Source organism: Pristiophorus japonicus, chromosome 8, assembly GCF_044704955.1.
Source record: "Pristiophorus japonicus isolate sPriJap1 chromosome 8, sPriJap1.hap1, whole genome shotgun sequence".
Taxonomy (NCBI): Eukaryota; Metazoa; Chordata; class Chondrichthyes; family Pristiophoridae; genus Pristiophorus; species Pristiophorus japonicus.
Window position 1 is genome coordinate 224,909,258 of NC_091984.1, and position 144,179 is coordinate 225,053,436.

The window sequence follows — 144,179 nt, forward strand, 5'->3', positions numbered from 1 at the left end:
AGACACAAAAACCATGCCAAAATTTGCAGGCCACAGGAATGTGGGAAGGGAGGACCTTGAGACAATCACTATCACTAGGTGGGTAGTGCTGGACAGGCTAATGGGACTGAAGGTAGACAAGTCCCCTGGTCCTGATGAAATTCATCCCAGGGTATTAAAAGAGATGGCGGAAGTTATAGCAGATGCATTCGTTATAATCTACCAAAATTCTCTGGATTCTGGGGAGGTACCAGCGGATTGGAAAGCAGCTAATGTAACGCCTCTGTTTAAAAAAAGGGGCAGGCAAAAGGCAGGTAACTATAGGCTGGTTAGTTTAACATCTGTAGTGGGGAAAATGCTTGAAACTATCATTAAGGAAGAAATAGCGGGACATCTAGATAGGAATAGTGCAATCAAGCAGACGCAGCATGGATTCATGAAGGGGAAATCATGTTTAACTAACTTACTGGAATTCTTTGAGGATATAACGAGCATGGTGGATAGAGGTGTACCGATGGATGTGGTGTATTTAGATTTCCAAAAGGCATTCGATAAGGTGCCACACAAAAGGTTACTGCAGAAGATAAAGGTACGCGGAGTCAGAGGAAATGTATTAGCATGGATCGAGAATTGGCTGTCTAACAGAAAGCAGAGAGTCGGGATAAATGGGTCCTTTTCCGGTTGGAAATCAGTGGTTAGTGGTGTGCCACAGGGATTAGTGCTGGGACCACAACTGTTTACAATATACATAGATGACCTCGAAGAGGGGACAGAATGTAGTGCGACAAAATTTGCAGATGACACTAAGATTAGTGGGAAAGCGGGTTGTGTAGAGGACTCAGAGAAGCTGCAAGGAGATTTGGATAGGTTAAGCGAATGGGCTAAGGTTTGGCAGATGGAATACAATGTCGGAAAGTGTGAGGTCATCCACCTTGGGAAAAAAAACAGTAAAAGGGAATATTATTTGAATGGGGAGAAATTACAACATGCTGTGGTGCAGAGGGACCTGGGGGTCCTTGTGCATGAATCCCAAAAGGTTAGTTTGCAAGTGCAGCAGGTAATCAGGAAGGCGAATGGAATGTTGGCCTTCATTGCGAGAGGGATGGAGTACAAAAGCAGGGAAGTCTTGCTGCAACTGTATAGGGTACTGGTAAGGCCGCACCTGGAGTACTGCGTGCAGTTTTGGTCACCTTACTTAAGGAAGGATATACTAGCTTTGGAAGGGGTACAGAGATGATTCACTAGGCTGATTCCAGAAATGAGGGGTTACCTTATGATGATAGATTGAGTAGACTGGGTCTTTACTCGTTGGAGTTCAGAAGGATGAGGGGTGATCTTGTAGAAACATTTAAAATAATGAAAGGGATAGACAAGATAGAGGCAGAGAGGTTGTTTCCATTGGTAGGGGAGACTAGAACTAGGGGGCACAGCCTCAAAATACGGAGGAGCCAATTTAAAACCGAGTTGAGAAAGAATTTCTTTTCCCAGAGGGTTGTGAATCTGTGGAATTCTCTGCCCAAGGAAGCTGTTGAGGCTAGCTCATTGAATGTTTTCAAGTCAAAAATAGATAGATTTTTAACCAATAAGGGAATTAAGGGTTATGGGGAGAGGGTGGGTAAGTGGAGCTGAGTCCACGACCAGATCAGCCATGATCTTATTGAATGGCGGAGCAGGCTTGAGGGGCTAGATGGTCTACTCTTGTTCCTAATTCTTATGTTTTATAAGAATGATATGCTTTTGTTTCCCAACTTGTGCTGTTACCATCTCACTCTTGCCCATCGCCCCTATTGTCTCTCTAATTTCTCCTGCCTTCCACCCTATCACCCTATCACAGACCTTCCCGTTTGTTCTTTTCTCCCCTCCCCCTTTCAGTGCCCCTGTGCACTTCCTTAAGAATCTGTTACATCTCGAACTTTTCCAGTTCTGACAAAGGGTCACCGACCTGAAACATTAACTCTTTCTCTCTCTGCAGATGCTGCCTGACCTGCTGAGATTTCCAGCATTTTCTGTTTCCATATAAGAAAGATATGTTGAAAGGCTGAGTGTATAATCACCAGCACTTGCTCGTTGGGCTGAATGGCCTGATTCTGAGCTGTATATTCCATGTAATTATATGTACTATTGACAAGGTGTCTGCTTCAATCACTAACTCCCACAACGCATTCCACAACCTCACAGCTCTCTGTGTAAAAAGGTATCTCCTGCTCCTGCCCTAAACCTCTTGCATTTAATCTTATAATCTACGTCCCTTCATTCTAGACCACTCAACCATTGGACACAGTGGCCCTGAAATTGCAGTGTCTGTGATGGTGTCCTCTCAGAGTACGTTGTCGTGATCCCTCTGAAATGCCCCGCACGTTTGCGCGTGCATGAAATCCGCAACTTGCGGACTGTCAATGACTGTGGGGAACCCAAAAAAGCCCTCGCTGGTGCAGAATGGGGCTATTTGCCCAGCGACTGGCCAGCGATTGCACACAGAAGTCTTACCATTGATGTAGCAGTCGCAGGATATGTTCGCATCAGCGTAAGATGATATCTAAGACTTAAATAAAACATTTTAAATTCCAAAGTTATGCACATACGCTTTATTAAATGAGTTTATGCAAATATTGTCCCGGATTACAGTTTTAAAGATGATTAAAATTATTATCAAACGATTCAATTTTTATTGAGGTTGGTGCAACGAAGGAACTTGTGAATCAAATTGCAATTCTGTACATTGTATAATTATTAGATTTGGGGATTGCATTGCATATCATTAGGGGATTCCCTTCGTCATTGGAGGACCGGGCCCATGTGATCCTAGGTACGCTTCCGAACTGCATGCGTCCCTGGAATCCGTGGGCCATAACTCTGCCCTCCACCTCAAGGCCTGAGACCACACCTCTTCGCAGCCTGGGCACCAGCAGGTCATTTCGTAAATGTCTCACGGTTCGGAGGCGCAGTCCGGAGGTATACCTTCGACCTCAATTTACAGACCATTATGTTTCACTCTGCTCTGTCCCATCGCTTCATAAATTTGAACACCTCTGTCAAATTGCTCCTTAATCTCTTCTGTACTAATGAAATCAGCCCTAATTTTTCAAGTTTTTCTTTGTGCTTATAATTCCACACACGAATCTACTCTGTATCCTCAACATACTTCCCATAGTGTAGAGCCCGAAACTGCACACAGTCCTCCAACTGTGCTCTTATTAAAATTTTGACTTATATTCTTTTTGGCAGAAAACTCAGTATTCCGTTAGAAAGACTTGCATTTATATAGCACCTTTCACAACCTCTGGGCATTTCAAAGCGCTTTACAGACAATGAAGTACTTTTGGAGTGTAGTCACTGTTGTAATGTAGGAAACGTGGCAGTCAATTTGTGCGCAGCAAGCTCCCACAAACAGCAATAGGATAATGACCAGATAATCTGTTTTAGTGATGTTGATTGAGGGATAAATATTGGTCAGGACACCGGGGATAACTCCCCTGCTCCTCTTCAAAATAGTGCCATGGGATCTTTTACATCCATCTGAGAGAGCAGACGGGGCTTCGGGTTAACATCTCATCCAAAAGACGGCATCTCTGACAGTGCAGCATTCCCTCAGTACTGCACTGGAGTGTTAGCCTAGATTCTTGTGCTCAAGTCCCTGAAGTGGGACTTTGAACCCACAACCTTCTGACTTAGAGACGAAAGTGCTGCCCACTGAGCCACAAATGATTAGCAATTTTTATGGTCAAATCCACTTGAGATGTTGCATTTAATGTCTTGTAAACCTGAACCCCCAAGTCCCTCTGCTGTTCCCTATAACCCAGCTTTCCCACCCATTCAAAGTTTAACGGTGACTTTAGCTTTACTTCACATTGAGGACATTGATTTCTAACTGCCACTTGTTTGCCCATTTTACCACCTTATCAACATCCCACTGCAGCTACCTTCAGATTATTAACTGCGCCTCCTGTTTCAGTATTGTCCGCAGAGTTGGACACCCCTCAACCTTCAGGCAAACCATTGAGGTCTTTAATGGATGACCATTATAGTCTCTCTTTACATCTTGCCATAATCATGTTCAGTGATTTTAAATGATGTTCACAGGAAACATGAGGAGCAAAAAAATAAATAATGAGGTCCTTCTGGATCACCGGGCTCCACACTTTATTTGGCCTTTTGCACATTTCAGTTGTCCTTGAACGTTGCCTCCGCCCTAAACTTTATCCACTGTAATTCAAACTGACAGCAACATTGGTCTCCCCTCCTGACTTCCTGTCCAGAGGTCACGGCCCATGTCTTGTTTCCTCCTCCCAAGCCTTCATGTTATCAGAGTGGTTTTGTGCACATTTCGATCTCTAACCTCCCCCCTCCCCCCCCCACCCCCCACCCTGCCAACATCCAATCTTCAAACTGCAATAAATAATAACATCGGCTTCCTATTGGGTAGGGGCCTGATCTCGATCCCCTAATGTTTTCCTGCGCACAGATTCGCGGCTTACACGATCTGCTTCTATATGTGCAAGTCTGTACAGTGCGCTTAAACAAAAGCAGCGTAGCAGAACAGAGAGACAAAATCCAGTGCGAGACTGCGAGGAAAGTGGGAGAGGTAAGGTTAAAAGGTTTTATTGTGTCGAAAGAGAAACTGCAAAAGTTGGAGATCGGTAAAAGAAATGGAAAATACCGGAAATATACAACGGGTCCATCAGCATTATGAGAAGAGAAAAGCAGGTTCCTGTTTCTGGTGGTGATTCTTGAATTCTGTTTCTGAACGGCCAGTTCTGATAGAGAATGTTTTCCCTCAATACACTTATCCTCTTTTTCTCTTTACAGAAGCCGACTGATTTTCCGTGAAGTTTTATTTTATAATTTCTATGTGTCGCTGCTGATTGTGGAGTGAGAAAGGATTTGGTCAGTTAGGAGTTCAGTACTGCAGTCCTGCTGATGTGAAGCACAAATATTCTAAAATAAGTTTTTCAAGAAGCTGGGGTTGTTCTCCTTGGAGCAGAGAAGGTTGAGAGGAGATTTGATCGAGGTGTTCAAAATCACGAGGGGTCTGGACAGAGTAGATAAAGAGAAACTGTTCCCATTGGAGGAAGGGTCGAAAACCAGAGGACACAGATTTAAGGTGATTGGCACAAGAACTAAAGGCGACATGAGGAAAAACTTTTTTACGGAGCGGGTGATTGGGATCTGGAATGCGCTGCCTGAAAGGGTGGTGGAGGCAGACTCAATGGTGGCTTTTGAAAGGGAATTGGATAAGTACCTGAAGGAAAAAAATTTGCAGAGCTACGGGGCAAGGGCGGGAGAATGGGTCTAGCTGAAGTGCTCTTGCAGAGAGCTGGCACGGGTTCAATGGGCCGAATGGCCTCCTTCTGTACTGTAACCATTCTATGATTCTATGGATTTTTTATTGGGAATCCGTACTTAAGGGCAAAGAATGCACATGCTGTCGTTCAATAATTGAGTTAATTCGCGGTCTGATTTATAAAACCTGCTGTTGTGGCTTTTTGCAGATCTGGGAATGATATTTAGATAGGTTTTAAACTATTTGCTTTTAACAGGGGATAACACATTGACAGCTTACACAGAAAGAAGCACTCACTCATGCATCTGACTGGACAGGCTTGGTAAGAAATGGAGAAAATGCTCTCTCTTCTCTTGAAGAAGGAATTGTAGATTTGAACAAGTCCTGGCCTGGTAATTGGAAAGAAGTTACAGACAGAACTGCACGTGACGGTTTTGCTGCAGTGATTTCTTGCTCAAGTCTTGTGATGACCTATTTGTGACTAAATGCTGCATTTCATTGTGAGTGGAAGCGTTACAGAACAGTGTTTGGAAAACACAGGAAAAAGCCTTGCCAACTTTTATATGATGTATGAACTTAAAACAGAACTCCTGTTGTCCGTATGTCATAGTATTTTTAGCGTTTCCTAATATTCAACATCAGTTTAGAATTTCGGGGCCCAGAAGAGGCGAGGGCCCAGGGGCAGCACGGGCCAGCCCACACTGCGATATGTGTGTGCACTAGGTCCACGCAGCTGAGCTGGTCTCCAGTCGTCCTGGTTAATCCTTGCCACTGGACCAAGACCTAGCTCTGGAAAGGCCGTGTGGTGGCTGGTGTGCAACGGGCTTGACAGGACGGATGTATTTACCATAGAGGGAGTGCAATGAAGGTTCACCAGACTGATTCCTGGGATGGGAGGATTGTCCTACGAGGAGAGATTGAGTAGACTAGGTCTATATTCTCTAGAATTTAGAAGAATGAGAGGTGATCTCATTGAAACATACAAAATTCTTACAGGGTTTGACAGATTAGATGCAGAGAGGATGTTTCCCCTGGCTGGGGAGTCTAGAACCAGGGGGTCACAGTCTCAGAATAAGGGATCAGCCATTTAGGACTGAGATGAGGAGGAACTTCTTCACTCAGAGGGTGGCGGATGCTCAGTCCTTGAAACATAGGAACATAGTAAATAGGTGCTGGAGTAGGCCATTCGGTCCTTCGAGCCTGCACCACCATTCAATAAGATCATGGGGCTGATCATTCACCTCAGTACCCCTTTCCTGCTTTCTCTCCATACCCCTTGATCCCTTTAGCCGTAAGGACCATATCTAACTCCCTCTTGAATATATCCAATGAACCGACATCAACAACTCTCTGCAGTAGGGAATTCCACAGATTAACAACTCTCTGAGTGAAGAAGTTTCTCCTCATCTCAGTCCTAAATGGCTTACCCCTTATCCTTAGACTATGTCCTCTAGTTCTGGAATTCCCCAACATCGGGAACATTCTTCCTGCATCTAACCTGTCCAGTCCCGTCAGAATTTTATATGTTTCTATGAGATTCCCTCTCATCCTTCCTGCTAAACTCCAATGAATACAGGCCCAGTTGATCCAGTCTCTCCTCATATGTCAGTCCTGCCATCCTGGGAATCAGTCTGGTGAACCTTTGCTGCACTCCCTCAATAGCAAGAACGTCCTTCCTCAGATTAGGCACCCAAAATTTGAATATATTCAAGACCGAGATCAATAGATTTTTGAACATTAAGGCAATCAAGTGATATGGGGAGAGTGTAGGAAAGTGGAGTTAGAGTTGAGGTCGAAGATCAGCCATGATCTTATTGAATAGCGGTGCAGGCTCGGGGAGCCGAATGGCCTACTCCTGCTCCTATTTCTTATGCTCTTCGAGGCATTTAAGGGGAAGTTAGATAAGCACAAGAGGGAGAAAGGAATAGAAAGCTATGGTGATAGGGTTAGATGAAATAGGGTGGGAGGAGGCTCGTGTGGAGCATAAAGACGTGTTGGGCCGAATGGCCTGTTTCTGTGCTGTACTTCTATGTAATTATACTCATTAACATAGTGAGATCTCCCAAAGTGCTTCCCATGGTGGTGGTGGGAGGGGAGATAATAGCAACAGAGGAAGAAAATTAACCTAGGCCAATTGAAGAGGTGGATCTGGAGGGTTTTGAAGTTAGGAGAGACATAGCCAGATGGAGAGGTTTAAGGGGAGAATTTCAGAGCACAGGGTTGAGATTGGTGCAGGTTCCAATAACAATAATGGGAGGAATGAGCTGTGAGGCCAACATCCCAACGTAAGTGCTGCATGTGTCCACTAGGAATCTTCACCTGACCCCACTAGGGTATCCGGGGTCAGGGTAGGTTCCCCGATTTAACTAAACATGGCGGCTACTCCCGCAGCTATAGATGTATCTCGTAAAGGCCACCAGAAAAAGAGATGTGGGAAATTCAGAATAATGGGTCGTTCACTTAAAACAGAAATGAGGAGGAATTTCTTCTCTCAGAGGGTTGTGAATCTGTGGAATTCTCTGCCCCAGAGAGCTGAGGAGGCTGGGTCATTGAATATATTTAAGGCGGAGATAGACAGATTTTTGAATGATAAGGGGGCCAAGGGTTATGGGGAGCAGGCAGGGAAGTCGAGTTGAAGCCAAGATCAGATCCGCCATGATCTTATTGAATTACGGAGCAGGCTCAAGGGGCCAATTGGCCTACTCCGGCTCCTATTTCTTATGTTATGTTCTTATAAATGTGACACTGGCTAGCTGCTCGTTGCCATGCCAATACCACCAGCCCATAGAGGGCTAAGGTAAGCCCCTTCCCTTCATCAGTCCTCTTTATAAGGGGGCTGAAATTTGTTTTCCCCTCCAAAATCTTTAGGGTCTCAGGCCATATCCCAGGCCTGACACCCCAAGCTGCTCCCCCTTTCAAGGACGGGAAGGCTGGTATGCCCTTTCCCAACCAGTGACTAGTTGCCTAGCAGAATCATAGCTAGGGCGCAAGAAACCCTGGGCCTGGGAATCCCCCTATTTCCCCCCCCCTCCCGCACCGGGCCACATTCCCCTCTGCGCGAGTACCTTGACTTGTTGGAAGTCTCAGCCCAAACAAAGCCCCAGAAACTGGCAGGGAAGGCCTAGGCCTCACTTATCCGGGTCCCAGACTAAATCCTGGGCTTGTTGCCACAGTGCCGGCCCTCTTACGGTGGGAGTACACTGGGAGGCTTGTGGAAATTTGGAGCCCGGATTCTGAATAGTAGTCGATGCGAGCTGGGTGTCAGGATGGAGGCGGGAGCGTGGAGCATGGCCACGGAGAGATCTATAAACAAGGACAAGGATTTTAAGTTCACTGCCCCGGAGAAGGAGGAACCCACGGAGCTGGTGAGGACTGGAGTGATGCCAAGCGGGAATTGGTACTGGATAGTATGTAAGTAGAGTCCCGCATGACGTGGAGTTTGCGTAAAACGGTGCATGGGAAGTGGGCAAGAAAGGGGTTGGATCATTCGAGCCTGGAGTTATGACAGTGGTGGGGATAAGGATTTCAGCGGTGATGAGAGTGAGGAAGGGATAGAGATAGGCGATTATTTCTGAGACGGAGATCAGCTCAGCTCAGAACTGAGCAATTCAGCCTGAGTGAGGGGTAGGGATAGCCAGGGAATTGGGTACAATTGGGGGAAAAGGATGTGGCATTTCTCAAGAGAGCTGAACAGGATTGCTTCAGTCTTGTCCATGTTTCAAAGAAGGAGTAGGGGAGTTATCCCCAGTGTCCTGGCCAATCAACATAACAAAAACAGATTATCTGGTCATTTATCGCATTGCTGTTTGTGGGAGCTTGCTGTGTGCAAACAAATTGGCTGCTGCATTTCCTACATTACAACAGTAACTACACTCCAAAATGACTTCATTTGCTGTAAAGCGCTTTGAGAAACGTCTTCACTTAGAGAGTTGTTAACCTGTGGAATTCTCTACCGCAGAGAGTTGTTGATGCCAGTTCATTAGATTTATTCAAAAGGGAGTTAGATATGGCTCTTATGGCTAAAGGGATCAAGGGGTATGGAGAGAAAGCAGGAAAGGGGTACTGAGGGAATGATCGGCGATGATCTTATTGAATGGCGGTGCTGGCTCGAAGGGCCGAATGGCCTACTCCTGCACCTATTTTCTATGTTTCTATGATTCTATGTTTCTATGAGACATCCCATGGTCATGAAAGCTGCTATATAAATCCAAGTCTTTCTTTCTTTCTTTCTTTCTTTCTTTCTTTCTTTCTTTCTTTCTTTCTTTCTTTCTTTCTTTCTTTCTTTCTTTCTTTCTCTCTTTCTTTCTCTCTTTCTTTCTCTCTTTCTTTCTCTCTTTCTTTCTCTCTTTCTTTCTTTCTCTCTTTCTTTCTTTCTTTCCAGTCCAAATGATAAAGGATAAAAAGTAGATTTATCACGGGTTTAACACCTTTGGTGCAACAGATCACTGCTAGTTTACAGCACACATCCGTTTTACAGAGTACTGACTTCAGTCTGGGTCCAACTGGCTGTCCGATTGCTGTATTGATGCCAGCATTTGCTGGTGCTAAACGAACATCTCTACGTTTCACTACTCAAACTAATACATCACAGAGCAGAGAGTAGTTAGGTGCTCATCCAAATTCATGTTGAACACTTAAGTGCTTGTGAATGATGTTTTCTTTTGCCTGAATAAGTAGTTTCAAGATGGAAACTGCTTGATTTATACTCAAAACAAACTGACTATGCTGACAGGTTTAAGGACTGTTTTTCCGTATTTAATGTCTGGGGAATAGGCAATAGAAAATCGGGGTGGAGACCTGTGATGCCAAGGTCTGCTTTACTTTGCTGCAGGAGTTAGAATAATAGAATCACAGAAATTTACAGCACGGAAGGAGGCCATTTTGGCCCATCATGTCCGTGCCGGTCAACAAAGAGCCACCCAGTCTAATCCCACTTTCCAGCTCTTGGTCCGTAGCCCTGTAGGTTACGGCTCTTCAAGTGCACATCCAAGTACTTGTGGCTTCCCCCCCAGGACAGAAAGAAAGAAAGATTTGCTTTTATATAGCATCTTTCACCACCACCGGCTGTCTCAAAGTGCTTTTCAGTCAAATAAATACTTTTGGAGTGTAGTTACTGTTGTAATGTAGGAAACGCGGCAGCCAATTTGCACACAGCAAGCTCCAACAAACCACAATGTGATAATGACCAGATAATCTATTTTTTGTTATGTTGATTTAGGGATAAATATTGGCCAGGGCACCTTTCGAAATAGTCCCATGGGAATTTTTTCATCCATCTGAGAGGGCAGGAGGGGCCTCGGTTTTACGTCTCATCCAAAAGACGGCACCTCCGACAGTGCAGCACTCCCTCAGCGCTGCACTGAGGTGTCAGCCTAGATTTGTGTGCTCAAATTCCTGGAGTGGGACTTGACCCCGCTGGTGTCCTGGGCCAATATTTATCCCTCAATTAACATAACAAAAACAGACTATCTGGCCATTATCACATTGCTGTTTGTGGGAGCTTGCTGTGTGCAAATTGGCTGCCGCGTTTCCCAAATTACAACAGTGACTACACTTCAAAAGTACTTAATTAGCTGTAAAGTGCTTTGAGATGTCCAGTGGTCGTGAAAGGCGCCGTATAAATGCAAGTCTTTCTGTTAGCAAAGCATATGGGATCCTTGGCTTTATAAATAGTGGCATACAATATAAAAACAAGGAAGTTCTCCTAAATCATTATTAATCTCTGGTTCGGCCTTAGCTGGGGTAGTGTGTCCAACTCTGGACACCACACTTTTGGAAAGATGTCAAGACCTTGCATAGAATGCAGAGGAGACTTCCTGGAATGGTACCAGGGTGAGGGATTTCAGTTCTGTGAAGAGACTGGAGAAGCTGGGATTGTTCTCCTTAAAGCAGAGACGGTTAAGCGGAAATTTAATAAAGGTGTACAAAATTATGAATTGTTTTGATCGAGTAAATAAGGAAATTCTTGTGCCAGAAGGTCGGTAACCAGAGGGCACAGGTTTAAGGTCATTGACAAAAGAACCAGAAGGGAAATGTGGTGAAATATTTTAATGCAGCGCGTTGTTATGATCTGGAATACACTACTACCCTGGAAGGGTGGTGGAAGCAGATTCAATAGTGACTTTCAAAAGGAAATTGGATCTATACTCGAAGAGAAAATATTTGTAGGGCTTTGGGGAAAATGTAGGGCAGTGAGATTAATCGGACAACTCTTTCAAAGAGCCGGCACAGGCACGATGGGCCGAATGGCCTCCTGCTGTGCTGTCTGATTCCTTGATTACTCAGAGAAATGGGAAGTCGGGTCACATCTGCAGGAGTACCACGGCACACCTCCGAACTGCTGTTCCGCCTGGCGGACTTGGTAGCATTGTCACGCTGGGCACCACACCTAGACTTGGGCTCGTAAACCAGACTGCCACTCAAGGGAGTGCTGCTTTGTCAGGGAAGGCGTCCAAGAGATGAGAAGTTAAACGGAGGTCCTACCTGTTATATATGCAGACTATAGATATACTCTCTGTGTAGTCACTGTATAGTTGCACAAGATGGAGACTTGTTTACCTGATGTACTATCAATAAGGTTTACACTGCGTATATACCATGCTGGCACTACTAGAGGGTGCAACTGGTGGAGAACGGGGTTTCCTACCCTGGTGGCAGGGGCTGTATAAAAGGGGAGCCACCGTGCTTGTGCCTCACTCTGGAGTTACGAATAAAGGACCAAGGTCACTACAGTTTGAGTACATCACATTGCCTGGTGGAGTCATTCACAAGTAATTTACAGACTTAATACCACCTGTCTGTTCAAGTGAACATTAAAAATCTTGTTGTGGCACTCATCCGATTAAAAAAACAGGGATTTTCTTTGGGTAACATCGCAACAAATACCATAAAAAATAGGTTAACTGGCCATTCCTCTCACTGTTGTGTGTGGAGTGCGCTGGCACAGAATGGCCACCGTACTTCCTTCTCGTCACTGCACTCCAATAATTCGTTGCGTGGAGCACTTTAAGACATTTTTGATGAAGTGATAAGGTGCTATATAAATACTTGGGGCTGGATTTTTGACTTTGGTGATTTCAGGGGGTAGGGCAGTAGAGTTTGGGCCCGGGAACAGTTTGCGCCTCAGTCAGCAAAATTGGTCTGCTGGGCCCTGAGTTGGGGTGCAGCGCTAAGGGAGGCGTTGTACACCTCTCTTAGGGCGTTAGCATGGGAAGATCCCGAGCTAAAGACCTGGGCCGGGAGCACCCCGAGAGACGCCAGGGGAGAATAAAAAAGCTGAAAAAAAAAACCCACAGAAACATTCCCAATACACAGCCCACGCCACCACAACACAAATCGCAAAGAAATGTTTTAAAGAAAACAATCCCGCTCACCTTTTTTAACCAATAAGGGAATTAAGGGTTACGGGGAGAGGGCGGGTAAGTGGAGCTGAGTCCACGGCCAGATCAGCCGTGATCTTATTGAATGGCGGAGCAGGCTCGAGGGGCTAGATGGCCTACTCCTGTTCCTAATTCTTATGTTCTTATGTTCTTATGTTCACCTTAGAACGGCATTACTCACCTCTCTGCAGTCGGTATAGGTTGGACCGTCCGATTTCCCAGGCGTTCACTGTGGGGCGCGCTGCGGGGCATACGGGTTGGGCAGGAATCAAAAAGCCCGCCGGTATCGCAACCAGGGGCATTGCACACCGGCGCAACTCTTCCAGGCGGTGCTGCTCTGCGCTGCCACCAAACCCCTGCGGGGCGCTGGAGGCTGACTGCCTGCCCAGAAGACCTCACCGCCACCATTGCCGTCGCTCCTTGGCGAAAAACGGAGCGCAAAGGACCGGAAAATCCGCTCCAAGAGGTGTCAAATTGGTCTACACCAGAAGCGGGAAACAGGCTCACCGCGAATCGGCAGCCATTTATTGTACCGCGCTCGACTCTCGTTTCCATTGAACTAGGACACAGCGACAACTAACAGCGAGAGACTGGGGCACACAACACCACCAGATATCGCGATGTTGGTGGACATCCCAGTCTCTGGTGTTGTCACGCGCGACCGTCTAGTATAAAACCCTGCCCCTATTGTGATCACTGTGTAAAATTCCACATTCCTTTTCGAAGAATCTGACTTTGCTCCCGAGCTCATGGAAAATAACTTCCTCAGCTTATTAAAAGGCAACACCTCGTAAGATGTATTTCCTCGTTTGGAGATAAGTTGGAGCATGATAAGTGACCATTGTCTCGGGAAGTAGTAGAAGAAAAATATTTTTAGAAACATGTAAAACAAAGAGTTTTGCTAATTGGAGCTAAAACAGGCAGAGATTGCGGAACCTGAGCTTCCTGCAGTGACAGGGGGCTCTTTCCCACGGGCAGCAGTTTGGGCAGCTGTTTTGGGAGTAAGTATTGTTGCCTTCCTGCCAATCTGTGCATTGATGATAACTTCCATCGCTCCACCGCCGGCGGCCGTGCCCTAAACTGTCTTGGCCCTAAGCTCTGGGAGTCCCTCCCCAAACCTTTCCACATCTCTACCTCTCTCTCCTCTGTTAAGTCCTTATCAGCCGTGGCTCAGTGGGCAGCACTCTCGCCTCTGAGTCAGAAGGTTGTGGGTTCAAGTCCTGCTCCACAGACTTGAGCCCAAAAATCTAGGCTGACACTCCGGTGCAGTGCTGAGGGAGCGCTGCACTGTCGGAGGTGCCGTCTTTCAGATGAGAGATTAAACCGACTGCCCTCTCAGAGGGATGTAAAAGATCCCTTGGCACTATTTCAAAGAAGAGCAGGGACGTTCTGCCCAGTGTCCTGGCCAATATTTATCCCTCAATCAACATAACAAAAACAATCCATCTGGGTCATTAGCTGTTTGCTGTGCGCAAATTGGCTGCCGCGTTTCCCACATTACAACCATGACTACACTCCAAAAAGCACTTCATTGGCTGTAAGGTGCTTTGAGACATCCTGAGGTCATGAAAGGCGCTATATAAATCCAAGTCTTTCTTTCATTCTTTCCAATACCTCTACTCTCCGGCCTGTCTCTCTCTCTCTCTCCATCACAACCTTCCTTCCCTGTTTCTCAGTCTCGTTCCCTCTCTGGTGAAATTCAACTTTGGTGAGGGGCACAAAATGAGCAGTCGCTGATTGAATGCCCGACCTACACCCGGCCCGAAGGTCCTTTTCCATTGACTTCCGCGGCAAGGGAGATTGGGTGGCGTATATAACAACATAAACTTGCAATTTATGTTGCGCCTTTATCGCAACACAAACATCCCAAGGTGCGTCAATGGAGAGTTGACACCGAGCCACGTCAGGGAACATTAGGACAGGTGACCAAAAGCTTGGTCAAAGAGGTAGGTTTTAAGGGGCGACATCAGTGGGAGAGAGACGGAGAGAGAGACGGAGAGGTTTTGGGAAGCTGAGGGCCGAGGTAGCTGAGATGCACGGCCACCGATGGTCGAGCGACTAAAACCGGGGTTGAACAATAAACCCAACGGGTGGCTGATACCACTGCCAAAGTAGAATTTTAACCCTCTTTATTGCTCTCTCTATTTATCCCTCAACCGACATCATTAAACCAGATTATCTGGTCATTATCACATTGCTGTTTGTGGAAGCTTGCTGTGCGCAAATTGGCTGCCGCGTTTCCCACAGTACAACAGTGACTACACTCCAAAAGTACTTCATTGGCTGTAAACGCTTTGGGACGTCCTGAGGCCACGAAAGGCGCTATAGAAATGCAAGTTACTTTTTCATATGGTCAGTGAGGCATGAGGCTCAGTATTGTGTCAGACCCGATCAATAGGGAGGTGAGACCGGGTGTGTTAGGGATGTGCTGCACTAACTGTGAAGAGATGTGTACATTTTTTAAGAGGCGATTTCGCCCTAACTTAATAAAATAAACAAACAAATTCCTCTCCTGTAGCAATTCCCAAGAGGAACTTTGGTAATTATTTATTGTCAGCAGATTTTTAAAAATAATTGTTGAATAGTTAGTGGTATGAGGCTGGACTTAAGGGGGAGAAATTGCCCCTTTTTATAGCCCCGTTAGTGTCTCCGGGGGTCGCTAACGGGACACAAGACAGTTTTCTCCCAGGGAGGGGAGCGCTACCGCCTCCCGTGAAATTGCCGGCGATGACGTCATCGGCGTCCATGGCGACCCCTCACTGGGCCGCGAGGCCTGGCGTAAGTGAGAGCAGATGTCAACGCGAGTCGCCAAGCTGGCTGACATCAGCTCTTAAAGGGGATGACGCCAGCGCCTCGGGCCGCCATCTTTTTCTGTCGGCCGACTCTCGGGTCGGCTCAACGATGGCGGCCCGAGCGTGGTCCGTGCCGCCATTGTACCGCCTAGTGCTCCGCCTCGGGTGCCGGGCTACCGGCCCGGTTCCACGCTGCCCTGGTGGCCCAGTGGAAGCCATCAGAGGCCTTGCAGAGTGCGCAGTGGCCCTCCCCCCTAGCGAAGGGGAGCAGCGTTGAAGCGCGTCAGCGCTACGTGGAGCATCTGCGTCGCGCTTCCCCCGGCGCCCCAGTAAAGGATCTGCTTCCTTTGAGGGGTGGTGAGAGCAATTCCGCAGCGGGGGCGGGACTTCCGCGCTGGGCGCTAAAAGCTACCACCCCTAATCGGGTCGCGGGGCAATTTTGCCCCCAAGGCCTCAGCATTTCTGCTCACATTTGGTCGGGTGCATGTGTCTCTGTGCTAATGTTTGAGGCCTTGAACTATGTTAACCTCCTCATTTGAGATTCTACTTGAAGGGAAAGAAATGGAACCCAGCAACTTCTATTAAGTATATCGCACACTCCCCCAATAACTAGCTGCTAGCATTGATTCACATTCTCTGCCCCTGGCTCATTCCAGGATACTATTCCACAACGGACATTCACCTCTGCTACCTTGCTCAAGAGACTAAGCGTCATGGGTGAGCCGAAATAATGAATGTCACAGGCTGTGTGATCATGGTTACAGTCAAGCCTGGTTCACTCAACTTCCACACACACACGCACTCTCTCGCAGGGATTATTGGACAGCAGCAGAAGTCGGAACCATGGCTGATCTTTCCTCTCCCTAACCTAACAGAGCCGAAACCAATTGTAACACCTCTGTCCTGACTGAGATCAGCCAATTCAGCACAGACCAGGGATCTAACTCTGAGCCTTCAGATCTGTATGTCTCCGGCCCACACGACACCACGCACATACCAACTGAACTATTGTATTCTCCTCTTCCTCCTTTTACCGGCAACCTTCTCCCGCCCATTCTTCCTGTCCCAAAGACACTGGGCTCGAAATTGCCCCTTTGCGCAGTGCCAGTTAGTGCCAACCCCTTGGCGCCCTTCGGGGAAAATAGCCCCGCGGCAAGGGGCAATGCCACCGACAGCTTCTCAGGGCACGTGGCTGTGGCGCCCCGACCGCCCTTAAAGGGGAGGTGCTAGCGCGGCGGCCGCCATCTATTTTCCGTTGGCCAACTTTTCAGTCGGCGCGACAATGGCGAACACTGGACTGCCCCGGCTGACACCCTCCCTGGTGGCCCAGTGTGGCACCACTAAAGAGGCTGCAGAGTTCGCAGCGGCCCTCCCCTTTAAACATCTATGTCGGGCTGACGTCATCAGTGATGTGCTGACGTGCCTTGTGCAGCGCTGAGCATCATGGCCCCCCATCAACGCCACGTTAACGCCGTGAGAGCGCTCCGTTAACGCATAAGCAAGTTTTTTTTTTACCTCCACGTGCCTGAATCTGCACCGGGGCCTAAGCTGTCCATGCTGCCGAAAAAAAACCAAGCTCATTCAAATTATTCACTGCAAACCCAGCGCCGGGCAAATCCAGCCTCACTGACGCCTTGAGCACAGGAATCTAGGCCGACACTGCACTGCAGCGCTGAGGGAGTGCTGCACTGCCGGAGGTGCCGTCTTTCAGATGAGATATTAAACCGAGGCCCCGTCTGCGCTCTCAGGTGGACGTAAAACATCCCATGGCACTATTTTGAAGAAGAGCAGGGGAGTTATCCCCGGTGTCTGGCCAATATTTATCCCTCAATCAACATCACTAAAACAGATTGGGGCCGAAATTGCCCTGCACCCTGTTTGGGGGGCGATAACTGAGTCGGGGCGAGACTTCCATTAAACACACACTGCCTCTTCACTTCATCTACACATTAATGGCACGTTTCTGTTTCTATTGACTGAGAGCAGCCATTTGCGGTTCCGAAGAGGTTGTTGGTGGGAATTTCATTGAATGTGTTTACGCCTCTGTGGAGCCAACTTTGTTTCTCTCTCTCTCTCTCTCCCTCTTTTCTCTTTCAGAAGAAGGAAACAGGAAACAGATTCCATATCAACATGGAAGGAGCGTTGACGGCTCGAGACAGAGTGGGAGTGCAGGACTTTGTCCTGCTTGACTCTTACACCAGCGAGATCGCCTTTCTGGACAACCTTCGCAAACGCTTCCGGGAGAATCTTATCTATGTAACTGCTACTTTATACTGTCTGGGTATCCAAAAAAACAGTCAAGTTCGTCATTTGCCTAACCTACAAGCACCTATGGTCCCATTTTAAGTGGCTCCAATTTTACCATAATACAGTTCCTATTTATCACCATACATTGTCTGAGCAGGTAGCGGACAGGCAGTACAAAACAACATGAGGCCCAGCCACTATAACCAGGCCTGTGGACTCCACCACTCAATTCCCTGCCCTGGCCATCACTGCCCTCACCCTCTTTTAGGAACCTCCCCTTCAACAACAATGCCTTTAATGTAATTAAACGTCCCAAAGCACATCACAGGAGCCTAAACAGGCAACAGTTGACTCGGAGCCAAAGAAAGAGACATTTGGACAGGTGACCAAAAGCAGATGTTTAAAAGAGGAGAGGGAGAGGTGCAGAGGCAAAAAGGTTTGGGGAGGGAATTCTGGAGCCTAGGGCCTAGCTGGCTGAAGGCACGGCCACCAATGGTGGGGGCGCAGGGAGTGGGAGTCACATGGGGCCATATCTGCTCTGTTGGCTCTGCTCCTGACATGGTCAATTGACATTAATAAATAAAACGTATATTAGTATGAGATCAGTGCATGAGGCAGAGGGGATTTTATACAACTATTTTTTATTGGCTTGATATTTACTTTCTTTCTATAGATTTTTGAAAAGGGCCTTTCTTTATTGTGTTGGGGAGTTATGTTTGCTAGAAATAACTTTTTCCTGCTTTAGATTTAGAGGCTTCATTTGAAACGATATAATCCTGAGGATGAGTGGAGTGCCATTGGGTTTCGGGAGCCAGACTGGGAATGTTGATGTCTATAAACCGATGGCCAACTGGCTGAGTGAACAGAAGTGCTTGATCCCTTCCTCTCTAGAAGGGGGCGACGTGTATCTGGGTACCTTGCACTAGCGGCTCCAGGATCTGACTCACATTCTTCACGTGTGAGCCTTGCGTATCTGCAAGCTATTCAAGCTCGGAAGGCATGACAGCTCTCCTGCCCTCAGCCAACATTCTGGCATCTGTTGGGAGCGATTTTAACCCGACTCGCTCAGCAGAAACCTGGCGGGCGGGCAGTTAAAATCGCTCTGGGTCTTACCTGACCGAGAGCCGCTGTGATCATAACATCTACAATTTTAACCTGATCTCCTGAGCAGGCAGCAAGGAGCCAACGGGGTCCTTCTTTACATAGGCATGTGCGACCTGATGACATCATTGAGACCCGACTGCAATTTTAACTCAACTATTTTAGTTGTGCATTACAAATGCCCCCTGCAAGGGGGGGTCACACTCCAAAATAATTTTTTTTCCAGTGCCCCTTTTTTTTGGCTGGGTGGGGGGGTTTAGGGCATTACAAACAGAAATTATACGTGCCCCCTGGCTAAAAGGAGAGGGTGGGGGGAGCACTAAAACCGCCAAATTAAACTTTAGACATAAAATCAAATTAAAATTTGGTTGCCGGGGGTGATGATGCACTCCAGTCCCTCCGGCGCCCACCTCTGCAATTTTAACTCAGGCCTGAGAGGGAAGTCCACCTGTAGTTAAAATCGGGGCCTAGAGTGGGAACTGTGGCTGATTTTTTAAAAACTTGATAAACTAATAGCCCTAAGGCTCACTGTAACAGCCCAGAGCAGGGGTTGCTCGTGGGACTTTTTGTGATAATGGCTCAATACCACATGCCTTTACCCTTTAAGCTTCTGGGAAGCTGGGGCGAGCAGTCTTGCCACTAGAATGCCCCTGGTAAATCGGAACTAGGGCCCTGAAAATCCACAAGCCTCTGATCACTGCTGACCTCCTGGAGTGTCCGTGGTCATGGGGATAATTTTGTCAGCCACCTCCGCCAATATGGGCACGTCGCTGGCAGATGAAGCTCCTAACAAAGCCCTGAGGAAATGACCAGAGGAGGCTGAGACCAGTGCATTTGGGCTCCGGCCTAATCCCCGGGCCTTCTGCGGGGTCCAGCCCAGGCGAGCGGCCTCGGGCCCTGAATGCAGCCAGATTGGCCCACTCGTTCAGGGGATCAGGCCAGCGCCAGGACTGGGAGACCCTGGGTGACCGTTTCCGGCTGGCGTTTCCAGCAATATGCTACTGAGGTGCCCTCCCATTGACCCCACAACCTCCGGCGAGGTCAGAGGTCAGGTGTGAGCCCGCAGTTAGCGCCAGACTCATGACCCAAGAAAATTCAGGGTCCTGCAGTCTGGATCTAAACAGGCGTCCGATCGGTACGCTGTCAAAGACTGATTATGGAACTGCGCTCTTTTGCAGTAACTCTCCTATGACTGTCTATAGATACTCAACAACAACAACTCATTTAAATAGCGCCTTTAACGTAGTGAAACGTCCAACGGTGCTTCACAGGAGCATTATCACCTTTTAAAAAAATTATTTGTTCCGGGATGTGGGCGTCGCTGGCAAGGCTGGCATTTATTGGCCATCCCTAATTGCCCTCGAGAAGGTGGTGGTGAGCCGCCTTCTTGAACCGCTGCAGTCCGTGTGGTGAAGGTGCTCCCACAGTGCTGTTAGGGAGGGAGTTCCAGGATTTAGACGATGAAGGAACGGCCGATATATTTCCAAGTCAGGATGGTGTGTGACTTGGAGGGGAACTTGGAGGTGATGGTGTTCCCATGCGCCTGCTGCCCTTGTCCTTCTAGGCGGCAGTGATCGTGGGTTTGGGAGGTGACCGACTAAATCCGATAAGAAAATTTTGGAACGTAAGCGGCATCAGTAAATGCTTGTGCAGCAGTATTATGCTTTACCCGTTCTCTAATTGAAATCTCTTTTATTCCTCAGACATATATTGGGACTCTGCTGGTATCTGTGAATCCTTATAAGGAGCTGGATATATACACACACAAAAAGAAGGACCTATACCAAGGGGTGAATTTCTTTGAACTCCCACCTCACATGTGAGTCGTGAGATTGTGAATGACTATCTTTACCCCTTCCTCTCTGCGATCTTTCCCACCATATTGGCGATCCCTGGTCAAGAGGGCAGGAGGCAGGCCTGTCCCACACTCACTGACAATCTTTAGACCTTAACCATTTTTGCTTGGGCGTTCTGTAACCATTTGCAGAATTGTTCAAAATTATGAGCGGTTTTGATAGAGTCTGACTGTTTCCCGTGGCAGGAGGGTCGGTAAACAGAGGGCACAGTTTTAAAATAATTGGCAAAAAGGCCAGGGGGGTGGATGAGGAGACATAACTTCCCTCAGCGAGTTGTGATGATCTGGCGTGCACTGCTTCAAAGGGCGATGGAAGTAGATTCAATAGTAACTTTCGTAAAGCAAGTGATTGTATATTTAAAAAGGCAAACCTTGCAGGGCTACAGGGAGAGAGCAGGGAGAGAGGAATTAATTGGATAGCTCTTTCCAAAAGCCAGCACAGGCTCAATGGGCTGAATGGCCCCTTTCTGTGTTTCCTGATGCTATGATTCTCTGATTTACATCTCCTCTGTTGTTTCCATACCTGCCCCATTGTTTCCATACCTGCCCCATTATCCCACCACCCCCATTATCCCATTATCCCATCATTCTTCTCACTGACCCTTTTTCCCTGGCTCTGCACTTGCTTAAGGATCTTGCGGAGACATCGTTGGTGATACTTCTCCAGCAACTTGAGCTGTCTACTGTACGATGTCTCCGCAAGATCCTATAAATCCCCTGGGGAGGGCAGGCGCACCAACAGCAGTGTCCTCGATCAGGCTAACATCCCCAGCATTGAAGCACTGACCACACTCGATCAGCTCCGCTGGGCAGGGCCACGTTGTTCGCGTGCCAGACACGAGACTCCCAAAGCAAGCGCTCTACTCGGAATTCCTTCACGGCAAACGAGCCAAAGGTGGGCAGCGGAAACGTTACAGGGTCACCCTCAAAGCCTCCCTGATAAAGTGCAACATCCCCACTGGCATCTGGGAGTTCCTGGCCAAAGACCGCCCTAAGTGGAGGAAGTGCATCCGAGAGGGCGCTGAGCAACTCGAGCCTTAACGCCGAGAGCACGCAGAAAGCCAGCACAGGCAGCGGAAAGAGTGTGCGGCAAACCAGTCCCACCCACCCTTCTCTCACCTGTGACATGGACTGTGGCTCTCTTATTGGACTGTTCAGCCACCAAAGAACTCACTTCAGGAGTGGAAGCAAGTCTTCCTCGATTCCGAGGGTCTGCCTATGATGATGATGACTTGCTTAAAAGCTGTTCATCTCAAACATCTTTCAGTTCTGACCTGAAACGTTCACTCGTTTTCTCTCCCCACAGACGATGCCTTACCTGCTGAGTGTTTCCAGCATTTTCTGTTCTTATTTCAGATTTCCAGTGTTTTGCTTTTGCTTTCCTGCCAATCTTGCCCTGGGATCAGTCACCAGAGGACACAGAGGAACAAGGTTCTAAGTACGCCTCCCTCTGACTTCCTCTTTCTCTTCACCGGCGGAGAAGCAACTGGCCGCTGCTTGTTGCGTTCCTGCCCCAAGCTCTATCCCTGCCCCAAGCTCTATCTATACGGGACGAAGATGCTGGTTCCTCATGTGTGAGTCTAGACACTGACCATTGGCAGGCTCTGGACTGCAAGGGCACCAAACGTCACAGCTGGGCCTAGTCCTCTGACATTCACACACGGTCACTAGGTGGAAATCAAAAGCAGGAACCCTGGGTGATGTTTCCCTTCTCTGGGGCACTAAGGCAATTGTAGAGCTCTATCCCTGCCCCAAGCTCTCTATCCCTGCCCCAGGCTCTCTATCCCTACCCCAAGCTCGATCACTGCCCCAAGCTCTCTATCACTGCCCCAAGCTCTCTATCCCTGCCCCGAGCTCTCTATCCCTGCCCCGAGCTCTCTATCCCTGCCCCGAACTCTCTATCCCTGCCCCGAGCTCTCTATCCTTGCCCCGAGCTCTCTATCCCTGCCCCGAGCTCTCTATCCCTGCCCCGAGCTCTCTATCCCTGCCCCGATCTCTCTATCCCTGCCCCGAGCTCTCTATCCCTGCCCCGAGCTCTCTATCCCTGCCCCGAGCTCTCTATCCCTGCCCCGAGCTCTCTATCCCTGCCCCGAGCTCTCTATCCCTGCCCCGAGCTCTCTATCCCTGCCCTGAGCTCTCTATCCCTGCCCCGAACTCTCTATCCCTGCCCCGAGCTCTTTATCCCTGCCCCGAGCTCTCTATCCCTGCCCCGAACTCTCTATTCCTGCCCCGAGCTCTATCCCTGTCCCAGGCTTTCTATCCCTGCCCCAAACTCTCTATCCCTGCCCCGAGCTCTCTATCCCTGCCCCGAGCTCTCTATCCCTGCCCCGAACTCTCTATCCCTGCCCCGAACTCTCTATCCCTGCCCCGAGCTCTTTATCCCTGCCCCACGCTCTATCCCTGCCCCAAGCTCTCTATCCCTGCCCCGAACTCTCTATCCCTGCCCCGAGCTCTTTATCCCTGCCCCACGCTCTATCCCTGTCCCAGGCTCTCTATCCCTGCCCCGAGCTCTCTATCCCTGCCCCGAACTCTCTATCCCTGCCCCGAACTCTCTATCCCTGCCCCGAGTTCTCTAACCCTGCCCCGAGCTCTCTATCCCTGCCCCAAGCTCTCTATCCCTGCCCCGAGCTCTCTATCCCTGCCCCAAGCTCTCTATCCCTGCCCCAAGCTCTCTATCCCTGCCCCGAGCTCTCTATCCCTGCCCCAAGCTCTCTATCCCTGCCCCAAGCTCTATCCCTGTCCCAGGCTCTCTATCCCTGCCCTGAACTCTCTATCCCTGCCCCGAGCTCTCTATCCCTGCCCCGAGCTCTCTATCCCTGCCCCAAGCTCTCTATCCCTGCCCCAAGCTCTATCCCTGTCCCAGGCTCTCTATCCCTGCCCTGAACTCTCTATCCCTGCCCCAAGCTCTATCCCTGTCCCGAGCTCTCTATCCCTGCCCCAAGCTCTCTATTCCTGCCCCAAGCTCTCTATCCCTGCCCCGAGCTCTCTATCCCTGCCCCGAACTCTCTATTCCTGCCCCGAGCTCTATCCCTGTCCCAGGCTCTCTATCCCTGCACCGAACTCTCTATCCCTGCCCCGAGCTCTCTATCCCTGCCCCGAACTCTCTATCCCTGCCCCAAGCTCTCTATCCCTGCCCCGAGCTCTCTATCCCTGCCCCGAGCTCTCTATCCCTGCCCCGAGCTCTCTATCCCTGCCCCAAGCTCTATCCCTGCCCCGAGCTCTCTATCCCTGCCCCGAGCTCTCTATCCCTGCCCCAAGGTCTATCCCTGCTCCGAGCTCTATCCCTGCCCCAAGCTGAGATCGACACAGATTGGGGAGCCCGTTATTCCTGCTACTCTGTGGCGCAGCACATCGGAACAGGAATAGGCCCCTCGAACCTGCTCCGCTATTTAATACGATCATGGCTGATCTGTGACCTAATTCCATGCACCCACCTTTGCCCCTTATATAGGATTACACAGGATACATGGCACAGACACAGACCATTCGGCCCAACCAGTCCATGCTGGCGTTTATGCTCCACTTGAGCCTCCTCCCGTCTTTTCTCATCTAACTCTATCAGCATAACCCTCTATTCCCTTCCCCCTCATATGCTTGTCTAGCCTCCCCTTAAATGCATCGATACTATTCACTTCAACCACTCCCTGTGGCAGCGAGTTCCACATTCTCACCACTCTCTGGGTAAAGAAGTTTCTTCTGAATTCCCTATTGGATTTCTTGGTGATGATCTTATATTGAAGGCCTCTAGTTATGCTCTTCCCCACAAGTGGAAACATTCTCTCTGTATCCACTCTATCAAAACCTTTCACAATTTTAAAGACCTCTATTAGGTCACCCCTCAGCCTTCATTCTTCAAGTGAAAAGAGACCCAGCCTGTTCATCCTTTCCTGATAGGTATACCCTCGCATTTCTGGTAAATCTTCTCTGCACCCCCTCCAGTGCCTCTATATCCTTTTTATAATATGGCAAACAGAACTGTACACAGTACTCTCGGTGTGGTCTAACCAAGGTTCGATACAGGTTTAGCATAACTTCCTTACTTTTCAATTCTATCCCTCTAGAAATAAACCCTACTGCCTGGTTTTCTATTTTTTACGGCCTTGCTAACGTGTGTCGCAACTTTCAGTGATTTGTATATTTGTACTCCGAGATCTCTTTGCTCCTCTACCCCACTCAAACTCGCACCCCCCAAGTAATAAATGACCTCCCTATTCTTCCTGCCCAAATGTAATACCTCACATTGAATTTCATTTGCCAATGATATGCCCATTCCCCTCCGCCCCCCCACCCCCAATGCTATCCCTTGATGCCTTTGTTTAACAAAGATAGAACCCACACCATCGAGATAACGGGAGATTAAATCCAGCGTCTTAGATCACTCCGTCACGCTACTTGCTCGTTTAGGGAAACTTTGTCGGAAATTCCTCCTCTCCCCACACCAAAATAAGGGCTGCTCGCTTTACAGTAAGCTGGTGTGGTACTGAGCCCAACAGAGCGGGGGGCGCGGGGGTAAGATTTCCTCTGCTTATTCAGTGTCAGCAACAACGCAAACACAGTGGGAAGATATCCCATGTTCGCTGTTTCCACTACAATTGTAAAGGGGCTGTAGAAGAATACGCCGGAGGGACTGGAGTGCATCATCACCCCCGGCAATAAAATTTTAATTTGAACCACGTAACGGCTAAAGTTTCATTTGTTTATTTGTCGGTTTAGTGCCCCTTTCATAAGGGGGCACTTGTACTACACTGGATTTACAGGTACAACTCAAAATAATTATAGAAGAACACGCCTGTGGTTTCGCAAGCAGTAGCAATCAGAGCTGACCTTTGGGCAGGTTATGACATCGCTGAGACGGACCCTTCCCCCCCGCAGAAGGCCCCGGCGGATTTGCCTCCAAGTCTGTGCCGAGTGAGCTGACCGCAGTCGCGGAGGCAGTGGAGGTCACGTCAACTGGCTTCACTGGCCCCTCGGCATTCGGGACAGGGAAGGAAATTAGCTGGGGGCTTCCTGAGTAATCTGTGCCGGACACTGCACGGAGACTTCAGGTGAGGCCACGATCGGATTCAGTTGAGATTCCCTCCTTCCTGTGGTTGAATGGCTGGCTGATGGTTACTACTTAGGGTCACACATGGGGAATGTTACAAGTTACCAGAGGGCTTTCAGTGTCCATAGAATGGTACCCCAGCCTGGGTCTGTTCCTTCAGGGGAGAGCAAGGGTGAGAAGTCTTTTTAAAATTAATTCTCGGGATATGGGCATCGTTGCCTAGGCCGGCATTTTTAAAGTGATTGGTAGGAGGTTTAGAGAGGATTTTAGGAGAATTTTTTTCACCCAGAAGGTGATGGGGGTCTGGAAGGGTGTTAGAGGCACAGACCCTCACCACATGTAAAAAGTACTTGGATGTGCACTTGAAGTGCCGTAACCTACAGGGCTACGGACCTAGAGCTGGAAAGTGGGATTAGGCTGGATGGCTCTTCATTGGCCAGTACGGACACGATGGGCCGAATGGCCTCTTTCTGTGCTGTAAATTTCTACGGGGCCGAAATTGATGAACTTACCGCCCAATGCCGCCCACATTCCTCTGCTCGAACCGCCCAGTGCCACTTTCGACCCTCCGTGGGCCCGACCCCATTCTCGCCGGCACATGGGCGGCAAGCGCCTGTGCTGCCGAGCATCACCAGATTGGTGGCATACGTTGTTGATTTACTGCCTGCCGACCTTCGAGGGACCTCGGCGATGGAAGCCCCGCCCAAAGGACCGTCCGGTACCTCGGCGGCCATCGGCGGCACTTTGGGCGGCGCTTGGGCAGGCCGAGGCTTTGACCAAATTCGGCCCCTATGCTTCTATGATTTGCTGCCCATCTCTAGTTGACAAAGTGGTGGTGGGCCTTCTTGAACCACTGCAGTCGGTGCGGTGAAGGTACTCCCACGGTGCGTTAGGTATTTCGACCCCGCGACGATGAAGGAATGTCCAAGTCAGGATGTGTGTGAGTTGGAGGGGAACCTGGCGGTGATGCACCTGCTGCCCTTCTCCTCCGCGGTGGTGGACGGTGGGTTTGGGAGGTGGGAGGGATGGTGAAAGGTGAGCCGTGCTCCAGACCCAACTGCTTCCTTTCCCCCCCCCCCCCCTCCCCCCCACTCTCAGTTACGCCATCGCTGACAACGCGTACCGGGTGATGTGCACCGAATACAACAACCACTTCATCCTGATCTCTGGGGAGAGCGGAGCCGGCAAGACTGAAGCCTCGAAGAAGATCCTCGAGTTCTATGCCAAGACCTGCCAGACCACCGAGCAGCTGCAGGTGGTTCGAGATCGCCTCCTGCTGTCCAACCCCGTACTAGAGGTGAGTGGAGCGTGGAGAGTGTGGCTTAATGCCTGGGTGCTTCTGTCCACAGTGCTAGTCTCGGTAAGGGAATCATGGTTTGCACGCGTGGAGCGCATTCAGTGCCCAATGTCGGAAAGGAGGGATCTTTAGGAGGGGATGCTAAAGGGAGGCCCCCGTCTGCTCTCTCAGGTAGGTGGCCTTCCCGTGCCTGAAGTCAGGCGCACGTCGAAAATGAGGCATGGGCCTCCCACCACCATCTTATCCACTCTGCCACATCATTCCCGCCAGGCTGGGGTGGTTAAAATCGTCCCTGTGCGAGCCGCGACTCAGTGGGCAGCACTCGCGCCTCTGAGTCAGAAGGTTGTGGGTTCAAGTCCCACTCTAGTGACTTGAGCAGAAAAATCTAGGCTGACACCCCAGTGCAGTACTGAGGGAGTGCTGTACTGTCAGAGGTGCCGTCTTTCAGATGAGACGTTGAACCGAGGTCCCTTCTGCTCTCTCAGGTGGACATAAAAGAGCCAACGGCACTATTTCGAAGACCAGCAGGGGAGTTATCCCCGGTGCCCTGGCCAATATTTATCCCTCAACCAACATCGCTAAAACAGATTTTCTGGTCATTAATCACATTGCTGTTTGTGGGAGCTTGCTGTGCGCAAATTGGCTGCTGCGTTTCCCACATTACAACAGTGACTACACTTCAAAAGTACTTCTTTAGCTGTAAAGCGCTTTGTGACATCCTGAGATCGTGAAAGGCGCTATCTAAATGCAATTCTTTCTTTCAAATGGAATATAGTGACAGAGTACGCACACACTACGCACACACTTTCCATGCACTTTGTTTTCTACACAGGACACACCTGAGCTTGAGCATGGCTTGGCAAAGCTAATAATGTTTGTCCTCAAATCTAGCTGGACCTCCACTCTTCAGATACAGAGGGAGTTTCAGAAAGTTTCCACCATCCACTGGCAGGTTGAAGAACAATTTACAAATGACCAGGAAATGCGGCAGGTTGACAGGGCATTTTTGGCAGTTATTAGGATTCCCCCAAAAGCAAGGATATCATTGTCTGCACGCTTGCAGATCTGTGCTGAAGAGAACAACCCCCCTTTGCTACACTTCCTCAAAGAAGCACGAGAGGTTGGAGTGGACCTGCTCCTTGCTCCAGCTACGTTTCTTCTTGTGCACGGCAACAATTCACGTGAATCCCTTTAAATAGCAGCTGCCGCCTTTAAGAGCCCCACTGTGCTCTATGTCTTGCCTCCTGCATGAACACCAGGCTTCAATTAGTTGTGGAGCTCGCTCGACATAATTAACATTCTCCCATCTTCGTAAACCTGAGCTGATCCAAAGCTCTGCTGCCGGTGTCCAAACTCGCACCAAGTCCCGTTCACCCATCACCCCTCTGCTCACCGCCCTACATGGACTCCCCTTTCGATGACGTCTCAATTTTAAAATTGTCATTCTTTTTTCAAATCCCTCCCTGGCCTCGCCCCTCCCCATCTGTGGAACCTCCTCCCGCCCTTCAATCCTCCGTAATATCTGCGCTGCTCCAATGCTGGCTTTCTACGCCTCGCCAATTTTAATCGCTCCACTAACGGTGGCCATACCGTCAGCTGCCTGGGCCCTAAGCTCAGGAATTCCCTCCCTAACCCTCTCCACCTCTGTCTCCTCCTTTAAGATGCTCTTTAAAACTTACCTCTTGACCAAGCTTTTGATCACCTGCCCCAATAAGAACATAAGAAGTTAGAGCAGGAGTAGGCCATTTGGCCCTTGGAGCCTGCTCCGCTCTTCAATAAGATCATGGCTGATTTTCCACCTCAACTCCACCTTAACCCCAATAACTCCTCGTGTGGCTCAGCATCAAATTTTGTTTGATAATGCTCCTGTGAAGCGCCATCTAACATTTTACTATGTTAATCATCATCATAGGCAGTCTCTCGAATCGAGGATGACTTGCTTCCATGCCAAAAAGGTATGTGCTCACAGGTTTGTCAGTGAAGGACCTAATATTCCAGATCCCGAACTGCATGTTGAAGGGTGGAAGATGCCTGTGCGTGGATTTTTTTAACGTGGGGCGGCCGTTGCACACCAGCCACCTCACGGGCTTGACAGAGCTAGGTCTTGGTGCAGTGGCAAGGGTTAACCAGGACGGCTGGAGACCTGCTCTGCTGCACGGACCTAGTGCGCACACATATCGTAGTGTGGGCTGGCCCGTGCTGTCCCTGGGCACTATATAAATGCAAGCTTTTGTTTTTGTTGATGTAAAATACCCCGTGAGCTCGGGCTAGCGAGCTGCCCTTGAGCGATCACTGCGCTGCTCTGGGTTACCTTGAAGTGCTGGGACTGTAAAGTAACTTCTGCTGGTACAGGCCAATAAAGACAATCTGTGGAGGAATATGGTCTCAGAAAGGATGAACACGCACAAGCCCCCTAACCCTTCTCCTTGAAATTATGTTTTCTAAATAACCGTTTTCAATGGGTTGCACTGATTCTTTCATGTTTTATTTCAGGCGTTTGGAAATGCCAAGACCCTAAGGAATGATAATTCCAGCCGGTTTGGGAAATACATGGACATCCAGTTCAGTTATACGGTATGAACCCGGCATTGTTTTGCATTTATATGCCAAGGTGAAGGGTCAAGGCACCTCGGTTCAGGCACCACCAAGGGTGAGGAGAATAACAGAGAAGATGGGAAAAATCAGGAAACAGCGATCAGTTAATGCTACCTTTGGGTTTAAAAATCCAAATGCTGTAAGAGGAAAGAGTTGTTGATGCCAGTTCGTTAGATATATTCAAGAGGGAGTTAGATATGGCCCTGACGGCTAAAGGGATCAAGGGGTCTGGAGAGGAAGCAGGAAAGGGGTACTGAGGGAATGATCAGCCATGATCTTATTGAATGGAGGTGCAGGCTCGAAGGCCGAATGGCCTACTCCTGCACCTATTTTCTACGTTTCTATGTTTCTAAAGAGTTTTAGGGACCCAAGGAGTACCACGGTTTTGAAGTTATGGGAAAGTGTGAGTTGGACGTAACAACATAAGAAATAGGAGCAGGAGTAGGCCATTCGGCCCCTCGAGCCTGCTCCACCATTCAATAAGATCATGGCTGATCTGATCTTGGGCTCAGCTCCACTTCCATGCCCGCTCCCCATAACTCTTGACTCCCTTATCATTCAAAAATCTGTCTATCTCCGCCTTAAATATATTCAATGACCCAGCCTCCACAGCTCTCTGGGGTAGAGAATTCCAAAGATTTACGACCCTCTGAGAGAAGAAATTCTTCCTCATTTCCATTTTAAATGGGTGACCCCTTATTCTGAAACTATGCCCCCTAGTTCTAGACTCCCCCACTAGGGGAAACATCCTCTCTGCAGCTACCCTGCCAAGCCCCCTCAGAATCTGATACTCTTCTTGGAATAGGAGACAATGCAAGGAGTCCTAATTTCAACACGATAAGGATATATTTATAGAAATATACAGTATAAGTTTAGACATGGCATTCTTCTTTAGCAGCACCTTGAGCACCCTGTCTGCATTAACCGAACATGTTAGATAGAGGGTACAGCTCCTTCTACAATGTCCCATCAAATACCCGCAAAGCCAGGTATAGCATAGGTTAAATTTAGATTAAATCACCTCAATAATGGTTCCATTCCACGTCCTCTGGTTATGTATGTCACAGATTAGATGCAGAGTAAAGAAAGAAAGAAAGAAAGACTTACATTTGTATAGCTGTAGTGAGCAAGTGTTGCTTTAAGGAGAGAGCCTCAGCATTGGAACCATTCCTGAAGAAACAGCGTAGGTAGTTAAAACTCCTGTACTGCATTTACCATGGTCCAGTGGAGCTCTAATGCTGAAATCTGACAACATTTAACGTGTCATGTATTCAACTGTCATTGTAATCCATGTATAAACTGACCTAAGTTGTACACCATGAGAAGACTGACCACTAGGTGGTGAACTTGTGGGAGACACTCCTAACCTGGACTTTCAGGTATAAAAGGGGAAGCTCCACCCATCTTCTCCACTTCAGTGCTGGCACAGAATGACCTTCTCTCTAGTATGGGCCTCGAGTGCATTTGTACTGTATAGTAAGGACATATTATTGGCGACGAGGATGGGATTTAAACCATGCGAGCATGGCCACTAGCAGCACAGACGAGAGGTACTGTGTTGGTGATGATTGGGACGGTTTTATTGAGAGACTACAGCAAAGTTTCGTCACTAAGGAATGGCTGGGACAGGGTTCGGCCGACAAACGCAGGGCTCATCCCCTGACGGTTTGTGGATCCAGGACGTACTCCCTGATGAAGGACCTTCTAGCGCCAGAGAAGCCGGCAGACAAGACTTTTGAAGAGCTCAGTAAATTTATCGGGGAACACTTTAAACCGGCGAGCAGCATGCACATGGTGAGACACCGGTTTTACACGCACCGGTGGCGAGAAGGGCAAAGCGTTCCAGACTTCGTGGCAGACCTCCGGCGACTGGCGAGCCGATGTAAGTTCCCAGATGCATGCAGAGCGGAGATGTTGCGAGACCTTTTTATTGAGGGCATCGGGCACGCTGGGGTTTTCAGGAAACTGATTGAGACCAAAGACTTGACCCTGGAAACGACGGCTTTGATGGCCCAGAAATTTATCTCAGCGGAGGAAGAGACCAGAATGATGTTTGACAAAAATCTTGGTTTAAATGCAGCAAGTAGACAGGGAGTCAACATTGTTAACGGGGCACACAGTTCTCCAGGCAGACAGGGGCAATCGGACATGCCCGAGCATGTAGTCGAACCCAAAGGGGGAATTATACAGAGACAATGGCTAGCTGAACGGTGATTCATGCCATCGCAAGGGACAATACGGCCAGTAATGGGGCCATCAACACCTGTCAATGGTGCGATTAAGGACAGTTACAGAGACAGTCAGAGACGATCGACTGGTAATGGACCTTTTGTTTCCAACAACGGCTCATGTTGGAGGTGTGGAGGCAAACACACAGCCAGAGCTTGCAGGTATCAGCAATATACCTGCAGGAATTGCAACGTCAGCAGTCACTTGGCAGGTATGTGCAGGAAGCCTGCGGCCAGGTTGATGTACGAGGAGGACGGGCCCGATGTAAGCCCTACGAGGCCAAATGGACACTGGGAAAAATCGCTGGAAGTTGAAGTTCAGCGAGTTCATGTGGCGCACATATACAGTTCATACACCAGGACACCACCGATAATGATGAAAGTGCTCCTCAATGTCATCCCAGTATCAATGGAGCTAGACACGGGGGCTAGCCAGTCCCTGATGAGTATCAAACAATTCGACAAGTTGTGGGCGTCCAAGGCCAGGAGGCCAAAATTATTGCCGATTGACGCACAGCTACGGACATATACAAAGGAGATCATACTGGGCAGCGCCACGGTAGTCGTGACCCACAAAGATTCGGAGAACAGGTTGCCACTCTGGATTGTCCCGGGGGATGGTCCCGCACTGCTGGGGAGGAGTTGGCTTGCTGTCATGAACTGGAAATGGGGCGATGTCAATGCAATTTCTTCTGTGGAGCAGATATCATGCTCACAGGTCCTGGACAAATTTGACTCACTATTTCAACCCGGCATTGGCACTTTCATGGGGACCAAGGTAGTGATTCACATAAACCCGGATGCCAGGCCAGTACACCACAAGGCCAGAGCGGTGCCGTACGTGATGCGGGAAAAGATAGAATGCGAATTGGACCGCCTGCTGAGGGAAGGCATCATCTCGCCAGTCGAATTCAGTGACTGGGCGAGCCCGATTGTGCCGGTGCTCAAGGCGGATGGGTCAGTCAGGATATGTGGCGATTACAAGGTCACCATCAATCGGATGTCACTCCAAGACTAGTACCCGCTACCGAGAGCGGAGGACCTCTTTGCGACGCTATCCGGTGGCAAACCTTTTTCAAAATTGGACCTAACCTCAGCTTACATGACCCAGGAGCTGGCGACTGAGTCGAAGAAGCTGACCACCATCATGACACACAAGACGTTGTTTGAGTACAACAGATGTCCGTTTGGGATTCGCTCGGCCGCCGCGATCTTTCAACGCAATATGGAAAGCCTCCTCAAGTCGCTTCCAAGGACAGTGGTTTTTCAAGACGACATCTTCATCACGGGTTGTGATACTGAAGAACACCTCCGCAACCTGGAGGAGGTGCTATGCAGACTGGACCGGGTAGGTCTGTGACTGAAAAAGGCGAAGTGCGTCTTCCTAGCTCCAGAGATAGAATTCCTGGGGATGAGGGTAGCAGCAGACGGGATCAGACCTACTGCGTCCAAAACAGAAGCGATCCAGAGAGCACCCAGACCCCATAACACGACGGAGCTGCGTTCGTTCCTGGGGCTCCTGAACTATTTTAGTAACTTTCTCCCCAAATTGAGCACGCTGCTAGAGCCGCTACACGTGCTCCTACGCAAAGGTCGTGAATGGGTCTGGGGGGACAGCCAGGAAAGGGCTTTTGATCGAGCATGAAAGTTATTTTGCTCCAACAATCTGTTAACGCTAAATGACCCATGTAAGAAACTTGTTTTAACGTGTGACGCGTCGCCCTATGGGGTCAGGTGTGTGTTGCAGCATGTCAATGCCAAGGGTCAGTTACAGCCGGTAGCTTATGCCTCCAGAAGTCTGTCCCAGGCAGAACGGGGCCACGGGATGGTTGAAAAGGAAGCGCTTGCGTGTGTATATGCTGTAAAAAAAATGCACCAGTACCTATTTGGCAGGAAATTTGAGCTGGAGACAGATCACAAACCCCTAACATCCTTTTTGGCCGACAACAAGGCCATAAATGCGAATGCATCGGCCCGCATACAGCTGTGGGCATTCACGTTAGCCGCCTATGACGATACAATTCGGCACAGACCGGACACTGAAAACTGCGCCGATGCACTCAGCAGGCTCTCACTAGCTACCACCGAGGGGGCAACCGAGCATGCTGCTGAGATGGTCATGGCTGTGGAAGCTTTCGAAAGCGAAGGCTCACCCATGACAAAGTCTGGACAAATAGAGACCTGCTACTGTCTTTAGTGAAGAAATATGTCCTGAATGGGGACTGGGCAGCCACGTACGGGGCATGCCCTGAGGAACTCAGACCATTTCACAGGCGTAAGGATGAACTCTCGATTCAGGCCGATTGCCTACTATGGGGAAACTGAGTAGTCATGCCCCAGATGGGCAGAGAGATTTCATCAGCGAACTCCACACTGAGCACCCAGGCATTGTCATGATGAAGGCAATTGCCAGGTCACACGTTTGGTGACCAGGGATAGATGCAGACCTGGAACTTTGTGCAATGTGCCCAGGGAAGCCCCCCTTAGCCCCTGGTCTTGGCCCGCCAAACCATGGTCACGCATCCATGTGGACTACGCAGGTCCTTTCATGGGAAAAATGTTTTTGATTATCGTAGACGCCTACTCCAAATGGATCAAGTTGACATTCTCAATTCAAGCACATCCTCGGCCACGGTAGAAAGTCTACGGGCAATGTTTGCCGCCCATGGTCTACCTGACGTCTTGGTCAGTGACAATGGCCCGTGCTTTACAAGCATTGAATTCCAGGACTTCAGGAAATGGTATCAACCATGTCAGAATGGCACTGTTCAAGCCGGCCTCAAACGGCCAAGTGGAACGAGCAGTGCACATAATCAAACAGGGGATGCTCAGAATCCAAGGGGGTTCCCTACAAAGCCACTAATCACGCCTCCTGTTGGCCAATAGATCCTGACCACACTCACTCACAGGGGTCCCACCCGCAGAGCTGCTAATGAAAAGTATGCTCAAAACCAGGTTATCCCTTATACACCCCACCATGAAAGAAATTATTGAGAGCAGGCGCCAGTCACAATGTGACTACCACGATGGGAATGCGAGGGCGCGATGTATTGATGTCAATGACCCTGTCTTTGTTCTCAACTACGCTGCAGGGCCTAAATGGCTCGCAGGCACCGTGATTGCCAAAGAGGGCAATAGGATTCTGGTAGTTAAACTTACCAATGGACAAATTTGCCGCAAACATGTGGATCAAACAAAAAGGAGGTTCAGCAACCCCATAGAAGAAGCAGAGGAAGAACACGACGTAGAGTTCACTCCTCCACAGGTGGCCGAACACCAGAACCAAGTGGAGGAGAGCCCAGTCACTGTGGGCAGTCCGGACAGGCCTGAGGCACCGCAAACAGCAGACACTCAGGCCAGCGCTCAACAACCGGAGCCCCAACTCAGGCGCTCTACAAGGGAGCGTAAACCACCAGAGAGACTTAACCTGTGATCCCAATAAGACTTTGGGGGGAGGTGATGTCATATATTTAACTGTTATTGTAACCCATGTATAAACTGACCTAAGTTGTACACTGTGAGAACAATGAGGTGGTGAACTTGTGGGAGACACTCCTAATCTGGTCTTTCAGGTATAAAAGGGGAAGCTCCACCCACCTTCATCACTTCAGTGCTGGAAGAAAAGTTGCTGGTCACAGAATGACCTTCTCTCAAGCATGGGCCTCGTGTGCATTTGTATTGTATAGTAAGGACATATCATCGGCATTGAGACTCGAGGTGCTCAGAGCCCTCCCGGATGCACTACCTCCATTTGGGGTGGTCTTTGGCCAAGGACTCCCAGGTGTCAGTGGGGATGTCGCACTTTATCAGGGAGGTTTTGAGGGTGTCTTTGTAACGTTTCCTCTGCCTGCCTTTGGCTCGTTTGCCGTGAAGGAGTTCCGAGTAGATGCTATAACGCCATGAGGACCCCCTCCCCTCTGTGTGTGTGTGTGTGTGTGTATTCACTGTCGATACAAAACCCCCACCCAAACCCACTGCTCTGTTTGCAGGGAGCTCCGGTGGGGGGTCACATCCTGAGCTACCTGCTGGAGAAGTCGCGGGTGGCCCATCAGAATCACGGCGAGCGCAACTTTCACATCTTCTACCAGCTGCTGGAGGGAGGGGAGGATGAGCTGCTCCGCTGGCTGGGCCTGGAACGCAACCCGCTCCAGTACCACTACCTGATCCAGGTAAGAACTGTTTTATCAAGTGCTAATAACTGGAGTATACAATTATCAATGTCTCCCAGCCTTTGAACAAAGATTGGTTTGGTAATGTTTGTTAGAAATGTCAATGGCCCCAGGTTTTAAATTATTTTACCATCATCATGGGCAGTCCCTCGAACGAGGATGACTTGCTTCCACATGGGTTCACAGATGTTTCAATGAAGGACCTGATATTCCAGTCTTGAACTCCAATTGAGGGGGTGGAAGGTGCCTGTGCGTAGATTTTTTTAACGTGGGGTGACCGTTGCACACCAGCCACCACACGGGGCTCGACAGAGCTCGGCCTTTATCCAGTGGCAAGGGTTAACCAGGACGACTGGAGACCTGCTCTGCTGCACGGACCTAGTGCGCGCACATATCGCAGTGTGGGCTGGACCCGTGCTGCCCCTGGGCCCTCGCCTCTTCTGGGCCCCGTACCCTCATTCGCCGTACCTTCACCCATGGTGTTCCAGGGCCCAGCGCTCCAGCTCTATTTATAGCCCCGACCTGCTGGTGGTGATCTCACACAGGTCGGGGCGGCCCACAATGTTTTACAATAGATTTTGTACAAAGATATTCTCTGGTACTGTGTAATCAGCATCGTTCTTTATTATGTACAAAGTAGATTGGGATGCTGAAATATCCAGGCTGAAGTCTCTGAAATTGTACACTGATTATGGAAGTGTTACTCAAAGTCTGTGGACACAATGACCAGATTATTTTCTCTCCATAATGTCACGCTCCCAAAAAAATGAAGTCTTGAATAAACGCGTTGTCAGAATAAAAAAAGAACCGGTGGACGTGATGCTTCGACTCCACCCGTCAACGGACTTTCCGCTGTCGCGAGCGCCCAAAACACACGGCCTGTTTGCGCGCGCCTGAGCCGGGAGGGGGCGTGGCCCTCTCAGCAGCAGCTCGAGCCGCTCAAAGTGAACACTCTGTCTATACTCAGCGAATCACACAGCACTGAAGGAGGCCATTCCGCCCATCGTGCCTGTGCTGGCTCTTGGAAAGAGCTGTCCAATTAGTCCCACTCCCCCCCCTGCTCTTTCCCCCGCAGCCCTGCGAATGTTCCATTTTCAAGTATTTATCCAATTCGCTTTCGAAAGTCACTATTGAATCTGCTTCCACCGCCCTTTCAGGCAGAGCGTTCCAGATCACAACAACTGGCTGTGTAAAAACATTCTCCTCATCTCCCCCTCTGGTTCTATTGCCAATTACCCGTTAATCTGTGTCCTCTAATTATCAACCCTCCTGCCCATTGAAACAGTTTCTCCCTAGTTACTCTATCAAAACCCCTTATAATTTTGAACACCTCTATTAAATCTCCCCTTTACATAAGAACATAAGAAATAGGAGCAGGAGCAGGCCATTCGGCCTCTCGAGCCTGCTCCGCCATTGAATAAGATCACGGCTGATCTTCTATCCCAGCTACACTTTCCCCCACTATCCCCATATCATAGAAACATAGAAACATAGAAAATAGGTGCAGGAGTAGGCCATTCGGCCCTTCGAGCCTGCACCGCCATTCAATAAGATCATGACTGATCATTCCCTCAGTACCCCTTTCCTGCTTTCTCTCCATACTCCTTGAGCCCCTTAGCTGTCAGGGCCATATCTAGCTTCCTCTTGAATATATCCAATGAACTGGCATCAACAACTCTCTGTGGCAGGGAATTCCACAGGTTAACAACTCTCTGAGTGAAGAAGTTTCCCCTCATCTCAGTCCTAAATAGCCTACCCCTTATCCTAAGACTATGTCCCCTGGTTCTGGACTTCCCCAACATCGGGAACATTCTTTTCGCATCGAACCTGACCAGTCCCGTCAGAATCTTATACGTTTCTATGAGATCCCTTCTCATCCTTCTAAACTCCAGTGAATAAAGGCCCAGTTGATCCAGTCTCTCCTCATATGTCAGTCCAGCCATCCCTGGAATCAGTCTGGTGAATCTTCGCTGCACACCCTCAATAGCAAGATTGTCCTTCCTCAGATTAGGAGACCAAAACTGAACACAATATTCCAGGTGAGACCTCACTAAGGCCCTGTACAGCTGCAGTAAGACCTCCCTGCTCCTATACTCAAATCCCCTAGCTATGAAGGCCAACATACCATTTGCCTTCTTCACCGCCTGCTGTACCTGCATGCCAACCTTCAATGACTGATGAACCATGACACCCAGGTCTCGTTGCACCTTCCCTTTTCCTAATCTGCCGCCATTCAGATAATATTCTGCCTTCATGTTTTTGCCCTCAAAATGGATAACCTCACATTTATCCACATTATACTGCATCTGCCATGCATTTGCCCACTCATCTAACCTGTCCAAGTCACCCTGCAGCCTCTTAGCGTCCCCCTCACAGCTCACACCACCACCCAGTTTAGTGTCATCTGCAAACTTCGAGATATTACACTCAATTCCTTCATCCAAATCGTTAATGTATATTGTAAAGAGCTGGGGTCCCAGCACTGAGCCCTGCGGCACTCCACTAGTCACTGCCTGCCATTCTGAAAAGGACCCGTTTATCCCGACTCTCTGCTTCCTGTCTGCCAACCAGTTCTCTATCCATGCCAGTGCATTACCCCCAATACCATGTGCTTTGATTTTGCACACCAATCTCTTGTGCGGGACCTTGTCAAAAGCCTTTTGAAGTCCAAATACACCACATCCACTGGTTCTCCCTTGTCCACTCTACTAGTTACATCCTCAAAAAATTCCAGAAGATTCGTCAAGCATGATTTCCCTTTCATAAATCCATGCTGACTTGGACTGATCCTGTCACTGCTTTCCAAATGCGCTGCTATTTCATCTTTAATAATTGATTCCAACATTTTCCCCACTGCTGATGTCAGGCTAACCGGTTCTATAATCACCCGTTTTCTCTCTCCCTCCTTTTTAAAAAAGTGGTGTTACATTAGCCACCCTCCAGTCCATAGGAACTCCTCCAGAGCCGATAGACTGTTGGAAAATGATCACCAATGCATCCACTATTTCTAGGGCCACTTCCTTAAGTACTCTGGGATGCAGACTATCAGGCCCTGGGGATTTATCGGCCTTCAATCCCATCAATTTCCCCAAAACAATTTCCCGCCTAATAAGAATATCCTTCAGTTCCTCCTTCTCACTAGACCCACTGTCCCCTAGTACATTCGGAAGGTTATTTGTGTCTTCCTTCGTGAAGACAGAACCGAAGTATTTGTTCAATTGGTCTGCCATTTCTTTGTTCCCCATTATAAATTCACCTGAATCCGACTGCAAGGGACCTACGTTTGTCTTCACTAATCTTTTTCTATTCACATATTTATAGAAGCTTTTGCAGTCAGTTTTCATGTTCCCTGCAAGCTTCCTCTTGTACTCTATTTTCCTCCTCTTAATTAAACCCTTAGTCCTACTTTGTTGAATTCTAAATTTCTCCCAGTCTTCAGGTTTGTTACTTTTTTTAGCCAATTTATATGTCTCTTCCTTGGTTTTAACACTATCCTTAATTTCCCTTGTTAGCCACGGTTGAGCCATCTTCCCCGTTTTATTTTAATCCCTTGATTCCCTTAGATTCCAAAAGTTTATTGATCACTGTCTTGAATATACTTAACGACTGATTATCCACAGCTCTCTGGGGTCGAGAATTAACCTTCACTGCTCTTAAGGTGAACAATTCCAGCTTCACTATTCTCGCCATGTAACTAAAGTCCCTCATCCCTGCTACCATTCTAGTAAATCTCCTCTGCACCCTCTCCAAGACATGTTCTCGGACTCCTGTCCTCAACCCGCTTTGTTTCAGAGTAAAACCTGGAGTTAGGCACAATACTGCCCCAAGTAGAGGCTTATGCAGCACCTCGATTTCAAAATTCTCATCCTTATTTTCAAACCTCTCCATGGCTTTGCCCCTCCCTATCTCTGTAATCTCCTCCAGTCCCTCAACCCTCCGAGATGTCTGCGCTCCTCTAATTCTGCCCTCTTGAGCATCCCTGATTATAATCGCTCAGCCATTGGTGGCCGTGCCTTCTGTTGCCTGGGCTCCAACTCTGGAAGTCCCTCCCTAAACCTCTCCGCCTCTCTACCTCTCTTTCCTCCTTTAAGATGCTCCTTAAAACCTACCTCTTTGACCAATGCGTTAATTTCTACTTATGCGGCTCGGTGTCAAATTTCTTTAAAAATCTCATAATGCTCCTGTGAAGCACCTTGGGACATTTCACTACGTTAAAGGTGCTATATAAATACCAGTTGATGTTCTTGTTATACAACTCGTTGGATTAAAATTATACCCCCGCTGTTGGACGAAACCATCTGGGGCATGTTCTACGAGATGGGCAGGAAACTGGCGTTGCCAATTTCCGCCCTTACGTCCAGCTCCCAGTCATAACCCTAGGCCACTGCTGCTGAGGCTAAGATGTGGAAAATCATGTTCCCTCATGTCACCTCTGGTCCTTTGGCCAATCACCTTGAATCTGGTTACCGACCCTTCTGCCACTGGAAACAGTTTCTCCTTATTTACTCTATCAAAACCCTACATAATGTCTGAACACCCATCAAATCTCCTCTTATCTTTCTCTGCTCTCAGTATTCCTTAGCCGCTGACTCCATCCCTCTGAGGCCAAATCACACTGTTCTCAAACTTGGTGTTATATTTGACCCCAAGTTGAGCTTTTGACCATGGCCTTGCCCGTCCCTATCCCTGTAATCTCCTCCAGCCCTATAATTCCTGGAGATAACTGCACTCCTGTAATTCTGGCCTCTTGAGCATCCCTGATTTTAATCGCTCCACCATTGGCAGCCATGCATTCAGCTCCCTGGGCCCTCAGCTCTGGAATTCCCTCCCTAAGCATCGCCATCTCTTTTGCTCGAACCCTGCCTTCGACGCGGGTGTCCTTGACTCCATCCCTCAGCCCGCTACCCGCCATCAACTCAGCACAACCCCAGCAACCCCAGCTTCACCAGCCTCTCCACATAACTGAAGTCTCTCATCACTGGTACCATTCCAGTAAATCGCTTCTGTACCTTCTCCTAGCCCTTGACATCCTTCTTAAAACGCGGGGCCTGATGGTTATTAACCCCCGGTGATTTGTGGTACCCTTCACATCGCACCTAGTTGTGAGTCGTGTTCTGGTTTTGTTCTATGCAAGTGTGGACATCTCTCTCGGCCCTCCAATCCAAAATATACACCCTGACCATGTCCCTTCCGTAACCAGGTGCCAGCAGCTCTGGATCCATCCTGATGAAACCAAGCCGTGGGCGCCATGCGCCACATCATGGTGGTGGGGTTCCACCACAGATTGGGCTGCCGGGTGAGTGATAGGCCGGCCCAGAGACAGGGGATGGAGGCAGGAGGGGAGACGGAGGCCCGGGCTGTGAGATTGGAGGGAGTGGTGCCAATGGAACAGGAGCTGGCTTTGCCAATATAATTATTGCCCCCCCCCCCCTCCCCCCGTTTATCGGTTCTCCTCTTGCACTTTGCATTGACCTTGCATTCTTCGTATAATGAAGGATCGCCATCGACAAGAAATTAAACGTGTTGCGCACGCCTGAAGGGCCCGTTGCCGTGGTAACGAGCTGGCTGGGTTAGTCAGGTACAGCTTGTTCCTCACCTGTCAATAAAGGTCACCAGCCGCCACTGGTAAGCATTGTCTCACCTGGATTAACCACAAGGTAACCATAACCTGAAGTACAACCGGATGTCATTCTGAATTTAAACTCCGTTTTTAAACTCTCTGTGTAGTTAGTAGTTCAGCAAGTATTTTATTATCGTATTTTATAGCAGTAAGTGAGTGACACAGAGACCTAGGAATCGGATGGCGCTGTGCAATGTTTTCAGGCGCTAAATTGGAGCCTAAGCCAACAATATGGCGGGAGGAAGCGCACGGTCATCACGAGCCCGAAGTGCGCCGCTCGCCATATTGGTGTGGGCAACTAAATCAGGCATCCCAGGGCCTGGAACAGGTGTTAGGCCCTTTGCATATTCAAACAAGTGGCCTAACGCCAGTTTGAGGCCTTCTCTGCAACATTGGGTTGCCCTGAACGCAGCTGATGATTCTAAGATACCCCAAATAAATGGCAACGTGAGCCAACTCGCCTGAGGATAGATGCTGGCGTTGTGACTCAGAACAGGGCACCCAGCTTCACATATTCATAAAATCATAGAAATTTACAGCACAGAAGGAGGGCATTTCGGCCCATTGTGTCGATGCCGGCCGACCAAGAGCCTAATCCCACTTTCCAGCTCTTGGTCTGTATAAGCTCTTGGTCCGTAGCCCTGTAGGTTACGGCACTTCAAGTACACATCCAAGTATTTTAAAAATGTGCTGAGGATTTCTGCCTCTACCGCCCTTTCAGGCAGTGAGTTCCAGACCCCCACCACCCTCTGGGTGAAAAAATTCCTCTCATATCTCCTCTAAACCTCCCCGAGTTACTTTAAATCTATGCCCCCCCCCTGGATTGCTGACCCCTCTGCCAAGGGAAACAGGTCCTTCCTATCCACTCTATCCAGGCCCTTTTACTCAAATCTCGGCCTTTTGGAGGCTGTGGTGAGTGCCCTAACCAAGGAGGGCACATGGCTATTGATAATAATCTTAAAGTGTGTTTATTGACACTGCTGTCGGAGGTAACAGCTTTACACTGTTCACACTGGGTAAGTAGATAGGGATGGTGAAAAGGCTCATTGTGTTGGCATGCTGTGCGAGGGAGTCACTGGATGAAAGCAGTCCCCAAGGATCTGAATCTGGAGGCACTGGCATTTTAGAATACAGGGAAGGTAGAAGTGTATCACCACACTTGGAAAGGGACATATACAATAATTATTTACTGTACTTTCCCATGTTGAACACCCTGGGATGGATGTCCACTTATCTTCATTTTGAATGTTTCTTATTGCAGTTAGTGGTTAATTTTTAAATAAATGAAATGCATTCATCAATCTCTGGCGGCAATGACGAATGTCACTGCACTAACACTCGGAGGCATGGGATGGGAATAAACGCAGGCTTGATCCTTGCTCCAACCCCTGTTCTGCTCATGTTCTCATCTGATGGCGTTGGTATGTGCGGAGCAGGAGGTTTGGAGGAAAGTCAGACGGACAAGTTAGGCCAGGGTGTCTGGTGCCTCCTGGTGTCCGGCTGCAGGGGAAATTGTCCATCTGTCAACAGACCAATGATGGGAGAGGCTAGAAAAATAACTCTAAAATCTGGGTTGGGGAGAAGAAATACATTCTAAATGTGCCTGATTTGCATAAAACACCAATTATTTTTGATAATGTTACTTATTTCTCACAAACGCTTTGCCTTCCTCCACTCGGAAACACTGAGTCTTTGCTGACGTACCAGTCACCCACTCTCTCGTACCTTGCCCAAGTAGCCATTCCTGTCTGAGCTTCGGCAATGAGCGTTGGCAGGTTAGTTGACTGTGGTCCACATCACAGCAACATCCGACCCTGACCTCACTTGACATTCAAGCACGTGAACTTTCAGCAAGAGCGGGGGTGGTGGGGGTGTCACTGAATAGCCATCGGCGGAGGGTGGGGGGGGGGGGGAAGAGGGGGGGAACCTGGCTGATCTACCCCCCCACCCCCACTCTAATTCAAGGGGGCACGGAAACCAATGCTAACGCTTCTAACTGCCCCCCTGGCTGATATCGGCTCGATCAGCACAGACTGAAGAATGAATGTGGCACCTTCCTTCTCTGAACGACTCCGTTTCTCACTGTGCAAGCTCACTGAACCTGTGAGCGAGCCAAAGGACCCAATTTTAAAATCAAGAGTTTCGAATCAGAGAAAGGTCTTTAAATATTGGAAGTCCTTCGAGAGAAAGAATATTGTCCAGTGTTGGCAGCACAGAAACAGGAATTGGGCCCAATAGGTCCATGCCTGCTGCTTCAAGTTGATTTGCGTTTTCCAATATTTACTGACCTGATTTTGTTCCATTTTATGTTCTGCTAACTTGGTCGCAAGGTTTTATTTTTGCTGTCTCTCAATAGGGAGAGTGTGCCAAAGTGAGTTCCATCAATGACAAAAGTGGCTGGAAGATGGTCCGAAAAGCATTGTCCGTGATTGACTTCACCGATGACGACATTGACGTGAGTTTTTTTAAAAATTCATTCTGACGCTGGCAAAGCCGGCATTTATTGCCCATCCCTAATTGCCCCTTGAGAAGGTGGTAGTGAGCCGCCTTCTTGAACCGCTGCAGTCCGTGTGGTGAAGGTGCTCCTACAGTGCTGTTAGGGAGGGAGTTCCAGGATTTTGACCCAGTGACGATGGAGGAACGGCAGTGGTGATTTATGCCCAAGTCGGGGTGGTGTGCATCTTGGAGGGGAAATTGGAGGTGATGGTGTTCCCAAGCGCCTGCTGTAAAAGTTTCACGACAGAAAAGCTCCAGTGTGTGGTAACTTAGCTCACTCACTCGGACCCTGTCTCCGAGCAATAAAGGTTGTGGGTTTCAAATCCCACTCCAGGACTTGCAACTAGGCTAGCCCTCCAGCACGGAATGGTTCAACTTTAGTTTAGCACAGTTTAGTGCTGCTGGAATAGCAGCTCTGCTTCCATGCGTAGAGCAGCACCATTCTGTCTCTGCTCCCTGCTTTGTTTAAATTTCAGCGCTTTAAGGTCTGCATTTTACACTCAGCATCACAGAGCTGCAGAATCATGTTTATTAAAAATAATGAATGTCATCAGAACTGCCCGATGGATGAGATATTATGCGGAGGCTCCCTCTACCTGCTCCTGTTATTCAAATGGACACTTAAAATTCCGTGAGGGAATTCAAAGAGTAAGGAGTTCTCCCAATGTCCTGTTCTTCAACCCATACCATCGAAAGCAAATGAACTATTCATTCACCTCACTGCTGTTTGTGGGACTCTGCTCTGCGCAAAATGCCTGCTGCATTCAGCAACATCACGGCAGTGACTGCACAACAAAGTAAAAGAAAGACTTGCATTTATATTGCGCCCTTCACGACCACCGGATGTCCCGAAGCGCTTTACAGCCAATAAAGTACTTTTTGAAGGGTAGTCACTGTTGTAATGTAGGAAACACAGCAGCCAATTTGCGCACAGCAAGCTCCCACAAACAGCAATGTGATAATGACCAGATAATCTGTTTTTTTTTTGTGATGTTGATTGAGGGATAAATATTGGCCCCAGGACACCGGGGAGAACTCCCCTGCTCTTCTTCAAAATAGTGCCATGGAATCTTTTACGTCCACCTGAGGGAGCAGCCGGTGCCTTGGTTTAACGTCTCATCCGAAAGACGGCAGTGCATTGGAGTGTCGGCCTAGATTTTTCTGCTCAGGTTTCTGGGCATGATCCCACAAATTTCTGACTTAGAGGCAAGAGCGTTACCAATTGAGCCATGGCTGACATTTTAATTCATTGTATGTGGTGCCTTGGAACGTCCTGGGAGACGGACGAAATAAAGCCAGTAAATCCTAATGACTAATGTTTGCCAAATGTATCTGAAGACTCGCTGTGTGATCAGGTTCCATGACTTGATGATGTCAAGTGAATGCAAGCAGCCATCTTTGGTGACTAATTCCCTGGCTCAGGTCCATGATTTATCTTCAAATATTGATAACTTGTCTTTGTGTGACAGGGCCTGTTGGGGATTATAGCCAGTGTTCTGCATCTGGGAAACATCCAGTTCAGTGTAGATGGCCAAGGACACGCCAACATCACCATCGACAAGCAAATCAGGTGGATCTCCAAGGTAAGGATAAAATAGAACGAGAGAAACTATTTCCTCGGGGAGTCTAGAACAAAGAAAGAAAGAGAGAAAGAGAGAGGGAAGGAAAGAAAGAGAGAAAGAAAGAAAGAAAGAGAGAAAGAAAGAGGGAAGGAAAGAATGATAGAAAGAGAAAGAAAGAAAGATAGAAAAATAAAAATAGAAAGAGAGAGAGAAAGAACGACAGAAAGAGAGGGAGAAAGAGAGAAAGAAACAGGGAATGATAGAAAGAGAGAAAGAAAGAGGGAAGGAAAGAAAGATGGAAAGAGAAAGAAAGAAAGATAGAAAAAAAGACATAAAGATAGAAAGAGAGAAAGAAAGAATGACAGAAAGAGAGGAAGAAAGAGAGAAAGAAAGTCTTGCATTTATATTCACGACCACTGGACGTCTCAAAGTGCTTTATAGCCAATGAAGTACTTTTTGAAGTGTAGTCACTGTTGTAATGTAGTAATGATGTAAGGAAGCATTTCTTCACACAATGGGTAGTGGAAACTGTTGAGGCTGGGGATCAATTGAAAATTCAAAGCTGTGAGTTTCTTGTTGGGCAAGGGTATTAAGGATAATGGAACCAAAGCCGGTAAATGGAGTTAAGATACAGATCAGCCATGATCTAATTGAATGGTGGAACAGGCTCGAGGGGCTGAATTCCTCTTCCTATGATCCTTCCTATTTTCCTTCCTATGTTCCTATGTAAAGGGGCTACATGGTGTTTCTGTTCTGTGGGGATTAACACAGCTCAAGTACCACCATAATTACAGCATCATCATCATCACAGGCAGTCCCTCGGAATCGAGGAAGACTTGCTTCCACTATTAACATGAGTTCTCAGGTGGCTGAACAGTCCAATACAAGAACCACAGTCCCTGTCACAGGTGGGACAGACAGTGGTTGAAGGAAAGGGTGGGTGGGGAGTCTGGTTTGCCGCACGCTCCTTCCGCTGTCTGCGCTTGATTTCTGCACGCTCTCGGCGATGAGACTCGAGGTGCTCAGCGCCCTCCCAGATGCACTTCCTCCACTTAGGGCGGTCTTTGGCCAGGGACTCCCCTGTATCAGTGGGGATGTCGCACTTTATCAGGGAGGCTTTGAGGGTGTCCTTGTAATGCTTCCACTGCCCACCTTTGGCTCGTTTGCTGTGGATGAGTTTCAAGTAGAGCACTTGCTTTGGGAGTTTCGTGTCTGGCATGCGAACTATGTGGCCTGCCCAGCGGAGCTGATCAAGTGTGGTCAGTGCTTCAATGCTGGGGATGTTGGCCTGGCCAAGGACGCTAACGTTGGTGCGCCTGTCCTCCCAGGGGATTTGTAGGATCTTGCAGGATGTTAAATAACATGATATTGAATGGCGGAGTAGGCTTGAGGGGCCATATGTCCTACTCCTGCTCCTTCTTCTTGTGTTCTATCAGTAAATTGGCTGTGCGCAATTATTGGATGGAAAACCAAAAACTGTGCACATGCCTGCTTTCTTAGGATGGGCGCTCATTGGCTGAGGCTCCGCGCTGGACGCTGCAGTCAGAAAATGTGTCCTTCAATGCCCTAGACTTACTCATGAACAATGGTCACGTGGGCAAGTTGCTGCAGGACAACTGCTGTCTTTGAAACTGGGATGCAGCATGAGGAAGGGAGAATTTGGGGGAAAATGTTTCAGTGGTCATGTCCTGAGGTCATGGGGTATTACGTCTGATAGTCAATTGAGAAAGAAATTCATTGTCAGTAGTATTTATCAGTGTAAATAGTGTGAAGAGGCTGCCCATCTAAGACAGAAATGGGGAGGCATCTCTTCTCTCTGAGGGTCGTGAATCTTTGGAATTCTTCACCCCGGAGAGCTGTGGAGACTGGGTCATTGAATATATTTAAGGTGGAGATGGACAGATTTTTGAATGATAAGGGACTGACGGGTTATGGGGAGCAGACAGAGAAGTGGAGTTGAGGCCAAGATCAGATCAGCCATGATCTTATTGAATAGCGGAGCAGGTTCCGGGGGCCAGATGGCCTACTCCTGCTCCTATTTCTTATGTTCTTATTATGAGCATCATAAGAACTGGATAAGTGTCTTCAAATGTTTCCACACAAAACTCCAAATGCAGTTACAGAGTTGGGTAAATCTTTGTCATCACCACATGGGCAATGCTTACATAGAATGGATCACCCATGTGTTATAAAACCCGGCCAATCTTCAGTCCATTGGTTGCAGATTCTCACAAATCTGCTGAAGGCAAAGTTGAACCGCAATGTTTTTAATGATAACCAGTAACAGTGGTAGAATTTTTAAACTGTGGCAACACTTTGTATTTTGCCTTGCTCTCTTCCTCCACCTTCTGGGTTTTGCTTCATGTACCCAACTTTCCACTTCCCCCGTCCCCAGGATCGGAGGGACCGCAGCCCACCCCCCCTCCCAACAGTCCCCCTTCCCACATCCCCCTCCTCCCCACAGCCCCCCTTCCCACATCCCGCTCCTCCCCACAACCCCCCTTCCCACAGCCCCCCTCCCCACAGTCCCCCTTCCCACATCCCCCTCCTCCCCACAACCCCCCTTCCCACAGCCCCCCCTCCCCACAGTCCCCCTTCCCACATCCCCTTCCTCCCCACAGCCCCCCTTCCCACATCCCCCTCCTCCCCACAGCCCCCTTCCCACATCCCCCTCCTCCCCACAGCCCCCTTCCCACAGCCCCCCCTCCCCACAGCCCCCCTTCCCACATCCCCCTCCTCCCCACAGCCCCCTTCCCACATCCCCCTCCTCCCCACAGCCCCCTTCCCACAGCCCCCCCTCCCCACAGTCCCCCTTCCCACATCCCCCTCCTCCCCACAGCCCCCCTTCCCACAGCCCCCCCTCCCCACAGTCCCCCTTCCCACATCCCCCTCATCCCCACAGCCCCCTTCCCACATCCCCCCTTCCCACATCCCCTTCCTCCCCACAGCCCCCCTTCCCACAGCCCCCCCCTTCCCACAGCCCCCTCCTCCCCACAGCCCCCCTTCCCACATCCCCCTTCCCACAGCCCCCCTTCCCACAGCCCCACCTTCCCACAGCCCCCCTTCCCACATCCCCCTTCCCACAGCCCCCCTCCCCACAGTCCCCCTTCCCACAGCCCCCCCTCCCCACAGCCCCCTCCTCCCCACAGCCCCCCTTCCCACAGCCCCCTCCTCCCCACAGCCCCCCTTCCCACAGTCCCCCCTCCCCACAGCCCCCTTCCGACAGCCCCACTACCCCCCGCCCACAGCCTAGTCCCTCGGGCTCGTTCTAGCAGGAATTGAGCAATAACTGAACAAAATGTACGTTTCAGCTCTCTTTCCTTCACTTTTTTTTTGCAGCTGCTGGGAGTGCATGTCTTGGTCTTGCAAGAAGGTCTAACTCACAAGAAGATCGAAGCCAAAACAGATGAGGTACCCAAGCAATGGCTTCAGAAACTCTGGCTGGGTTCTTACAAGAAAAGCAGAGGCAGGGAACACATGCTCCTGAAAGTGGCATTGAGGCATCTGGAAGGGGGCAGGGTGATTGGCCTCATTCAAAAACAAATCTAGCAATTGAAAGACTTGCATTTATATAGCACCTTTCACGATCTCAGGACGTTCCAAAGCGCTTTACAACCAACACAGTTGTAATGTAGGAAACACGCAAGCTCCCACACACAGCAATGTGAAAGTGACCAGATAATCTGTTTTTGTTATGTTGATTAAGGGATTAATATTGGCCAGATCACCAGGGATAACTCCCCTGCTCTTCTTTGAAATAGTGCCATGGGATCTTTTACATCCACCCGAGCAAGCAGACAGGGCCTTATTTTATTGTCTCATCCAAGACAGCACCTCTGACACAGCACTGGAGTGTCAGCCTAGGCTTTTGTGCTCAAGTCTCAGGAGTGGGACTTGAACCCACAATCTCTGACTCAGAGGCGAGAGTGCTGGCCACTGAGCCACAGATGACACTTAATGAACAGAGCACTGCCAGTCCCAGTGTTAAGTGCACCATATTAGAAGACGTTCACCATGTTGGACTGTAATTGTGCAATCCCTCCCATTATCCCCACCCACACCTGCTCCCTAATGGTATCTGCACAGCAACAAATCACACGAGGCCATTCCATCCAGCTTAGGTCATCGTTGGAGAATGACCCTACATTGCCCCCCAGCCCACCACCACCCCACCTCCCCCAGCCCCCCCACCCCACCCCACCTCCCCAACCCCACCCCCACCTCCCCCATCCCGCCCACCCCACCTCCCCCATCCCACCCCAACCCCACCACCCCCCCACCCCACCTCCCCCATCTCGCCCACCCCACCTCCCCCACCCCACCCCCACCTCCCCCATCCCACCTCCCCCTCACCCCACCATCCACATCTCGCCCACCCCACCATCCCACCCCACCTCCCCCATCCTGCCCACCACACCCCACCATCCCACCTCCCCCCCACCCCACCTCCCCCATCCCACCTCCCCCCCACCCCACCTCCCCCATCCTGCCCACCCCACCCCACCATCCCACCCCCCCACCCCACCTCCCCCATCCCACCTCCCCCTCACCCCACCATCCACATCTCGCCCACCCCACCATCCCACCCCACCTCCCCATCCCACCTCCCCCCCACCCCACCTCCCCCATCCTGCCCACCACACCCCACAATCCCACCTCCCCCGCCACCCCACCTCCCCCATCCTGCCCACCCCACCCCACCCCACCCCACCATCCCACCCCACCATCCCACCCCACCACCCCACCTCCCCCATCCCACCCACCCCACCCCACCCCACCATTCCACCCCACCATCCCACCCACCCCACCCCCCCACCTCCCCCCCACCCCATCCCACCTCCCCCCCACCCAATCCCACCTCCCCCCCACCCCACCCCACCTTCCCCATCCCGCCCACCCCACCCCCCCACCCCACCTCCCCCATCCCACCTCCCCCCACCCCATCCCACCTCCCCCCCACCCCACCCCACCTCCCCCATCCCGCCCACCCCACCCCACCATCCCACCCCCCCACCCCACCTCCCCCATCCCTCCCCCACCCCCCCACCCCTAGGCGATCCCTAGGTTTGCTTCCCCCGAGTGCGGCCTGTAATGGCGCTGGCTGCCTCAGGTGAACCAGTCTTGCAGAGGAGACCTCAAACGGGCGTCAGGCCCCTTCTTTGCACGTGTGTGAGTGAAGGACGCCTCTTGTCCTTACCCAATATGGCGGGCGGCGCACTTATAAGATTCTGAGGGGGTTTGACAGGATAGATGTAGAGAGGATGTTTCCCCTCCTGGGGGCATCTAGAACTAGGGGGCATATTTTCAGAATAAGGGGTCCCCCATTTAAAACGGAAATGAGGAGGAATTTCTTCTCTCAGAGGGTCGTGAATCTTTGGAATTCTCTACCAGCTCAGAGAGCTGTGGAGACTGGGTCATTCAATATATCGAAGCTGGAGATAGACAGATTTTTGAACGACACAGGTATCAAGGGGTAATGGGGAGTGTGATATCTTCTCTACAACATCACAAACACACACTTACAAGATGGCTTCAACTCAGGAACTTGCCAGGTGACCTGACCCTTTATTATTTACAGCAATGGCTGAATTACCACAGTAGGCCAGCAGGTGGAGCTTATATATTACAGGGAGCGGGCAGGGAAGTGGAGCTGAGGCAAAGATCAGATCAGCCATGATCGTATTGAATGGTGGAGCAGGCTCGAGGGGCCGAATGGCCTACTCCTGCTCCTACTTCTTATGCTCTTATGTTTTAGTTGGAATATGTGTGCAGGCTTCCTGCCTGCCATGTTCCGGCCTCAGTGGGCTGAGTAACGCCCAAAAAACGGGAGCTGTGCGGACCAATTTCTGGGCCCAACTTTCTCCAGCTTTTAATGTAACTCAGGCCCATGAAGCTGCGAGTTCGCCTCAAGGCCATGGGCTCACTAAGTGTGACCCTGCTTTATTTGAAGGCAACCTACCCTAATAATTTATTTCTGCTTTAATTTGAAATGTTTTATCGACTTTGCTGAAAGAAAGACGCAACAAGTAACCTTAAAAAGAAAATTTTAAAGGAAAAAAAGAGTCACATTCCTCAAATGCCAATTAACGTGTTGTTTGTTTTTTCAAAGGTTTTGAGCCCTCTGAGTGTTGAACAAGCCTTTTGTGCTCGAGATGCATTAGCAAAAGCGATTTATGGGCGGACTTTTACCTGGCTCGTTAGCAAGATCAATGAATCGCTCGCCAATCAGGTAAGGAGAAGCATTCCTCGTTTGGAAAAAAAAACTTGCATCTTTTGATTCATTTATTAATTTCTAAGGGGTGTCAACATAGTGTCAGGTCCAGGATAAATACTGCACTTGTATTCCTGCCTTCTTCATCCCTTCTTAGTTAATCTTTGACCTATTGTTCAAAGTGACGTGAGTCGGAGTTGGGGAAGGGAAGACCTTTCTACTTTGGGCACTGACTGAGTGTCAGGATTGAGCGCCCTCAGATGTTAGATGTGGAGTAATGCAGCCTCCACTCTGAACACAACCTTCAGCAGACCAACTGTGTGAATGTTTGCGAATCTCCATACCACCACCAGCCTTTGTGATATCTGTGATTGAGACGACCAACTGAATGTCAATGCTGAGGCCCCGATTTTAACTCCTGGTTATTTGGCGAGTGCTCAGGGGTGATTCATGATTTCAGTTTTCCTTTTTTTGTAGGACGCAAGCAGAAAAACAGTGATTGGACTATTGGACATCTATGGATTTGAAGTCTTTGATGTCAACAGGTAAGAGCTTCTTTTGTTACGCCTTGTCATTTCTGCGGGAGGTCAGCACAGTGTCAAGTCCAGGATAAATCCTGCACTGGTATTGATGCCTTCTTCATCCCTTTCTTGTTAACCTTGAGCTAAGCCTGAGGTAGGACAGTTGGCTCAAGTGCTACTCCGCTTAACTTTCTACTTAACAAGCTTTCCACAAACCAGCCTGCTCCTTGGCTTTAAATCTATGGAACCTGATGGGAGTTCTGTCACAGTAGAAGTGGATTCTGATATTAATCCAGTCACTATTTATTGACAATGTCTGGTATACTTTCTGCTGCACTTGGATGCGTTCAGTAGAATCTTTACTCCATAAGAAGTCATTTCTGGATCAAATGAATATCACCCTCCTACAACCAGAATAACTAAAGTGCTTGGTTATATTTGCATGGACATAGAAACATTCTGGAGTGCTGTAGCTTACCTAAAACCTTTTATATTATGGCCCTTATGGCTAAAGGGATCAAGGTGTATGGAGAGAAAGCAGGAAAGGAGTACTGAGGTGAATGATCAGCCATGATCTTATTGAATGGTGGTGCAGGCTCGAAGGGCCGAATGGCCTACTCCTGCACCTATTTCTTATGTGTCTATGTTTCTATATCATGAGATATGACAGAGTTTTTGTTAAGAAGTGAGATAATGTGTACTGATGTGAGACCAATTGTACAGAATGGGGGTAATTTTGACTTTAAGTGATGGTATGAAACAGGTGATAGCGAAATGGCCGCTCATTATACCCCACGCCTGATTCACCTTCCTACTGATGCGTGGCTCAGTGGGTAGCACCTTCACTTCTGGGCCACAAGGTTGTGGGTTCAAGTTCCACTCCTTGAACCTGCACACATAAATCTAGGCTGACACTCCAGTGCAGTGCTGAGGGAGTGCTGCACTGTCAGAGGTGCCGTCTTTAGGATGTGATGTTAAACCGAGGCCCCGCTTGCTCTCTCAAGTGGATGTAAAAAATCCCATGGCACTATTTCAAAGAAGAACAGGGGAGTTATCACCGGTGTCCTGGCCAATATTTATCCCTCAATCAACATAACAAAAAAACATGATATGGTCATTATCACATTGCTGTTTGTGGGAACTTGCTGTGCACAAATTGGTTGCCGCGTTTCCCACATTACAACACTTCAAAAAGAATTTAATTGGCTGTAAAATGCTTTCGGACATCGTGAAAGGAGCTTTATAAATGCAAGTCTTTCTTTCTAAAGTCAATGAAAGGGAACATCGGTATAAAAGGCGGTCAATTGGATATCATTAATTTTGCAACATCGACCAAAGCTAAAATTACCCCCAATGAGTTCAGTTTGTACCAAACAACTTTACAAAATGGCAAAGTTTAGACAATGAGCTAAACTCCTCTCCAGATATTGGAATCTATTGGCCAAGGGATTGTGAAATTATCATTGGGCTTGGATTGGTCGATTACACCCCTTGGGTGTGGGGCTAGAAACTTGTCTCGGGCGATGACGCAGAATGTGCGGTATGGAATGGGCCGCCATTATACTCAGCGCCCGATATTCAGCTCCATTGACTGCGTACAGCGAGCGGATGATCCGATACCGCCTGTTCTACGCCACCGCCCGCGGGTAATTTCTAGGCCGTGTTTTCCAACGTACAAGAAGTCTGCCCTCTTGCTGAAAGGACCAGGGCACTGAGATGAGCGAGAAACATCGAAACATAGAAACATAAAAAATAGGTGCAGGAATAGGCCATTCGGCCCTTCGAGCCTGCACCGCCATTCAATGAGTTCATGGCTGAACATGCAACTTCAGTACCCCATTCTTGCTTTCTCACCATACCCCTTGATCCCCCTAGTGGTAAGGACTACATCTAACTCCTTTTTGAATATATTTAGTGAATTGGCCTCAACAACTTTCTGTGGTAGAGAATTCCACAGGTTCACCACTCTCTGGGTGAAGAAGTTTCTCCTCATCTCGGTTTTAAATGGCTTACCCCTTATCCTTAGACTGTGACCCCTGGTTCTGGACTTCCCCAACATTAATAAGAACATAAGAACATAAGAATTAGGAACAGGAGTAGGCCATCTAGACCCTCGAGCCTGCTCCGCCACCCAACAAGATCACGGCTGATCTGGCCGTGGACTCAGCTCCACTTATCCGCCCACTCCCCATAACCCTTAATTCCCTTATTGGTTAAAAATCTATCTATCTGTGATTTGAATATATTCAATGAGCTAGCCTCAACTGCTTCCTTGGGCAGAGAATTCTACAGATTCACAACCCTCTGGGAGAAGAAATTCCTTCTCAACTCGGTTTTAAATTGGCTCCCCCGTATTTTGAGGCTGTGCCCCCTAGTTCTAGTCTCCCCTACCAGTGGAAACAACTTCTCTGCCTCTATCTTGTCTATCCCTTTCATTATTTTAAATGTTTCTATAAGATCACCCCTCTTCCTTCTGAACTCCAACGAGTAAAGACCCAGTCTACTCAATCTATCAATGAGGTAACCCCTCATTTCTGGAATCAGCCTAGTGAATCGTCTCTGTACCCCTTCCAAAGCTAGTATATCCTTCCTTAAGTAAGGTGACCAAAACTGCACGCAGTACTCCAGGTGCGGCCTCACCAATACCCTGTACAGTTGCAGCAGGACCTCTCTGCTTTTGTACTCCATCCCTCTCGCAATGAAGGCCAACATTCCATTCGCCTTCCTGATTACTGCACCTGCAAACTAACTTTTTTTTGGGATTCATGCACAAGGATCAAAAAGAGTTTCATGCACAAGGACCCCCAGGTCCCTCTGCACTGCAGCATGTTGTAATTTCTCCCCATTCAAATAATATTCCCTTTTACTGTTTTTTTTCCCAAGGTGGATGACCTCACATTTTCCGACATTGTATTCCATCTGCCAAACCTTAGCCCATTCGCTTAACCTATCTAAATCTCTTTGCAGCCTCTCTGTGTCCTCTACACAACCCGCTTTCCCACTAATCTTTGTGCCATCTGCAAATTTTGTTACACTACACTCTGTCCCCACTTCCAGGTCATCTATGTATATTGTAAACAGTTGTGATCCCAGCACCGATCCCTGTGGCACACCACTAACCACCGATTTCCAACCCGAAAAGGACCCATTTATCCCGACTCTCTGCTTTCTGTTAGCCAGCCAATTCTCTATCCATGCTAATACATTTCCTCTCACTCCGCGTACCTTTATCTTCTGCAGTAACCTTTTGTGTGGCACCTTAGCGAATGCCTTTTGGAAATCTAAATACACCACATCCATCGGTACACCTCTATCCACCATGCTCGTTATATCCTCAAAAAATTCCAGTAAATTAGTTACACATGATTTCCCCTTCATGAATCCATTGATTGTCTGCTTGATTGCACTATTCCGATCTAGATGTCCCGCTATTTCTTCCTTAATGATAGCTTCAAGCATTTTCCCCACTACAGATGTTAAACTAACTGGCCTATAGTTACATGCCTTTTGTCTGCCCCCTTTTTTAAACAGAGGCGTTACATTAGCTGCTTTCCAATCCGATGGCACCTCCCCAGAGTCCAGAGATTTTGGTAAATTATAACGAATGCATCTGCTATAACTTTCACCATCTCTTTTAATACCCTGGGATGCATTTCATCAGGACCAGGGGACTTGTCTACCTTGAGTCCCATTAGCCTGTCCAGCACTACCCCCCTAGTGATAGTGATTGTCTCAAGGTCCTCCCTTCCCACATTCCCATGACCAGCAATTTTTGGCATGGTTTTTGTGTCTTCCACTTTGATGACCAAAGCAAAATAATTGTTTAAGGTCTCAGCCATTTCCACATTTCCCATTATTAAATTCCCTTTCTCATCTTCTAAGGGACCAACATTTACTTTAGTCACTCTTTTCCGTTTTATATATCGGTAAAAGCTTTTACTATCTGTTTTTATGTTTTGCGCAAGTTTACATTCGTAATCTATCTTCCCCTTCTTTATTGCTTTCTTAGTCATTCTTTGCTGTCGTTTAAAATTTTCCCAATCTTCTAGTTTCCCACTAACCTTGGCCACCTTATAAGCATTGGTTTTTAATTTGATACTCTCCTTTATTTCCTTGGTTATCCACGGCTGGTTATCCCTTCTCTTACCGCCCTTCTTTTTCACTGAAATATATTTTTGTTGAGCACTATGAAAGAGCTCCTTAAAAGTCCTCCACTGTTCCTCAATTGTGCTGAGAAGGTTGGCCTTTGATCACTGCCGCCTGAGCTGAAAGCTAACCCAGACGCAAATGTCGAAGATCTGTTCCCTCTGAGGTGGAATTGCAACCCTGACTTTTAACCTCTGGAGCCTAGATCTGAATCTAACTGAGGAGAATGGATGGAGACCCCCAGTGGGCTGCTGTATAATGTTGTGAAAAATACATCGAAATTTCGGGCTGGATTTTCGGTCGTCTCCGCTCCGTTTATCGCCCAGGAGCTGCGGCAATGGCGGCGGGGAGGTGTTTTGGCCGGGCAGTTAGACTCCAGTGCACCACAGTGATCCTCGGGTCCGGTTTGTGTTGTGGTGGCGTGGGCAATGTTTTGGGAATGTTTTGTAGGGTTTTTTTTAGGTTTCTCCCCCTCCCCCCCACCGGCCTCGATCTTTAGCTCGGGAGGTACCCATCCTAATGCTTCCCTTAGCGCTGCGCCCCCTGACTCGGGGCCCAGCTGCCCAAACTTACTTACTAAGGCGCAAACTATTCCCGGCCGCTAACTTTTCTGCCCCGCCGCCATTATCGCCCCAAAAACATCAAAGCCAAAAATCCAGTGTTTTTTAAAACATCCCAACACATTACCATAGAAAGCCCGGCAGATTCCAATGCATTGCCATTTCAGATACCTCAAACTGGTGCATTGTTAACGTGTCGACACTATTGTTCTCTCACTGACAGAATTGCTTTGCTGGTGAATATCCATTTATCGTCATACAAATGACACCTGTACAGTAACAAGAGGCTGTGTGTCGTATCACTAATCTATTGAACGTGACACCTGTTTAGACATGGCTGCTCATGATAAATTAATTGTGGGATTAACTGTAATCATTGAACGCTTACCTTTGTTATCTTACCTTTATTACTCACATCTCCCAGAAAGCTCAGTTTGTGACTGAGCCAGTCGGACTGTGCTGAGTTGCCTGCTCACAGCAGGAGTGGGTCGGTAGGTCAGTACAATTTGCCTCAGCAACCCCTGGACTAGGGAGGGCAATAAATCGGTCAGCGCTTTTGTTCCTGAACATTACCTAGTGACTGCGGCTGGAAAGTGTACAAGTGTAAGGCTAAGATGGGTTAGGTGTGCTGCACCCCGCGGTCAAATAGCCCGCCACCACTCACTCGTCTCACAGGTGATGAATGGCCATTTGGCAAAGGACTTTTTAAAAAATGTGTTCATGCGATGTGGGCATCGCTGGCAAGGCCAGAATTTTTTGCCCATCCCTAATTGCCCTTGAGAAGGTGGTGGTGAGCCGCCTTCTTGAACCGCTGCAGTCCGTGTGGTGAAGATGCTCCCACAGTGCTGTTAGGGAGGGAGTTCCAGGATTTTGACCCAGCGATGATGAAGGAACGGCGATATATTCAGGATGGTGTGTGACTTGGAGGGGAACTTGGAGGTGGTAGTGCTCCCATGCGCCTGCTGCCCTTGTCCTTCTCGGTGGTAGAGGTCGCAGGTTTGGGAGGTGCTGTCGAAGAAGCCTTGATGAGTCGCTGCAGTGCATCTTGTAGATGGTACACACTGCAGCCACAGGGCGCCGGTGGTGGAGGGAGTGAATGTTTACTGGAGGCCAGCAGCTTTGGAACTATGCGCTAATATGAACGAGCGCCTCAGGAAAGGAAGGGGAGAAATGGGAGGCAATACAGGTCAAAAATCACGCACCCATTTCCCTCCCTTCCTTGTTCTCCTGCTCCAGCTGTCACAGTGCATCATGCATAAGAACATAAGAAATAGGAGCAGGAGTAGGCCATACGGCCCCTCGAGCCTGCTCCACCATTCAATAAGACCATGGCTGATCCGATAATGGACTCGGGTCCACTTCCCCGCCCGCTCCCCATAACCCCTCATTTCCTTATCGGTTAAGAAACTGTCTATCTCTGTCTTAAATTTATTCAATGTCCCAGCTTCCACAGCTCTCTGAGGCAGCGAATTCCACAGATTTACAACCCTCTGAGAGAAGAAATTCCTCCTCATCTCAGTTTTCAATGGGCAGCCCCTTATTCTAAGATTATACCCTCTAGTTCTAGTCTCCCCCATCAGTGGAAACATCCTCTCTGCATCCACCTCGTCAAATCCCCTCATAACCTTATACATTTCGATAAGATCACCTCTCATTCTTCTGAATTCTGATGCTCTGATATAACCGATTGTGGCAAGGTGCGGGTGCTGCCCAGTGAGCTTTCACGTGGTGAACCAACCTATAGGGGGGGGGAGGGGGCACCAAGTGGATGGACAAACCAGTGGGCAAGTCGACCTGTACCATTGTGCGGGGAGTGGCCTGATATCTGGGTTCAAGAAACGGCTTGAGTGAGCCTCACATGAACAGGGGACGGGACGCAGGACAGAGGGTGGCTAATTCAGGAAAACGTAAAATGAAACATTGTCTTCTCTCTCTCTCTCTCTCTCTCTCTCGAGCGGATTCAATCAAATGAATGACTTCTTTCTCTCCAGTTTCGAGCAGTTCTGTATTAATTACTGTAACGAGAAGCTGCAGCAACTGCTGATTGAATTGACGCTGAAATCGGAGCAGGAGGAATATGAGGCTGAAGGAATCCAGGTACAGTGTAGTGCACTTGTATTACTTTAATCTATACAATTCCAAGGGCGTAAATACCTCATCACTCACTGATCAAGGCGACCTCAGCCCTCGTGCTGAATTTCCATTCTTCATTTTTTGTTAAAGTCTGCTGACCACATTCTGATTTATTCTGGGGAAATCCACCCTGTAACTTTGAAATAAATAGCAATGTTCAATCTTTTTTAAAACTACCTCCTGTGGGCTGGAGGAGGGGGGAGGGGGGGGGGCGTTGCGGGAGAGACTCTCAAACGGCAGGTTTAACAAATACAACAAAAACAAGCACCAAACAACAACAACGACATCTTGCGCCTTTATATAGCGCCTTTAACATAGTAAAATGTCCCAAGGTGATTATCAAACCAAGTTTGACACTGAGCCACATAAGGAGCTATTAGGACAGGGCTTGGTCAAAGAGGTAAGTTTTAAGGAGCGTCTTAAAGGAGAAGGGGGAAGTAGAGAGGCACTCTCTCTCTCTCACGTGTGGCTCAGTTGATGACTGCATCGTATACTGAGCCATACGGACCAGGTAGGTCCCAGGTTCTGATTCGTGTGTTTAGCTGATCTTAGGCAAGACAACAGTGTGGGTACCACAATTGGTCTTAACATTCCCCGAGCTTTATGCATCTAATCTCTACATGCAGTGACCCATGATGGGAGGGGGGGGGGAGATGTGAGGACATTGAGTGACTCTGAAGCCCTGTCAGAGCTAAATACACTGCTGGCACTCACTGTGTAGGGACACACGTGGGCAATGGCCGATTGGGCAAGGTACCAGAGGACTCTCAGGTACTCATCACCCTCAAGAGAAAATGAAGGGAAACTGGACAAATGAGTGCGACACATTGCAACAATACAAAAGCAAAATACTGCGGATACTGAAATCGGAAATAAAAACAGAGAATGCAGGAAATCCCAGCGGGTCAGGCAGCATCTGTGGAGAGAAAAGCAGAGTTAACGTTTCAGGTGATGACCCTTCGTCAGAACTGCTGAATGCTCGAAAAGAAAACATTCTTTAGAAGCACTGAAAGGGGGGAGGGGAGGAAAGAACAAAAGGGAAGGTCTGTGATAGGGTGGAAGGCAGGAGAGATTAGAGAGACAAAAGGGATGATGGGCCGAATTGAGATGATAATGGCAGGAATTGGGAAAAAGGTTAGTCTAGAGAGGGTGTGAATGGCAGAATAATGACCAGCTGCCATTGGAGACAAAGAGAAAAAAAACATAAGCTCGTGGGGGGTGGGGGGAGGGGGGCGGGGAGGCGGGAGCCAAAGATGGGCAGAGGTTATACTCTGAAATTGTTGAACTCGCTGTTGAGTCCAGAAAGCTGTAAAGTGCCTAAACGAAAGATGAGGTGCTGTTCCTCGAGTTTGTGTTGAGCTTCATTGGAGGAGGCCGAAGGTGGAGAGGTCAGAGTGGGAATGGAATGGAGAATTAAAGTGACAGGTGACCGGAAGCTCAGGGTCACACTTGCGGACTGAACGGAGGTGTTCCGCAAAGCGGTCACCCAATCTACACTTGGTCTCCCCAATGTAGAGGAGACCACATCGTGAATACAGTATACTGAATTGAAAGAAATACAAGTAAATCGCTATTTCACCTGGAAAGAGTATTTGGGGCCCTGGATAGTGGGAAGGGAGATGGTAAAAGGGCAGGTTTATTTGTTTTGTTAAGGATGGATTGAGACTAGGTGCTGTGGACAATGGGAGATGATTTCCGACGTGCAAGGAAATCGGAACTAGGTTCTTTACCAACGTGGTTACAATGTCGTTACACATCGCACACAGAGGAAACCTTACCACATGTCCATAAAAACATTTTGACTGACTGGAAAACTTGTCCAGTATGGAATCACAGAGCACTGCAGGAAGAAGATGTAACATCACCATAACTTGGTGAGTGCTTCTAGTGTGATAAGATGGACCAGTTGAGAGCAGTACAGTTAAAACACTATAGGAACAACAGGGGGAGGCAATTTAGCCCCTTGAGCCTGTTCCGCTAGTTAATGAGATTGTGGCTGCTCTGTGACCTAACTCCATATACCCACCTTTGCCCTATATCCCTTAATACTTTTGGATAGTGAAATCCACCATTTTTAATTTAGATTTTTGCGGAGGGGTGGGGGGGGGTGAATTATGCTTTCTCAGGTGAGAAGTGGCGAGGACCGGGACACTACTACTTTAATATATTCCAGAAACTTCTGCAATCGACCCAACCCATGGAATTAAATGGTTATCTCCACGTTTCACTGTAACTTTGGCACCTGATTTTCCCTTACACCTCTGATCCGGGGCCTGGATTTAAATCCAAGCCACGTGAATGGGTGCCACCAACTCAATCCAGGCCTCAGGCCGTGTGAGTCCACAGCCCAAAACAAACCCTCAGTTCAGCGTCAACCGGCACGAAGAACTCAAGAAAGGTCAGAAGGACAGTTGGTGTGGGAAGCAGAGATATCACAGTGGGGAAAACCTCTTCTGAGACCGGGGTGAGTCAGAGGGACGTTTATCCTGCATTTAGCTCGTGTGTTAGCTGACACAGGAGTACTGTGTGGTAACATTGGGAAAATGCTACCTCACTTTGATAAGATCTCACCCAAAATTTAGAATTAAAAAATAGTCATTGACGAACCCCTCAAGAAAGCAAGTCAAACAATACTATCCAATGTTGGTTAGGTTTCTAAGCTCGCATCCCAGTGCAGTCAGCCCCATCTGAGGGTACTTGTATAACCAATGAGTGACTTCTTTCCCAGTTCTTTTTCGAACTTAATTTAAGAGTGATACGGCTAGACCAGGATGTCTCACCATCACCGCGGACGATCGGGTAAAAATTCTTTAAAAAGATGCGCATTTACCTGCTGCGCTCACGCGAGTTCCCGGTCCTGAGGCCTCCACTGATTGCGCATCGCAGCATGTGCACGTCGGCACATGTGCAGGCCTGGAGCTGTAGTCACATGGCTCTGGGCAGCCAATCCAGGTAAAGTATGTTCTCATTCATAATAATGGCATCTCCGTAAGTTGCAATTCCCATTATTATGAATGAGAAACATTCCCCCAAAACATCCAAAACACTAATAAAAAAATAGAAAAGATACACCACATATTTTTGTTAATTTAAATTAAAGTTATTTATGTATTATAAAAAATATATATATTTCTGTTTTAAAAAAAAAAAATAAAATTATGGTTTAAAATATACTTACTGTAGTGGGGAGGGTTTTTAACAGTAAAATGTGTTTTTATAATTTTATTTTAAAATGTTTTTGTGTATTTTAAAACATTTACGCCTGTAACAGTAGGCTATGTGCCTGCTTTTATCAGGCGCAAGAGTTTTGAGGACATTGCTGGGCACGATATGGGTAAATCCCGCAATCTTGCCCCGACAAATGTCCTCGCTCCCGAGATGCGGAGACAGATTGACAGATCGGAAAAGCCGGTTTTCAGCGCATGTGCATTGTGTGCTGAAAACCGGCTTTTGCGATGCCTTCCCGGGTCTGTCGACACTTCGTACGGACTCGAGGAGGCCGGGATTTCTGCCCCATCATGTCCCTCCCTGTGATGTGTCTCTGCTTGGTGTCAGCTACTGAGACCAGTAATTCCATTACAGGAATGCTAGGGATGAACTTGAGTCATAGAGGGTCATAGTGGCTCATCAATGTGCTTCACCGTCAACTGCCACAACTTCTGTAGTCGACCCAATCCCTGGAATTCAACGGGTATCTCCATGTTGTGATCTGGAACACGCTGCCTGAAAGGCGGGTGGAAGCAAATTTAATAGTAATTTTCAAAAGGGGATTGGATAAATAAAAAGAAAGAAAGACTTGCATTTATATAGCGCCTTTCATGACCACCGAACATCCCAAAGTGCTTTACAGCCAATGAAGTAGTTTTGGAGTGTAGTCACTGTTGTAATGTGGGAAACGCGGCAGCCAATTTGCGCACAGCAAGATCCCAGAAACAGCAATGTGATAATGACCAGATAATCTGTTTTTGTTATGTTGATTGAGGGATAAATATTGGCCCAGGACTCCGGGGATAACTCCCCTACTCTGCTCGAAATAGTGCCATGGGATCTTTTACATCCACCTGAGAGAGCAGACGGGGCCTCGGTTTAATGTCTCATCCGAAAGACGGCACCTCTGACAGTGCAGCACTCCCTCAGCACTGCGCTGGAGTGTCAGCCTAGATTTTTGCGCTTAAGTTCTTCGAATGGGACTTGAACCCACGATCATTTCTGACTTAGAGGTGAGGGTGCTACCCACTAAATCACGGCTAACACTATTTGAAGGGGTAAACCTTATAAGGCTATGGGGAAAGAGCAGGGTAGTGGGACTAATTGGATAGGCCTACCAAAGAGCTGACACAGGCACGATGGGCCGATTAACCTCCTTCTGTGCTATGTTGTTCGATGATTCTGTGTAAGTCTGACATCGTTCCTTCTTGTGCCTACAGTGGGAGCCGATCCAATACTTCAACAATAAGATCATCTGTGACCTTGTGGAGCAAAAACACAAAGGAATTATCTCCATCCTGGTAAGAAAACAAGGCTTTTCTCTATCATCTTTATTATAAATAAGTCACCACCTATCATTGTTTACATTCCCTATGTCCCATTCAAAGCCACCAATGTAAAAAGAAAAAACAAATACTTGGATTTATATAGTGCCTTTCACAACCACCTCTCAAAGTGCTTTACAGCCAATGAAGTACGTTTGAAGTGTATTCACTGTTGTAATGTGGGAAATGCGGCAGCCAGCAAGCTCCCGCAAACAGCAATGTGATAATGACCAGAAAATCCGTTTTTTTTTTTGTTATGTTGATTGAGGGATAAATACTGGCTAGGACACCGGGGATAACTCCCCTGCTCTTCTTCAAAATAGTGCCTTTTACGTTCACCTGAGGGAGCAGACAGGGCCTCGGTTTAACATCTCATCCAAAGGACGGCACCTCCGACAGTGCAGCACTCCCTCAGCATTGCACTAGAGTGTCAGACTAGATTCATGTGCCCAAGTTCCTGGAATGGGACTTGAACACACAACCTTCTGACTCAGAGGTGAGGGTGTGACTCACTGAGCCACAGCTGTAATGAAAGATGGAAGCTTATAATTTCCTTTGGCATTTTAATGGATATATTAACCCATGAAATAGATTAACGCTTCACTTAAAATAAAGGACCGAGATTTTATACATAGTTGTACAGTAATAGCCCAGAGAGCAAGACTATAATGTTTGCCTATGGAACGACAGTGATTGTACGTCAAAAAGTAATGCGATGATTTTGAAGCACTTTGGGTCATTCTGAGGATGTGACAAGGCACTGAGTAAATTCAAATTATTTTTCTTAAATCTTTTTTATTTTAAATTCTGGCAGCTACTGGTCACTCAGGCAGTTAGAACAGTGTAGCCCCCAGTCTCTGACCCCAGCTCCCTGTGAGTGCCACCACCCCTCTCTGCTGAGTGCACACAATCACGGAATCACCCCTTATAGGACAACTTACAAAATGTCACAACAACATAATTAAATATGTAACTGCAGGTAAAACGTTAATAGTTCCCTCTTCCACCATAGGTGGGACTTCAGTTATGTAGAGAGCCGAGAGAATCTGGGATTGTTCCCTTTAGAGCAGAGCTGGTTCAGGGGAGATTACATAGAGATACTCAAAATTATGAGAGCTTTTGACAGAATAAATGGGGAAAAACTGCTTCCATTGGTAGGTGTGACGGTAACCAGAGGACACAGATTTAAGAAAAGTGGCAAAAGTCAGAATCAGATTTTTGCTAGGGGTATTTAGAGGTGACAGAACAATGGCGGGTAAATAGAGTTAAAATACAGATCAGCCATGATCTAATTGCATGGCAGAACAGGCTCGAGGGGCTGATTGGCTTACTCCTGTTCCTACGTTCTCCCACCAGGAACCTACATTGAAACTTTGTCGGGATCAATCTGCTTTATTTTAATGACGTCACCTTCTTTCCTTCTGAAGGCAGAGACTCATGCTTGACTTGGCATTACAGGCCTTCCTGTAGTTCATCCATGAAGTTGTTCGTTAGCCAGAAGGCTGTTCGAGCACGGGAATGCAATCCTGTCATCGCCCGGTCTCCACATTCGTGTAGATTGCAGTAGGGGGAGCAGGCTCGAGGGGCCGAATGGCCTTCACCTGCTCCCGTGTTCCAGCGGGGTAGATGAGGAGAATTAGTTTTACGCAGGGAGTTGTTGTGATCTGGAACGCGCTGCCTGAAAGGGTGGTGGAAGCAGATCTAACAGTAACTTTCGAGAGGGAATTGGAAACATATTTGAAAGGGGAAAATTTTCAGGGCTATGGGGAAAGAGAAGGGGAGTGGGACTAATTGATCGCTCTTTCAAAGACCCAGCACAGGCACGGTGGGTCAAATGGCCTCCTTCTGTGCTGTAAGATTTTATGATATTACGTGCTGTTGTCATGATGGAACTTGATATTCAGTAACCCCCTCTCTTTCTCCTCTATCCTCCCATTCTTCAACCTGTTTGGGTTAATTCATGTTTTGTTGGTATTTCCGTGTAACATCCTGCTATCTGAGTGATTTTCTTTCCCCCTGCCCAATGAGGATGAAGAATGTCTGCGACCTGGAGAGGCCACGGATCGATCTTTTCTGGACCGGCTGGAGGAGAAGGTGGGAGCCCACGCTCACTTCCTAACGTGAGTTCCTGAGGTGCTGTGTAAGACCACAGCTCGAGACCACCCTAAAGACTCCAACTTTAAGATGAAAGCATTTATTTCAGATAAGAGGACCATGCTCAATAACTGGGAAATGAATGCTTTCTTCCCTTTGTGTATTATTGTGAAGTTTGTTCTCCGCGTGGTTTGCTGCTGGAGGATGGAACAGCGCCTTATTTTGAGGACCCCAGTGTCAAGATTGAGCGCGCCCCGACCAGGTTTCACACAATAATGTGCCTGATTCCCGCTCTCAGAAGAGCATCAGTGTTTAATTGTACACTTCCCAAACCTGCCATCCTGTACATTGCTAATTATTGCAAAACAAGGGTGGAATGTATTTGCTTCATGGGTTCTTTGCTTAAGCATTCAAAGCAACACATTACTATTAGGAACTAATTGGTTTATTATCAAAGGTTTAACAGTTCATCCACTAGCTCACAACTGACCTAGATCGTGGATGACCTAGACCCAACTGACTGGGGTTTTATTGAGTCTTGGTGGACATCACGTGACTGGCTAAGCCACTCACAATGCAACAGCTCTACAAACCTGTGAGCATGCTCACAGGGGCATGCATTACAGAGTTGCGGACTGGCGCTGTGCACCCAAGCAACCCAAACTCTTCACGTTACAGCCAGCAGACGCAGGTGATGTTCATCTCATCAGAACAAGCTGGGTTTATAGAAACATAGAAAATAGGTGCAGGCGTAGGCCATTCGGCCCTTTGAGCCTGCACCAACATTCAATATGATCATGGCTGATCATGCAACATCAGTACCCCATTCCTGCTTTCTCTCCTTACCCCTTGATCCCTTGACCGAGGTCCCAAACTTGAGTTACCCAGCTTCCATTTTCTCCTGTTTTGATGCTTGCATCAAGCTTTCCCAGGTCGGCAGGATGGCAAGAGCCCGATGCAAGGTCAAGCTCTCTCTGCCCTTAGGCTCAATCTGGAAAAGGGGGCTGACCTACTTACATCAATGTGACGTTTCCACTCCCCACACCAGTCATCCCTTTAATGTCTCTGAGTGAAATTGTCAATGAAACTGAAAATGGTGAGTTTTGGAATGTGATCTTCCACTCACTAGAAACACCTAGCACTTGGACCTGCACAACCGTAGAGGAGAAAGCTTTCATTCCATCAGTCTGGTTGGATTCAAACCCTGGTCCCACAGGTAAGAGACCAGGTGCTGCACACTTCACCAACTAATGGGCCCCAAATATTGGCAATGCCTCCCCATTATTGGATGCCCAGTGTCCCTACCTTGCATTTGTATCTGAAATTGGTATTTTCTTTGTCTCTTGGCATTGTTTTCTGTAAATGCCCAAGCAGCCTTATGATTTCAATCCTATTAAAAATTTGTGATTGGGAATGGCATTTCCGCACTCCTTAGAGACAGAAATAGTTTTTATTATTTTCCAAGCAAGAATCATTCTGGTTATTTTTGAACTAATATAGAAACAGAAAATAGGAGCAGTAGTAGGCCATTCGGCCCTTTGAGCCTGCACTGCCATCCAATAAGATCATGGCTGATCCTCTATCTCAACACCATATTCCTGCTTTTTCCCCATACCCCTTGATGCCTTTTGTGTCTAAGGGTTATGGGGAACAGGCAGGAAAGTGGAGTTGAGGCTAACTCCACTTTCAGATCAGCCATGATCTTATTGAATGGCGGAGCAGGCTCGAGGGGCCAAATGGCCTACTCCAGCTCCTATTTCTTACGTACGCTTATTCTCAGTGATTTTAATGTGAAGACTATTGACTGTAAGTGATCAGTTTCCATGGTGTCAGACACGCAGGTGACCAATCAAAACATGCTACTGAACCATATGGCTCACAAAGGCCTGGGGTCAATCCCTGGTCTTTGCTGAGTTGGCTGGTCCCAGATAGGACAGAAGTAGAATAAAAAATGGACTCCGTGGCCCTCGGCCTGGAAACCTGCTTGAGTTCTGCTGCTTGTCGGTTGCCCTTTCTGGAAAGTGAAGGTGTGTGGACATCAGTCGGGTGTAGGAATGGGCTCAGTTTTGATAGGTTGTAGTCAGATAGTCTCCTCTCTGTCTGGAATTCCACATGGTTGAGGTACCAACGAGCTGTTTGTGCCTGTGGAACTGTAAGCACCTTCAGGAGAAGAGTGGAGACAATGGAGGGGACAGGTATTGAAGTAAATCCAACATTATTCTTGGGGGAGGGAGGTGAAAGAAAATGTTCAGTTCCAGCAGAGTTACTTTTAACCCTGAATGAAACTTCAGTACTCAAGGATCTAACCAAAAGAATGACTTTTAGAAGGGTTTGTAAAGCCCAGTGGAGGTTATTTTTGCTCCATTGTGCCTTACAGACACAAGCTGGCAGATCAGAAGACAAGGAAGACTATTCGTCGTGGTGACTTCAGGCTGCGACATTATGCGGGAGAAGTCACTTACAATGTTATAGGTGAGTCGGCTATGGACTGGAAGCAAGTTCACAATCGGTGGCCATTCCCAATCATCTCTAACCTTCCTTGTATGCAACGCGTGGTACCACTGATCTTTAATGAATCCGAGAAGAACTGGCAATAATGGTTGTCATTGATTTAATTACATCATTCTGAAGATGGTGAGTGTTGTTGAAAGCTCTGGATGTTCACAAGCAGCGATACTTAATAAAACGGTAACATCACCTCCCTTGGGAGCACAGATGTTGTGAAGCTTCATGATATCAGAGGAGGTTAAATAGTCTTTGGGCTGGATTTTCGGTCAGTTTCAGCCTTTGTTCGCGCCCCGGAGGGGCGATAATGGCTGTGAAAATGGCTTCCAGTGCCCCAGCGGGACATTCTGTGCCGGTTTTGCGGGGGCGCGGAGCAGTACCGCCCTGGAGCATCGAGCCGGTGTGTAACGCCTCCGGTTGCGACACCGTTTCGAAATTTGTTTCGAGCGGGACCCTATAGCGGCCCGTATTGCACCGTGGTGGGACCACCTGGGAAAGTGGGCAGTCCGAGCTGTTCCGGCGGCGGTGAGGGAAGGAATGGCGAGTGTGATTGGGGGTTTTTTTTGTTTTATTTTTGCGATTTATCTTCACGTGGAGTGAGCAAGGTATTGGGAATGTTTTTTGTGGCCTTTTTTTTTCTCCAGGGAAGCCTCCCTTTGGCAACGGATTTTCAGTTGCTCAGCCGGCCTAGCGCCCTAAGAGAGGTGTGGAACGCCCCCCCCTTAGCACTCCGCCCCACATTCAGGGTCCAGCTGATGAGTTTTGTGGCTGCAGACGCAAACCATTTCCCAGCGCAAAATTTACTGTCCCGCCGCCATTAGCGTCCGAAAAAGCCTCCAACCGAAAATCCAACCCGATATAAAATTTGTGCCTATTCATAATCTGAAAATATATGACTCTTCCTTTTCCCTTCAACTAGGGTTTCTAGATAAGAACAATGATCTCCTGTACAGGAATCTCAAAGAGGTAAGCACAGCTCAGGAAAAATATGTCCAACGGTTCCGTCCTTAAAGGACGGTGTCACTGTGCAAGAAGAGGTCATTCAAGACACAAACTCTGTGGGGCCAACTCCCAGGATACCCAGCAGTTTGATGCCAAGAGCTTTTCCCCGCCCTCTTGTGGTAATCCTCAGAATATTGATTAACAGGAGACGTCAGGAGACGTCAGCATCTGTCGAGCAGGTGGGCGTGTAGGAATGGTTAGCGGGGCAGCCCTCCAGTGGATCTGGTGATCTCACACGGCAGGGCATTGCGAAAGAGGAGAAATAAGATTAAATGTCAAATACCTCCTACTAGCAAGTGTTGCTTTACAAAAAAACATTGAGAGAAGTAAGTGAGAGACCAGCGTCCACAGCGTCCAGGGTTCAAAAGGGTAACAAGGTAAATCAGGAAATGATCATTAGTTGAGTTTGAGTTTTAAAGGCCTAAAGATTGCATAAGGAAGGACACCAGAAGAACGATAAGGGAGTCAAGGGTTATGGGGAGCGGGCAGGGAAGTAGAGTTGAGGCCAAGATCAGATCAGCCATGATCTTATTGAATGGCGGAGCAGGCTCCAGGGGCAAAATGGCCGACTCCGGCTCCAGGGGCAAAATGGCCGACTCCTGCTCCTATTTCTTATGTAACTCCATCAATGAATTGTAGAAACTCAATTTTTTAAAGTATTTTTTATCAGATTTAAAATCTTTAGACCAGACACACCATCCTTCCTCAGGGGTTGGGGTGGAGTGGGAGAGGGTGCTGGGACAGGGGTCTATGCAGACAACCTGACCCCATGCTTTGGCCTATGCAGGCAATTGACTTCCAGACCTTGGCTTATGCAACCAGTCTACTCTAAGCAGCCTCCTCCCAGGCCTCAGTCTTTACAGGCAAACTACATCTATGCCTTGACCTAGACTATCTGTTAAGAGGTGCACTGGAATGGATGGAGGGAGAGAAGACAGATGACTGTCTCTTTGAATCTCCCTCCCTCCTTATGGGAGTTTTATTTTGCTTCCACTAATAGCAGTATAATAAGTGAAAATGTGCATCCCCACTGTTCTATGTGTAGCCTATAGAATTATAGAAATTTACAGCACAGAAGGAGGCCATTTCAGCCCATCGTGTCCATGCCAGCTGACAAAAAGCTATCCAGCCTAATCCCACTTTCTAGCTCTAGGTCCGTAGCCCTGTAGGTTACAGCACTTTAAGTGCACAGCTATGCATTTTTTAAATGTAGTAGCCTCTACCACCCTTTCAGGCAGTGAGTTCCAGACCCCCACCACCCAAGAAATTTCCCCTCAAATCTCCTCTAAACCTTCTATCAATTACTTTAAATCTATGCCCCTGGTTGTTGACCCTTCTGGTAAGGGAATTAGGTCCTTCCTATCCACTCTATCTAGACTCCTCATAATTTTATACACCTCAATACGGTCTCCCCTCAGCCTCCTCTGTTGCAAAGAAAACAACCCCAGCCTATCTAATCTTTCCTCATAGCTAAAATTCTCCAGTCCAGGCAACGTCCTCGTAAATCAGAAATAAAACCAGAGAATGCTGGAAATCTCAGCGGGTCAGGCAGCATCTGTGGGGAGAGAAACGTTCCAGGTTGGTGACCCTTCGTCAGAACTGGGGAATGTTCGAAAAGTGCACATTCTAAGCACTGAAAGGGGGAGGGAAGGAAAGAATAAAGGGGAAGGTCTGTGATAGGGTGGAAGGTAGGAGAGATTACAGAGACAAAAGGGGTGATGGGCCAAATTGAAATGGTAATGGCAGAAGTTAGAAAAAGGTTCATCTGGATAGGGTGTGAATGGTGTAGTAATGACCAGAGACAAGGAGAAAATCTCTGTATCCTCTCAAGTAGACTGGGAACACAGACTAAACGGTAGCACAATTGAGGAACAGTGGAGGACTTTTAAGGAGCTCTTTCATAGTGCTCAACAAAAATATATTCCAGTGAAAAAGAAGGGCGGTAAGATAACCAAGGAAATAAGGGAGAGCATCAAATTAAAAACCAATGCGTATAAGGTGGCCAAGGTTAGTGGGAAACTAGAAGATTGGGAAAATTTTAAAAGACAGCAAAGAATGACTACGAAAGCAATAAAGAAAGGAAAGATAGATTACGAAAGTAAACTTGCGCAAAACATAAAAACAGATAGTAAAAGCTTTTACCGATATAACGGAAAAGAGTGACTAAAGTAAATGTTGGTCCCTTAGAAGATGAGAAAGAGGATTTAATAATGGGAAATGTGGAAATGGCTGAGACCTTAAACAATTATTTGGGTCTTCACAGTGGAAGACACAAAAACCATGCCAAAAATTGCTGGTCACGGGAATGTGGGAAGGGAGGACCTTGAGACAATCACTATCACTAGGGGGGTGGTGCTGGACAGGCTAATGGGACTCAAGGTCCTGATGAAATGCATCCCAGTGTATTAATAGAGATGGCGGAAGTTATAGCAGATGCATTCGTTATAGTATACCAAAATTCTTTGGACTCTGGGGAGGTACCATCGGATTGGAAAGCAGCTAATGTAACGCCTCTGTTTAAAAAAGGGGGCAGACAAAAGGCATGTAACTATAGGCCAGTTAGTTTAACATCTGTAGTGGGGAAAATGCTTGAAGCTATCATTAAGGAGGAAATAGCGGGACATCTGGATCGGAATAGTGCAATCAGCAGACACAACATGGATTCATGAAGGTGAAATCATGTTTAACTAATTTACTGGAATTCTTTGAGGATATAATGAGCATGGTGGATAGAGGTGTACCGATGGATGTGGTGTATTTAGATTTCCAAAAGGCATTCGATAAGGTGCCACACAAAAGATTACTGCAGAAGATAAAGGTATGCGGAGTCAGAGGAAATGTATTAGCATGGATAGAGAATTGGCTGGCTAACAGAAAGCAGAGAGTCGGGATAAATGGGTTCTTTTCGGGTTGGAAATCGGTGGTTAGTGGTGTGCCACAGGGATCGGTGCTGGGACCACAACTGTTTACAATATACATAGATGACCTGGAAGAGGGGACAGAGTGTAGTGTAACAAAATTTATGGATGAAACAAAGATTAGTGGGAAAGCGGGTTGTGTAGAGGACACAGAGAGGCTGCAAAGAGATTTAGATAGGTTAAGCGAATGGGCTAAGGTTTGGCAGATGGAATACAATGTCGGAAAATGTGAGGTCATCCACCTTGGGAAAAAAAAACAGTAAAAGGGAATATTATTTGAATGGGGAGAAATTACAACATGCTGCGGTGCAGAGGGACCTGGGGGTCCTTGTGCATGAATCCCAAAAAGGTAGTTTGCAGGTGCAGAAGATAATCAGGAAGGCGAATGGAATGTTGGCCTTCATTGAGAGGGATGGAGTACAAAAGCAAGGAGGTCCTGCTGCAACTGTACAGGGTATTGGTGAGGCCGCACCTGGAGTACTGCATGCAGTTTTGGTCACCTTACTTAAGGAAGGATATACTGGCTTTGGAGGGGGTACAGAGACGATTCACTAGGCTGATTCCGGAGATGAGGGGGTTACCTTATGATGATAGATTTAGTAGACTGAGTCTTTAAATCGTTGGAGTTCAGAAGGATGAAGGGTGATTTTATAGAAATATTTAAAATAATGAAAGGGATAGACAAGATCGAGGCAGAGAGGTTGTTTCCACTGGTGGGGAGACTAGAACTAGGGGGCACAGCCTCAAGATACGGGGAGACAATTTAAAACCGAGTTGAGAAGGAATTTCTTCTCCCAGAGGGTTGTGAATCTGTGGAATTCTCTGCCCAAGGAAGCAGTTGAGGCTAGCTCATTGAATGTATTCAAGTCACAGATAGATAGATTTTTAACCAATAAGGGAATTAAGGGTTATGGGGAGCGGGCGGGTAAGTGGAGCTGAGTCCATGGCCAGATCAGCCATGATCTTTTTGAATGGCGGAGCAGGTTCGAGGCGCTGGATGGCCTACTCCTGTTCCTAATTCTTATGTTCTTATTATTACCTTTCCTGTAATGTGGTGACCAGAACTGCACGCAGTACTCCAGCTGTGGCCTAACCAGTGTTTAATGCAGTTCAAGCATAACCTCCCTGCTCTTGTATTCTATGCCTCGGCATAGTATTCCATATGCCTTCTTAACCACCTTATCTACCCGGCCTGCTACCTTCAGGGATTTGTGGACCTGCACTCCAAGGTCCCTTTGTTCCTCTACACTTCTCAGTGTGCTGCCATTATGTATTCGCTTGCCTTGTTAGCCCTCCCCAAATGCAATACCACGCACTTCTCTGGATTGAATTCCATTTGCCACTATTCCGCCCACCTGACCAATTTATTGATATCTTCCTGTAATCCGTAGCTTTCCACTTCATTATAATGTAGCTCTAAAGCACAGCCACACTGCACATCCTGCCTTCCGATGTATTTTAATTCTTCACTTCAAACACAAACACCTCTCGGCTCACACATAAGGCCGACATAGTACCAAACTGTAAGTGTAGAACAGGTATCTCTCTGTCTCCCTGCAGGTGATGTGTGGCTCTACAAACCTCATCGTTAAAGAGTGTTTCAGCACATCGGAACTGGATACCAAGAAAAGACCTGAGACGGTGAGCAATCGATTTGCTGTGGCTCAGTCTGTTTAAACCACGAGTGGCTGTAAATACGTTCCTGTGTTTAGACCTCGCTCAGGCCCGCTCACCAATGGTTCGTTAATAATTGATTCCTAGACATTCTGTTTCTGACCAATTTTCTCTCGCTCCTCTCCCGAAGCTGTTGCGTCAGCGGGCACCTTGGTTATGAGGCCACTCTTCATGTGAGAGCCAAGCCAGTAAATGTCGGTGTGTGAGGGGTGGGCGAATGTGTATCGCAGCTAATCAACATTCACACAGAATAAGTTTCCAGCAGGGCTCACTGATAGTGATCAGAATGAATAAAGAAAGACTTGCATTTATATAGCGCCTTTAATAACCATAAGGCATTCCAAATGTGCTTTACAGCCAATGAAGGACTTTTTGAAGTGTAATCACTGTTGTAATGTAAGAAACATGGCAGGCAATTTGCGCACAGCAAGCTCCCACAAACAGCAAAGTGATAATGACCAGTTGAGGGATAAATATTGGCCAGGACAGCAGATAGAACTGCCCTGCTCTTTTTTGAATAGTGCCGTGGGATATTTTACATTCACTTGAGAGGGCAGACAAACAGGGCCTCGGTTTAATGTCTCATCCCTCAGCACTGCACTGTGAGCAACAGCTTAGATTACATGCTCAGTTTCTGGAGCGAGGTTTGAACTTACAACCTTCTGACTCAGAGGCAAGAGTGCTACCCACTGAGCCACAGAATCCTGGCTGCATATCCCCCTCTCACCCAGGAGCCCCAGGGTAATTGTTGTGCCTCCATAGCCACCCAGGCTGTGCTCAGTTAACTCAGGCCTTCTGGTCTGAGTGGCTCACTTATATTCTGCTTCAATTGACCCATGCAGGGCGTAATTTTGAATTCTTTCAAAATAATGCAGACCTATTGCCAACAGTGAGCTTGACTGAAATTGATATTGGGATTAAAGACTGCCATGGCTTGTTGCAACACAGTTACATAGTTACATGACCCATGTCAGCCAAGGCTCAGTGGGGAGCACTCTTACCTCTGAGTCTGAAAGTTGTGGGTTCAAGTTTCACTCCAGAGACTTGAGCACAAAATCTAGGCTGACACTCCAGTGCAGTGCTGAGGGAGCTCTGCACTGTCGGAGGTGCCGTCCTTTGGATGAGACGTTAAACCGAGGCCCTGACTGCGCTTTCAGGTGGGAGTAAAAGGTCCCATGGCAATATTTTCAGTTCAGTTCTGAGTCCAGTTCGTTGGATACATTCAAAAGGGAGTTAGATGTGGCCCTTACGGCTAAAGGGATCAGGGGATATGGAGAGAAGGCAGGAGTGGGGTACTGAGGTGCATGATCAGCCATGATCATATTGAATGGTGGTGCAGGCTCGAAGGGCCGAATGGCCTGCTCCTGCACCTATTTCCTATATTTCCATGTTTTGAAGAAGAGCAGGGGAGTTATCCCCCATGTCCTGGCCAATATTTATCCTTTGAGCAACAACACTAAAAAAAACGGATTATCTGGTCATTATCACATTGCTGTTTGTGGGAGCTTGCTGTGCGCAAATTGGCTGCCGCGTTTCCTACATTACAACAGTGACTACACTCCAAAAGTACTTTATTGGCTGTAAAGCGCTTTGGGACATCCCGAGGTCTTGAAAGACGCTATATAAATGCAGGTCTTTCTTTCTTTCTTTGAGATAATATCCACCATTTAAATTCTAGCAAGAACTACAGAGGGCTTTAATCAAAAATAATAATTGGAAACAATTTACTTCTGTACAAGTTATTGCAAACTACGTGCGCTCAAAAGCCTCGGGCTCTGCTCTGCTGCTCATTCCCACAATTGTTTCTCCTGGAATAGGTAGCGACACAGTTCAAGTACAGCTTGATGGGTCTGATTGACATCCTGATGTCAAAAGAGCCTTCGTATGTCAGGTGTATCAAACCAAATGACGCCAAGCAGCCAGGTAAGCCTCAGACCTCGGACCAAGATGCTGAATAGTGTCGAGTGTTGAAGCAAGACTGTGCTGTACCTGACTGGGGAATGCTTGATGCTGCCTTGGGGTGCCTAAAATGCACAAGCGTTCCATTTCCCCAGTGTTAATATCCCTCGTAGGGAAATCTAGAACTAGGGGGCACAGTTTCAGAATAAGGGGGTCGCCCATTTAAAATGGAAATGAGGAGGAATTTCTTCTAGAGGGGCATAAATCTTTGGACTTCTCTATCCCAGAGAGCTGTGGAGGCTGGGTCATCGAATATATTTAACGTGAGATAAGAGAGATTTTTGAGCGATAAGGGAATAAAGGGTTATGGGGAGCGGGCAGGGAAGTGGAGTTGAGGCCAAGATCAGATCGGCCATGATCTTATTGAATGGCGGAGCAGGCTCAAGGGGCCAAATGGCCTACTCCTGCTCCTATTTCTTATGTTCTTATGTTCACCTTCATCAGCACGTGACATGCAGGAGATTTTAATAACAAGATACAGAGATAATACTGAATCGCTAAACCCACCCATACTTCAATTTATAAAGGATTGAATTTATTTTGTAAGTACTTTCGGACCAATTGAATTTATTCTTCTGCTCACACTTCCCACCCCCCCACCTCTCTCGCTCTCTCCCTGTGCAGGCAGGTTTGACGACGCGCTAGTCAGACATCAGGTGAAGTACTTGGGGCTGATGGAACACCTGCGTGTGAGACGAGCAGGTTTTGCATACCGCAGAAAGTTTGATGCGTTCTTAAAGAGGTAACGGACTAAGCCAAATGGACGCGGTTGTTGAACTTGGCCCCTTTAAGGACTAAGGAAGCTCTTTCTTCAGATGGCAGGTCACTTGAATGGAACAGAGGCGGACATGTTTTACCTCCGACATTCTCTCCTCCCACTGTGAGGGGCACTAGCGCTTGCTGGGTTTTGGTTCCATGATGGGCAGCCACCCTCCCATAGTTCACCCAATTGGCTGCTCTTCCTCTGCGAGCCCAAACGGTGGCTGTCGGTGGGATGTCCAACCTTTGAGGGGGTCGCCACCTGATCGTGTCCTCGCTCAGTGTCCGCACACAAGGGGCTGGATTTTTGTTTAGTTGCCGAGAGGCGGTAATGGCGGCGGGAAGCATTTCCGGGCGGGCCGCCAGTTTCCAGCGCCCCGCTGGAATATTCAGTGCCGGGTTTGCCGGGGCGCTGAGCAGTGCCGCCGGGGAGAGGCGAGCCGGTGTGCAACGCCCCCTGATTGTAACACCGGCTCAAAATTTGAAACTCGCCCGATCCATAGCGCCCCGCTGCGCCCCCTAGTGGGACCGCCTGGGAAAGCGGGTGGTCCGAGCTGTACCGGTCGCAGTGAGGGAAGGAATGTCGACCTCAGGTAAATGTGATTGTTTCTTCTTTTTTTATCTTTGCGATTCATGTGGGTGTGGTGTCTGTAACGTATTGGGAATGTTTTTGGTGATTTTTTTTTTCACGGAAGCCTCTCTCAGGGCGCTCCGAGGACGGCCGCTTACCTCGGGAGTTTCAGTTGCTCAGCCGGCCTTGTGCCCTAAAAGAGGTGTGGAACGCCTCCCTTAGCGCTCCGCTCCACACTCAGGACCCGGCTGGTGAATTTTCCGGCTGGAGACGCAAACCATTTCCCGGCGGAAAATTTACCGCCCCGCCCGGGTTAACGCCGCAACAGAGGGGCGACTGAATTTACAGCCTGTCACAGCTGGAGTGTGAACCCTTGCTAATTCCACCAACCCCACCCCCCGCCTCTTTATTTAACCCAGAGGCACTGAGGCCAGAACTAGTAGCTCAATTGCCACCCTGCCTGAAATAAGATGACTCTGATTGGCCCAATACTGGATCCTTGGTGGGGCTGACCCAGCCACGCACTGCTCGATAACCACAGGCATCAGCAAAACTACCCCAAGAAGTATCTTGCTCAAGGGCCGCTCTCTGGAATGGTCCAAGACCCACAGATGAATGGGATATGGGTCTCCACAGGATTGGCTCCTGATTTTAATCATGTCACATGCGGGCACTTGCTCGATACTTAGCCATAGTGGGAAATATAGGGCCGTTATTTCCTTTACAGCTACGGGTCCTATAGTTCTAACAGGGCCCTTTCTCTTCCTCAATGGAGGTAGTCCCACATCCTAATAGTATTCTCCTGGCTTTTTCTCGCTGAAGAATCGGGAAGGGAGATTAAATAGTGCTGAATGCCACATCTGGCCACATCCCACAGCTGGGTAGACCATTAACCCATATCCGTAGGCACATGGAGCAGAACTTCTGTTGAGGACACCAGGTGAAGGAAAAGTGGGAAGCGAGTGACTCATGGGCACCAATGTGGTAAATTACCCTGTCAGGATAGCATCAGATAGGGATACGTTCACTGATAATTCCTCATTCTTTCCCTGATGGTTCAAATTTATAATCAGACCTGCCAATGCTGAGGAGGAGGAGGGTGAATGCAAACAGAGACATGGAATAATTCTGGACACCTGTCCTTAACATACTGTACAGATTATGAAGAGTTACACATTCCCACTTCAGTGTCCTTTTCCTGCAGGTACAAGTTATTGTGTCCCGAGACTTGGCCCAACTGGCAGGGACCTGCTTCAGAAGGGGTTGAAAGATTGGTGACGTACATTGGCTACAAACAAGAGGAATACAAAATGGGAAGGTGCGTAAAGAATCCATGTGTAAAATGTCACCGTACAATGGTAACATCAAAATCAAATCATCCTTTCTTTGTGCACTAAGGGAATTTTTTGGACACAAAAGGGAATCCGGGGAGATCGGGTGGGAAAGTGGAGTTGAGGTCAAAGATCAGCCATTGTCTTACTGAATGGCGGAGCAGGCTTGAGGGGCCAAATGGCCTACTCCTGCTCCTATTTCTTATGTTCTTAAAATTATTGTAAAGTCCTTCTCTGAATGTGCATTGGAATTACAAGAGTAAACTTTCCTCCATACCACCTGATCTTTGGGCAGTACTGGGGCAGACGATGATGGACAATGAGATTGGGAGCCCTCTCACCCATCTTACCAACCATCTGATTTGTCTGTGTCATTTCTGTGGGACACCGGATACAGATGGATATAGTTAGACTCGACTGTTCCAGTGCTCTCCTGGCCGGCCTCCCATTTTCCACCCTTAAGCTGACCCAAAGCTCTGCTGCCCGTATCCTAACTCACACCAAGTCTCGCTAACCCATCACTCCAATGGGCGCTGACCTACATTGACTCCTGTGCCTTGGCGTTGGAAGTTCTCGTCTGAAGCAGGCGGTAGCTCCATTACCCTGTTCAAAAGGACACAGAAGGCCTCGGCTCCATTCTGTGGTCGACAGGCCAATACCCCAGCTCAGGAGACCTGGGCCTCAGAGTGGACCTATCGGGCAGGAGGGCATTTACAAGGGAAGTGAGAATCGCTAACTTGATAGAAACATAGAAACATAGAAAATAGGTGCAGAAGTAGGCCATTCGGCCTTTTGAGCCTGCACCGCCATTCAATGAGTTCATGGCTGAACATGCAACTTCAGTACCCCATTCCTGCTTTCTCGCCATACCCCTTGATCCCCCTAGTAGTAAGGACTACATCTAACTCCTTTTTGAATATATTTAGTGAATTGGCCTCAACAACTTTCTGTGGTAGAGAATTCCACAGGTTCACCACTCTCTGGGTGAAGAAGTTTCTCCTCATCTCGGTCCTAAATGGCTTATCCCTTATCCTTAGACTGTGACCCCTGGTTCTGGACTTCCCCAACATCGAGAACATTCTTCCTGCATCTAACCTGTCTAAACCCATCAGAATTTTAAACGTTTCTATGAGATCCCCTCTCATTCTTCTGAACTCCAGTGAATACAAGCCCAGTTGATCCAGTCTTTCTTGATATGTCAGTCCCGCCATCCCGGGAATCAGTCTGGTGAACCTTCGCTGCACTCCCTCAATAGCAAGAACGTCCTTCCTCAAGTTAGGAGACCAAAACTGAACACAATTGATCTAAAGGTTAATGTAAAAGTAGCTGCTCTCAGCTGTTCCTCTGTCACACACGGAAACCACCATCAAGAGTTCCCAAGCAAAGCTGCTGAGAAATATCTGATAAATATCTCACCTTGAAGCCACCTCAACCCAAATACCTCCTCCCAAGGACGTTGGCCATTTGTTGATCATTGAACAATTGACAAGTGGGTTTGAGTATTTCTCAGGCAGGCAGGCCTCAGGAGCTCCTCGTGAGCAACAGGATGAGCATCACAAGTCACAGGCCAGGAAGAAGAGCAGGATCTCAAACCTGGCACCAAGCTCAGGTCTACAGAACTGTAGTGATACCCGCCCTTCTATATGCCTCAGACATGGACTATGTACATCATCATCGGCAGTCCCTCGGAATCGAGGAGGACTTGCTTCCACTCCCAAAGTGAGTTCTCCGATACGAGAGCCACAGACCCTGTTACAGGTGGGACAGGCATTCGTCGGGGGAAGGGATCGGTGGGGCTGGTTTGCCGGGCGCTCCTTCCGCTGCCTGCGCTTGACCTCTTTATGCTCTTTGCGTTGAGACTCGAAGAGCTCAACGCCCTCCCGGATGGACTTTCTCCACCTCGGGCGGTCTGCGGCCAGGGTCTCCCAGGTGTCAGTGGTGATGTCGCACTTTACCAGGAAGGCTTTGAGGGTGTCCTTATAACATTTCCGCTGTCCTCCTTTGGCTCGTTTACCATGAACGAGCTCCACATAAAGCATTTGCTTAGGGAGTCTCGTATGTGTCACGCGAACTATGTGGCCTGCCCAGCGAAGCTGATCAAGTGTGGTCAGTGTTAAGTCCTGACTCTAATGTACTGACTTACACGAGACACATGCTGAAGTCAAGGTCACTCAGGACCTGCACCTTTCATTCCAACTCTCCAGTGCTGCATTTGCCTGAGACCTCCCTTTATATACCTCAGTGGGACAGGTATGGAGTGTCTCCTGCAAGTGCACCCCTGGTGGTAAGGTATGCTTATTGTTACAGGTCATATCCCATTACAGTCATGTATAGCATGGTAAGATACAGTTATATACAGTAATGTGAGATACATGACATCACCCTCCCCCAAGGTCTTATTGCCTTTATAGATTCAGTCTCTCAGGTGGTCTGCGCTCTCGTGTGGAGCGTCTTAGTTGTGGTTCAGTTGTTTGCCTAGGTGCCTGTTTTTCATTCGGTGTGATTGCTGGTATCTCGCCTGGGCTGTCTGTTTCATTCGGTGTGATTGCTGGTATCTCACCTGGGCTGTCTGTTGAGACTGCCCTTTCCTCAGGTTGTTCCATCTGTCTGTCCACCAGGTGTGGTGTGAGTTCCACATTGTAGTCTGCCTCTGGTTCTTCAGTGTTATCAGTGAATCTACTTTTTATTTGGTCTACATCCTCCGTCAGGTTTGGCCATTGTCCATTTGTACAACCAGTAGCCTGTTTCCCTCTTTGTCTGTTACTGTCCTTACAAGCCATTTGGGACTCCAGCCATAGTTTAGTACAAACACTTTGTCCCCTATCTCATTCCACCTCCCCCTCAAATTTCGGTCATGGTACTCAGTTAGCTTTTGACGCTTAGCCTCAACAATTTCATGCATGTCTGGGAGGATTAACAAGAGCCTGGTCTTTAAGGTTCGTTTCATCAATAGTTGCGCGGGGGGAACCCCAGTCAACGAATGCGGACGAGATCTGCATGCCAGCAGTAGTCGCGACAGGCGGCTCTGCAGCGTGGGACCTTGGATTCTGAGCATGCCTTGTTTAATGATCTGCACTGCTCGCTCCGCCTGGCCATTGGAGGCCGGCTTGAAAGGTGCCGTCTTAACGTGATTTATACCGTGGTCAACTATAAAATCGTGAAATTCTGCGCTGGCGAAGCACGGACCATTATCACTGACCAATATGTCAGGAATGCCGTACGTTGCAAACATGGTTCTAAGGCTCTCCACAGTGGTGGAGGTGGTGCTCGAGTTTAAAATGATGCACTCGATCCATTTTGAAAATGCATCAACGACTACGAGGAACATTTTGCCCATGAATGGGCCCGCATAGTCTACATGCACCCGCAACCACAGTTTGGTGAGCCAAGGCAAGGGGCTTAGGGGGGCCTCCCTGGGGGCATTACTGAGTTGGGTACAAATGGTACACCAACGGACGCAGAGTCTCCAAGTCCACGTCAATGCCAGGCCACCAGACATGAGATCTGGCTATGGCCTTCATAAGGACAATCCCCGGGTGCTCGCGATGGAGCTCCCGGACAAACGCCTCCCTGCCTCGTAAGGGCATAACTACTCGGCTGCCCCACATCAGGCAGTCTGCCTGTAGTGAAAGTTCATGCATGCGCCTATGGAAGGGTTTGACCTCCTCGGGGCAGGCATCGCGAGCCTCTGCCCAGTCACCGGTTAAAACGCATCTTTTAACTAGAAATAACGTGGGGTCGCTGGTCGTCCAGACTCTGATTTGGCGAGCCGTCATGGGCGAACCTGTGGATTCAAAGGCATTGATTGCCATGACCATCTCACAGTCCTGTTCTTCTGTGGTCGCCAGGGGTAGCCTGCTAAGCGCGTCGGCACAGTTGTCTGTGCTTGGTCTGTGCCTTATCGTGTAGTCGTAAGCCGCCAGCATGAGTACCCACCGCTGAATGAACGCCGAGATGTTGCCGTTGATTGCCTTGCACTCGGATAGTAGGGACGTGAGGGGCTTGTGGTCTGTTTCTATCGTGAACTTGGCCCTGAAAAGGGATTGGTGCATTTTTTTGACAACGTACACGCACGCGAGCCCCTCCTTCTCAACCATACCGTACCCGCGCTCCGCCCGCGAAAGTGACCTGGAGGCATAAGCAACGGGCTGCAATTTACCCACATCATTGATGTGCTGTAAAACGCACCCGACCCCGTACGTTGACGCATCACACGTAAGGACTAACTTTTTACCTGGGTCAAAAAAGGCTAAAACACTCTTGGAACATAGAAGTTTGTGTGCCTTATTGAAGGCGCGTTCTTGGGCGTCCCCCCAAAACCAATCACACCCCTTTCTGAGTAGCACGTGGAGAGGCTCCAGCAGCGTGCTCAAGTTCTGCATAAAGTTCCCAAAGTAATTGAGTAGCCCGAGAAAGGCGCGCAGTTCCGAGACATTCCGGGGCCTGGGTGCCAGGCGAATCACTTCGGTTTTGGATTTGGTTGGGCGGATTCCATCAGTGGCAATCCTTCTGCCCAAAAATTCAACCTCGGGCGTGAGAAACAGACACTTGGATTTCTTAACTCTTAGGTCTACCTGATCCAATCGACTTAGTACTTCCTCAAGATTGCGGAGATGAGAGTCGGTGTCCCTGCCCATGATGAGTATGTCATCTTGAAACACAACCATCCCCGGGATGGACTTGAGCAGACTTTCCATGTTGCGCTGGAATATAGCAGCTGCCGACCTGATGCCGAATGGGCATCGATTGTATACAAAAAGGCCTCGATGTGTGTTGATGGTGGTGAGTAGCTTAGACTCTTCATTCAGTTCTTGCGTCATATAGGCAGATGTGAGGTCAAGTTTCGAGAAAAGTTTTCCTCCGGCCAATATGGTAAATAGGTCCTCCGCTCTGGGCAGCGGGTATTGGTCCTGTAGGGAGACTCTGTTTATGGTAGACTTGTAATCCCCACAGATTCGCACGGATCCATCAGGCTTCATGACGGGGACGATGGGACTTGCCCAGTCGCTGAATTCCACGGGAGAAATTATGCCTTCCCGCAGAAGCTGGTCCAGTTCGTTTTCAATCTTTTCCCTCATCACATAAGGCACAGCTCTAGCCTTGTGATGGACCGGTCTGTCATTCTGTGTGATGTAGATTCTAACTTTAGCCCCTTTGAAGGTGCCCACATCTGGCTGAAAAAGATGTTCAAAACGGCTTAGAACTGTTGAGCAGGAGGTCCGTTCCTCTGACGACATGGCGTGAACATCATCCCATTTCCAATTAAGTTCTGCTAGCCAGCTTCTCCCCAGCAGTGCTGGGAGATCCACAGTGAAAGTTGGTGCACCATCCCTTTGTGTGTGACTGAGAGCATGGCGCTGCCAAGGACTGGGACAATTTCTTTGGTATAGGTCCTTAGTTTGGTGTCGATCTTTGTGAGTTTTGGTCTGTTGCTTTTGTGCGGCCACAGCTGTTCAAATTGTTGAACGCTCATGAGGGATTGACTGGCCCCCGTGTCCAGTTCCATGTTGACGGGTATCCCATTGAGTAGAACCCTCATCATAATTGGAGGCGTCTTGGTGTAAGAACAGTGGTCATTGATTGTGTTAACCTGCTGTACCTCGGCATCCCGTGCACTGTTCCAATCGTCTTCTGGTCCGCTTTCCGACCCTTCCGATTCGTATACCAGCCGAGCTGCTGTTTTTCTGCACATGCGAGCCAGATGCCCTGTGTAGTTGCAGTTTCTGCAAACGGCATGCTGAAATCGACACACCCTGGTTGAGTGCCTTCCCCCACATCTCCAACACAGACCGTTTCCATTGTTTCCAAAGGATGAGCTGCGTCTGGCTGATCTCCCTTGAGCTTCTCTCAATCTGTTGTTGATTGCTCGCATTGTGAGTTGATGATGTGTGATCGGCCGTTCATGTGGCCCTTGATTTTGATGGCTTCTGGCGCCACTGTCTGCTGTTGAAGGCCTGCTCTCCTGCCTTTGTCTGTGTATGGGGGAAGCGGTTTGTTTCACAATGTGAACCCCTTGTTCCGATGCCTCATTGGTTGTCGTACCCCAAGTATAGATCAGCCTCGTTTCTTCTTCGCCTGCCAAGAACGTCTGTGCGGCCAGTGCTGCTGCCTCGAGAGTCAAGTTCCTAGTCTCTATAAACTTTTGGAATATGCCTGCGTGGCCTATTCCTTCAATAAAAAAGTCTTTCAGTACTTCTCTCCTTAGTTCATCGGGGAACTCCGAAGTTCCGCCACAAAGTCGGGTATGCTTTGGCCCACACAGCGTCTGTAGTTGTAGAACCTGTGTCTGGCCATTGTAGGCTGCTCGCTGGCTTCAGGTGGTCTCTCACCAGTGTGCTCAACTCCTCAAACGACTTGCTTGCTGGTTTCTCGGGTGCCAGCAGATCTTTCATTAAAGCGTATGTTTTCGAGCCACAGCTGGTCAAGAGATGGGCTCTTCTTTTGTCTGCCTATCATCGTCCAACCAGTCTTTGTTCACAAAGCTTTGCTGGAGCCTTTCTATAAAGTCATCCCAATTGTCTCCAGCATTGTATTTCTCATCTGAGCTGTTGGTAGCCATTCTGTGATCCCGTAACTCGTCGCCACTGTTAAGTCCTGACTCTAATGTACTGACTTACATGTGACACATGCTGAAGTCAAGGTCACTCAGGACCTGCACCTTTAATTCCAGCTCTCCAGTGCTGCACTTGCCTGAGACCTCCCTTTATATACCTCAGTGGGATAGGTATGGAGTGTCTCCTGCAAGTGCACCCCTGGTGGTAAGGTATGCTTATTGTTACAGGTCATATCCAGTTACAGTCATGTATAGCATGGTAAGATACAGTTATGTACAGTAATGTGAGATACATGACAGGCAGTGCTTCAGTACTGGGGATGTTGGCCTGGTCGAGGACACTGATGTTGGTGCGCCTGTCCTCCCAGGGGATTTGCAGGACCTTGCGGAGACATTGTTGGTGATATATCTTCAGCGACTTGAGGTGTCTTCTATACATCGTCCATTCCTCAGATCCATACAGGAGGGCGGTATGTAGACCATGAGCTTGGTGGTAGATTTGAGGGCCTGGTCTTCAAACACTCATTCCTCAGATGGCCAAAGGCTGCACTGGCTCACTGGAGGCGATGCTGAATCTCCGCATCAATGTCTGCCTTTGTTGATAAGAGGCTCCCGAGATATGGAAAATGGTTCACCTTGTCCAGGGCCACGCCGTGGATCTTGATGATTGGAGGGCGGTGACAGGCTGGTGGAGGACCTTTGTCTTACGAATGTTAAGTGCAAGGCCCATGCTTTCATATGCCTCAGTGAAGACATTGACTATATCCTGGAGTTCAGCCTCTGAATGTGCGCAGACGCAGGCGTCGTCCGCGTACTGCAGCTCAACGACAGAGATTGGAGTGATCTTGGACCTGGCCTGGAGGCAGTGTAGGTTAAACAACTTCCCACTGGTTCTGTAGTTTAGTTCCACTCCAGCTGGGAGCTTGTTGACTGTGAGGTGGAGCATGGCAGTGAGGAAGATTGCGAAGAGGGTTGGAGCGATGATGCAGCCCTGTTTGATCCCGGTCCGGACGTGGATTGGGTCTGTAATGGATCCGTTGGTAAGGATCACGGCCTGCATGTCATCGTGAAGCAGGCGACGGATGTTGACAAACTTTGGGGGCATCCGAAATGGAGGAGGACGCTCCATAGACCCTCACGGTTAAGATCGAAAAAAGCGCTGCTCCCTGTATTTTTCCGGCAACTGTCGTGCTGCAAAGATCATGTCTGTTTTGCCCCGTAGGGGACAAAATCCGCATTGTGATTCCGGGAGGAGCTCCTCAGCCACAGGGGGAAGATGATTGAGGAGAACTCGAGCAACAACTTTCCCAGTAGCTGATAGCAGGGAGATTCCTCTGTAGTTGCCGCAGTCGGACTTGTCCCCTTTTTAAAAAATGGTCACAATCACTGCACCTCTCAGATCTCCCGACTATGTCATCGTCCGAGCCAGGGATTGCAAGGATGTGCGCATCACCCGCGCCATGACAGGAGCTGACGACTGCTGGACGGACCCCCGCCGAATCCGATCCGTTATCAACATTAACATTGCCCCAAAGCAGAGGGGACAGCAGAAGCAGTTCCGCAAAAAAGTTAATGCCGGGGCACTTAGAGACCCAGCTAAGAGAGCCCTATACAGCCAGCGCCTCACAGCCAATCTAGCGTGCCTTGATGATCCTGAGATGCTGAATTCCCACAGCGCTTGGTCTGCCCTCCAGGCCTCTATAACCAGTGCCTGTGAAGAGACACTTGGTCACTCAACCAGAAAACATCAGGACTGGTTTGATGAAAATGATCAGGATATCGAAGAACTAATAGATCGCAAGCGCAAAGCATTTCTGAACCTCGAGCAACAACCCAACTCGGGAGCTACAAAACAACATTACAGATAGCTCAAGGCTCAGGTCCAACAAAAAACCCGGGACCTAAAGAACAGATGGTAGATGGAGAAAGCACTATGTACAGCAGGCACCTCAAAGCACTGGAGAAGTACCACCAACGCTGCCTCTGCAAAATCCTGCAAATCCATTGGCAGGATAGGCGCACCAACGCCAGTGTTCTCACTCAGGCCAACATCCCCAACATCGAAGCATTGACCACCCTCGGACAGCTCCGATGGACGGGCCACATTGTCCGCATGCCCGACACTAGACTCCCAAAGCACGCGCTCTACTCCGAGCTCCGAGATGGCAAGTGATCTCCAGGAGGGCAGAGAAAATGCTTCAAGGACACCCTCAAATCCTCCTTGAAAAAGTGCAACATCCCCACTGACACCTGGGAATCCCTGGCCCAAGACCTCCGAAAGTGGAAGAGAAGCGTTCGAGAAGGCGGCGAACACTTTGAGTCTCTTTGTCAGGAGCACGCGGAAGCCAAGTACAAACAGTGGTAGGAGCGTACTGTTGTGTATCTGTAAAGCATGCACTCCCATGTTCCGCCACCAGGGAGCTCATCCCCTGAAGTCCCAAGGGATCCCAGCATCCCTTGGGAGCACTGTATATAAGCCGGCCACAGGAAATTAGGGTTGCATGCAATAAGGGTGCAGCAGTTATAACGGGGGACTTTAATATGCACATAGATTGGGCTAGCCAAACTGGAAGCAATACGGTGGAGGAGGATTTCCTGGAGTGCATAAGGGATGGTTTTCTAGACCAATATGTCGAGGAACCAACTGGGGGGAGGCCATCTTAGACTGGGTGTTGTGTAATGAGAGAGGATTAATTAGCAATCTCGTTGTGCGAGGCCCCTTGGGGAAGAGTGACCATAATATGGTGGAATTCTGCATTAGGATGGAGAATGAAACAGTTAATTAAGAGACCATGGTCCAGAATTTAAAGAAGGGTAACTTTGAAGGTATGAGGCGTGAATTGGCTAGGATTGATTGGCGAATGATACTTAAGGGGTTGACTGTGGATGGGCAATGGCAGACATTTAGGGACCGCATGGATGAACGACAACAATTGTACATTCCTGTCCGGCGTAAAAATAAAAAAGGGAAGGTGGCTCAACCGTGGCTATCAAGGGAAATCAGGGATAGTATTAAAGCCAAGGAAGTGGCATACAAATTGGCCAGAAATAGCAGCGAACCCGGAGACTGGGAGAAATTTAGAACTCAGCAGAGGAGGACAAAGGGTTTGATTAGGGCAGGGAAAATGGAGTACGAGAAGAAGCTTGCAGGGAACATTAAGACGGATTGCAAAAGTTTCTATAGATATGTAAAGAGAAAAAGGTTAGTAAAGACAAACGTAGGTCCCCTGCAGTCAGAATCAGGGGAAGTCATAACGGGGAACAAAGAAATGGCGGACCAATTGAACAAGTATTCACTAAGGAGAACACTAACAACCTTCCGGATATAAGAGGGGTCAGAGGGTCTAGTAAGGAGGAGGAACTGAGGGAAATCCTTATTAGTCGGGAAATTGTGTTGGGGAAATTGATGGGATTGAAGTCCGATAAATCCTCAGGGCCTGATGGACTGCATCCCAGAGTACTTAAGGAGGTGGCCTTGGAAATAGCGGATGCATTGACAGTCATTTTCCAACATTCCATTGACTCTGGATCAGTTCCTATGGAGTGGAGGGTAGCCAATGTAACCCCACTTTTTAAAAAAGGAGAGAGAGAGAAAACAGGGAATTATATACCGGTCAGCCTGACATCAGTAGTGGGTAAGATGATGGAATCAATTATTAAGGATGCCATAGCAGCGCATTTGGAAAGAGGTGACATGATAGGTCCAAGTCAGCATGGATTTGTGAAAGGGAAATCATGCTTGATAAATCTTCTGGAATTTTTTGAGGATGTTTCCAGTAGAGTGGAAAAGGGAGAACCAGTTGATGTGATATATTTGGACTTTCAAAAGGCTTTCGACAAGGTCCCACACAAGAGATTAATGTGCAAAGTTAAAGCACATGGGATTGGGGGTAGTGTGCTGACGTGGATTGAGAACTGGTTGTCAGACAGGAAGCAAAGAGTTGGAGTAAATGGGTACTTTTCAGAATGGCAGGCGGTGACTAGTGGGGTACCGCAAGGTTCTGTGCTGGGGCCCCAGCTGTTTACACTGTACATTAATGATTTAGACGAGGGGATTAAATGTAGTATCTCCAAATTTGTGGATGACACTAAGTTGGGTGGCAATGTGAGCTGCGAGGAGGATGCTATGAGGCTGCAGAGCGACTTGGATAGGTTAGGTGAGTGGGCAAATGCATGGCAGATGAAGTATAATGTGGATAAATGTGAGGTTATCCACTTTGGTGGTAAAAACAGAGAGACAGACTATTATCTGAATGGTGACAGATTAGGAAAAGGGGAGGTGCAACGAGACCTGGGTGTCATGGTACATCAGTCATTGAAGGTTGGCATGCAGGTACAGCAGGCGGTTAAGAAAGCAAATGGCATGTTGGCCTTCATAGCGAGGGGATTTGAGTACAGGGGCAGGGAGGTGTTGCTACAGTTGTACAGGGCATTGGTGAGGCCACACCTGGAGTATTGTGTACAGTTTTGGTCTCCTAACTTGAGGAAGGACATTCTTGCTAGTGAGGGAGTGCAGCGAAGGTTCATCAGACTGATTCCCGGGATGGCGGGACTGACCTATCAAGAAAGATTGGATCAACTGGGCTTGTATTCACTGGAGTTCAGAAGAATGAGAGGGGACCTCATAGAAACGTTTAAAATTCTGATGGGTTTAGACAGGTTAGATGCAGGAAGAATGTTCCCAATGTTGGGGAAGTCCAGAACCAGGGGTCACAGTCTAAGGATAAGGGGTAAGCCATTTAGGACCGAGATGAGGAGAAACTTCTTCACCCAGAGAGTGGTGAACCTGTGGAATTCTCTACCACAGAAAGTTGTTGAGGCCAATTCACTAAATATATTCAATAAGGAGTTAGATGTAGTCCTTACTACTAGGGGGATAAAGGGGTGTGGCGAGAAAGCAGGAATGGGGTACTGAAGTTGCATGTTCAGCCATGAACTCATTGAATGGCGGTGCAGGCTAGAAGGGCCGAATGGCCTACTCCTGCACCTATTTTTCCATGTTTCTATGTTTCTAAGGCCTGTTCCTCACTCTGGAGTGTCTTATTAAAGTCTGAGGTCGCTGTTACTTTAACCTCCCTATGTGCAGACTCATCTGTGTTAGGAACACAACAACTGGCGATGAGAATACGAATCCAACGCAAAGATGCAGCAAACTGTGGGCATCCTGGAGAAGTTCTCAGAGGGTGAGGACTAGGAAGCCTATGTCAAACGGCTAGACCAGTACTTTGTAGCCAATGAGCTGGACGGAGAAGGAAGCACTGCAAAAAGGAGAGCGGTCCTCCTCACAGTCTGCGGGGCACCGACCTACAGCCTCATGAAGAATCTTCTGGCTCCGGTGAAACCCACAGATAAGTCGTATGAGGAGCTGTGTACTCTGGTTCGGGAGCATCTTAACCCTAGGGAGAGCGTGCTGATGGCGAGTTATTGGTTCTACACGTGCCAGCGATCTGAAGGTCAGGAAATGGCGAGCTACGTCGCCGAGCTAAGGCGTCTTGCAGGACAATGTGAGTTTGATGGCTACCTGTAGCAAATGCTCAGAGACTTTTTTGTACTGGGCATTGGCCACGAGACCATCCTACGAAAACTTTTGACTGTAGAGACACCGACCCTCAGTAAGGCTATTGCGATAGCACAGCCGTTTATGTCCACCAGTGATAACACCAAACAAATCTCTCAGCACACAAGTGCTAGCAATGTTCATAAATTAACTGGAACTGTGTTTGCGAGCAGAAATGTACAGGGCAGAACCCACGAGTATGCAACTGCCAGCAGGCCTCAGGTGACCCAGATGACTCATGGTCAAGGTCACTTACAAGGGCACGGTGCATGAACTGCCACTCTGGATTGTCCCGGGCGATGGCCCCACACTGCTTGGAAGGAGCTGGCTGGGCAAAATCCGCTGGAACTGGGATGACATTCGAGCGCTATCACATGTCGATGAGGCCTTATGTACCCAGGTTCTTAACAAATTTCCTTCCATTTTGGAGTCAGGCATTGGAAACCTTTCTGGGGCGAAGGTGCAGATCCACTTGGTCCCAGAGGCACGACCCATTCACCACAAGGCGCGAGCTGTACCTCACATGATGAGGGAGAGAGTGGAAATCAAGCTGGATAGGCTGCAACGCGAGGGCATCATCTCCCCAGTGGAATTCAGCGAGTGGGCCAGCCCGATTGTTCCAGTACTCAAAAGTGATGGCACGGTCAGGATTTGCGGCGATTATAAAGTAACTATTGATCGTTTCTCGCTACAGGACCAATACCCTCTACCTAAGGCAGATGACCTATTTGCAACGCTGGTAGGAGGCAAGACGTTCACCAAGCTCGAGCTGACTCAAGTTGGTACCACACACGGTGGTCTTTCAGGACGACATATTGGTCATAGGTCAGGACACCGTTAAGCACCTACAAAACCTGGAGGAGGTCCTCCAGCAACTGGATCGCGTAGGTCTGTAGCTAAAGAGGTCGAAATGCGTCTTCATGCCAACAGAAGTGGAGTTTTTGGGGAGAAAGATCACAGCGGACAGCATTCAGATCACAGACGCCAAGACAGAGGCTATCAGGAACGTGCCCAGACCACAGAACGTCACGGAGCTGCGGTCGTTCCTGGGACTCCTCAACTATTTTGGTAACTTCCTACCGGGGTTAAGCACCCTTTTAGAGCCCCTACATTTGTTATTGCGCAAAGGTGAGAACTGGGTATGGGGAAAAAAACAAGTAATTGCTTTTGAGAAAGCCAGAAACGTTTTATGCTCCAACAAGCTGCTTGTATTGTATAACCAGTGTAAAAGACTTGTGCTAGCATCTGACGTGTCGTCGTACGGAGTCGGGTGTGTATTACAACAAGCTAATGTTGTGGGGAAGTTGCAACCTGTCACCTATGCTTCCGTGAGCTTGTCTAAGGCCGAGAGGGCCTACAGCATGATTGAGAAAGAGGCATTAGCGTGTGTGTTCGGGGTAAAGAAAATGCATCAGTACCTATTTGGCCTCAAATTTGAGCTGGAAACGGATCACAAGCCCCTCACATCCCTGTTCGCTGAAAACAAGGAGATAAATACTAATGCCTCAGCCCGCATACAAAGGTGGGCACTCGCGCTATCAGTGTATAACTATACCATCCGCCACAGGCCAGGCACCGAGAACTGTGCAAATGCTCTCAGTCGGCTACCATTGCCCACCACGGGGGTGGAAATGGCGCAGCCTGAAAACTTGTTGATGGTGGCGCAGCCCGCAGACTTGTTGATGGTCATGGAAGCGTTTGAAAATGATAAATCACTTGTCACGGCCCGTCAGATTAGGACTTAGACCAGCTAAGATCCTCTGCTGTCCCTAGTAAAAAACTGTGTACTGCATGGGAGCTGGGCCAGCATCCCCATTGAAATGCAAGAGCCAATCAAGCCGTTCCAGCGGCGAAAGGACGAGCTGTCCATTCAGGCAGACTGCCTGTTGTGGGGTAACCGCGTAGTGTTACCAAAAAAGGGCAGGGAGACGTTCATCTCTGCTCTCCACCCGGGTATAGTAATGATGAAAGCGATAGCCAGATCCCACGTGTGGTGGCCCGGTATCGACTCTGACTTAGAGTACTGTGTACGGCAATGCAGCGTATGTGCTCAGTTGAGCAATGCGCCTAGAGAGGCACCACTAAGTTTGTGGTCCTGGCCCTCCAGACCATGGTCGAGGATCCATGTCGATTATGCGGGCCCGTTTCTCGGTAAAATGTTCCTGGTGGTGGTGGATGCTTTTTCAAAATGGATTGAATGTGAAATAATGTTGGGAAGCACTGCCACCGCCACCATTAAAAGCCTGAGGGCCATGTTTGTCACCCACGGCCTGCCTGACATACTGGTCAGTGACAACGGGCCATGTTTCACCAGTGCTGAATTTAAAGAATTCATGACCTGCAATGGGATCAAACATGTCACCTCGGCCCTGTTTAAACCAGTCTCCAATGGGCAAGCAGAGCGGGCAGTACAAACCATCAAACAGAGCCTTAAATGAGTCACAGAAGGCTCACTCCAAACCCACCTGTCCCGAGTACTGCTCAGCTACCGCACGAGACCCCACTCGCTCACAGGGGTGCTCCCGGCTGAGCTACTCATGAAAAGGACACTTAAAACCAGACTCTCACTGGTTCACCCCAACCTGCATGATCAGGTAGAGAGCAGTCGGCAGCACAAAATGTAAACGATGGTCGCGCCACTGTGTCACGGGAAATTGATCTGAATGACCCTGTGTAAGTGCTAAACTGTGGACATGGTCCAAAGTGAATCGCGGGCATGGTGATAGCTAAAGAAGGGAGTAGGGTGTTTGTATTCAAACTAGACAATGGACAAATTTGCAGAAAGCACCTGGACCAAATGAGGCTGCGTTTCACAGACTGCCTGAACAACCCACAGCAGACACCACCTTTTTCGAGCCCACAACACACACCCAAAGGATCAACGACAGCACGTCGGACCAGGAAATCGAACCCATTACACCCAACAGCCCAGCAAGGCCAGGCTCACCTAACAGCCCTGCAGGGCCAACAACACGCCAGCCCAGCGAGGGCACAGCCAACACACCAGAACAGACATTTGTACCGAGGTGGTCCACCAGGGAAAGAAAGGCTCCCCACCGACTCACCTTGTAAATAGTTTTCACTTTGACTTTGGGGGGGGAGTGATGTTGTGTATCTGTAAAGCATGCACTCCCATGTTCCATCACCAGGGAGCTCATCCCCTGAAGTCCCAAGGGATCCCAGCATCCCTTGGGAGCACTGTATATAAGCCGGCCCCTAAGGCCTGTTCCTCACTCTGGAGAATCTTATTAAAGACTGAGGTCACTGTTACTTTAACCTCCCTGTGTGCAGCCTCATCTGTGTTAGGAACACAATACGTATGACAAACCAAGCACCCCACCCAGCCGTCCCTCCAACCACCGTCTGCCCCACCCGTGACAGAGACTATAGGTCCCAAAGTGGACTCTTCAGTCACCTGAGAACTCATGTTAGTGTGGAAGCAAGTCATCCTCGACTCTGGGGGACTGTTTAAGAAGAAAAAGAAGATGACAATTCACAACTAGGATTGAATTACAGAGAATGTGCAGCACATAGACAGGTCATTGAGCCCAACAGGTCCGTGCCAGTGTTTATGCTCCACACAAGCCTCCTCCTACCCTTCTTCATCTAATCCCATCAGCATATCCTTCTATTCCTTTCTCCCTCATGTGTTTATCCAGCTTCCCCTTAAATGCATCCAGACTATTCGTCTCAACCATTCCCTGTGGTAGCGTGCTCCACATTCTCACCACTCTCTGGGTGAAGAAGTTTCTTCTGAATTCCCTGTTGGATTTATTAGTGACTATCTTATATCTATGGCCCCGAGTTTTGGTCTTCCCTGCAAGTGGAACATCTTCTCTATGTCTATCCTCTCAAACCCTTTCATAATCGTTACCTCCACCAGATCACCACTCAACCTTTACATTTCTAGAGAAGTCTTTCATCGTGAATTAAAATACCTTTTTAAAAAAAGAATATCTCAATTTTTCGTGTGCTTTGGTGCTCCCCACTATCCAGCTCTCAATCAACCCCCATCCTTCTATCAGCACTCGCAAGTTGAGGAGTTTTGATAAAAGATACTACAGATGATTTTTTATTGTTTTTCAGAACAAAGATATTTATCCGTTTTCCAAAGACGTTGTTTGCCACTGAGGATGCGTATCAAGCCGGCAAGAATGCCTTAGGTGAGATCACAGACCTTCTCTCTAACTTTCTATCTTATGTTACAAACATAATAAAGAAAGACTTGCATTTTTATAGCACCTTTCACGACCACCGATGTCCCAAAGCGCTTTACAGCCAATGAAGAACTTTTTGAAATGTAGTCAGTGTTGTAATTTAGGAAATGAATTTGCGCACAGCAAGCTCCCATAAACAGCAATGTGATAATGACCAGATAATCTGTTTAAGTGATGTTGATTGCGGGATAGAATTGGCCCAGGACACCAGGGAGAACTCACTGCTCTTCTTCGAAATTGTGCCATGGGATCTTTTACATCCACCTGAGAGAGCAGACAGGGCCCTCGGTTTAACGTCTCATCCAAAAGACTGCACCTCCGACAGTGCAGCACTCCCTCAGCACTGTATCATCATCATAGGCGCTCCCTCGAAACGAGGATGAATTGCTTCCACGCCAAAAAAGGATGAGTTCACAGGTGTTTCATTGAAGGACCTAATATTACAGATCATGAACTACATATTGAAGGGTGGAAGATGCCTGTGCATGGATTTTTTTAACGTGTGGTGGCCGTTGCATACCAGCCACCACACGGGCTTGACAGAGCTAGGTCTTGGTCCAGTCGCAAGGGTTATCAAGAGGACTGGAGACCTGCTCTGCTGCACGGACCTAGTGCGCACACATATCATAGTGTGGGCTGCCCCGTGCCGCCCCTGGGTCCTCGCCTCTTCTGGCCTCGAACTTACGCCTCTCGTGGGCCCCGATCTCGCAGCTGCTGCTGTATCTGCCCACGCTCCAGTCACCGACCTGCACCTGGAAACGGGGGGTGTCAGCCGAGATTTTTATGCTTCAGTCCCTGGAGTGGGACTTGAACCCACAACCTTGTGACTCAGAGGCGAGGGTGCTGCCCACTGAGTCAGCGCCTCACACAGGGACGATTTTAACCACCCCAGCTTGGCAGGAATGATGCGGCTGAGTGGATAAGATGGTGGTGAGGATTCGTGCCTCATTCTCGACGGGTTCCTGGAAGCACCATTTTTACTTGCCCGACTTCAGGCACGGGAAGGCCACCCGCCCAGAGGAGCGGGGGCCTAATTTAAATGGCAGTGCCACATCTCGATGATGCCATTTTAACTGCGGGCCTGACTTAGGCTGGCATGGCCTCTATCCCTCTAGGCCCAATTAAGTGGATTTTAATACATTTTTTAATAGGTTTCTTGCGGGCCAGGAGTAGCAGCAATACTTCTATTTATAAAATCTACGATCCCATACACATTTTTACAGCTGAGTTAATGTGTCCTCCCGCTTTTAAAGAATTGTGTATTCAACATAAGAACTTAAGAATTAGCAACAGGAGTAGGCCATCTAGCCCCTCGAGCCTGCTCCGTCATTCAACAAGATCATGGCTGATCTGGCCGTGGACTCAGCTCCACTTACCCGCCCGCTCCCCATAACCCTTAATTCCCTTATTAGTTAAAAATCTATCTATCTGTGACTTGAATACATTCAATGAGCTAGCCTCAACTGCTTCCTTGGGCAGAGAATTCCACAAATTCACAACCCTCTGGGAGAAGAAATTCCTTCTCAACTTGGTCCTAAATTGGCTCCCACGTATTTTGAGGCTGTGCCCCCTAGTTCTAGTCTCCCCGACCAGTGGAAACAACCTCTCTGCCTCTATCTTGTCTATCCCTTTCATTATTTTAAATGTTGCTATAAGATCACCCCTCATCCTTCTGAACTCCAACGAGTAAAGACCCAGTCTACTTAATCTATCATCATAAGGTAACCCCCTCATCTCCGGAATCAACCTAGTGAATCGTCTCTGTACCCCCTCCAAAGCCAGTATATGCTTCCTTAAGTAAGGCGACCAAAACTGCACGCAGTACTCCAGGTGCGGCCTCACCAATACCCTGTACAGTTGCAGAAGGACCTCCCTGCTTTTGTACTCCATCCCTCTCGCAATGAAGGCCAACATTCCATTCGCCTTCCTGATTACCTGCTGCACCGGCAAACTAACTTTTTGGGATTCATGCACAAGGACCCCCAGGTCCCTCTGCACCGCAGCATGTTGTAATTTCTCCCCATTCAAATAGTATTCCCTTTTTTTGTTTTTTTTCCCCAAGGTGGATGACCTCACACTTTCCGACATTGTATTCGAGCCCCTAAATATCTCTGCTCTTCGACTCCTTCTCAAGTTTTACAATTTACTGCGCATGCAGTCTACTCATTCTCCCTCCCAAAATGTACCAGTTAGCATTTCATCTTTCACTCTTTAAATACTTCCACCTGGGGATGGCTCAATGACACTGAGAAATAGAATCGAGAGTTACCGCAGTAATGATCAGTGTCATGGAGCAAAGGTGAGCGCTGGCTTCAATCCCGCTCTCCTCAATCCCAACCGCCGCACTGGGGAAGGATTAAACAGAGGCTGCACTCTCTGCACTGGCAAATGGGGAAATAGGAGGGGAGAGAGCCAGGTCTGTATTCTCCCTGGCAGTCGTCTATGCAAGGCATCGGCAGCAGCTGAAGCTCAAATGCCAGATACGTTTGAGAAATAGAGGGGACATCATTACAAGGATCATTAGGAAACGTATGCAAAACAATCCCCATTAAAAAAGAAAGTTTAAACGCTATGTTTAATTCTCGTCCTTTCGCTCCAAATGGCACTGCCTCACGCTGGGACAATGACAGGCTTCCAGTATCTCGCTCAAGTAACCATCCTTCACAGGTTCGGCATGACAGCAAGCGTCAGTGGGCTATTCGCCATGGTGTGCATCGTAGCCAGAACTGATCCTGTTTACACCTGATGTCCATACACTTACCATCTCAGGTCACTGGACAGCAATCAGGAGCAGAAAGCCTGGTAGATGCTTGCCTGCTTTAGCCTAGAGTGCTCCAGAGTGGATTCTAGTTCTCTCACTGGCACTCTGGCCTAGTGCAACCAAATGAACGCAGGCCTGGGATTAAATGTGGGACTTTCCTAGTGTGTAAGCAATGCCTCGATGTTAAAATTCTCATCCTTGTTTTCAAATCCCTCAATGGCTTCGCCCCTCCCTATCTCTATAATCTCCTGCATACCTGCAACCCACCGAGATCTCTGTGGTCCTCCAATTCTGGTCTCTTGAGCACCCCTGATATCCATCGTTCCACCATTGGTGGCCGTGCCTTCAGCTGCCAAGGCCCCAAGCTCTGGAACTCCCTCCCTAAATCTCTCTCTCTCCTCCTTTAAGACGCTCCTTAAAATCTACCTCTTCGACCAAACTTTAGGTCATCTGTCCTAATAGCCCCTTATGTGGCTCGGTGTCAAATTGTATTTGATAACGCTCCTGAGAAGCGCAGTGGGATGTTTTAAAGGCACTATATAAATGCAAGTTGCTGTTGTTGTAAGATCCGATTCCAAATCAGACGGCCCTAACTCAGCGATTGGAGAACAAAAAATGAAGGTAAAAAATATATACTTTCCTCAGCTTCAGTTGGATTATTAACTGCTGATTGTTTCGCTGTTGAACCTTTCCTGAACGTTGCCACCTACGAATGTTCTCATCTTGTAATCTTTTCAGTTGCAAAGCTCCAGGCCAAATACAAGGGCAAAATCCAAAAGGGGGAATATCAGAAACAGAAAAAGGCAGGTAAGAGGAAAACAAGTAGTATTTTTGGAGCTGTTTTAGCCACTTTTGTCTTTTCCTTCATAGCCGAACGGGCAGTTTGAAGCTCACCCTGACAGGATCGGGAGCAATGCTGCTATTGCGCCTCACCCGATTATGCCCGCCATTGAAGTCAACAAATAGGCAATATTGGGCAGCCAGCGCCACACCCGATCCCGAGGGTTTCCCAAAGGGCAGGTTATGTTAACATTACCCCCGAGATTTCTAAACTTTCAGCCTCTTTTTTCTAGCTCTTTTAGAGCCTGCTCACGTGCAGTAATGTGTGCGCCTGTGTGTATGCTCACAGCTGTTGGACCTACGGCCATACTAATCTGAAAAAACGCAATCTCGTCTGATCTCAGATGCTAAGCCTGGTTTGTACTTGGAAGGGCGACCGACTGGGAATATCAGGTGTTAGGTATGGAAGAACTCCACAAGACTGAAAACTGTGAGCTAAAACCGATGTGACCATAGTCTCTTTAATACAACTCGAGTGCCTGAAGAACATGGCAGGCAACCTTTTATACTCCCCTTGCACGAGATGTGCAGGTGACGCTTGGGCCTCCAACAGTTGCGCCCTCTGGTGGCAAGTCTTACACAGTTACAATGTTTACATACATAACGCCAGGTGTTGATTTGCACGCGGCTTTAATGAACACATTTGATGGGGATTCAAGGAAAACATTCAAAAAAGGAAATGTACCGGGTCTGGCCATGGAGAGGGGCTCTGGTACCAGTGTAGGAAGGAGATGGAAATGGTCTCTGCAGCTTCTGTATGTGGGCCTACACATCGGGGCAAGCTGGGTTGGCCAAATGGACTTTCACCCTTTTACTTCTGCGTACACACAAAAGGCGTGTGGGACAACCAATGATGGGAGTTTAAAAAAATGTATATATGCACGGCATGCGGGCATCACTAGCAAGGCCAGCATTTATTGCCCATCAATAATTGCCCTTAAGAAGGTGGTGGTGAGTTGCCTTCTTGAACCGCTGCAGTCCATCGTAGCAGATTATTTTGATATGACGAAGTGGTTTCCTGGGCCATTTCAGAGGGCAGTTAAGAGTCAGCCACATTGCTGTGGGTCTGGAGTCACATATCGGCCAGATTGGGTAAGGACATTAGTGAATCAGTTCGGTTTTTACGATAATCAGTTAGTTTCATGGTCACCATTACTGACACTAGCACTATTGAATTGAAGGAGTTTAAATCTCCCAGCTGCCGTGGTGGGAATTGAAGTCACATCTCTGGATTACTAGTCCAGTCATTTAACTACTATGCTACCTGAAAAGTATTTGTTTCACGGTTTATTTGCTTAAGATTTCATAGCAACACATTGCTATTAAGAACTAGTTGGTTTATTAGCAAATGTTTAACAATCACACTACACATTACCAGTTCATCCAGCAGGCTCACAACCACCTGTCTCATCGTGGATCCCCCGAACCCAACTGGCTGGGGTTTTATTGAGTCTTGTGGACATCACGTGATAGGCTAAGCCACTCACAACTCAACAGCTCTACAACTATTTTGGTGTAAAACCATAAATCATGTGCCCTCTTATTAACGGGGGCATTAAAACCAACAATTAAACCAATTAACGTTTTACCAGAAACTTAAATCAAATTAAAGTTTGGTTGCCGGGGGTGATGATGCACTCCAGTCCCTCCGGCGCCCACCTCTCACGGAAGGCCGCGAGCGTATCGGCAGACACCACGTGCTCCATCTCCAGGAGCACCCTGGCTCGGATGTAATCGCGGGAGAGAGGCAGCCAGTCGGGCTGAACGACCCCCTCGACCGCCCGCTGCCTCAACAGCTCTACAACTCTTTTGGGGGCAAACATAAACATTAAATCACGTGCTCCCGCGATCTGGGGGACACTCCAAACATTTCCCAAGGCCCTTTTTTGTATTTTTTTAATTTTTTTGTAGATTTTTTTGTGTTTATTTTTGGGCTCTAAAATCATAATTTTCAACAGCTCTACAACTCTTTTGGGGGAACAAAATAAATATTAGATCAAGTGCCCCCCCTGCGCCCCCCCCCCCCCCCACCGATCTGGGGGACACTCCAGACACTTTTAACTGCCCTATTTTTTTATATATATTTTTTTTGTTTTTTCTTTTGTTTTTTTGGGGGCATTAAAATTATATATTTTTTACAAGTGCCCCCTATAAAAGGGGAGGGGGACACTAAAAACTCGTCAATTAAAACAGATTAAACTTTAAAAAATGTAAAATCAAATTAAAAATTTTGGTTGCCGGGGGTGATAATGCACTCCAGTCCCTCCGGCGCCTACCCCTCGCGGAAGGCCGCGAGCGTACCGGTGGATCAACAGCTCTACAAACCTGTGAGCATACTCACAGGTGCACACGTTACTCTACCGTTCCTGTACAATGTGGGGGCGGGGCGGTTGGAGGTCATGTGATGGCACCTCCAGGAATATGTCCAACCAGAGTTGGCAACCCTTGGTAAAAATATAATTTTTTTTATATTTGACTCCCCAATAAAGAGATACTGATTATGCACATGTTATTTCTTGCAGCGATCAAGATTGAGACCTGCTGGAGAGGAATTCAGGCACGGCAGGATGCAGGGAAGAGAGCCTGGGCTGTAAAAGTAATCAAAAAGTACGTGTCCTCCTATTTAAGTCACTTTTTTTTGAATGGAAGTGATGCGGCCCATCGGAGCACGGACGCCAGGGGTCATGGATTACAAGTTCACCGAACTTCACCGAAATTCCCCTCAGCGTGGAGAGGCAGTGATCGGAGGTTTATTGCCTTTGCACCGAGCAGGAGTGGGGGGGGGGGGAGGGGGCGGGGATAGAAGCTGACAACAAGTCATCTCTAAATGTTCCCCCGCACCTCAAAGCTGCAACATGAGAGCAACATTGACACAGGACTGGAGGCACAGGTCTAAGGGAGATCAGAATGGACTAAAATAAGGAAATAAATAAAGAACAAAGAATCCCAAATATATTTTGAAAGCAATATTTTTAATTGTTAGATATTTGCTGGTCAGATCACAAAATCAGCCATTCTACCAGCAACCATGGTGATTTTTTTTTTTTATTCGTTACGGGTTGTGGGCATCGCTGGCAAGGCCAGCGTTTATTGCCCATCCCTAATTGCCCTCGAGAAGGTGGTGGTGAGCCGCCTTCTTGAACCGCTGCAGTCCGTGCGGTGAAGGTGCTCCCACTGTGCCGTTAGGGAGGGAGTTCCAGAATTTTGACCCAACGACGATGAAGGAACGGCCGATATATTTCCAAATCAGGATGGTGTGTGACTTGGAGGGGAACGTGGAGGTGGTGGTGCTCCCATGCGCCTGCTGCCCTTGTCCTTCTAGGTGGTAGAGGTCGCGGGTTTGGGAGGTGCTGCTGAAGACGCCTTGGCGAGTTGCTGCAGTGCATCTTGTAGATGGTGCACACTGCAGCCACGGTGCGCCGGTGGTGGAGGGAGTGAATGTTGAAGGTGGTGGATGGGGTGTCGATCAAGCGGGCTGCTTTGTCCTGGATGGTGTCGAGCTTCTTGAGTGTTGTTGGTGCTGCACTCATCCAGGCAAGTGGAGAGTATTCCATCACACTCCTGACTTGTGCCTTGTAGATGGTGGAAAGGCTTTGAGGAGTCAGGTGGTGTGTCACTCGCCGCAGAATACCTAGCCTCTGACCTGCTCTTGTAGCCACAGTATTTATGTGGCTGGTCCAGTTATTCTGGTCAACGGTGACCCCCAGGATGTTGATGGTGGCCAATTCGGTGATGGTAATGCCGTTGAAAAGCAAGGGGAGGTGGTTAGACTCTCGCTTGCTGGAGATGGTCATTGCCTGGCACTTGTGTGGTGAGAATGTTACTTGCCACTTATCAGCCCAAGCCTGAATGTCGTCCAGGTCTTGCTGCATGCGGGCATGGACTGCTCTATCATCTGAGGAGTTGCGAATGGAACTGAACACTGCGCAATCATCAGTGAACATCCCCACTTCTGACCTTATGATGGAGGGAAGGTCATTGATGAAGCAGCTGAAGATGGTTGGGCCTAGGACACTGTCCTGAGGAACTCCTGCACGATGTCTTGGGACTGAGATGATTGACCTCCAACAACCACAACTACTATGACGATTAAGATGTAGCGGCCCTTTAAATAATACTGCCCCTTTAAGGAATACTGCCCCTTTCAGGAATACTGCCCCTTTCAGGAGCTGCTCTTCTAAAGACTTATATATTTTTATCTTCAGATTTATAAAAGGTTTCATGCTGAGGAATCAGCCGGTTTGTCCAGAAAACAAAGATTTCCTGGCCTTCGCTCGGTCAAACTACCTGCTGAACCTCAGGAAAAAACTGCCACGGAATGTTCTGGATAAAAAAACATGGCTCAAATCTCCTGCCTTTCTGGAAAAGGTAGGGCGAGGTCGATATAAGTTTTATGATACTTTTCCTCCTTTTATGGTGACAGAAGTATTACTGGAGCCAGTTAATTTAACAGGTATACTGGAAAATCAATTATAAAACAAGTAGCAACAATTGTTTGGTGCAATATTTTAACAATTATGCAACGGTTTTCCCCCACAGTGCCAGCCATGGCTCAGTGGGCAGCACTCTCACCTCTGAGTCAGAAGGTTGTGGGTTCAAGTCCCACTCCAGGGTCGAGAGCACAAAATCTCGGCTAACATTCCACTGCAGTGCTAAGGGAGCGCTGCACTGTCGGAGATGCCAACCTTCGAATGAGATGTCAAACCGAGGCCCCGTCTGCCCTCTTAGGTGGATATAAAAGATCCCATGGCACTATTTGGAAGAAGAGCAGGGGAGTTCTCCCCTGGTGTCCTGGGCCAATATTTATCCTGCAATCAATATAACAAAAACAGATTATCTGGTCATTATCACATTGCTGTTTGTGGGAGCTTGATGTGTGCAAATTGGCTGCCGTGTTTCCCACATTACAACAGTGACTACACTTCAAAAAAGTACTTAATTGGCGGTGGCTGTGAAAGGTGCTATATAAATGCAAGTCTTTTCTTTCCCTCTTCTACTGAAATTCCTGACTCGTGCTGAGCTACATAATGGGCTGAGCGGAAGGATGTAGGTTTGAATCCCTTACGCTTTTAAATTCTAGTGTTGCCAACTCTGGTTGGACATATTCCTGGAGGTTTCATCACATGATCTCCAACTGCCCTGCCCAGTCAATCGGCCTCTTCCCCCACCCCCCCCCACCCCCGCGCCCCTCCCCCCCGATCATCTCCAATATTTTCATACCTAACAAACAAAGAGAGAACAGAGTCAGGATAAATGGTTCATTCTCTGGTTGGCAACCAGTAACAAGTGAAGTGCCGCAGGGATCAGTGCTGGGACCCCAACTATTTACAATCTATATTAACGACTTGGAAGAAGGGACTGAGTGTAACGTAGCCAAGTTTGCTGACGATACAAAAATGAGAGGAAAAGCAATGTGTGGGGAGGACACAAAAAATCTGAAAAAGGACATAGACAGGCTAAGTGAGTGGGCAAAAATTTGGCATATGGAGTATAATGTTGGAAAATGTGAGGTCATGCACTTTGGCAGAAAAAAATCAAAGAGCAAGTTATTATTTAAATGGAGAAAGATTGCAAAGTGCCGCAGTACAGCGGGACCTGGGGGTACGTGTGCATGAAACACAAAAGGATCGTATGCAGGTACAGCAAGTGATCAGGAAGGCCAATGGTATCTTGGCCTTTATATTGCAAAGGGGATGGAATATAAAAGCAGGGAAGTCTTGCTACAGCTATATCAGGTATTGGTGAGGCCACACCTGGAATACTGCGTGCAGTTTTGGTTTCCATATTTACGAAAGGATATACTTGCTTTGGAGGCAGTTCAGAGAAGGTTGACTAGGTTGATTCCGGGGATGAGGGAATTGACTTATGAGGAAACGTTGAGTAGTTGGGCCTCTACTCATTGGAATTCAGAAGAATGAGAGGTGATCTTATCGAAATGCGTATAAGATTATGAGGGGGCTTGACAAGGTGGATGCAGAGAGGATGTTTCCACTGATAGGGGAGACTAGAACAAGTGGGCACAATCTTAGAATAAGGAGCCGCCCATTTAAAACTGGATGAGGAGAAATTTCTTCTCTCAGAGGGTTGTAAATCTGTGGAATTCACTGCCTCAGAGAGCTGAGGATGCTGGGACATTGAATAAATTTAAGACAGAAATAGACAGTTTCTTGAACGATAAGGGGATAAGGGGTTATGGGGAGCGGGCAGGGAAATGGAGCCGAGTCCATGATCAGATCAGCCATGATCTTATTGAATGGCGGAACAGGCTCGAGGGGCCGTATGGCCTACTCCTGTTCCTATTTCTTATGTTTTTATGTTCTTATGTAAAAGTGTTCAAAGAAAATGAACTTAACACACACTATTTTCTTTTACTGCCCCTTATGATTTCTCTGGCAGCAGTCTCCTGGAGCTTAATCTTTAATTCCTGGAGAGTCCAGGACAATCCTGAAGCCTTGCCAACGCTGTTGAGTTCCCTATCTCGGCATTTTCGCTGCGAGGAAGGAGATAATATTGGAGGGAGAGTCGTGATTAGGCCGCTGAGATTTGCCTTCTGGTGGCTGGTTGAGGAACTACACGGGGGGCGGGGGGTGGGGCCTGGGAGAAGGTTGTAGCCATGTAACCCGGTGAGAGTTAACACAGAGAAGGTACACCAAACAAAAGGAAGATAACGTTTGCTAAACATTCTGTCCTGACAGACCTCGGAGCTGCTGAGGAAGCTGCACACACGGACCTTGGTGCGGAAATACTGCAAGGGAATCACTGCCCCACGCAAACTGCAGGTAACCGTTCCTTTTAGATGCCTATTTCTGTACAGTCACAAGACAGAATCATAGAATCTTATGGCACAGAAAGAGGCCATTCTGCCCATCGTGTGCCAGCTGTTTGAAAGAGCTGTCCAACTGGTCTCACTCCCCCTGCTCTTTCCCCATAGCCCTGCGACTGTTATATAGTTCCTTTTTGAAAGGTAAACCGTTCACAATAAAGCAGCCAAAAAAAATAGAGGAAAAGGAGCGAAATATTTTCAGACCATAACCTCTGTTTCCCCACCCCCCGCCCCCCGATCTCATGTATTTTTTTTTCTCCCTCATTTTTTCTCCTCTCCTGTCCCAGGAGGATGGCTGTCCTCTAGGTCCTCACCCCAGGCGGGCCGTTTCCAGGCATGAATACAGGCAGCCAGACGGCCGGCTATTGGACTGTGTGTGGGGGGGTGGGGAGGGAGCAGCGCAGCCAAGCTTGATGACGGTCCCCCCCCCCACCCAAGAGACACGGGTTGGTCGCAGATGCTTCCAAGTGCGCGTGTCGGGCGAGGGACAGGATTGGGCTGGGCCGTGATGCCCCCTGCAGTCGGACAGCCCGCACTGTGGAGCTCGCAGGAATGGCTGCTCGGGTGGGTTACTGGAGGGTGGCTATCGGAGTGTGGCCCATCGGACACCACCTTCAGGGAGAAAAAAACAGGCGAAAATCGGGACTGGGGTGGGAACTGCCGCTATAAAATCTCTCTCTTTGTAATTAACTTGCGTTTCGCACAGATGCAGCAGAAGGTTGTGGCCAGCGCACTGTTTAAAGGAAAGAAGGACGGATATCTACAGAGCGTCAACAAGCCCTTCAGTGACAGCAGACTCTGTAAGTACACCCGGTGCTTCCTCTGGGCAACAGAGCAGCAGCAGCAAATGGCGAGGGCCAGTGACATGTGCTCAATGTGACATGTTCTCCATCCCCAGGTGAGCAGGACGTCAACCCGAAGGCCCTCCAGCTGATCCGAAATGAGAGACTCAAGGTAAAGTTCCCAATTTCAATCCGACGCAGCCACGTGCGGTAGGTGTGCGGTTGGAGAGGCTCCGACCCTGTGGCTGGGGTGTCAGCTGGGAATATCGTGGTCCAAAACTGACCATTTTGGTCATGGAGGGGCCGGTGGGAGGGGCGTTAGGGGGTAAGTGCACGATGTCGCGGACACACAGCGTAACCTTAACTCAACTCGCCGAGCGGGAATCTCACGGGATTGGGGGGGAACTCCAGTTTTACATCCCGCCTGTTATTATGCTCCACTGGCTTCACTGGCGAGTGAATTCGGGCTGGGTGTAAAAGCAGTGTTGCCCATGATCCCAACAATTACCCGACAGGCGGGGAAGGTTAAAATTGCGCCTCCCCCCCCCCCCTCCACCCCCACATTCCTGCTGCAGTGCGACCTCTTTTGAAACTACATTTTTTCAATCTTTAGCTGGACTTTTTAAATCGGTAAAATTGGATTAACGGTTGTCACAAGGGCTGATGTGATGGATTTAGTATATCACAACCGGGTGACTGCGCTCTCCCAGGTGTAAAACAATAGCAAGGTGTCCTGCAAAGACATTTTACATAAGGACGTAGGAATTAGAAGCAATGAGATCATGGCAGATCATTGACCTCAACTCCACTTCTCCATATCCCTTGATCCCCATAGAGTCCAAACATCTATTGATCCCCTTCAAAATCATGAGGGGGCTGGACAGAGTAGATAGAGAGAGACTGTTCCCATTGGCAGACGGGTCGAGAACCAGAGGATACAGATTTAAGGTGATTGGCAAAAGAACCAAAGGCGATATAAGAAAAAACATGTTTGCGCAGCGAATGGTTGGGATCTGGAATTCACGGCCTGAAAGCGTGGTGGAGGCAGACTCAATCGTGGCTTTCAAAAGGGAGTTGGATAAGTACCTCAAAGAAATAAATTTGCAGGGCGACGGGGAAAGGGCGGGGGAGTGGGACTAGCTGAGGGTTGGCATGGGCTCGATGGGCCGAATGGCCTCCTTCCATGCTGTAACCGTTCTATCATTCTATGAATATACTCAATGATTCAGCATCCACAGCCCTTTGGGGCAGAGAATTCCAAAGATTGACAACCTCTGAGTGAAAACATTTCTCCTCACGCCAGTCTTAAATGGCTGACCCTTACCTGTGGTGGCACTGCCCATGTGGGCACTCAGTTAAAGGACATGTGGCATTGTGTATTCTGTCCTGCCAAGGTCAAGGGGTCAAGAGGTCTTTAAGATGATGAAAGGTTTTGATAGAGTGGATACAGAGAGAATGTTTCCACTTGTGGGGAAGAGCATAACTAGAGGTTATCAATATAAGATAGTCACCAAGAAATCCAATAGGGAATTCAGAAGAAAATTCTTTATCCAAAGAGCGGTGAGAATGTGGAACTCGCTACCACAGGGAGTGGTTGAAGCGAATAGTATAGATGCATTTAAGGGGAGGCTAGACAAGCATATGAGCGAGAAGGGAATCGAGGGTTATGCTGTCAGAGTTAGATGAGGAAAGACGGGAGGAGGCTCGAGTGGAGCATAAACGCCGGCATGGACAGGTTGGGCCGAATGGCCTGTTTCTTGCCGTATATCCGATGTAAACCTATGTAAGCCTTACCCACAATGAATTGCCAGATTTCAGCTGTGCCCGGTGTGGGATTAGATGGAGGATGGGCATTAGAATTTCCTAATAGCCGGTACCTGCCACTCCAACCTGGATGGCACATTTCACCTCAACTTTATACATGGAACTGAGCAAATGTCACAGTCTAATGTTAAGGACACACTTAACACATTGAAGTTCTGTTTTATTTTTAAGTTCCCCCTCTCTTCCCCTGAGGGTGCTGTTAAGTGCTTAGTGTCAGCTGTGGCTCAGTGGGTAGCACTCTCACCTCTGAGTCAGAAGGTTGTGGGTTCAAGTCCCACTCCAGGGATTTGAGCACATAAAGTTAGGCTGACACTCCAGTGCAGTACTGAGGGAGTGCTGCACTGTCGGAGGTGCTGTCTTTCAGATGAGATGTTAAACTGAGGCCCTGTCTGCTCTCTCAAGTGGATGTAAAAGATCCCATGGCACTATTTCAAAGAAGAGCAGGATATATATCCCCGGTATCCTGGCCAATATTTATCCCTCAATCAACATAACAAAAAAAAAGATTATCTGGTCATTATCACATTGCTGTTTGTGGGAGCTTGCTGTGGCCAAATTGGCTGCTGTGTTTCCTACATTACAACAGTGACTACACTTCAAAAAAGTACTTCATTGACTGTACAGCGCCTTGGGATGTCCGGTGGTCATCAAAGGTGCTATATAAATGCAAGTCTCTTCTTTAATGTTGGAAAGATTAACATCCACAGCTGTGGTCTTTCCAGCAAGATCGGTGCCAGAAGGTGATGTCGTTCCCCTTTGCAAGCCACAGACTGTGAAGCTAATTATTGCACTCCAACTGAGTTGAGTTAATGCAGCGTAGACCACGGATCGAAACTGGGACCGACTGGCTCTGTACGTCTCGGTCTCACGCTGTGCAGGTCATTCACCAACTGGTCCAGAGGGGGAGCTTCACCCAGGTTGGGCTTCTTTGCTGTTGAGAAGAGCGCTTGCCCTGTTTCAGCAGTTTCTTTGCTCCAACGTCTTTACCCCGCGGGCAAAGAGCGTGAACTGCAGAGAGAAACGGGCCAAGGGGTTACAGGAAAGATGTTGTAGGAACAGCCTGATTGTGATGGCGGGCGTTTGATGATGTCTGTGCTCGTTTGCTTTCAGTATGGTGTTCCCGTAATTAAATACAACCGAAACGGGTTCAAACCGAGGCCCCGGCAGCTGCTCTTGATGCAGACGAAAGCCTACATAGTTGAAGAGGACAAAATCAAACAGAAAGTCGAATATGCGACTATCAAAGGTAATGGGCTCCGGTTAATGCAATCATCATTACGTGATTAGGTTAAAAAGGTGCTTTATAAATACAAGTGGTTGTTGTCTACCGATACCAGTGGGTAGGGTCAAAATGTATTTTATAGGAAGCTGCTCCAATATTAAAGTAGGCTAACTAATCCCTCCATGGCCTCGCCACCTCCCTATCTCTGTAATTTCCTCTAGCCCTACAACCCATCTCTGTGCTCCTCCAATTCTGGCCTCTTGCGCATCCCCAATTTTCATCGCTCCACCATCGGTGGCCGTGCCTTCGGCTGCCTGGGCTTCAAGCTCGAGAACTCCCTCCCTAAACCTCTCTGCCTCTCTACCTCTCTTTCCTCCTTTAAGACGCTCCTTAAAACCTACCTCTTTGACCAAGCCCTGTCCTAATATCTCCCTATGTGGCTCGGTGTCAAACCTTGTTTGATAATCGCTCCTGTGTAGCGCCGTGGGACGTTTGTTGTTGTTGTTTAACTGAAGAAGTCGTTAGAATATTTACTCGGAGCACGTTTCAGCAATTGAATCCATTCTTTACAGAAATACAACACATATATATCTATTATGTGACAGATTAGGAAAAGGGAAGGTGCAACGAGACCTGGGTGTCATGGTACATCAGTCATTGAAGGTTGGCATGCAGGTACAGCAGGCGGTTAAGAAAGCAAATGGCATGTTGGCCTTCATAGCGAGGGGATTTGAATACAGGGGCAGGGAGGTGTTGCTACAGTTGTACAGGGCCTTGGTGAGGCCACACCTGGAGTCTTGTGTACAGTTTTGGTCTCCTAACTTGAGGAAGGACATTCTTGCTATTGAGGGAGTGCAGCGAAGATTCACCAGACTGATTCCCGGGATGGCGGGACTGACCTATCAAGAAAGACTGGATCAACTGGGCTTGTATTCACTGAAGTTCAGAAGAATGAGAGGGGACCTCATAGAAACGTTTAAAATTCTGACGGGTTTAGACAGGTTAGATGCAGGAAGAATGTTCCCAATGTTCGGGAAGTCCAGAACCAGGGGTCACAGTCTGAGGATAAGGGGTAAGCCATTTAGGACCGAGATGAGGAGAAACTTCTTCACCCAGAGAGTGGTGAACCTGTGGAATTCTCTACCACAGAAAGTAGTTGAGGCCAATTCACTAAATATATTCAAAAGGGAGTTAGATGAAGTCCTTACAACTCGGGGGATCAAGGGTTATGGCGAGAAAGCAGGAAGGGGGTACTGAAGTTTCATGTTCAGCCATGAACTCATTGAATGGCGGTGCAGGCTAGAAGGGCTGAATGGCCTGCTCCTGCACCTATTTTCTATGTTTCTATGTTTCTATTTAAATAAAGCATATGTTAAAGGTACAATATAAATACAAGTTTTTTGCTTTGAGTGGCAAAATGGGTTTAGAAGAATATCCTTTCACCTCTGGGACTGAGTTTGTGTTCGGCTGTGTTGAAAAACGATTGAAATTGATACATTGATAGTGGCCGCAGATTTGTTTTAGGGGGTTTTGTCGTTATTACAGATGTTTTCGGCTGGCCAGAATAGGAGGAGGGCAGTAATTCATCTTCGTGTCTCCGATTGCTTTACTCTGCCAACATGACACTAATATCAGTATACCCGCCGCCGAGAGCCAAACAGCTTTACTGGTCAAAGCCCGTATAAACCCATCGCAAAAATAGTAACACAGCCTTACCCCTGCCACCTCCTCCCTCCGCCCTGCCCCACTCCACCCTGGGATAAATCTCGGCCTTGGTTATTAAAACAAGGAAGCTACATTTATCACCATGCCCAGAGGTTCCGTGTGAATTGGACAACAGTGTCAGCCAATGGCTCAGTTGGTACCACAGCACCCTTGCCTGTACCAGAAGGTTGTGGGTTCAAGTCCCACTCCAGAAACTTGAGCACAAAAATCTAGGCTGACCATCCAGTGCGGTGCTGAGGGAGTGCTGCACTGTCGAAGGTGCCGTCTTTCAGGAGAGACGTTAAACCGAGGCCCCGTCTGTTCTCTCAGGTGGCTGTAAAAGATCCCATGTCACTATTTTGAAGAAACATAGGAACATAGAAACATAGAAAATAGGTGCAGGAGTAGGCCATTCGGCCCTTCGAGCCTGCACCACCATTCAATATGATCATGGCTGATCATGCAACTTCAGTACCCCATTCCTGCTTTCTCTCCATACCCCTTGATCCCTTTAGCCGTAAGGGCCACATCTAACTCCCTCTTGAATATATCTAACGAACTGGCCTCGACAACTTTCTGTGGTAGAGAATTCCACAGGTTCACAATTCTCTGAGTGAAGAAATTTCTCCTCATCTCGGTTCTAAATGGCTTAGCCCTTATCCTTAGACTGTGACCCCTGGTTCTGGACTTCCCCAACATCGGGAACATTCTTCCTGCATCTAACCTATCCAGTCCCGTCAGAATTTTATATGTTTCTATGAGATCCCCTCTCATTCTTCTAAATTCCAGTGACTATAAGAAGAGCAGGTGAGTTAATCCTGGTGCCCCGGCCAATATTTATCCCTCAACCAACATAACAAAAACAGATTATCTGGTCATTATCACATTGCTGTTTGTGGGAGCTAGCTGTGTGCGAATTGGCTGCCGCATTTCCTACATTACCACAGAGACTACACTCCAAAAAGTACTTCACTGTAAAGCACTCATAGAAACATATAAAAAGTACTTCACTGTAAAGCACTTTGGGCTGTCCGGTGGTCATGGAAGGCGCTATAGAAATGCAAGTCTTTCTCTACGAGTGCTGGCCTTGCACTGCTGACCACTTGTGTTTCTCTGTCTCCTTTAGGTGTGTCCGTCAGCAACCTGAGTGATGGGGTCTTTGTCATCCATGTACCCTGTGAAAACAACAAGCAGAAAGTAAAGATTCAGCTCATGTCTATGTTATTTTCTTCTCACATATAAGGGGGGCATTGTGACTTGAGGCGAGAGTGTGAAGCGGCCAATATATCGCACTAGCCACTCGCTATAAATCTCTCCCTGCTTTCATTTCCATCAACCTCAATGGAAAGGAACTTTGGGCAGTATAATGGGCGGCTGATCTGATATCTTAGGCAGTCCCTCGGAGTCGAGGATGACTTGCTTCCACACTAACATGAGACCAATGTGGGACCTACAGTCTCTGTCACAGGTGGGGCAGACGGTGGTTGGAGGGACGGGCGAGTGGGGTGCTTGGGTTGTCGTGCGCTCCTTCCGCTCTTTGTACTTGGCTTCCGCGTGCTCCCGACAAAGAGACTCAAAGTGTTCGATGCCTTGCTGAATGCTTCTTCTCCACTTTGAGCGGTCATGGGCCAGGGATTCCCAAGAGTCGGTGGGGAAGTTACATTTTTTTGGGAAGCTTTGAGGGTGTCCTTGAAGTGTTTTCTCTGTCCTCCTGGGGCTCACTTGCTGTGATGGAGCTCCAAGTAGAGTGCTTGCTTCGGGAGCCTGGTGTCAGGTATGTGGACTATGTGGCCCGCCCACCGGAGCTGGCCAAGCGTGGTCAGTGCCTCGATGCTGGGGATGTTGGCCTGAGAGAGAACTCTGACGTTGGTGCACCTATCCCGCCAATGGATTTGCAGAATTTTGCGGAGGCAGTATTGGTGGTATTTCTCCAGTGATGTGAGGTGCCTACTGTATATTGTCCATGTCTCTGAGGAATGTAGGAATCACTACAGCTCTGTAGACCATGAGCTTGGTGCCGGGTTTGAGATCTTGGTCTTCAAACACTCTTGATCCGATATATCGCCCGTCTCACAATGTCGGCCCCCCCATAGAGTTCTAGCCGCGTTACTTTGCTAATGGCCTCATTTAGGGTCGGCAAATAAATGACTCCCGCCGATTCCCAACACAAACCCACGGAGGGGTCAAAATCGACCTGTCCATCTTGCAGACGGACTTCAGTCTAAATGGAACTCGTTTCCTAATTGCGGTATTAACGTCAGCACTGACTGATAAAGAGGCATCTCTCAATTCTCAAACAAATGTATCATTCCAGGGGGTAGTGTTTCTGCAGTTTTACTCTTTCTACATGGGCCCACCCCGCCCGAGGTCAGGGAGGTGGATAATTCCAGGTATCTCCCAGTGCCTTTCTAAAGCAGTTAACAGGATAACTGATCTGGGTCTGCTGACTGAGTGTTGAGAGTGATTGCTATGATTGGTCAACAACTCTATTATTGTTGGATCATATGACTACTGGGATGTGGAATGCCAACTGGATGGACCTTGATCTTATCCTGATGTGACTTAAACCAGCCTTTTGCCTTGATTACTGGGAGGAAGAGGCTTGTTTTCACCCCCCTTCCCCCCCCTCCTCCACCAGGTAATTCGACCATGTAGTGAATCACAGGTGCAAACATGTTTTCCACTCTTCCATCGTGCCATGCATCGCCGCTGTGATACCATCATCATCATCATATTAGGCAGTCCCTTGAAATCGAGGAAGACTTGCTTCCACTCTGAAAGTGAGTTCTTAGGTGACTGAACAGTCCAATATGGAAATTACAGTCTCTGTCACAGGTGGGACAGACAGTGGTTGAGGGAAGGGGTGGATGGGATTGGTTTTCCGCACGCTCGTTCCGCTGCCTGCGCTTGTTTTCTGCATGCTCTCGGCGACGAGACTCGAGGTGCTCAGCGCTCTCCCGGATGCTCTTGGGGATGTTGCAATTTATCAGGGAGGCTTTGAGGGTGTCCTTGAAATGTTTCCTCTGCCCACCTTTGGCTCGTTTGCCATGTAGGAGTTCTGAGTAGAGCGCTTGCTTTGGGATTCTTGTGTCGGGCATGCGGACAATGTGGCCCGCCCAACGGAGCTGTGATACACATTACTGAAGATAAAGGTCCGAGCCACGTGTGAAGATGGTGGCGATGTATTGTACTGACTGTCTGTCTCATGTACGCAGGGCGATGTCATTCTGCAGTGTGAATACGTGTTTGAGACCGTGACCAAGCTCTGTACAATGGCCAGCAAGCAAAACAGCTTCAAAATCGTACAGGGCAGGTAGGTAACAAAAAGAATGACAGAGATGGAAAGCGCATGCTTCAGTCCTCAGCTTTTATACACCACAGAATGATGCCAGGATTAAAAGGGTTAAATTATGAGGACAGGTTTCATAGACTAGGCTTGTATTCCCTTGAGTATAGCAGATTAAGGGGTGAGCTATCTGAGCTGTATAAGATGATTAAAGCAGTTGATAAGGTAAATAGAGAGAAATTATTTCCTCTTCGGGCAGTCCAGAATAAGCGGGCATAATCTTAAAATTAGAACTAGGCTATTTAATGGTGATGTCAGGAAGCACTTCTTCACACAAAGGGTAGTGGAAATTTAGAATTTTCTCTCCCTCAAAAAGCTGTTGAGGCTGGGGGTCAATTGAAGATATCTAATCCGAGATTGATAGATTTTTGTTCGGCAAGGGTATTAAGAGTTAAAGGAATCAAGACGGGTAGATGGAGTTAAGATACAGATCAGCCGTCATCTAATTGAATGGTGGAGCAGGTTCGAGGGGCTGAATGACACAACAGGTTTGTGGGGCTGAACGACCTACTCCTGTTCCTATGTCCTCCCACCAGGACCCTACACTGAAACTTTGACAGGGTCAATCTGCTTTATGCTAATGTTGTCACCTTCTTTCCTTCTGAAGACGTTGGCCCGTGCTCGGCTTGGCATGACAAGCCCTCCTGTGCCTCATCCACGAAGTTGTTCTTCATGTGTGAGCTTTGACAGCAGGCTGTTCGAGCACTGAATGCAATCCTGTCATCGCCCGATCTCCACATACATGTAGGTAGCAGCAGTGTCCCGTTGGATAGCAGTCAGGGAGAGGAATCATGGCCGGTCTGCCTCTTCCCAAGCCCAGGGGTATTCAGGCCCATCGTATTGTCCCGACCACAGCCTTGTCTGATTTCAGCTAACTCAGCACAGACCGGGGCATCGCTTTCACTTTCCGAACGGTTTGCTGAATTGGCAACAAAGATCTTGTGCTGCTTAAATTCTTAATTGAAATTTATTACGTGAAAATAAAATGCCCTATTGGTGAGGTTTTAAAGGTGTGATTTGGTTGCGTTAAAGGGGGCGGGCAGGGGAGAATCTGGCCCACAACTGGGGCAATGTTTTAAAAATTCACTCTGAGGATGTGGTGTTACTAGCAAGGCCAGCATCTCTAGTTACCCTGGGAAAGGGATGGTGGAGGGCTTTCTAGCATCACTGCAGTTACCACCTCAAAGGACAAGAGCAGCAGGCGCATGGGAACACCATCACCTCCATGGTCCCCTCCAAGCCACACACCACCCTGACTTGGAAATATATCGGCCGTTCCTTCATCGTCGCTGCGACAAAATCCTGGAAGTCCCTCCCTAACAGCACTGTGGGAGCACCTTCACCACACGGACTGCAGCGGTTCAAGGCGGCGGCTCACCACCACCTTCTCAGGGCAATTAGGGATGGGCAATAAATGCCGGCCTTGCCAATGATGGCCACATCCCAGGAATGAATTTTTAAAACTAGTGATAGTACCCCCTGCCTGGGGGCATGAAGTCGCAGAACCATGAAGGTAATGTGGCTCACAGGTATCTGTGATGACAACAGAAGCGGGTGTGACAATGCTATTAATGTGATGATGTGGATTAAAGTGCAGTGAGGAGAAAGTTACAACCAAGAGTCTTATGCATTGTGTAAGTAGCGTGAACAGTGAGGAGGATAGTGATAGACTGATAGACGTCAGGAAGACATAGACAGGCTGGTGAAATGGACGGACGCATGGCAGATGAAATTTAACGCCGAAAAGCGTGAAGTGATACATTTTGGTAGGAAGTACGAGGAGAGGCAATATAAATTAAAGGGTACAATTCTAAAGGGCAACAGGGAGACCTGGGGGTGTATGCACAAATTGTTGAAGGTGGCAGGGCAGGTTGAGAAAGCGGTTAAAAAACATACAGGATCCTGGGCTTCATAAATAGAGGCATAGAGTACAAAAGTGTGGAAGTTATGCTGAACCTGTATAAAACTCTGGTTCGGCCTCAACTGGAGTATTGTGTCCAATTCTGGGCACCGCATTTTAGGAAGGATGGGAAGGCCTTAGAGAGGGTGCAGAAAAGATTTTCAAGAATGGTTCCCAGAATGAGGGACTTCAGTTACGTGGATAGACTGGAGAAGCTGGGGTTGTTCTCCTTGGAGCAGAGAAGATTGAGAGGAGATTTGATCGAGGTGTTCAAAATCATGAAGGGCCTGGACAGAGTAGATAGAGAGAGAGACTGTTCCCATTGGCAGAAGGGTCGAGAATCAGAGGACACAGATTTAAGGTGATTGTCCCCTTTGGATCTTCTGCCAATCAGAAACCTTTTTACCCAGCGAGTGGTTAGGATCTGGAATGCACGGCCTGAAAGGGTGGTGGAGGCAGATTCAAGTGTGACTTTCAAAAGGGAATTCGATAAGTACCTGAAGGAAAAAAAATTGCAGGGAAAGGGTGGGATAGTGGGACTAGCTGAAGGATTCTTCCAGCAAGCCCGCGCAGGCTCGACGGGCAATAATTCTATAATCCTATTATAATGAGGGGGGCATGTAACAAGTGTTGCAGCTGAGGACCTTATACTGAGGGCAGGGCAATGGTATCACTGGGTTGTTTAACAAAGAAAAGGTTTTATAATGAGAATGAGACACGTAACGGAGAGTGCGGTATAACTGAGAGCCTGATATCAACAGTGAAGGAGGGGCCTGTAACATAAAGTATTATAACAGAGCTTTATAATAAGATCAGGATATGTAACTGAGAAAGTGCAGCATTTTTTTTTTACTCTCTTCTAAAGTGTTTACCATTCTGTGTACATGATAATTCAATAGCGTTTTAATAACTCACTCTGTATGCAATTTTTTCCATTTCAGCTTGACTTTCACAATTCAACCAGGAAAGGAAGGGATAGTCGATTTCACTTCAGGCCATGAGTCACAGGTCTTCAAAGGCAAGAATGGTCATCTGATGGTGGTGAGAAGACCAAATGAGTATATAGCCGTGTTATTGGTGTATAGGATTGGGCTGAAATATTATTACTGACAGAGTGAGCTCCCAATCTCGGGGCAGGGAGAAGAAAGAAAGGGCCCGAAATTGCCCCGATCGATAAGGCCACTGACCGCCCGAAAGCAACGGCCGTGGGACGGCACAGAATGGCCGCCAACTCGCCGTGGAGGGGCCGCCATTTTAGAAATTGCCCTTCCTCAGGAGCGAAGTACAGTGTCCGGGACCACTCTGCCCGTTTTCCCGCCGCGACATGCATGCACCGACCCCTTACCGTCTGGCGAGGACCCCCTCGCGAAATTGCCCCGCGGGAAATTGCCCCTTACCCGGAATTGCCCCGAGGGAGTGGCCCGCCACCAGCCGGTGCCTCCGACAGCCTTTTCTGTCCGTGCACTCTCTGTGTGAAATGGTGGCACGGCCGCCCTTAAAGGGGAGGGTGCACTGCCGCGGTCGCCATGTTATTTTTGTTTGTTGGTCGGCTGCCAGGTCGGGCCGACAATTATGCCGGCCGGGTTCGGCCGGGCCGCCGACAGGCAGCCTGACACCCGCTCTGAGGTGCCAGCCGCTGCCTGCCCGAAACCCTCCCTGGTGGCCCAGTGGGCCGGACTGAAAACTCTGCCGAGTTCACAGCGACCCTCCCCTTTAACTGAAGGGGAGTGATGTTGTGACGCACCGGCGCTGATAACTGACAGCCGCGGACACTCCGTCCCGCCCCCACTTCCGCCCCGCTAGTGACAGCCACGGCGCTCCGCTCCCACTCCCGCCCCCATGATGATCCACTTCCGTCCCGCTGGAAAGCCCCCCACTCCCCCGAGGAGCTGAATTTCACCGGATAGCGGCGGCCAGAATACTTCAAAAAGGGGTAGGTGTGCCACGTTTCTGGCAGAGGACCATTTCTACCCCAAAGAGTCAAAGGGACTATGCCGGTCTCACTCACCTCCCAGTGGCCATTTATAGAGGGAGCACTGGCACAGTGCTGGGGGGAGGGGGCAGTCACCTGCCCAGCTCCTGAGGCAGGGACAGTGCTCGAGGGATATAGGCAGTGCAGGGGGAGGAAAATAATAATCCAAGGAGACAAGCTGGCTCTCTATGTTGTCATGAGTCCGGTCCAGTCTTTGTCACTAAGCAGTAAGTGTCATTGAGGTGTTTCAAGGTTGCATGTGCACCAGTTATAGCAAATGTATTGTAAAGTCCTTACACAATACCACAAATCCACACAAGGCACATTCTATGGACAAGGCCACTCTGTGACTTGCACCTTTACTCACAGGACCAAGAAGTGATGACCCTGCGTGGGACCTCCCTTTATATACCTGAAGGACCAGGTGAGGAGTGTCTCCCACAAGTTCACCCCCTGTGGTCAAGGTGTGCATTTCTCAGTATTGCAGTGTTGTTACATGAAGGTTACGTACATGACATGTATCAGTCGGCTTCTAATCTTGAAATCATCAATTAGGTCATCTATAAATCCCCTCTTTTAGAACAAGAACATTCCACTGTTTCATTTCGCAGGAGGGTCGGTAACCAAAGGACGCAGAGTTAAGATAACTGGCAAAAGAATCGGGGCAGGTGGGGGGATGAGATTTTTTTAACGCAGTGAGTTGTTATTATCTGGAAGGGTGGTGGAAGCAGATTCAATAGTAACTTTCACAAGGGAATTGGATAAATACTTGAAGAGAAAATGTTTGTAGGGCAGTGGGGAAAGAGCAGGGAGTGGGACTAATTGGAGAGCTCTTTCACACATGACGGGCCGATTGGCCTCTTTCTGTGCTCTATGATTCTATGGACAGCGCCCAACCACCCGAACAAAAGCAAAACACCGCAGTTGCTGGAAATACAAACAGAAAATGCTGGGAATATTCAGCAGGTCAGGCAGCTTCTGTGGAGAGAGAAACAGAGTTAACGTTTCAGGTCGATGGCCCTTCGTCAGAACCTCCTTAAGCCTTCCTCCCAACTTAGATTTCATATCTCCAGAATTAGCTCGGTTGTTCACCTCTGTGGGGCAGTAACATTCTTCTTGTGATGCGGTGGCCAGAACAGCACGCAGCTGGGCCTTGACTTCGAACAGCAGCAACCCTTTCCCTTTTAATTTGTACTCTAGTCCTATTTGTCAATCCCATTCACACCCTAGAAATCTTATATTTATTCATCGCCTTTAACGTAGCAAAACAGGCCACGCGCTTCACAGGAGTGTTATCAAACAAGATTTGACACCGAGCTGTGGTATATTCTCTACGACATCACAAACACACAGAGTACAAGATGGCTCTTAATACAGGAACTTCTGTCACCTGATGCCTTTATTGTAGTTACAGCAATGGCTGTATTACCACAGTTGTTCACTAGATAGATCAGTAGTCCACTAGGTGGAACTATATTACACGGGCCACATAAGGAGATATTAGAAAGAAAGACTTGCATTTATATAGTTCCTTTCACAACTACCGGACGTCTCAAAGCGCTTTACAGCCAATGAAGTACTTTTGGAGTGTAGTCACTGTTGTAATTAGGGGAGCATCTGAAAGGAGCAAAGAGAGGTAGAGAGACAGAGAGGTTTAGGGAGGGAATTCCAGAGCTAAACGCTTTGGCAGCTGAAGGCACGGCTACCAATGGTTGAGTGATTAAAATCGCAGATGCTCAAGAGGTCAGAATTAGAGGAGCGCAGATATGTCGGGGGTGTTGTAGGGCTGGAGGAGATTAAAGATAGGGAAGGCGAGGCTATCGAGGTTTTTTTAAAACAAGGATGTAAAGTTTTCAATCGAAGTGTTGATGGGTGATGGGTGAACAGGACTTGATGTGAGTTAGCACATTGACAGCAGAGTTTTGGATGACATCAAGTTTACATAGGGTAGAATGTGGGTGGCTGGCCAGGAGTGCCTTGCAATAGTCACGTCTAGACGTAGCAAAGGCCGGGATGAGGGCTTCGGCAGCGGATGAGCTGAGGCAAGGGCGGAGACGGGTGATGTTATGGAGGTGGAAATAGGCGGTCTTAGTGATGGCACGGATATGTGGTCGGAAACTCGTCTCGGAGTCAAATATGACACCGAGGTTGCAAAAGGTCTGGTGCAGCCTCAGACCAGGGACCAGGGAGAGGGATGGAGTTGATGGCTAGGGAACAGAGTTTGTGGTGGGGACCGAAAACTTTGGTCTTCCCAATATTTAGCTGGATGTTGGACAAGCAGTCTAATAGTTTAGAGACCGTGGAGGGGTCGAGAGAAGTGGAGCGGAGATAGAGCTGGGTGTCGTCAGCGTACATATGGAAACTGACGCCGTGATTTCGGATGATATCGTCGAGGGGAGCATGTCGATGAGAAATAGGAGGGGGCCAAGGATAGATCCATGGGGGACACCAGAGGTAACGATGAGGGATTGGATCATTTCAAAGTTTCATAGTTTGCAAAGAGAAGAAACCCAGCCTACCGTCACTCAGAGCTGGTATGCCCTGAGATGAATTCGATGAATTTTTACACATATTGTGCGATTTGTTGCCTGAATGTCGCTGTTTAACACAACGCATCCCAAGAACAGTGAACTTCTGAGCAGAACTGAGCGATCACTGGCCCGTCAATTGGATTCCCAAAGCAGAGAATTATCTTCACTACTTATTCTTGTACCCCCTGAAAGGTAATGCTGGTCTTAGAGTAAGGGGTCGGCCATTTAGGACTGAGATGAGGAGAAACTTCTTCACTCAGAGGGTGGTGAATCTTTGGAATTCTCTACCCCAGAGGCTTATGGAGGCTCAGTCGTTGAGTTTATTCAAGACAGAGATGAATAGATTTTTGGATATTAAGGGAATCAAGGGATATGGGGATAGTGCAGGCAAGTGGAGTTGATTTGCCATGAACTTATTGAATGGTGGAGCAGGCTCGAGGGGCCGAATGGCCGACTCCTGCTCCTATTTCTAATGTTTCTTATGTTGCTATCCTACCTGTGATTAAATGACTAGAGGTTCACGGAGCTGAAGGTAATCGCATTGTGTATGAAACACAGACGCTTGTTGAATTTTCATTCAGTCTGTGCTGTTGTAACAAATGTTCTCTCTTTTCCTTTTCACAGATGACCCCCAGGGTAAAGTCTCGATGACCTTCCATTAATATTCATCTGGTTTGTTTTTAAATTTCGTGGGAAGTAACAATTTGCTGCAAGCCCCAAAGGCATTTGTTGTAATAGCGAGTTACCCACTCGATGACTCGTCACAGTGATGACCCTCTCATTGTTGTCCTTCCATCTTGTACAGTGTATGTCGGGGCAATGGGCCAGTCCAATACCGACTTGTTGTACACAGCGCCTGCAGGCCACAAACAGCCAGATACAGAAGTGGTGGGATTCAGTGAACAGGGGGACATATCTTGGTAAAGGCAGTGTGTGAACTCAGTCACACAAACTAGGGGGTCCCAGCTCCGATCCCCCCCCCCTGTCCCAGCTCCGATCCCCATCCTGTCCCAGCTCCGATCCCCACCCTGTCCCAGCTCCGATCCCCATCCTGTCCCAGCTCCGATCCCCATCCTGTCCCAGCTCCGATCCCCACCCTGTCCCAGCTCCGATCGTCACTCTGTCCCAGCTCCGATCCCCCTATCCCAGCTCCGATCCCTCTGTCCCAGCTCCGATCCCTCTGTCCCAGCTCCGATCCCCCTGTCCCAGCTCCGATCCCCTGTCCCAGCTCCGATCCCCCAGTCCCAGCTCCGATCCCTGCCCCAGCTCCGATCCCTGTCGTGTTCCATTAACTGATAGCCCGGGTGGCAGCAGCAGTGTTCAGGGAATATGGGGATAGTGCAGGAAAGTGGAGCTGAGGTAGAAGATCTGCCATGATCTTATTGAATGGCAGAGCAGGCTCGAGGGGCCGAATGGCCTACTCCTATTTCTTAAGTAATTGACTTCAGCATCCCTGGATGAGGAAGAGAGGAATCAGTAAGGGTTGCAAAAGCAAAATACTGCAGATGATGGAAATCTGAAATAACAACAGAAAATGCTGGAAATCTCAGCGGGTCAGGCAGCATCTGTGGTGAGAGAAACAGAGTTAATGTTTCAGGTTGATAGAATAAGGGTTTTTGCTCCTGATCGATGTGCAGTGACCTTGGCAGGGAAGTGTGTATGTGTTTGTGGATGTGATTGTGCTCAGTGCTTATATAGAATCATAAAAAGTTATGGCACAGAAGGGGGCCATTCGGCCCATTGTGTCCGTGTCGGTCAAAAAGAGCTACCCAGCCTAATCCCACCTTCCATAAGAACATAAGAAATAGGAGCAGGCGTAGGCCATTCGGCCCCTTTTGCCTGCTCCGCCATTCAATAAGATCATGGCTGATCTGATCATGGACTCAGCTCCACTTCCCTGCCCGCTCCCCATAACCCTTTACTCCCTTATTGTTCAAAAATCTGTCTATCTCCACCTTAAATATATTCAATGACCCAGCCTCCACAGCTCTCTGGGGCAGAGAATTCCACAGATTTACAACCCTCAGAGAAGAAATTCCTCCTCATCTGCGTTTTAAATGGGCGGCCCCTTATTCTGAAACTATTCCCTCTAGTTCTAGATTCCCCCACGAAGGGAAACATCCTCTCTGCATCTACCCTTTCAAGCCCCCTCAGAATGTTATATGTTTCAATAAGATCACCTCTCATTCTTCTAAACTTCAATGAGTATAGATAGGCCCAACTTGCTCAACCTTTCTTCATATGACAACCCCTTCATCTCAGGAATCAGCACTAGGTCTATAGCCCTGTAGGTCACGGCTCTTTAAGTGCATATCTAAGTACTTTTTAAATGTGATGAGGGTTTTTGCCTCGACCGCTCTTTCAGGCAGTGAAAATCATGTCCTCCAAGATTTAATAGCTTGTTGACGCTGACTGGGTTCAAGGGTCACAAATGTCAAGTTTGGCAAAGTTCCTTGGGGTATCTGCATCCCAGCATGCATCGGTACCTTTAGGAGACATGGGGAGATAGCTCGAGAGGAACAAGCAAGCGTCAGCTTAAGCGAAGTACTGCAGAAGCTGAGAATCTGAAATAGAAACAGACACTGCTGGAAACACTCAGTGGGTCAGGAAGCATCTGTGGAGAGAGAAACAGAGTTAACGTTTCAGGCCAATGACCTTTCATCCGTACTGGAAGGGGTTGGAGATTTAACAATTTATAAGCAAATACAGAGAGGGGGGGGGGGAAGGGATGGGGGGGGGTGGGAGGTGGGCGGAGGAAAGAACAAAAGGGAAGGTGTGTGACAGGGTGGGGGTCAGGAGAGATTAAATGACAAAAGGGGGGATGGCACAAGGCAAAAGGGGGTGGTAATGGGTTAATAAAGAAACAAAAGCTGTGTCCAGAGGGAGTTAGATATGGCCCTTACAGCTAAAGAGATCAAGGGGTATGGAGAGAAAGCAGGAAAGGGGTATTGAGGTGAATGATCAGCCATGATCTTATTGAATGGTGGTGCAGGCTCGAAGGGCCGAATGGCCTACTCCTGCACCTATTTTCTATGTTTCTATGTTTCTATGTGTAGCCTCCGAACCATCCCCAGCACCTGCTGCACGAGAAATTGGGAGCAGTAGTTACGATCTGAAGATGTTGAACTCAGTGTTGAGGCCGGAACCCTTATCTTGATTGTGCTGAGTATCATATCGCTGTTTATTGCCAAGATGGTATCCCGGTTACTGTAGAACCCAGTATATAGGCTGGCACATATGACCTGTAAATTGGAAGTGAGTTGTCGGGGGGCGGGGGTGGGGGGGGGGGGGGTGCGGTGAGGTGTGGGGGGGGGTGAGGTGAGGGGGTGTCAGGTAGAGGGGGGGGTGAGATGGGGGAGTGTGAGGTAGAGGGGTGGTGAGGTGGTGGGATGTGAGGTGGTGGGATGTGAGGTGGGGGGGTGTGAGGTGGTGGGATGTGAGGTGGGGGGGGTGTGAGGTGGGGGGGGATGTGAGGTAGAGGGGGGTGAGGTGGGGGGGTGTGAGGCGGGGGGGTGTGAGGTAGAGGCGTGTGAGGTGGGAGGGGTGTGAGGTGGGGGGGGGTGTGAGGTAGAGGGGTATGAGGTAGAGGGGGGTGTGAGGTAGAGGGGGGTGTGAGGTAAAGGGGGGGGTGAGGTGGGGGGGTTGTGAGGTAGAGGGGGTTGAGGTGGGGGGGGTGTGAGGTAGAGGGGGGTGAGGTGGGGGGGTGTGAGGTGGGGGGGTGTGAGGTAGAGGGGGGTGAGGTGGGGGGATGTGAGGTGGGGGGGTGTGAGGTAGAGGGGGGTGTGAGGTAGAGGGGGGTGTGAGGTAGAGGGGGGTGTGAGGTAGAGGGGGGGTGAGGTGGGGGGGTTGTGAGGTAGAGGGGGGTGAGGTGGGGGGGGTGTGAGGTAGAGGGGTGTGAGGTGGGGGGGTGTGAGGTTGAGGGGTGTGAGGTAGAGGGGTGGTAGAGGGGTGTGAGGTAGAGGGGTGTGAGATGGGGGGGGTGAAGTGGGGGGGGTGTGAGGTAGAGGGGTGTGAGGTAGAGGGGGGTGTGAGGTAGAGGGGGGGTGAGGTAGAGGGGGGGTGAGGTGGGGGGGGTGTGAGGTAGAGGGGTGTGAGGTAGAGAGGGGTGTGAGGTAGAGGGGGGGTGAGGTGGGGGGGGGGTGAGGTGGGGGGGGTGTGAGGTAGAGGGGTGTGAGGTGGGGGGGGTGAGGTGGGGGGGGTGAGGTTGAGGGGGTTGAGATGGGGGGATGTGAGGTAGAGGGGTGTGAGGTGGGGGGGTGTGAGGTAGAGGGGTGTGAGGTGGGGAGGGTGAGGTGGGGGGGGTGAGGTTGAGGGGGTTGAGATGGGGGGATGTGAGGTAGAGGGGGGTGAGGTGGGGGGCTGGCGGGGGATGTGTGAGGTAGAGTGGGGTGTGAGGTAGAGGGGGTGTGAGGTAGAGGGGGTGTGAGGTAGAGGGGGGTGAGAGGTGGGGGGGGTGTGAGGTAGAGGGGGGTGAGGTGGGGGGGTGTGAGGTAGGGGGGTGAGGTGGGGGGTGTGAGGTAGAGGGGGGTGAGGTGGGGGGCTGGCGGGGGGTGTGTGAGGTAGAGGGGGGTGTGAGGTAGAGGGGGGTGTGAGGTGGGGGGGTGAGGTAGGGGGGGGTGTGAGGTTGAGGGGGTTGAGATGGGGGGATGTGAGGTAGAGGGGGTGTGAGGTAGAGGGGGGTGTGAGGTGGGCGGGTGTGAGGTAGAGGGGGGTGAGGTGGGGGGCTGGCGGGGGATGTGTGAGGTAGAGGGGGGTGTGAGGTAGAGGGGGGTGTGAGGTAGAGGGGGGTGTGAGGTGGGGGGGTGTGTGGTAGAGGAGGGTGAGGTGGGGGGGTGTGAGGTAGGGGGGGTGAGGTGGGGGGGTGTGAGGTAGAGGGGGGTGAGGTGGGGGGCTGGCGGGGGGTGTGTGAGGTAGAGGGGGGTGTGAGGTAGAGGGGGTGTGAGGTAGAGGGGGTGTGAGGTAGAGGGGGGTGTGAGGTGGGGGGGTGAGGTGGGGGGGGGTGTGAGGTTGAGGGGGTTGAGATGGGGGGATGTGAGGTAGAGGGGGTGTGAGGTAGAGGGGGGTGTGAGGTGGGGGGGTGAGGTGGGGGGGGGTGTGAGGTTGAGGGGGTTGAGATGGGGGGATGTGAGGTAGAGGGGGTGTGAGGTAGAGGGGGGTGTGAGGTGGGCGGGTGTGAGGTAGAGGGGGGTGAGGTGGGGGGCTGGCGGGGGGGTGGTCTAACGCATCCTATTTTTCCTGGCTCAGGGATGGATCCTTTACCAACTATTCAAGCATTGTTGATAAACTTGTAGAGCCCACCAACCCTGAGGCTGCAAGCAGTGACTCCCCCCACAGACTGAATCATCCATCGTATCAAATGCAACCACCAGTGACAATTATCCTCTCTCCTCTATAGCCTTCCTTGCAGACATGAGGGGGAAGGAAGTTAGCTTGTGGGCCTGAAGATGTTAATAATATATTAGAATTAACAGGAACAAACGATCATTCGACCCCAACAAGCTTATCCCATTTTGATTGAAGCTCACCTTCCTTCTATCTCAGCACATCCCTCCATCGCTTCTACCGATTTATGCTACCCTCTTCATTGTTCCACGCCCCTATGACCTTTCGAATGACAAAGCTCTAGTTAACTTATGTCCTTGTTCCTTATTTTGAACTTGTCCAGCATTAGAGCCCTGCTCCTGTTGGAGATTTGAACCCTGAGCATGTAGAATAGAGACACCCGGGAGTGTACTTCCTGCTACTGCTGTATAGTGGCATGTTAAGGTGAAAGAACAGTTCGACAGTTTCCAAAAGGGAATTGGGAAAATACTTGAAGGGGAACAAACATTGCAGGGCTCTGGGGGAAGAGCGGGGGGAGTGGGACTAATCGGACAGCTCTACCAAAGATGGGCCGAATGACCTCCTTCTGCACTGTAGAGGGAGTGCGAAAGATAATCAAGCAATTAAGTAAAATCCAATGTTCCAAGCCAGATAACTTACCAAACTGTAATTTTGATTTCCCTCTTTTTATTTTTCTCTTTGCCTTTCCTGAATTCACTGACTCTTCCTGGGCGACGATTCCACAGGTTCTGTTCGTCCTCCAATACTTCGCCCAGATGTAATTTTCACTGTGAATCTAGACAGCGAGTGCTGGTAGGGTTTTCAGCCACTTAGGGGGAGGAAGGGACATTAGAGCCAATCTTCATCCAGTATTCAACTTGCTCAAAACTCTGGCACATAGAACCTTCCCTGCAAGACCTGCTCCATCACCTTCATCCTCCCTAATCTATATCCCCCATCTGCCAAAGCATTAACGTCCTTGCTCTTGATTTAAATCCCTCCATAGCTTTTCCCTGCCCTCTCTCTGCAACCTCCTCCAACCACTTACACATCATTCCTCCAACTCCAGCCTATTTATTGTCCAACCTATTCCCTTTATTCTATCCTCAGCCACCTGGGCTCTACCTTGGGACATGTTTGTTTTACATTAAAGGTGTTATATAACTACAACTGTAATATATTTGCTTCATGAATTCTTTGCTTAAGAATTCATAGCAACACATTGCTATTAAGAACTAGTTGGTTTATTAGCAAAGGTTTAACAATCACACTACACATTACCAGTTCATTCACCAGGCTCACAACTGCATACCTCATCGGGAATCCCCTGAACCCAACTGGCTGGGGTTTTATTGAGTCTTGTGAACATCACGTGACTGGCTGAGCCACTCACAATGCAACAGCTCTACAACTAATTTTGTGAACCTATAAATCAAGTACCCCCTTATTAAAGTGCACTCCAGTCCCTCCGGCGCCCACCTCTTGCGGAAGGCCGCGATCAACAGCTCTACAAACCTGTGAGCGTACTCACAGGGGCATACAATACAACGACCTATTATGTTTGCACAAATTCACTTTGAAAGTGAGTTTGTGCGAACCTAATCACGCGTTACCACTCTTTTGCTACATCACTGAAATGAAACGGTGCAAATGACCCCTTTTAAGTGCTGAATGTGTTTTAGAACTTGCACGTTTTGTTAACTGCCAAAAATTATTTTTCTTGTCTGGATTATCCCTCTATAGTCCTGGGTTACTTCAGCCAATTGTAGCAACCCCACTGCTGTGCCAGTCCACAAACCATGGGTCAAACCTAGTCTGTATCTCCTGGTCTGTATGACGCAGGTCTGTTCACATTGCTTTTACTAACTGAAGCATCGGTGAGGCTACATCCTGTTTTTATGAGTACCTCTCCTCTCTCTCCAAATTAGATAGACTTCTTTCAGAAAATCACATTTTGGGATAGCGTATATGAGTCCTTTGAGACATGACGTGTGGTGAGCGGAGCGTGCTAGGGCGGGGAACATGTCACTTTGGACCTATGGTTCCCAAAGTTCTCCACCACGGGTTTTCCTTGTGTCATGACTGGGCCCATTGTTGATAGAGATTGATGGCTATGATTAGTCAACAACTCCATTATCATGTGACTACCGGGATGGTAGAAGGTGAAGGAGATGGACCTTGGTCTTCCATCATCCAGCAATTCCTATCTTCCCATTGAGTAATGGAGCACAGAACCACAGCTGTATGAAGATGTGACCTGCAGACCAGATTCTTCAATCGCTTAAAGCAACTCTCTGATCAACTCTCCTCTCCTATAACTCCCTGTTTGAATTGCTCCAGGCTGACCTCCATGCTTCCAACAGCACCATAAAGGTCCTAATCAAAGTCATTAAGGACTTCCTGTGTGACTGTGGTGTTTTAACCCTCCTCATCCTTTCTGAGCGTTCAACATGGCTGAGCAGTCCATCCTCCTCCAATGTCTCCACTCCATTGTTCAGCTCCTTGGGTCTGCCCTCGATTGGTTCCCTTTCAGCCTATCTGAACACAGAGTATCTCCAGCATTGGCTCCTCCTCTTACCCCCGCACTTTCCAGTTAAAAGTCACCCAAGGATCTATTCTTGGCTTCCTCCGCTTCCTCATCTACATGTTGGCCCTTCAGCAACAGCATCTGCAGACAATGACACCCCAGCTCTACCTCTCCACCACCCCTCTTGACCCCTCCACCGTCTCTCTGCTCCCAGACTACTTGCCTGACATCTAGTCTTGCGCCGATCTAAACTTCTGCAGCTCAACATTGGGAAGACTAAAGCCGTCATCTTCGGCCCTCACCACAATCTGTAGTACCTTGCCACAGCTTCCAGCACCCTCCCTGGCCACTGTCTCAGTCTGTTTGCAACTTCTGAATCCTAATCGGCCCTCAGCTGAGCGTCAGGCCCTCACATTCTGTCCAGTATTCGTTAACCTTGTCAACACTGCCACATTCTGCCCCGTACCTCAGCCATACTCCCATCACGGAAACCCTTATAGCTTAGTTATCTCCAGACTACCCCAATGCTCTCCCTTCTAGCCTCCCCTCCTCCAGCCTGTCCAAAACTCTGCTGCGTGTGTCTTGTCCAATACTAAGTCTCGCTCACCTGTCACCCCTATCCTCACCGGACTACATTGGTTGCCCATCCCCATCTGAAAGTTAACTTCCTCCACAGGCTCACCTCGCCATACCCCCTCCCAACTTCCTCCAGCCCTATGCCTAAGCGCTTCAGCCACAAACCAGGGGGCCAAAACCGATGACCGGGCAAAATTCGTCCTCTTGCGGCATCAGGACTAGACCGGGTGGGGGGTCATCAGTCGTGCCCCACGAGGTAGTCGCTGATCCTGAGGCGGACAGAAGTTGGCCAGAGGGGACGACACCACCTGACCCACGTGGAGTGCGGAGGTTGGGGGTGGGGGGGGGGCTGCCGGGAAGGTGGCCGACAGTGGCTGGCAATTGTAACGTGGGGCCGTGAGGAGAACTCCTCCTGGCTCCACTTCCAGGTGAGTGGAAAAAATATGCTTGCTTGCTTTGTTTGCTGGCAGCCTCCAGTGGTCCCCTTTAAAGACCTCTGGTCTGACCGCTTTCTGCCTGAGAAAACTGGCGATGTGTTGTGTGGTCAGCCGAGAACCAATTTCCTCAAGTGGCCTGAAATAAATAAAAAATGGCCAATGCAACGGCCTAACGACTGCAGGGCGCCCTAACCAGTATGGCATGCGGCACACACACCCGGCGCAGAATGAACGCGGAGAGTGCACGTGATCTTGAACCCTGCAGCGCTAACTTTCTGTCTGAAATCGGAAGCTGCATGATTCGGGTTCTGGGCCGTAACTCCTCCGACCCTGACCTCTGACCCTGCCCTTTCACCCTGTCGGTCGCCAAGCCTTCAGCCACCTGGGTGGGGCCCTTTGGAAACTCCTCTCACTGAACCTCTCTCCCCACCCCTCGTCTCCTCCTCTTAAAAACCTCAGCAAAAACTCATCTCTGAACCGCCTTCCCGCATTGCCACCAGCGTTCCCGATACCGATCTGTGAAGTACCTTGGGGCCTCCTTTGCGTCAGAAGTAGAATATAACTAAATGTGCGCTGTTGTTTACCTCTGTGGCCTACCCTTCGTTTTAACCGTTTAACGTAAGATAAATCGCCCTCGCTTTTTAAGTGAAGCTGTACTTGTGATATGAACCCACAGTGGGCACAACTAAAGTGTTAGGCTCGGGGCAAAGGTCGCTTCTGGGAACCGTAAAACATCCCAACCACAAAGTTGAACAGCATGGAGAGTGGGAACCGTTAATTTGTGTCATCCTTAATCTGTGAAAATGTGACAAAAGTAGAATATATATATATATATATATATATATATATTATCCATGGAAGCAATGAATGGTATTGTATACACCAGTAAGAGTTTGTGTACATAATATGAATGTTCTGTTACATTTCATAGAATAAAAATAAAAGTGTAATTATGCTTTCTAGAAAAATCTTTGTGTGACCAGCTTTTTTTGCATTTGTAAATGTTATTAAAAAGGTTGGATTTGTTTTCTAAGTGACACCGAGCACTTTTGCTCAAGTGTCACCAATGCTCCTGTAGAGAGCCAACACGGGCTCGATGAGCCGAATGGCCTCCGACTGTCCTGTACCCATTCTATAATTCTGAGTAAGTCTCTCTGAGTTAACAGGGTGAACAATGCACTAACCAGAGCTGCTGATTAAAAGTGATTATCTGGGGAGCGAGAGAGACTGACTGGGGAGGGGGAAGGAGAGAGAGAGAGAAACTGGGGAGAGAGAGACTGGGGCGAGAGTGACTGGGGAGAGAGAGAGATTGGGGGAGAGAGATTTGGGAGAGAGACTGGGTGAGTGAGAGAGACTGTGGGAGAGAGAGAGATTGGAGGAGAGAGACTAGGGAGAGAGAGAAACTGGGGAGAGAGAGAGATTGGGGGAGAGAGACTGGGGGAAGAAAGAGATTTGTGAGAGAGACTGGGTGAGTGAGAGAGACTGGGGGAGAGAGAGAGATTGGAGGAGAGAGGCTGGGGGAAGAGAGAGATTTGGGAGAGAGACTGGGGGAAGAGAGAGATTTGGGAGAGGGACTGGGTGAGTGAGAGAGACTGGGGAGAGAGAGATTTGGGAGAGAGACTGGGGGAGCGAGAGAGAGAGACGGGAGAGAAATTGATTTGGGAGAGAGATTCGGGGAGCGAGAGAGACTGGGGAGAGAGAGAGACTGGGGGAGCGAGAGAGACTGGGAAGAGAGAGATTTGGGAGAGAGACTGGGGGAGGGGGAGAGAGAGACTGGGGAGAGAGAGAGACTGGGGGAGGGGGGGGACAGAAACAGGGGGAGCAGAGAGGTTGTTAAGGAACGAGGAATAAAAGGATATGGAAAGAGAGCGGAGCGCACGGAATTAGCATTACCGCTCATGTGGTGATCTGGAGGATAAACTCCAACATGGATTGATTGGGCCGAATGGCTTGCTTCCATGCTGTAATCACTATGTACCTGATGCTTTGGTGATCCCAGTCCTGCGTGGAAGCCAGATTCTAGAGTTAGTGGGCAGCTCCATACAAAACTGAAGGAGCAAGGTTGCAATTCACATGGGAAAACAGTTGTGAAGTTCAACCCCTAAAAGATCACCAAAAACCCCAGTATTCCTCTGTAAACAAAGTTGGATTTATTCTGTCGCTATAATGGGCCATTTGGAGTGATGGTGAAGGAGTAGGTTGCGATCAGCAGGAGACATTGTGAGCAGAGATAAGCAACGCCACACACTTGAAGTAAATCACTGCGGTTGGTTACCTTGTGGTCAGATGTCCAGCAAGTAGAGTCCCGACATCAGACACAAGTCTCCAACCTACGCTACGCTACGCTAAGCAGTTTCTATTTGCTTGATGGAGGGGCATGTTGGTCAAAGGGCATGGTAGCATAGTGGTAATGTTGTTGGACTAGTAATCTGGAAGCCGGGATTAATGATTTGTGAGACGTGAGTTCAAATCACCCCACAGCAGCTGGAGAATTTAAATTCAGTTAATTAAATAAATATGGAATTAAAAAATCAGTATATAGTGACATTGAACTATCAGATTGTTGGAAAACCCCATATGGTTCACTAATGCCCTTGAGAGAAGGGAAATCTGCTATCCTTATCTGGTCAGTAGGCCTCTATATGTGACTCCAGACCCTCAGCAATGTGGTTGCTTCTGAAATGGCACAGCGAGCCACTCAGTTGTTTGATGGGCAATAAATGCTGGCCTTGCCAGTGATGCCCACATCCAAGAATTAAAAAATAAAACTGTCTCTTCATGCACTTACCCTGAACACAAGTCAAGGCTTAAGGCCTCTCAACTTTTGTATCCGTACTGCTGGAGATAAACTGGCTAAAATCAGGCAGCTTAACAGCAGACAGCGAACCAACCACTTGCTCACAGGTGGTGCATGCAGTCCATCAGTTCCTTTATGGTTTGTATGAATGTTGCCATGGTGTGTGCAATGGGACGGGTGAGAGGCGAGAGCACGGGCCAGCCCACCAAACTGCGATATGTGTGCGCACTAGGTCCGTGCAGCAGAACTGGTCTCCAGTTGTCTTGGTTAATCCTTGCCACTGGACCAAGACCTAGCTCTGTCAAGCCCGTGTGGTGGCTGGTGTGCAATGGCCACCACATGTTAAAAAAATCCACGCACAGGCATCTTCCACCCTTCAAGATGTAGCTCGGGACCTGGAATATCTGGTCCCTCATTGGAACACCTGTGAACTCATCCCTTTTTGGTGTGGAAGCAAGTCATCCCCGATACAAGGGACTGCCTAATACTAATACCCGCTCAGAGGCACAAACCTTCCATCCTTGCACATTACGGAGCCTGCCATCATTGTGTCTCATTATTAAGAAAACCCTAAGACCCTCTCAGAGGGTCGTGAATCTTTGAAATTCTCTGCCCCAGAGAGCTGTGGAGGCTGGTCATTGAATATACTTAAGGTGGAGATAGACAAATTTTTGAGCGATAAGGGAGTCAAGGGTTATGGGGAGCGGGCAGGGAAGTGGAGCTGAGGCCAGGATTAGATCAGCCACGATCTTATTGAATGGCGGAGCAGACTCGAGGGGGCCAAATGTTCCTATTTCTTATGCTCTTAATTGGACCATAATTGGGACAATTCTCAAAGAGCAGGATTTAAGGGTTTGATTTGTTCAGTCGCTACAAAGCGGCCTCCTGCCATAACCCACTCATGAAGGTGTTTGTTGCCATCAGCAGGAGAGTTGGAGACATTGCAAGCAGAGATTCATCAATGCTTTTAACAGGAGAGACCAGACTTCACCGAGGGTCAAATCCAACCCAGTCCAAGTGAAACAAGGCTGAACAATCACATCCCAGTCCGTCCATGGCACGTGCCTATAACTCAGCATCAAATGGTCAACTTGTATTTATATAGCACCTTTAACGTAGTAAAATGTCCCAAGGAACTTCACAGGAGTATTATAAGACAAAACAAATAAATTTGATACCTAGTCACATAAGAAATTACAGCAGATGACCAAAAGCTTGGTCAAAGAGATAGGTTTTAAGGAGCATCTTAAAAGGAGGAAAGAAAGGGAGGGAGGTGGAGAGGTTTAGGGAGGGAGTTCCAGAGCTTGGGGCCGAGGCAGCTGAAGGTACGGTCACCGACAGTTGAGCGATTATAATTAGGGATGCTCAAGAGGGCAGAATTAGAGGAGTGCAGACATCTCGGGGGGTTATGGAGCTGGAGGAGATGACAGAGATAGGGAGGGGCGAGGCTATGGAAGGATTTGTAAACAAGGATGAGAATTTTGAAATCGAGGCGTTGCTTAATCAGGAGCCAATGTAGGTCAGCGAGCACAGGGAGTGATGGGTGAGCAGAACTTAGTGCGAGTTTTGAATAACCGCAAGTTGACGTAGGGTAGAATGTGGGAGGCCAGCTAGGTGTGCATTGGAATAGTAAAGTCTAGAGGTAGCAAAGGCATGGATGAGGGCTTCAAAAGCAGATGAGCTGAGGCAGGGGCAGAGACTGGCTATGTTACGGAGGTGAAAGTAGGCGGTTTTAGTTATGCCACGGATGTGCGGCCAGAAGCTCATTTAATTCTGTCTCATTCACTGAGGCTTGTGTATGAAATGAAAACACTCACGTGCAGTAGGGATGCTGTTGTGAGTTTTAAGTTAGGGCCCATTGCAGGGATGTTGAGGATCCAAACTGCAAGAGCATTGAATATTCGACAGATGTTCAAAAAAATGGAAAAATGCCACGTTGGGAAACAGTAACGTGACTCGCCACTGACCCATTCTCTTGAAACCCGTCGTTCAAGTCTCTATTCGACTGGGCGGTCCTAATGGAAATGAGCTTGGGCAATTTTAATCCAGCTCCCCACTCACTGACCCACCGACGTGCTGCATCACTCAGAAAATGCACAAGCACAACTGTTGGAGGCAACAAATAAATTAACTGATGCACTATTCAGATTGGGGCTGATCCAGAATTGCTGGGGCAGGATAGGACATTAGCCTAGGAATGTTGGACTGTTCCATTCTCCAGCTACCTCACCTTGATCAGATGAACAGAAAAAACCCACTAGCATTTACAGTGACAACCCATCAATGATTACAAGCTGCAATCTAATCCACTGGTTCAGAAGATGCCCAGGAGTGAAATGCAACTTTGAGGATGACTTGCTTCCACACCAAATGAGTTCGGAGGTGACTGATGAGACCAATATGGGTCAGGTCCCGAACTTCATTTTAAAGGCTGGAAGATGCCTGTGCGTGAATTCTTTTAACGTGGGGTGGCCGTTGTACACCAGCCACCACACGGACTTGACAGAGCAAGGTCTAGGGCCAATGGCAAGGAGATCCAAGACGATTGAAGACCAGGCTCTGCTCCATGGGCCTAGCACACACATACACATATTCCTACTGATCCCCTCACTCACTCCCTCCCTCCTTAAACAGACTGATGGTCAGAGAATGCAGTCAGGAGACAAGTAGCAGTTATGGTAGCTAGCAGGCTTCAAGACAGAAAGCAGAGTAGGGGTAAAAGGTAGCTATTCACAGGTTATGTATTGCCGGTGGATCTAACATTTTACATGACGACTTCTCAACGCTCAGTTGTTAAAACCTGTTTCTTCGGTGTGTTCCCCAAACCCAGCATGTCACTTACCGCCTTAGAATTACTTCATATTTTAGTTCAGAACATCACTGAAGTTGAAGAGTAAAGAAACAGCTCTGGAAACATGTCCCCTCTTTCCAATTCACCCAGCCCAACACTGCACTTCGAACCCTGCTAATTCCACCATCTCAAAACTGGAGGGACAATAAATCCAGGTCAATACTTCTGGCGACTTGGCAATAATCAAGAGGAATTTTATAAAGTGTCAGCTTGGCTCATATAGTACTCTTGCCTCAGTCAGAAGGTTGTGTTTAGGCCCCACTGCAGGCCTTCACCAGACTCCAGGCAGTACAGCGATGTAGGACTGGCGCACGGTCAGAGGTGTTGTATTCCAGCCGAGACATAAACCCCATGGTATTACTGTGCAGGTGGACACAACAGACCCGAGGCCCTGTCCCAACATTTATCCTTCGACTAAAACATCTCAACTGGACATTTAGCACATCCTCGTGGGATCTTGCTTTGCGCAAATTGGCACCCACGTTTGCCCAAGCAGCGGCGACTACCTTTTTAGAAGTGATTAATTGGATGGACGCCCTAAAACGCTTCACAGCCAAAAGGACGAGAGGCACTTTTCAAATGCAAGATCTTTTTCTTATTAAAGTCGTGAACATTTTAAGACAATTATTTGTAAAACGCTTGGCGATGAACGAGCTTGGTAAAATAAAATCTTTTATTGCACATATTCACAAGCCAATGTCAAAGCAGTTTACAGCAAGCAGAACATCAACAAAGGAATGAATGAAATGCAGAGACATGTATTTACAGCAAAATTACATTTTAAAAACTCATTGACTGGATTCAGACATTTCTGTGGAAATGCAGTAGTTATAGAATATTTTAACTACACCCAGGCCATTAGAAGGGAATAAAACCTCAATCCGATCGATTAAGCGAGTGTTTTACTCCCAGAAGGGTTTAAAAGATTCAACAGATCTCAAACAATGTAAATATCTAGTAATAAGGCTGGTCGACATGCCCAGGGCTGGCTGATGGTAAATCCCCAAACCACTCTGTCGTTAGGCCCCAGCATAATCCCACCAATGCTCGTTCTCCTCCCACCCTCTCCTGTTCCTCTTTGAAGATTGGGATCACAGCAACTTCCAATTGATGGGAGTCTTCCCCGATTTCTTCAGCAACTCGTTGGTTCGAGAGAAGTGCTTGCAGCCAAAGAAGCCTCGGTGTGCGGAGAGTGGAGACGGGTGAATGGTCTGCAGGACGTGGTGTCGCTTCTGTAACAAAGCAGTAATCCCAGTTAGAGAGAGACAGCAGGTAGCACAGCACGCATCAATACACCCCTCACACAGAACCAAGCAGCTGTGTATAGATACACACACAGTATAGGATCATACATGATTCAAGTCAAGCACCCCCCCCACCCCGACATTGCCTAGATTGGTCAAGTGTGGAATAAAGCCACAGAGCAAGGGCCCAGGTTCAATCCCCATTTCAGTCACGTTAGCCAATCCCAACCAGACCAGCAGCGCAGGCTCAGACTGGCTGGAGTCCGACAGCACATCCAAGATCAGCAGAGGGCAAACTACTGCACGACAGACCGCATCTCACGGTTACTCCCTCTCGCTGCCAAGCCAACCACTTTTGACCAGTATCTCCGGTGGCCAAATTGGTGAGTTCCTACTGCAGTCGCCCCGGATGAGATGTTAAACATTGCAAAGTGTTGCAGTAGAGGGGGACCTGGGGGGTCCTTGTGCATGAAACACACAAAGTGAGTATGCAGGTACAGCAAGTAATCAGGAAGGCCAATGGAATGTTGGTCGTTATTGCAAGGGGGAAAAGAGTGTATAAAAGCAGAGAAGTCCTGCTACAACTGTACAGGGTATTGGGGAGGCCACACCTAGAGTACGGTGTACAGTTTTGTTCTCCGTATTTAAGGAAGGATATACTGGCATTGCAGGCTGTTTAAGAGAAGGTTCACTAGGTTGATTCTGGAGATGAGGGGGTTGACTTATGAAGATAGGTTGAGTAGTTTGGGCCCCTACACATTAGAGATCAGAAAAATGAGAAGTCATCTTATCGAAACATAAGATAATGAGGTGGATGCAGAGAGGATATTTCCACTCAGAATGAACACTGAATTGTGTTAATTCTGTTAGTTGGCATTTTTTCTGCTGATGTTAATAACCCTTCAACTAGGCTGGAGTTTAACATTTTGATATTTCAAATAACAGTGTTGATATTTGATGTCTCCAAGATAAGAGGAGACTAATTGATGTCCTGTTTCTGACTGCTCCATTCTTGATCTGGGCAGAGGAGTAGAGAAAGATCAGGGCCCAGGAGAGGCAAGGGTTGGGGGCCCAGTGGCAGCAGGGGCCAGCCCACACTACAATCTATGGAGAGTAGGAACATGTGTGCGCACCAGGCCCGTGCAGCAGAGCTGGTCTCCAGTCAGTCTTGGGTAATCCTTGCCACTGGACCAAGACCTAACTCTGTCAAGCCAGTGTGGTGGCTGGTGTGCAACAGCCACCCCACATTAAATCAAATCCACGCACAGGCATCTTCCACCCTTCAATATGTAGTTCGGGCCCTAGAATGTCAGGTCCCTCATTGAAACACCTGTGAACTCATCCCTTTTTGGTGTGGATGCAAGTCATCCTCGATACAAGGGACTGCCTAATACTATAATACTATTTCCACTCATAGGGGAAACTAAAACTAGGGGGCATAGTCTCAGAATAAGGGGCTCCCCATTTAAAACTGAGATGGAGGAAGTTCTTCTCAGGAGGGTCGGGAATCTTTGGAATTCTCTGCCCCAGAAAACTGTGGAGGCTGGGTCATTAAATTTATTTAAGGCGGAGATAGACAAGATTTTTGAGCGATAAAGGGAATAAAGGGTTATGGGGAGCGGGCAGGGAAGTGGAGCCGAGTCCATGATCGGATCAACCATGATCTTATTGAATGGCGAGGCAGGCTCGAGGGGCCAAATGGCCTATTCCTGCTCCTATTTCTTATGTAAACCAAGGCCCCGTCTGCTCTCTCGTTGGACTTAAAAGATCCCGTGGCACTATTTCAAAGAAGAACAGGGAAGTTATCCCCGGTGTCCTGGCCAATATTTATCACTCAATCAAAAAAAAAAACAGATTATCTGGTCGTTATCACATTGCTGTTTGTGGGAGCTTGCTGTGCGCAAATGGGCTGCCGCGTTTCCCACATTACAAGTGACTACACTCCAAATGTACTTTAATTGGATGTAAAGTGCTTCAAGACATCCAGTGGTCATGAAAGGCGCTATATAAATATAAATGCCAAGTCTTTCTTTCTCACCCTTCTTTCAAACGTCCCAATGTACTCGTCCCACACGCACGGTTTAACCAAAATGCAAGATTGTTTTGTGCAATACACGTGGATGGAAAGTCTTCAGAGTTGAAACACCATCCCCCAGATGAATGTTTAGAAGGACGTACCCGGTCGATGGCGCTGCCCTTCTGCTGCGCGTACGCGCCCCACAGCATGAACACCAAGCCGTCCAGGTGGTGATTGAGACAAGACACCACCGCGTCCGTGAACTCTTCCCACCCTCGGCCCTTGTGCGAGTTTGCTTGATGCGCTCGCACGGTGAGGACTGCATTCAGCAACAGCACGCCTGTTCCAACAACAAAAACACACGTTAGGAACGAGTGTGTGGATTGGTGCAGTCCGGCAAACAACAACAACAACAAGGATTTATATAGCACCTTTAACGTAGTAAAACATCCCAAGGCACTTCACAAGACAAAACAAATACACTTGACACTGAGCCAGATAAGAAGAAATTAGGGCAGGTGACCAAAAGCTTGGTCAAAGAGGTAGGTTTGAAGGAGAGTCTTCAAAAGGAGGAAAGAGGAGTTTAGGCAGGGGGTTCCAGAGCTTACACAAGAAATAGGAGCAGGAGTAGGCCAACTGACCCCTCGAGCCTGCTCTGCCATTCATGGCAGATCTGGTCTTGGCCCCAACTCCACTTCCCATAAACCTTGATTCCATTATCATTCAAAAATCTGTACCTCCAGTTTAGGGCCTAGGCAACAGAAGGCACAGCTACCAATGGTTAAACGATTATAATCAGGGATGCTCATGAGGGCAGATCCATGTTCCATTGGTATGAAATAGCCCTGGCCTGGATGTGAATTATTGCCCCTTACATTTGATGGCTCCATCGTTAGTTCTTCGCCCCCAACCAATATTCTCTCTCTCTCTAATATCAAAAGGACCACCACAGTCCTGATTTTAACCCTGTATCAGATTAAAGTCGAGTAACCACCAGCCCCTCTCACCCTCCTCCCAGTAAACCTCAAGGGAAGTTAAGGGTTATGGGGTATCGGCTGGAAAGTGGGGTTGAAGCCAAGATCAGATCAGCTATGATATTGAATGGCAGAGCAGACTCGAGGAGCCATATGGCCTACTCCTGCTCCTATTTCTTATGTAACTCCAACAGAATACAATTTTCAACAGGCATGTTACCTTGCTTAGCCCAACCAGTCAGGTCGCCATGCCCTGGGTGCTCGAAGCCTTCAATGTCCGATTGGAGCTCCTTGTAAATGTTTTCCAGACTGTATGGAAACAAGACAATTAACCCAGAGCAGACTGTTCAACACACACATCAGAACAGCCATTCATTGGGTTCATCTCTTCACTCCAGCTCCTTTAGGGCCCTCCTGATCCACAACTCACTTCCTGTTATATCCTCACTTAGCCTGTCTATACCCCTGTGCAGATTTTTACGTCCTCTTCACAATTTGCTTTCCCACCCATCTTTATATAATCAGCAAACTTGGCTACATTACACTTGGTCCCTTCATCCAAGTCATTAACTATAGATTGTAAATAGTTGGGGTCCCAGCACCGATCTCTGCGGCACCCCACTAGTTACTGTTTGCCAGCCAGAAAGTGACCTATTTATCCCGACTCTCTGTTTTCTGTTAGTTAGCCAATCCTCTATCCATGCTAATATATTATCCCCAACCCCGTGAGCTTTTATGTTATGCAGTAACCTCTTATGTGGCACCTTACTGAATGCCTTCTGGAAATCCAAATACACCACATCCACTGGTTCCCCTTTATCCACCCTGCTCGTTACATCCTCAAAGAACTCCAGCAAATTTGTCAAACATGTTTTCCCTTTCATAAAACCATGCTGACTCTACTTGATTAAATCATGCTTTTCCAAATGTCCCACTACTGCTTCCTTAATAATGGACTCCAGCATTTTCCCAATAACAGATGTTAAGCTAACTGGTCTATAGTTTCCTGCTTTCTGTTTGCCTCCTTTTTTTAAAAATAGGGACATTTCAAAGCGCTTTACAGCCAATGAAGTACTTTTGGAGTGTAGTCACTGTTGTATTGTGGGAAACGTGGCAGACAATTTGCGCACAGCAAGCTCCCACAAGCAGCCATGTGATAATGACCAGATAAACTGTTTTTGTTATGTTGATGGAGGGATAAATATTGGCCAGGACACCGGGGATAACTCCCTGCTATTCTTCGAAACAGTACCACGGGATCTTTTACATCCATCCGAGAGAGCAGACAGGGCCTCGTTTTAACGCCTCATCCGAAAGATGGCACCTCCGACAGTACAGCACTCCCTCACTACTGCACTGGAGTGTCAGCCTAGATTTATGTGCTCAAGCCTCTGGCATGGGATTTGAAGCCACAACCTTCTGACTCAGGCGAGAGCGCTGCCTACTGAGCCACAGCTAACAATGTGGCAGAACAGAATAAATTTTAAATCCGTGGGTTTGGGGCCAGGATGTTAAAAGGGGCCAAATCACATTATCGACAAGTCCCCTCTCTCCACCCTTGGATGGACATAGCTTCTAAACCCTGCTCCACAACCCAGTTATAATCACCAGGTTCACACTGCCAATCCAGGGCATGGCTCCAGATGGCAGTCGTTCTCCAATACCGGACCCAATTCACCACCCTTCATGCATTAAGGGGTCGGCAGGCCATTGAACACGGGCAAGTCGGGAAACGTCAACAGGTGAACCCTTCCTCACCAAACAACTATTTTGTTGTGAACAATTAAATCATTAAATCAAGTGCCCCCGATTGAAGGGGGGGGGGGGGGGGGGGGGGGAAACACTCCAAAAACTTTCAAACAAGTGCTCCTTTTTTTTTTTTGAGGGCACTAAAAACACAAATTATACACGTGCCCCCTGGCTAAAAATGGGAGGGGCCACTAAAGCCGACAATTTAAACTTTAGACATTTAAAAGCAAATTAAAATTTGGTTTCCGGGGGTGATGATGCACTCCAGTCCCTCTGGTGCCCACCTCTCGCAGAAGGCCTCGAGCGTACTGGCACCAAACATCTACCAAGACGTTGCAGCAGGTGGCACCAGATAGCGATGACTGGCAGGAACTTTGCCAACTTCTTCCCTGACCCCAGAGCACAAAGACCAATGAACACATCCGTAGCTTTGTAAATCCGCCTCGGTCTGGGGAATACATTGCCGGCTGGTATGGTGGTGCGGACTCTGCATGGCTTCAAATGGGAGCCAGACCAGGTCTTGACAAGAAGCGGGAATTGCAGCATATAAAAGGCAAGTGACTTTATTGATAACACCATGTCCATGCGATCTCCTGAACTGGTTTAGATTGCCCGAGGGAGGGTGGGGGAGGAATTGTCCAAAGTATTTATTCCCTTGTCGGCCTATCCCAGGAGATGACATGGCTGTGGGGGGGTTGGGCGTGTCGGGCCTCGATGCTCCAGCTATTGAGAGAGACAGGCTTGATAGACCAGCTGGTCTTTTCCTGCCCATTAATTTTACACATTGTCAGAAACTGAACCTGGAGCCGTCCTGGTTATATCATTTATAGAATCATAGAAAGTTACAGCACTGAAGGAGGCCATTCGGCCCATTTGTGTCTGCGCCGACCGACAAAGAGCTATTGGACTGTTCAGCCACCAAAGAACTCACTTCAGGAGTGGAAGCAAGTCTTCCTCGATTCTGAGGGACTGCCTATGATGATGATCTCAGCCTAATCCCACTTTCCAGCTCTTGGTCTGTAGCCCTGCAGGTTACAGCACTTCAGGTGCACATCCAAGTACTTTTTAAAATGTGGTGAGGGTTTCTGCCTCTGCCACCCTTTCAGGCAGTGAGTTCCAGACCCCCACCACCCTCTGGGTAAAAACATTCCCCCCATAACCTACCAATTACTTAAATCTATGCCCCCTGGTTGCTGACCCCTCAGTTAAGGGAAATAGGTTATTTCTAGCTACTCTATCTAGGCCCCATATAATTTTATGCACCTAGTAGAGTGGATAAGGGAGAACCCAGTGGATGCAGTGTATTCGGATTTTCAAAAGGCTTTCAACAAGGTCCCACACAAGAGATTAGTGTGCAAAATTAAGGCACATGATATTGGGGGTAATGTATTGACGTGGATAGAAAACTGGTTGGCAGACAGGAAGCAAAGAGTGGGAATAAACGGGTCCTTTTCAGAATAGCAGGCAGTGACTAGTGGATTACCGCAGGGTTCAGTGCTGGGACCCCAGCTATTTACAATATACATTAATGATTTAAATGAAGGAATTGAATGTAATATCTCCAAGTTTGCAGATGACACTAAGCTGGGTGGCGGTGTGAGCTGTGAGGAGGATGCTAAGAGGCTGCAGGAGGACCTTGAACAGGTTAGGTGAATGGGCAAATGCAGTATAATGTGGCTAAGTGTGAGGTTATCCACTTTGGTTACAAAAACAGGAAGGCAGATTAGCTGAATGGTGACAGATTAGTAAAAGGCAGGGTGCAACGAGACCTGGGTGCCATGGTATATCAGTCATTGAAAGTTGGTATGCAGGTACAGCAGGCAGTAAAGACGGCAAATGGTATGTTGGCCTTCATAGCGAGAGGATTTGAGTATAGGAGCAAGGAGGTCTTACTGCAGTTGTACAGGGCATTGGTGAGACCACACCTTGAGTATTATGTGCAGTTTTGGTCTCCTAATCTGAGGAAGGGCATTCTTGCTAAAGAGGGAATGCAGCGAAGGTTCACCAGACAGATTCCCAGGATGGCAGGACTGAAATATGAGGAAAGACTGGATCGACTAGGTTTATATTCACTGGAATTAAAAAAAAATATGAGGGGATCTCATAGAAACATCAAATTTTGATGGGATTGGACAGGTTAGATGCAGGAAGAATGTTCCCGATGTTGGGGAAGTCCAGAACCAGGGGTCACAGTCTAAGGATAAGGGGGTAGACCATTTAGGACCGAGATGAGGAGAAACTTCTTCACTCAAGAGAATTGTGAACCTGTGGAATTCTCTACCACAGAAAGTTGTTGAGGCCAGTTCATTAGATATATTCAAAAAGGAGTTAGCTGTGGCCCTTACGGCTAAAGGGATCAAGGGGTATGGCGTGAAGGCAGGAATGGGGTGCTGAAATTGCATGATCATATTGAATGGTGGTGCAGGCTCAAAGGGCCGAATGGCCTACTCCTGCACCTATTTTCTATGTTTCTATAAAAGGTCTCCCCTCAGCTGCCTCTGTTCCAAAGAAAAGAACCCCAGCCTATTCAATTTTTCCTCCTAGCTAAAATTCTCCAGTCCAAGCAACATCCTCGGAAATCTCCTCTGTACCCTCTCTTTAGCAGTTTATAGAAGTTGGTGATCGGAGAATATCAAAGCTTTACAGAGTTCTGCAAGGGGCTTTACTGGGCAATCATTACCCCGTAAACTTTACAGAATCATGTGCAAGTTACAGATAACATGCAATAATCGAAGTATCTCCTAGAACTCTATACGAGGCAGCACTTACCTGGGTGGAGGGAGTATTGGGCGCTTGACGCTGAAGCACAGCCCGTGAGCCTGGTTAGGTCCATGGTACGGGTCCTGGCCAAGAATCACCACCTTCACCTGGACACAAACACAAAGCTTCCTTTCACTCCATCATTCTCGGTTCTGAAGCTCTCGCCGAACGCTCATTTTAGCTACAAATCCAGTGCAACATTTACAATATTAAATCTACAAAATTTCATTTCAAATTTCAGGAAATGTCACACTTGTGCAATAGAGGACATTCCCCTCCATTCCAAGTCAAAGCTTCACTTCACAATTGGTTGCAATGTTCCTAAAGCAAGA

The 144,179-nt window shown here is 48.5% G+C and overlaps 2 protein-coding genes across 2 annotated transcripts in view; one reads left to right on the top strand and one right to left on the bottom strand.

Moving 5' to 3' along the window:
• The first annotated feature begins 17,531 nt into the window (after positions 1–17,531).
• myo1ha (myosin IHa) lies at positions 17,532–121,244 on the top strand. Its single transcript, XM_070886392.1, has 31 exons — positions 17,532–17,687; positions 20,483–20,598; positions 26,777–26,975; positions 29,469–29,549; positions 35,788–35,967; positions 43,944–44,042; positions 45,553–45,666; positions 48,985–49,056; positions 51,755–51,874; positions 52,334–52,401; positions 59,075–59,180; positions 63,644–63,724; positions 65,777–65,868; positions 68,220–68,314; positions 69,267–69,313; positions 73,828–73,908; positions 75,759–75,864; positions 76,525–76,642; positions 78,435–78,548; positions 94,758–94,834; positions 98,388–98,456; positions 101,012–101,096; positions 102,695–102,857; positions 105,185–105,268; positions 106,019–106,112; positions 106,211–106,266; positions 109,029–109,164; positions 111,971–112,041; positions 114,060–114,157; positions 117,032–117,131; positions 121,218–121,244. Exons 1-31 carry the CDS (start codon positions 17,562–17,564, stop codon positions 121,242–121,244), a joined length of 3,075 nt encoding a protein of 1,024 aa, XP_070742493.1. The 5' UTR covers positions 17,532–17,561.
• A 14,513-nt stretch (positions 121,245–135,757) lies between these two features.
• Positions 135,758–144,179, bottom strand: part of unga (uracil DNA glycosylase a) — a 15,762-nt gene continuing 7,340 nt past the window's right edge. Inside the window, exons 4-7 of the mRNA XM_070888010.1 lie at positions 143,857–143,954; positions 139,559–139,647; positions 138,526–138,704; positions 135,758–136,335 (exon numbers count right to left, since the gene is read on the bottom strand). Coding sequence (XP_070744111.1) covers positions 136,195–136,335; positions 138,526–138,704; positions 139,559–139,647; positions 143,857–143,954 — 507 coding nt within the window. The 3' untranslated portion in view covers positions 135,758–136,194. The remainder of the gene's footprint in view (positions 136,336–138,525; positions 138,705–139,558; positions 139,648–143,856; positions 143,955–144,179) is intronic.

Bases quoted from the DNA above. Each gene is read 5' to 3' on its own strand.
- myo1ha (XM_070886392.1), top strand. From the start codon at position 17,562: ATGGAAGGAGCGTTGACGGCTCGAGACAGAGTGGGAGTGCAGGACTTT. The intron at 29,550-35,787 runs GTATGAACCCGG...CTCTGTTTGCAG, and splicing joins ACATCCAGTTCAGTTATACG to GGAGCTCCGGTGGGGGGTCA. The intron at 75,865-76,524 runs GTAAGCCTCAGA...CTCCCTGTGCAG, and splicing joins AAATGACGCCAAGCAGCCAG to GCAGGTTTGACGACGCGCTA.